The sequence below is a fragment of the Sitophilus oryzae genome, unplaced genomic scaffold, assembly GCF_002938485.1.
Source record: "Sitophilus oryzae breed Bouriz unplaced genomic scaffold, Soryzae_2.0 scaffold_381_pilon_pilon, whole genome shotgun sequence".
NCBI classification, from domain to species: Eukaryota; Metazoa; Arthropoda; class Insecta; order Coleoptera; family Curculionidae; genus Sitophilus; species Sitophilus oryzae.
In genome coordinates, this window is record NW_022146953.1 from 507,516 (window position 1) to 651,694 (window position 144,179).

The 144,179-nt window shown below is 33.2% G+C and overlaps 1 protein-coding gene across 2 annotated transcripts; it reads right to left on the reverse strand.

Annotated features, from left to right (window-relative positions):
• Positions 1–15,848: 15,848 nt before the first annotated feature.
• On the reverse strand, positions 15,849–112,107 carry LOC115885364 (homeotic protein distal-less-like). Of its 2 annotated transcripts, none has more exons than XM_030904261.1 (5): positions 111,356–112,107; positions 98,491–98,669; positions 23,813–23,987; positions 20,336–20,645; positions 15,849–15,925 (listed from the first exon to the last, which is right to left on the reverse strand). In XM_030904261.1, the coding sequence occupies exons 1-5, from the start codon at positions 111,663–111,665 to the stop codon at positions 15,907–15,909; spliced, it is 993 nt and encodes a 330-aa protein (XP_030760121.1). In that variant the 5' UTR covers positions 111,666–112,107; the 3' UTR covers positions 15,849–15,906. The 2 variants fall into 2 exon arrangements, with proteins under 2 accessions (XP_030760121.1, XP_030760120.1); XM_030904260.1 differs by having other exon boundaries at positions 23,795–23,987.
• Positions 112,108–144,179: the final 32,072 nt, after the last annotated feature.

Here is a 144,179-nt window from a genome sequence, read left to right on the forward strand (position 1 = left end):
AAATTAGAAAATCCCTAGGTTTACGTACACATCCCTGTTAAAAACTCGTTCTCTAACGGTTTAGAAGGACCAAAGCAACTATAGAACCTTCTGCCCTTCATCCAAAGACTAGTATCATGTGACGTGAATGAGAAAATAATAAAAACCGTTTTTGAATCGGGCGAACAGCATTTTTTTACTTTAAGGGGGTGGACCAGAGTTCTTCCGGCCACCCTGTATGGCGAGGTCGAGTTACAGGCGGATACGGACGACCTATTTCGGGTTTTTTAGCAATGGAATTGTTGTAAAGATTTTTACCAGCGAAGACAGCTTGCCGAGCCTATACAGACAGATGTTCTGTATGTAAATTATTATTTTTTAAATAAGTTTTTCAAAGTTTTATACATTGTGTTCTAGTGGACCCATTTTGATGAATTTTTAAGCAATTTCTAGCTAAATTATTTGACTTTTTAATATCTCTTTCTAAATTAAAAATGGCATCTATCAATTATACGAGGAAAAACAAAACGTTGATATTTTGGTGAAAGTTTCAAACACCCTGTGGAGTACGATAACAAAGCAAGGAATTTAAAAATAATTATGTCATCTAGACTTTAATCCCAGTATCACACTTCTTCAGCTATTGGTAAACTCATGATGGACACATGCCATCAAGTTCAAAAATTTATCGATAAATAATTTTGTTACAGTTTAATTATGATAATTTAAGTAGTTTTTAGTATAAATAATTGTATTTCATAAAAAAATTATCCTCTCCACCTCTATCACCCTTCTTCAGCTATTGCTAAGCTCCTGATGGACACATGCCATCGACTTCGAAAATTTATCGATAAATGGTTTTATTACAGTTTGACTTGGATAATTTAAATATTTTTAAGCATGATTAACCATATTCCATAAGAAATTTATGCCCTCAATCCCAGTATCACACTTCTTCAGCTATTGGTAAACTCCTGATGAACACATGCCATCAAGTTCAAAAATTTATCGATAACTAATTTTGTTACTGTTTAATTATGATAATTGAAGGAGTTTTTAGTATAAATAATTGTATTTCATAAGAAAATTATCCTCTCCACCTCAGTATCACATTTCTTCAGCTATTGGTAAGCTCCTAATGAAAACATGCCATCGACTTACTTCGAAAATTTATCGATAAATATTTTTGTTACAGTTTGACTTGGATAATTTAAATATTTTTAAGTATCATTAACCATATTACATAAGAAATTTATGCCCTCAATCCCAGTATCACACTTCTTCAGCTATTGGTAAGCTCCTGATGGACACATGCCATCGACTTCGAAAATTTATCGATAACTGGTTTTGTTACAGTTTGACTTGGATAATTTAAATAATTTTAAGTATGATTAACCATATTCCATAAGAAATTTATGCCCTCAATCCCAGTATCACAATTCTTCAGCTATTGGTAAACTCCTGATGAACACACGCCATCAAGTTCAAAAATGTATCGATAAATAATTTTGTTACAGTTTAATTATGATAATTTAAGTAGTTTTTAGTGTAAATAATTGTATTTCATACGAAAATTATCCTCTCCACCTCAGTATCACACTTCTTCAGCTATTGGTAACCTCCTGATGGACACATGCCATCGACTTCGAAAATTTATCGATAAATGGTTTTGTTACAGTTTGGCTTCGATAATTTAAATGTTTTAGGTATGATTAACCGTATTCCATAAGAAATGTATGCCCTTAATCCCAGTATCACACTTCTTCAGCTGTTGGTAAACTCCTGATGGACACATGCCATCAAGTTCAAAAATTTATTGATAACTAATTTTGTTACAGTTTAATTATGATAATTTAAGTAGTTTTTAGTGTAAATAATTGTATTTCATACGAAAATTATCCTCTCCACCTCAGTATCACACTTCTTCAGCTATTGGTAACCTCCTGATGGACACATGCCATCGACTTCGAAAATTTATCGATAAATGGTTTTGTTACAGTTTGGCTTCGATAATTTAAATGTTTTAGGTATGATTAACCGTATTCCATAAGAAATTTATGCCCTCAATCAAAGTATCACAATTCTTCAGCTATTAGTAAACTCCTGATGGACACATGCTATCAAGTTCAAAAATTTATCGATAACTAATTTTGTTACTGTTTAATTATGACAATTTAAGTAGTTTTTAGTATAAATAATTGTATTTCATAAAAAAATTATCCTCTCCACCTCTATCACCCTTCTTCAGCTATTGCTAAGCTCCTGATGGACACATGCCATCGACTTCGAAAATTTATCGATAAATGTTTTGTTACAGTTTGACTTGGATAATTTCGTATTCCATAAGAAATTTATGCCCTCAATCCCAGTATCACAATTCTTCAGCTATTGGTAAACTCATGATGGACACACGCCATCAAGTTCAAAAATTTATCAATAAATAATTTTGTTACAGTTTAATTATGATAATTTAAGTAGTTTTTAGTGTAAATAATTCTATTTCATACGAAAATTATCCTCTCCACCTCAGTATCACACTTCTTCAGCTATTGGTAACCTCCTGATGGACACATGCCATCGACTTCGAAAATTTATCGATAAATGGTTTTGTTACAGTTTGGCTTCGATAATTTAAATGTTTTAGGTATGATTAACCGTATTCCATAAGAAATTTATGCCCTCAATCAAAGTATCACAATTCTTCAGCTATTAGTAAACTCCTGATGGACACATGCCATCAAGTTCAAAAATTTATCGATAACTAATTTTGTTACTGTTTAATTATGACAATTTAAGTAGTTTTTAGTATAAATAATTGTATTTCATAAAAAAATTATCCTCTCCACCTCTATCACCCTTCTTCAGCTATTGCTAAGCTCCTGATGGACACATGCCATCGACTTCGAAAATTTATCGATAAATGTTTTTGTTACAGTTTGACTTGGATAATTTCGTATTCCATAAGAAATTTATGCCCTCAATCCCAGTATCACAATTCTTCAGCTATTGGTAAACTCATGATGGACACACGCCATCAAGTTCAAAAATTTATCAATAAATAATTTTGTTACAGTTTAATTATGATAATTTAAGTAGTTTTTAGTGTAAATAATTGTATTTCATACGAAAATTATCCTCTCCACCTCAGTATCACACTTCTTCAGCTATTGGTAACCTCCTGATGGACACATGCCATCGACTTCGAAAATTTATCGATAAATGGTTTTGTTACAGTTTGGCTTCGATAATTTAAATGTTTTAGGTATGATTAACCGTATTCCATAAGAAATTTATGCCCTCAATCAAAGTATCACAATTCTTCAGCTATTAGTAAACTCCTGATGGACACATGCCATCAAGTTCAAAAATTTATCGATAACTAATTTTGTTACTGTTTAATTATGACAATTTAAGTAGTTTTTAGTATAAATAATTGTATTTCATAAAAAAATTATCCTCTCCACCTCTATCACCCTTCTTCAGCTATTGCTAAGCTCCTGATGGACACATGCCATCGACTTCGAAAATTTATCGATAAATGTTTTTGTTACAGTTTGACTTGGATAATTTCGTATTCCATAAGAAATTTATGCCCTCAATCCCAGTATCACAATTCTTCAGCTATTGGTAAACTCATGATGGACACACGCCATCAAGTTCAAAAATTTATCAATAAATAATTTTGTTACAGTTTAATTATGATAATTTAAGTAGTTTTAGTGTAAATAATTGTATTTCATACGAAAATTATCCTCTCCACCTCAGTATCACACTTCTTCAGCTATTGGTAACCTCCTGATGGACACATGCCATCGACTTTGAAAATTTATCGATAAATGGTTTTGTTACAGTTTGACTTGGATAATTTAAATATTTTTAAGTATGATTAACCATATTCCATAAGAAATTTATGCCCTCAATCAAAGTATCACAATTCTTCAGCTATTGGTAAACTCCTGATGGACACACGCCATCAAGTTCAAAAATATATCGATAAATAATTTTGTTACAGTTTAATTATGATAATTTAAGTAGTTTTTAGTGTAAATAATTGTATTTCATACGAAAATTATCCTCTCCACCTCAGTATCACACTTCTTCAGCTATTGGTAAGCTCCTGATGGACACATGCCATCGACTTCAAAAATTTATCGATAAATGGTTTTGTTACAGTTTGACTTGGATAATTTAAATATTTTTAAGTATGATTAACCATACTCCATAAGAAATTTATGCCCTCAATCCCAGTATCACAATTCTTCAGCTATTGGTAAACTCCTGATGGATACACGCCATCAAGTTCAAAAATTTATCGATAAATAATTTTGTTACAGTTTAATTATGATAATTTAAGTAGTTTTTAGTGTAAATAATTGTATTTCATACGAAAATTATCCTCTCCACCTCAGTATCACACTTCTTCAGCTATTGGTAAGCTCCTGATGGACACATGCCATCGACTTCGAAAATTTATCGATAAATGGTTTTGTTACAGTTTGACTTGGATAATTTAAATATTTTTAAGTATGATTAACCATATTCCATAAGAAATTTATGCCCTCAATCCCAGTATCACACTTCTTCAGCTATTGGTAAACTCCTGATGGACACACGCCATCAAGCTCAAAAATTTATCGATAAATAATTTGGTTACAGTTTAATTATGATAATTTAAGTAGTTTTTAGTGTAAATAATTGTATTTCATACGAAAATTATCCTTTCCACCTCAGTATCACACTTCTTCAGCTATTGGTAAGCTCCTGATGGACACATGCCATCGACTTTGAAAATTTATCGATAAATGGTTTTGTTACAGTTTGACTTGGATAATTTCGTATTCCATAAGAAATTTATGCCCTCAATCCCAGTATCACAATTCTTCAGCTATTGGTAAACTCATGATGGACACACGCCATCAAGTTCAAAAATTTATCAATAAATAATTTTGTTACAGTTTAATTATGATAATTTAAGTAGTTTTTAGTGTAAATAATTGTATTTCATACGAAAATTATCCTCTCCACCTCAGTATCACACTTCTTCAGCTATTGGTAACCTCCTGATGGACACATGCCATCGACTTTGAAAATTTATCGATAAATGGTTTTGTTACAGTTTGACTTGGATAATTTAAATATTTTTAAGTATGATTAACCATATTCCATAAGAAATTTATGCCCTCAATCAAAGTATCACAATTCTTCAGCTATTGGTAAACTCCTGATGGACACACGCCATCAAGTTCAAAAATATATCGATAAATAATTTTGTTACAGTTTAATTATGATAATTTAAGTAGTTTTTAGTGTAAATAATTGTATTTCATACGAAAATTATCCTCTCCACCTCAGTATCACACTTCTTCAGCTATTGGTAAGCTCCTGATGGACACATGCCATCGACTTCTAAAAAAATTTATCGATAAATGGTTTTGTTACAGTTTGACTTGGATAATTTAAATATTTTAAGTATGATTAACCATACTCCATAAGAAATTTATGCCCTCAATCCCAGTATCACAATTCTTCAGCTATTGGTAAACTCCTGATGGATACACGCCATCAAGTTCAAAAATTTATCGATAAATAATTTTGTTACAGTTTAATTATGATAATTTAAGTAGTTTTTAGTGTAAATAATTGTATTTCATACGAAAATTATCCTCTCCACCTCAGTATCACACTTCTTCAGCTATTGGTAAGCTCCTGATGGACACATGCCATCGACTTCGAAAATTTATCGATAAATGGTTTTGTTACAGTTTGACTTGGATAATTTAAATATTTTTAAGTATGATTAACCATATTCCATAAGAAATTTATGCCCTCAATCCCAGTATCACACTTCTTCAGCTATTGGTAAACTCCTGATGGACACACGCCATCAAGCTCAAAAATTTATCGATAAATAATTTGGTTACAGTTTAATTATGATAATTTAAGTAGTTTTTAGTGTAAATAATTGTATTTCATACGAAAATTATCCTTTCCACCTCAGTATCACACTTCTTCAGCTATTGGTAAGCTCCTGATGGACACATGCCATCGACTTTGAAAATTTATCGATAAATGGTTTTGTTACAGTTTGACTTGGATAATTTAAATATTTTTAAGTATGATTAACCATATTCCATAAGAAATTTATGCCCTCAATCCCAGTATCACACTTCTTCAGCTATTGGTAAGCTCCTGATGGACACATGCCATCGACTTCGAAAATTTATCGATAAATGGTTTTGTTACAGTTTGACTTGGATAATTTAAATATTTTTATGTATGATTAACCATATTCCATAAGAAATTTATACCCTCAATCCCAGTATCACAATTCTTCAGCTATTGGTATACTCCTGATGGACACACGCCATCAAGTTCAAAAATTTATCGATAAATAATTTTGTTACTGTTTAATTATGATAATTTAAGTAGTTTTTAGTGTAAATAATTGTATTTCATACGAAAATTATCCTCTCCACCTCAGTATCACACTTCTTCAGCTATTGGTAAACTCCTGATGGACACATGCCATCGACTTCGAAAATTTATCGATAAATGTTTTTGTTACAGTTTGACTTGGATAATTTAAATATTTTTAAGTATGATTAACCATATTCCATAAGAAAAGTATGCCCTCAATCCCAGTATCACACTTCTTCAGCTATTGGTAAGCTCCTGATGGACACATGCCATCGACTTCGAAAATTTATCGATAAATGTTTTTGTTACAGTTTGACTTGGATAATTTAAATATTTTTAAGTATGATTAACCATATTCCATAAGAAATTTATGCCCTCTATCCCAGTATCACAATTCTTCAGCTATTGGTAAACTCCTAATGGACACACGCCATCAAGCTCAAAAATTTATCGATAAATAATTTGGTTACAGTTTAATTATGATAATTTAAGTAGTTTTTAGTGTAAATAATTGTATTTCATACGAAAATTATCCTCTCCACCTCAGTATCACACTTCTTCAGCTATTGGTAAGCTCCTGATGGACACATGCTATCGACTTCGAAAATTTATCGATAAATGGTTTTGTTACAGTTTGACTTGGATAATTTAAATATTTTTAAGTATGATTAACCATATTCCATAAGAAATTTATGCCCTCAATCCCAGTATCACACTTCTTCAGCTATTGGTAAACTCCTGATGGACACACGCCATCAAGCTCAAAAATTTATCGATAAATAATTTGGTTACAGTTTAATTATGATAATTTAAGTAGTTTTAGTGTAAATAATTGTATTTCATACGAAAATTATCCTCTCCACCTCAGTATCACACTTCTTCAGCTATTGGTAAGCTCCTGATGGACACATGCCATCGACTTCGAAAATTTATCGATAAATGGTTTTGTTACAGTTTGACTTGGATAATTTAAATATTTTTAAGTATGATTAACCATATTCCATAAGAAATTTATGCCCTCAATCCCAGTATCACAATTCTTCAGCTATTGGTAAACTCCTGATGGACACACGCCATCAAGCTCAAAAATTTATCGATAAATAATTTGGTTACAGTTTAATTATGATAATTTAAGTAGTTTTTAGTGTAAATAATTGTATTTCATACGAAAATTATCCTCTCCACCTCAGTATCACACTTCTTCAGCTATTGGTAAGCTCCTGATGGACACATGCCATCGACTTCGAAAATTTATCGATAAATGGTTTTGTTACAGTTTGACTTGGATAATTTAAATATTTTTAAGTATGATTAACCATATTCCATAAGAAATTTATGCCCTCAATCCCAGTATTACAATTCTTCAGCTATTGGTAAACTCCTTATGGACACACGCCATCAAGCTCAAAAATTTATCGATAAATAATTTGGTTACAGTTTAATTATGATAATTTAAGTTGTTTTTAGTGTAAATAATTGTATTTCATACGAAAATTATCCTCTCCACCTCAGTATCACACTTCTTCAGCTATTGGTAAGCTCCTGATGGACACATGCCATCGACTTCGAAAATTTATCGATAAATGGTTTTGTTACAGTTTGACTTGGATAATTTAAATATTTTTAAGTATGATTAACCACATTCCATAAGAAATTTATGCCCTCAATCCCAGTATTACAATTCTTCAGCTATTGGTAAACTCCTTATGGACACACGCCATCAAGCTCAAAAATTTATCGATAAATAATTTGGTTACAGTTTAATTATGATAATTTAAGTAGTTTTTAGTGTAAATAATTGTATTTCATACGAAAATTATCCTCTCCGCCTCAGTATCACACTTCTTCAGCTATTGGTAAGCTCCTGATGGACACATGCCATCGACTTCGAAAATTTATCGATAAATGGTTTTGTTACAGTTTGACTTGGATAATTTAAATATATTTAAGTATGATTAACCATATTCCATAAGAAATTTATGCCCTCAATCCCAGTATCACAATTCTTCAGCCATTGGTAAGCTCCTGATGGACACATGCCATCGACTTCGAAAATTTATCGATAAATAATTTGGTTACAGTTTAATTATGATAATTTAAGTAGTTTTTAGTGTAAATAATTGTATTTCATACGAAAATTATCCTCTCCACCTCAGTATCACACTTCTTCAGCTATTGGTAAGCTCCTGATGGACACATGCCATCGACTTCGAAAATTTATCGATAAATGGTTTTGTTACAGTTTGACTTGGATAATTTAAATATTTTTAGTATGATTAACCATATTCCATAAGAAATTTATGCCCTCAAGCCCAGTATCACAATTCTTCAGCTATTGGTAAACTCCTGATGGACACACGCCATCAAGTTCAAAAATTTATCGATAAATAATTTTGTTACAGTTTAATTATGATAATTTAAGTAGTTTTTAGTGTAAATAATTGTATTTCATACGAAAATTATCCTCTCCGCCTCAGTATCACACTTCTTCAGCTATTGGTAAGCTCCTGATGGACACATGCCATCGACTTCGAAAATTTATCGATAAATGGTTTTGTTACAGTTTGACTTGGATAATTTAAATATTTTTTAGTATGATTAACCATATTCCATAAGAAATTTATGCCCTCAAGCCCAGTATCACAATTCTTCAGCTATTGGTAAACTCCTGATGGACACACGCCATCAAGTTCAAAAATTGATCGATAAATAATTTTGTTACAGTTTAATTATGATAATTTAAGTAGTTTTTAGTGTAAATAATTGTATTTCATACGAAAATTATCCTCTCCACCTCAGTATCACACTTCTTCAGCTATTGGTAAGCTCCTGATGGACACATGCCATCGACTTCGAAAATTTATCGATAAATGGTTTTGTAACAGTTTGACTTGGATATTTTAATTATTTTTAAGTATGATTAACCATATTCCATAAGAAATTTATGCCCTTAATCCCAGTATCACAATTCTTCAGCTATTGGTAAACTCCTGATGGACACACGCCATCAAGCTCAAAAATTTATCGATAAATAATTTGGTTACGGTTTAATTATGATAATTTAAGTAGTTTTTAGTGTAAATAATTGTATTTCATACGAAAATTATCCTTTCCACCTCAGTATCACACTTCTTCAGCTATTGGTAAGCTCCTGATGGACACACGCCATCAAGTTCAAAAATTGATCGATAAATAATTTTGTTACAGTTTAATTATGATAATTTAAGTAGTTTTTAGTGTAAATAATTGTATTTCATACGAAAATTATCCTTTCCACCTCAGTATCACACTTCTTCAGCTATTGGTAAGCTCCTGATGGACACATGCCATCGACTTTGAAAATTTATCGATAAATGGTTTTGTTACAGTTTGACTTGGATAATTTCGTATTCCATAAGAAATTTATGCCCTCAATCCCAGTATCACAATTCTTCAGCTATTGGTAAACTCATGATGGACACACGCCATCAAGTTCAAAAATTTATCAATAAATAATTTTGTTACAGTTTAATTATGATAATTTAAGTAGTTTTTAGTGTAAATAATTGTATTTCATACGAAAATTATCCTCTCCACCTCAGTATCACACTTCTTCAGCTATTGGTAACCTCCTGATGGACACATGCCATCGACTTCGAAAATTTATCGATAAATGGTTTTGTTACAGTTTGACTTGGATAATTTAAATATTTTTAAGTATGATTAATCATATTCCATAAGAAATTTATGCTCTCAATCCCAGTATCACACTTCTTCAGCTATTGGTATACTCCTGATGGGCACATGCCATCAAGTTCAAAAATTTATCGATAAATAATTTTGTTACAGTTTAATTATGATAATTTAAGTAGTTTTTAGTGTAAATAATTGTATTTCATACGAAAATTATCCTCTCCACCTCAGTATCACACTTCTTCAGCTATTGGTAAGCTCCTGATGGACACATGCCATCGACTTCAAAAATTTATCGATAAATGGTTTTGTTACAGTTTGACTTGGATAATTTAAATATTTTTAAGTATGATTAACCATATTCCATAATAAATTTATGCCCTCGATCCCAGTATCACACTTCTTCAGCTATTGGTAAACTCCTGATGGACACATGCAATCAAGTTCAAAAATTTATCGATAATTAATTTTGTTACAGTTTAATTATGATAATTTAAGTAGTTTTTAGTGTAAATAATTGTATTTCATACGAAAATTATCCTCTCCACCTCAGCATCACACTTCTTCAGCTATTGGCAAGCTCCTGATGGACACATGCCATCGACTTCGAAAATTTATCGATAAATGTTTTTGTTACAGTTTGACTTGGATCCGTCTATATGAAATATATTTTCGGAACTTTCCAACAATAAACATGGAATCACACCCTCAAAAATCCTCTCTCCTCCATTAAAAACCTTTTAAATCTTTCTCCATTCTGTGTCTTTATCTTTCCTACTCCCCCTCAATAATGATTTTTCATATTCCAGTCACAAGTTCGTTGTCGAGTTCTTCTGCTAAAGCGAGCGCTTCTCCCAGCACCAGAAAAGGCCCTATAATTTGCTACCACCCCTCCCTTCCTTCTACACCCCTGACTATACCGTTTTCCCTGATTCTCCACCCCTGCCTGGATCGTGACGTTTCTCCTTTTGCGTGTTGTTCACTCCACCGAGTTTTGCGGCAATGGCGCCAATATTATTTCCTTTAAATGGAGAAATGAAAGCACCAAAATTTTTTTTAGAGAAAATGAAAATTGATCTACTTATTCCCATGCTGTTTTTTTAGATTTTCAGCTGTATTTTTGAAGTTTCTGAGATTTCAACAGTTTTTACAGAGCCTCTGGTTCTTGTAAGACTACAAGATTGTAAACGTGGTCCTAAAATTTTGAAAATATCAGTATTTGTAGTAAATTTTATGTATATATACACCTTTAAAGGACTAGACAGTTTGGTTTTGTGAAAAAATTAATTTCCTGAACCGTTATTTTTGGTGTATTTTTGATGATGGTTAAAACGTCCCTTACATCTATTACTGTTCACGTAAGACTACAATGGCCTATAGTTTATTATTCTTTACCTTTTAATTAGTAAATAACAGCAGTTTTAATAAAATCGCCAATTTTCATGACTATATTATGGAAAAAAGTCGAAAAAATGCCCATTGTTAGCTATTGTTTTACACATTTTCAAAGGCCTCAGAAACATAGTAAACATAGCCAGAAAATTATGAAAATTTGATCATTTGTAGGAAATTTTATGTAGATTCAGAATATATAAACGTCTTGAAGCTTAGTTACATTCGCTTAGTGAGGAAATTAATTTTTTGGGCGCTTGTTTTTTTAGCTATTTTTGATGAAGGTTAAAATGTCACCTAGATAGAACAATTATTACTGTTCTCGTTAGTGTATGGTTTAAGCTAAGTAAAAGTACTATGTTAATTCCTTTTGTGACAATTTTATTTTTTACAACATTTTGACATATCTATAATTTTTTTTCTGGGAGGGATATTAAATTACATTTTTTTATTAGAGGTAAATATTTGCAAAATTTTGTAAAAAAGAGTTAAACAAGCTTTTATTACTTCATTTTAATGATTATTCGCAAACTGGGGATACACTCACTTCTAGACTGTCATTGGAACATTCAAAAATGTTGATCCACGTATATTTTACTCTCCAAAGTGTGAATACTAATAGTTATTTGTGTAACTAATAAAAAAAGGACATATTTATTGTTGCATGAGTTTAACGCTATCATGCGGAGTGCAACAAATATGCTTTTTGTACATGTTGCACACAGCATTTTTTTACAATCGAATTGAAATTCTTATTTAAATGTTTATTAAAAAGTTTTTACAGTAATTCACAGAATAATATTACCTAACTAACAATGACACTTTTATTTTTTTTAATAAATTTTTTGAGGTCGTTTTAATTTTAATGTCGCAGTTTGAAAAATTTACTAATGTAATTGATGGACAAACTTCAGTTTCCAGTAGTCTTTTGAGTTTTATTTTCATTTCTGTTCATGTAGGTCTCGGGTTCTTGATCTTTACTTAAAACTCTTTTCTGGAGTGTTGCTGTTAGGTGTCCAGTACTCTCTGGTACTTGGTTTATCTTCCAGGATTTGACAAATTTTTGCAAAAATTTACAAATTTATTGTCTGTTTTTAGTAAATGTTTATTATATGGGTTTAAGTTTTAATCATATACCTAACGTGTTACTTTAACTATACCTATAACTTTTGTACCAAATTTAGACATTGACGACGTGTTATTCTCGACGTAGCCCAACTCTGATATTTTCCGAACACCCTGTATACATCTGGGACGCCCTGTAGAAAAAATTGGCCTATTAACTATAGCCACCAGTGATTATATAGCCTATTGCGAGATTGTTACAATGCCTTTAACAATTTCCTGCGAAGTTACACTTTATGGACCCAGAAAAGCCATAAACCCGTCACTGGTTTTATGGTTGTTTATAGGCAATATGGCGAACGACCTATTAGTACTATTAAGAGTATATTTAAGACTATTAATTGCAACGAATTGGTAAGTAATATCGATGTTTTGGAATTCTTTTCTATCCCAACATTGTAGTGTTACGTTGATTTGATACTTTGCTAAAGGTAATGTGTGAAAATAAAGTTTTATTGTACCCAGTATGGGTTTGTAGTATTATATATACCATGTAAGACAAAAAGTTTGCGATAAACAGGGTGTCCCAATATAAGTTACTATGGTTAAAATAATTTTTTCAAAATTTCGGAGAAACGGTAAGGACTATAAAAAAAGAGTTCAAATAAAAGTTGTAGAGCTTTTAATTCTACATAAAAATGGTCTCTATACTTTTTTTCTCAAATCAAAATTAACCGAGATAGAGTGACTAGAATGTAGGATGATAGTTTTTATTGACAATTTTTTTCAAAGTCCTTACCGTTTTCTCCGAAATTAAAGAAAAACACTTTATTTATATTTTCCACCCCTTCTCGGGGTGAATTAAAAAAAAATCTTAATTGGAATTTATAATTTTCCAAGCAAATTGAATAAAATTGTTAAATGTATGAATTTTTTAGCAACTTAAATTTTTTTTAAATTTCTATCATCCCCTAGCTTCTAGCCAACATATCTCGGTTAATTTTGATGTGAGCAAAAAAAGTATAGAGATCATTTTTATGTAGAATTGGATGCTCTACAAATTTTATTTGAACTTTTTTTTCTAGCCCATACCGTTTCTCCGAAATTTCGAAAAAATAATTTTATTTGCTTATTTCTCCCCTTCTCGGGGATGAATTTAAAAAAAATCTTTCGTTTTTAGATCTTTTCTTGGACTATTAAATGTATTTTCAAACTGATAGGATTTTGGAAACATAAATAAAACACAAAAATCAAAGTTTGTTATTTCATATATTTTACACATTTAGAAACATCTCCTTCGTCAATTTTTTTCTTACTATTATTTATAAATCTCGTTTTCCTGCTTTTTGCCAAACCGCCAGACAGATAAGACGCCCAATTTTCATCCTTAAATCTACTTTACATAAGGTACATGATCCGTCTGTCACATTCACTCGCACGGTTATTTTTTCCAAATTTTTCTTCATTATTTATAATTAATATATTACAAGAGGAATCACTATGGTTCATTTATTTTATTTTATTTTTTACAAAAATTATTTATAAACTCCTTTACCACGAGTCTACTGTAGTAATTTACAGGGAACGAATAGATATACAAGGTAGTCATAGAAATTAGAATAAATATTTGCTGGTTTTTTAATTTTTTATTACACACCCTGTATATTTTTTTCTAAAATTGGATTTCCTGAACAGTATATACCAATTACCAGGTTAGATTTCCGTAAATACCATATGATCGAAAAAAAAACAGCGTTAGAGACAGCTGCGAAATAACAATCGATGATAATTTTGGCGGGGTCAAGCCCTAGACGTTTTTTACTTGGCCCGTACTCTTCTTTCTTTTTTAATGGCGCTTAAAAAGGTTGTAATTTATTTTTATATTGTAGTGTAGTTTAAAATTCGATATTTTTTTTAATTTTTCGTGTTAGAGATTGTCATTTCCCAGCCGTCTTTGACACCGTTTTTTTTTCGATCATACAGTATTTTAAACTAAACCCAACAGAAAAAAAAATATCTGGAGAATTATTGTTTACTATATCTACACTTTTGACCAATGCAGTATATTTGTTTTAAAATATATGAAGACCACCCTGTATATCTTTCTTTCTTCAATGATCTACCGTTCAATAAACAAAAATATTTTGAAAAATAAAAAATAACGGAACTCATTTTTTACGAGGACTGTTCAAAAAATAAATTGTCTTGGAATGATTTAAAAAATGGTGATATTTTTGAGCAGTCCTCGTATAAATAATTGTTACTAAAATATACTTTATAGTAAGGTTTACTAAAAGAAAATAAATAATATTATAATTTAATGAAAATAAATATATTGTTTTTTTTATGTTTAAGAAAAGTTATAATAATTTTTTTGTTTTTTTTTTATATTAATAATAAAATTTGATTTTCTTTTGATATACCCTGTATAAGATATATTAAAGTATACATTTTCTACTTGTTGTTAGTACGTGGCTTGAATTTCAAGAAATATAAAATAAAAACAAGTTAACTTGAAAATTGTTTTGATTTTAATTTCAAAAAATGTGACGTTTGTTTCAAAAAAAATTGTTTTGTGAAATCCACTAAATATTAATTTTGTTTTAAATAAATTAATATCAGTATAACTTTTGTGTATTTAAAAAATTGGCTTTTAATTTTATTTTTTATTGTTTGTTGAAAAATCTTTTTTTTAACAAAATGTGTTTGATTTTTTTTACTTGTTTTTGATTCAAACGTCATATAAAAAGGAATGTCAAAAATGCACCTAACAAATATACACATATTGCACCAAAAAAAAACAATTTGAAGTAAAACTATTACGTATCTACATTTAAAACGCCTATTAAAACACAATATTTATATAGTTACGCCACTGTAGTTTGCAACATTCTTTAAATTTCGCTACTAAAACACTTAAAAACAGCACAAAATTTTGTTTAAACATAAAAAATATTGAAAATAGTCACATTATATTCATTATTCAACAAATACTTTGATTTTTTTAAAGTTTTGTGTGATTACTAGCGATATCATTCGAGAGAGCAAACATACAGGGAACATATTAACACCAACGCCACTGTATTTCACTCATTCCAGTGGCGTCACAACCTGATTTTCCTCGAACCGCGGTCACGTAAAAATGTATAGTCCATAGGCGTACGCACCACAGTTCGACAAGGGAACGAAAAGTGTTAAAATACGAGATAGAAAAAAATCAACAACGAATATACAACAAATAACATGTACACGATCACTGGTCACTGGTTTTAGTCTTTTTTCCTTGATCTTTTCTTCTTATTTCCATGTTTTTTTTCTTCTTCTGAGTTTTTTTATTCTTCTGTAATTTAGGGAACTAACAGGGGGGTGGGGGGGCATGTATTAAACGGCTGGCCATACCCTGAAACAAGAAAAAAATATATTTATTTTTAAATTCTCCACATCATTGATATTTTTAACTAATGTAGTAGATAATATACAGGGTGGTCCGAAGTGTGTGCAGATAAAAATAAGTAAACAAGTTCGTGTAAACGTATGTCCTAAAATAGTTAGTTACGGAGATACAGGGTGTAGAATATTAATTTTTATTTCGATTCTTTCCAAATAAAATCTGAAGTAACGCCAATGTTTGGATGAGAATTGGTGTCTGGGAGTTTTTTGACCAAATATTGACGTTAATTCATAAATTATTTGGAAAAAATCGAAATAAAAATGAAACCTCTACACCCTGTATCTCCGAAACTCAGCATTTTAGGACATACAAATTTTACAAACTTTTTTACTTATTTTTTTCTGTAGAATATGCTGCCGAAGTTTCCCGACTACAGTTTGGACCACCCTGTATTTTGTATCTTAAAGATACGGAGTAGTTTTCAAGAATGTAAATAATTTTCATCATCATGTTTTTGACAAAAATTGAGCTCCAGACACCGATATTAGTTTTTGTCTATCTCCTATAGAAAAGGGTGTATCCATTTAAAAGCGTCGAATTTGACCCACCCTGTACAGAGGGCAATTTACGTGCTGAAAATATAATGCTACACTTAATGTTCTGCTTGTAAACTTTGTGCTCATAATTATTTTCCATAATTTATGTAAATTCTCGCGCAGATTTAACGGTATCTCGTTGCTAAGGTCTGCACTGTTCACGATTTCGCCGTGACGGATATTTTATAGGTTTCGTACTTCCCGTGTATTTGACATTTGACATGACTGACAGTTATGAGCACGCAACGAAAATCGTTACCTATCATACTACAGTAGAATGTACAAAAAAAAGTATGACAAAAAATCAACTCTTGTGAAATTCATAATTATTTTAGGGTGTATTCAGTTTCGTACCTATCGGTTGCCTGAAAGTTTTCTTATTACGGAACACGGTTCCTGAAAAATTCGGTTATAACTGTCACCAAACTAACCAGCGCGGGAAGGCTGGTTTTTCTGGTTTTGTTTGTCAATCAATGTCATTTATGTGACAGAAATCGAGCAAATATTGGAAGTTCGAGTGAAATTCTCATTTAATTTCTAAAATTTGTAATAATATTTTGTATTTACATCCCAAAGCAATGGAGGTAGGCAGTAAAGGCAAATAAATTTCATTAACTAAATAGAATTACTTTTTAGAACCGTTTAAACTTATCATGCAGCCATTGTTTCTTAAAGTCAGGAACATTTAAAGAAAACATGAAAAACAAGACAACAAGTAATCGTGAATGTTTTGTGAGCTATAAAAAGATAAATATTGATTAGATTTGTTTATTTATTATTGATCTGTTTTAATATCGGATCTCCAAATCTTCACTTGAGCTGTCTAACGAGTTTAGCAGTTTATTAATAAAGTACTTTTCAATATTAAACTCCATTGAAAAGAAGAAGCAAACGTAAAAGCAGAGAATAGGTACATTAAAAATGTATAAAAGATAAATTTTATAATAAAGGTATTGAAATTTAGAAAACGTCAACATTTTTTCACGTTTCCAGTATTTTACCAAACCGTTCCGTATCAAACCGATGTTGTTCAGGAACCGCTCTTTACCGTAGTTTACCGGTCTGGTTTGCCTGGTTTTGCAACGGAATACAGCCTTACTCTGTTTGATACCTTCAATTTTTTGTAATCAAAGTGTGACATCGAATTTGACAATGACACAATCACATTTTTTGCTGGTATTTTAATTGTATATAGCTAGGTCATCTACCCGGTGTCTCGCAAAACCCTCGCGCTTCCCTATGTGACCGTTTCCTCTTCACTTCTTCTTCTTCTGACTTTGTTCAAACAACTTCTCGTGGCAACCTAGCAATTAGCGTGGCCGATCTCGACGTGGACGTGTGACGCTGCGGGACGAACCCGGAGCAATAATTACCCGTTATTTAATTAAAGGAAGAAACGCGCCTCCGCCCCTGGTTCGTATCGGTGATCTGCAGCACGCCACTGGCTAGATATGATGAGAGGAAACTAGTCTCTTGTTCTGATTTTTTTTGGAAATTTTTAACGTTGAATTTTGTAAAAAATAAATTATTAAATGAAGAGAGTAAGGACGGCTAAGGAACAGTGGCGTCCCAATTTTTGAAGTTATTAACCTTTTATAGGTTGATGGTCGCTAAATCGACCACTGTAACTTAACCAACTAATCAATCGCGTGGAAGTGTATTATCGCCCAGTTTGTTTGCTATGCTTATTTCTATGCGTGCTTTGGTCATTTAATCAACCATATACGTTGGCCGAACTGGCGCGAAAAGTTAAAAGTTAAGCAGTTGAATATTCGACCAGTGAGCATTAATGACACTGAGTTCGTTGTGTGTCATATAGGTAATAATTGTCGTCTAAGCATTTTCTATGCAAATTTCGTGTGATAGAAATTTAAAAATACACAAACAAAAGTATCGGCGATGTTCATTTCTTTTTATTTCGTGCACCAAATTTACTTTTTTTTAAACGACTTTAATAAAAAATCGACAACTATGCAACTATGAACCCTTCCCGGACACAAACGGTACATTGTAGAGAGATACAAGCCCTATAACATAGGATACAACATTTTAATGAACAGTGCTTTCCATAAAATCAATAAAATGAAAAATATACGAAATAATATATATCTACTGATAAAGTACCTAAATCATGAATTGATTTTTTTTTATTCGACGAAACAGACATTTTTGCATTTTTTTCGGCATATTTAATAACTTTGAACACCCTCTGCTTTGCTGGTTATCTTAAATAATTAAATTAAAAAAATACTCGCCTGTATTTTCAACAATGAAATAATCAAACCGAAGGAAATGCCCTTCGAAGCAATTTACTAATAGTAATTGTAACGAAGCCAATTAAATCGAAGAATCCGGAAGTGGTCGATTAAAGGCAGAGACGTTCGTCTCCAAAGACAGTGGCGTCCCCTTTATTTTAGAAGCTGCTGATGAATGTGATTATTTGACAAGATATGGTGCATCAACTTCGAAAATTAGAGATAAAACTCAATAAAAACCACTTTTAGCAAAAAACGACCTGTCTTTCTTGATAATTAACATAAGTTAAACAAATTAGAACAAAAATGTCCCGAAGAAAATTAACAGAAACAATTTTACAAGACCTGGTGCATCAGCTTTGTGTATTATAAAGAAAATTTGGGATAAAACTCAATAAAAACCACTTTTAGCAAAAAATGACTTGTGTTTCTTCATAATTAACATCAGATAAACAAATTAGAATAAAAATGCCTCGAAGAAGAATAATAGAAACAATTTTACAAGACCTGGTGCATCATCTTCGTATACTATAAAGAAAGTTAGAGATAACACTCAATAAAAACCACTTTTAGCAAAAAACGACCTGTTTTTCTTGATAATTAACATAAGTTAAACAAATTAGAACAAAAATGTCCCGAAGAAAATTAACAGAAACAATTTTACAAGACCTGGTGCATCAGCGTCGTATACTATAAAGAAAACTAGAGATAAAACTAAATAAAAGCCACTTTTAGCAAAAACGACATGTGTTTTTTGACAATTAACATTAGGTAAACACACTGGAATAAAAATGTCCCGAAGAAAAGTTATAGAAACAATTTTACAAGACCTGGTGCATCAGTTTTGTATACTATAAAGAAAATTAGAGATAAAACTCAATAAAAACTACTTTTATCAAAAAGCGACATGTGTTTATTGATAATTAACATTAGATAAACATAGTAGAATAAAAATGCCTCGAAGGAAAGTAATAGAAACAATTTTACAAAACTTGGTGCAACAGCTTCTTCAGTGATTTGTGTGTCTAAGCGACTCCTAATTGCGGAAATTACCTCTACAAGTCTAGAACAAGCTTTAATAAACACCTCTTCAAAGTATACTGTCTTAAAACACGAATTTGATGTGAAATAAATCCTGGATTTACTCATCCGATGGACGTTCTCAACGACAAATTTGAACAAAGAATTGAGTTTTTAAAGCAAGAAGACATCAAATTGTTGGACTATTCTCCATACAGTCCCAACGAGTTTTGTTTTTATTAAGAATAATGAATTGCGTGGTCAAAGGTTTCAGTTCCTATGGAAGATGCAGGCAGTGCCTTTAAAAACGCAATTTATGACAATTTTGAAGGTACCAACAAGCGACTGGAATAACTGCTTTCAGAATTGGTTCCAACAGATGCAAAATACATTTCTCTTCGGGGAGAATACTTCGGGGAGTTATCTACTGTTTTTTTTTTATCTCTATATATGCAGAATATAACAGGACAACCCTCGTAAATGCCTTAAAAACCCGTTTTAATACAAATACATGTTTAACAACAAAAATATCGAAATTCTCTACTCACGTTAATAGTCCAGGATTATCCGTAGGATACCAGCTGTACTGCGGGAGGTAGTTGTGCGGATGAGGGGGATGATGCGCCGCCGGATGCGCCGCGGCAGGATGCGGAGGAGGATGCGCGTGCAGCGCCTGGCCTCCCTGCACTCCTCCGCCTCCTCCTTGCTGTTGCTGAGGCTTGACGTCCCCCCAGGCACCCGGACTGGGGGCTCCCGGCTGGCCGGACACGTCCGAGCCGGGCGTGGAGCTGGGTGCGGGACTAGGGTGCTGCATGTAGCCCCCTGTAGCGGGGGAGCCGCTCGACGAACCGCCGCCGCCTGTAACAACAAGAAAAAAAGAGTTATGAAGGTGTTTTTGGGAGAAAATTATATTTTTTCGAGGTTTAAAATGACAGATTAGACTATACAGGGGGGTCCGAACTGTATTCCGGAAACTTCGGCAGCATATTATGAGTAAAAATGGTAGGGTAGGTAGAAAATCTAAAATTTTCTACCTACCCAACCCTGCTTGGATCAAGAGTAAGCTCGCTTGTTCCTAGAGGCGAAATATATTAAGTTATAGGTAACATTTTGTTTTTTTTTCTGTATATTAAACTTATTTTTTCACTACTAAATATAAGGTAATAGTACCACATACGTAATAGACTTAGTTCTACGCGAACAAGCAACTACTTTGTACAAAGTAAGTAATTAATATTATTATTATTTATTAATATATTATTTATTATATATTATTTATTAATAAAAAAGTTACGTCTACTGTAGTAATGTACTTGTTAATGGAAATGATATGTAAATGGAATTCAATTACTAATCTTTGGTAAGTAATAAGTACTTTAGCTCTTGTGAAGTTTGAACGGGTTGCCGATATCTGCTTTTTTATATTGTTGTAGTTGTTCCAAAGAAAAAAATTATCTTGAATTTTACAATCATTCCTTGACATATTTTGATTTGTCAGTTGTACGCGTTATATATGACTAAATTATTATTATTCGGTTTATGGAAATAAATATTCCGTATAACCTTTGATAATTTACTGAAATAAATATTCTAAACAGGCTTTGGACTGGTTAATTTATATTATACAGTGTGTAAAACCTAGAAATTCGGAATGACAATAGAATGAAAGACATAGGAATGCCAGGAATCAACAGAAGAATTAAGTTACTATACATATAGTACTCAATCACATTCAAATCTAGAATGCCACTTTATCTAAAGAAGAAATTTTCGACCAATGTGTACTACCTAAAATGGTTGAAATTGGTAAAATTCAATGACTAAAGAATCCAAGGACAAATAACACCCGACGATGTCCCCAAACAGTGTCGTAGCACATATTTTTCTTAACCTAGCTGTTTGAAGAGATATTTATAAACTTACGTGCATAGAAATCGGCCCACTGTGAACTTTTCGTTTTAACTGTGACTTCTAGAATCTATTTATCAGAGCAAGTAAAAAATATGAGCTGTTTCAAAGACAAATGAGCGTAAATTTACCTAGGGTACTTATCGTTTATATTCGTACCAATGGGTAAACAAAAAAAAGGTAAAAAAAGGTATTTGGGTTGTGGTGACAATAAGAATAATAAACTTGTCAAATATTGCAATTATTACCTTTGTAATCGAAATTTTCACATTGTTCTTTTATTCTTTGATTAGTTGTGTTTCATTATTTGATTAGTGTTTCAATTTAATGCATACATCACCGGAAAAGCCGCCCAAGTAATCGGTTTAATCGAAAATGGACTTCAACAGAGAGCTGTAGCTCGGCAACTACATATGACACGCGGAGCGGTTCGAAGAGCGTGTGATTATTGAAAATTTAGTTTAATTAATTGTCCATAAATAAATAAACAAATAATAACATACCTCTTAGTAATAAAAAACGATAATTTGATTCATGCGTAATTTTTAATCCAAAGAAACGAAAATACAAATTAATATCTCTAAACTCTTTTCAAAGAATATGAAATTGTCTTTCAAACAGCATGTATTTTTCCTTAATCTGACAAATAGATTCTAAAAAATGTATAGTTAACTTCAAAAGTTTGCCTTGGGCCGATTTCTATGCACGCAAGTGTATTTTTGATAAATGTTTTGACTACGCCTATGGTGTATACGGTGATGTAACAAAATGTTAACAAAAGGTACAAAACTAGTATCGACGTATAGGACACATCAAGTACATATAATATCAGAAAAATAATTATCGAATTCGATAAGAAAACGCTAAAAAGTTGGAGTGGTAACTCCTGGCTCTTTCTTATCGCTGCTGCTTTTACACTTGAAAGCTGAACAACTAATCAGCATTGTAATAAAGTTTATGCAAAGTTCACTACACTTCTTAAAGTGCCGTGCAGATTCCTGCGTAGGCGTTCATCTTTTTCTTCCTCATCAGATTGTTCTATTAACTGCAGCGACTTGGAGTGTCTGTACAATGACGAATATTTCTCAGCCAGGATAGCTACCTTCGGCTTATTCCCCTTTTGCCCCCCTCTATTTTACCCTGGAGAATCAGACGCTGAAAGTGATAGCGTTCTCCACGTAGTATGTATCCCAAAAAGGCTATTTTCCTCTTCTTGATGATTTCGAAGAGTTCACGTTGTTCCAGACCAGCTCTTCTGAGAATGTCTTCATTCCTCACACGGTCGACCCAGGGTACCCTTAGCATTCGTCGTAGGGTCCACATTTCGAAGGCTTCAATTCGGTTTATTGTTGCTTCAGTGTCCATGCTTCCACACCATATAACAAAACGGACCAGACAGCACTTCACCATTCTGTATCTAAGGCCGAAGTTCAAGTTCCTATCTGCGAGAAATCTTCGCAGTCTCTCTCAGAAAAGTAGAATAGTAGTTGCTTGTTCGATCCTGCATTTGATCTCCTAATCTGGATCCCACGTTTCGTTAACCATGCATCCCAAATATTTAAATTGTGTGACCTGCTTGATGACCTCTCCATTTAATTATATTCTGGTGTTCGGAATATTGTTTCTGCTAACAGCCATAAATTTAGTTCACTACACACAAACTATTAAATCGCTAAAATTATCGCTGGTGACCAAATGATGACTCATTGTTTGCCATCAAAAGAATGACCTCTAAGGTCACAAATTCTGCTGCAGCCGGTATATGGGCCTTACATGTCCTTACAATCTTTAATCATTGATAAAATTGGAATGGTTCTCTCTTTTGACAGGTGATGATACATGCGCAATAGCGTCTTCAATTATAATTAGTGGTAAAATTTAAAAGTTTTTTAACTATTTTTACTAATTGAAAAGTACAGTCAATAATTTTAACGTTCTGAGTTCTGAATGATTACATTAAAATCAGAGGAACAAACTTCTACGGTAATTGAAACCATTAATTTTGAGATTCTAAATAAAGTTTTAACCTCAAATTTTGCCGGAAGGTGCAATATTGGGTCTTAGACTACAAAATATAGAGCAGAGAAAGTATATTTTACCTTCCAATTTAATCCTACCTTGCATCATATTCTGGCTCTGCTGTCCGGGACTTGAGGGGGCCATGGTACCGTTGCCCCCCAATAATCCGGCGTGAGCTGCACCATTGCCGTTGTTGTTGGGACCTCCCGTAACCTGAGCTGCCTTCATCATTTTTTTGTACTTGCTCCGTCGGTTCTGGAACCATATTTTCACCTGAAAATGATCAAAAATAACGAAACTTTAGGAAATGTGAAGGTTATTAAAGAAAAATCCTATAAATACTGAATTTTTCAAAATTTTCTGATTTTGTTTAGTATTTTTATAAGAGATTTGGAAAATATTAACTCTTTAGAAAACGACCAAAAACAAGGTTCAGAACCATTAATTTTCTCACAGAACCAAGGTATCTAAGCCTTTAACGGTGTATATATTATGAATCTACATAAAATTTCCTAAAAATGTTGATATTTTCATAATTTTAGGACTATGTTTACTATTTTTCTAAAGCCTTTGAAAATGAGTAAAAAATAGACCAAAAACAAGGGCTCAGAAAATTAATTTTCTCACAAAACCACGGTATCTAATCCTTTAACGGTGCATATATTCTGAATCTACATAAAATTTCCTACAAATGATAATATCTTCATAATTTTAGGACTATGTTCTAAAGCCTTTGAAAATGAATAAAAAATAGACCAAAAACAAGGGTTCAGAAAATTAATTTTCTCACAAAATCAAGATATCTAAACCTTTAAAGATGTATATATTCTGAATCTACATAAAATTTCCTACAAATACTGATATTTCCCTAATTTTAGGACTATGTTTATTATTTTTCTAAGGTCTTTGAAAATGAGTAAAAAATAGACCAAAAACAAAGGTTCAGAAAATTAATTTTCTCACAAAACCGAGGTATCTAATCCTTTAAAGGTGCATATATTCTGAGTCTGCATAAAATTTGTTACAAATACTGATATTTTCATAATTTTAGTACTGTGTTTACTATTTTTGTAAGGCGTTTGAAAATGAGTACAAAATAGACCAAAAACAAGGGTTCAGAAAATTAATTTTCTCACAAAATCAAGATATCTAAACTTTTAAAGATGTATATATTCTGAATCTACATAAAATTTCCTATAAATACTGATATCTCCATAATTTTAGGACTATGTTTATTATTTTTCTAAGGTCTTTGAAAATGAGTAAAAAATAGACCAAAAACAAAGGTTCAGAAAATTAATTTTCTCACAAAACCGAGGTATCTAATCGTTTAAAGGTGCATATATTCTGAGTCTGCATAAAATTTCCTACAAATACTGATATTTTCATAATTTTAGTAGTGTGTTTACTATTTTTGTAAGGCGTTTGAAAATGAGTACAAAATAGACCACAAACAAGGGTTCAGAAAATTAATTTTCTCACAAAATCAAGATTTCTAAACCTTTAAAGATGTATATATTCTGAATCTACATAAAATTTTCTACAAATACTGATATTTACATAATTTTAGGACTATGTTTATTATTTTTCTAAGGTCTTTGAAAATGAGTAAAAAATAAACCAAAAACAAAGGTTCAGAAAATTAATTTTCTCACAAAACGAAGATGTCTAAACCTTTAAAGATGTATATATTCTGAATATACATAAAATTTACTATAAATAATGAAATTTTAATAATTTTATAACTGTGTTTACTATTTTTGTAAAGCCTTTGAAAATGAGTAAAAAATAGACCAAAAACAAGGATTCAGAAAATTAATATTCTCACAAAACCAAAGCATCTAATCCTTTAAAGGTGTATATATTCTGAATCTACATAAAATTTCCTACAAATACTGAAATATTAACAATTTTATAACTGTGTTTACTAGTTTTCTAAGGCTTTTGAAAATGAATAAAAAATAGTAAAAAATGGACATTTTTTTCATACATAACAGTAATCAGTCTTGCAGATCTATAGAACTATCTTGGCCTATAGCCAATACCAAGACCAAGACCGCAAGACCAAGATCAGTCTCGCACCCCCTCATCTCTTGACTGTAATAAAGTTAAAACCCAATAATGAAAACAAATGTTGTTTGCTCTACACTGAGAGCGTAAAAATCAAAATTTTACTGACTTTTGTCGAAAAAAAAAATATAACCCGTCTGAGTCACTGACTTGCCTTCCAACTGGTCCTATCGTCTACGACCCACCTTAACTTTCATCAAAAGTAAAACGGAAGCAGCAACTGTTCAGCGTACGGACATATAAATTCTCAATTTCGATATTTTGCTATAATACGTACATACATATAAAACGAGCACAAGAAAGCCGTTGTCACCTGGCCGAAGAATTCCTATATAAATTTTATTTATTTATTTTGCTCTATCTATAAATAAAACGGAATAATTTTATATATAACGAAGTCCCGTTCCTATTAGGCATTATCGCAAAGTAACTAACTGAATTTATTAGCCTGTGGCGGCGCCACTGTATCCGCTAGCTTGTCGGCCGCCGCTTTGACAGATGACAAGTGACAGTTTCCAGAGATGGTTTTTTAATTGACGTAAACGATTTTAACTAGGTATATGCGAGAGCGCCGGGCTATTTCAAGTTATTCATTATTATTAACTTTGCTGTTGTCAGTTGGAGTTTAGAGATACAATAATTTATTTCCTGTTGATTTTTATGGGATTTTAATTTAATGAAATTTAATCAGAATAATTCGATGATATTGACTATATTTTAATAATTTCTTGGTCAAAGAGCTGCCGACAGAATTTTAATATCTGCATAATGATAACATTCCGGCATAATGTACTAAAAATATATAGGGTATTTAAAATTAACTTTTTTTCCGTAGCAACTCTTAAAATTGCCTTGTATCTATCAAAAATAATAAGTAGATAAAATAATACTTTAACAGCGAGGATAGGATAAAAACTTTATTTCTTCTCGCACGTTTTTTAATTGCTTCCATTTTTGAAAATGTTTCTATTCCCTTTCATAAGTTATTCAGGATTTAAATGGAAGTAGTTTGGATATGGCGTTTGTCACCTCAGCCTGAATATCTGTTGGTAATTTACTTATTTCGTTTTGAGCCATTTCTGGATCCAATTCAATCAGCAATCGAGACGAAAGAGAATTAAAAAATATTTACTCCAAACTGACATTGTTTTATAAACGACGATAAATTACCATTTTATCGTCTAGTATAAAAAATAACTATTTTTTGTCTAGAACCAGGGGCGGATACAGGAATTTATTTTAGGGGGGGCCCGGGATATTTTTTAGGGGGGGGCCCAAATAAAAAGTAATGTAGAATATGCTTATTAGAGCGCCATTTTTAACCCAAAAGCCTAATAATTAACCCAATTTATAGATTTTAGGAGAGGCCTTGGCCCCATGGGCCCCCCCTCTGTATCCGCCACTGTCTAGAACACATAACAATACTACCAACTGATCAATATTATTTATTTTAAAGAGGTTGAATTATAAGAATCTCTTTCCATTGGACTATCGGACATTCTTTATGCCGCTTATGCCTTTAAAGATAATAATTTTACGGGCACCTGAATTATTAACGGCATTTCGCCGAGGAGAGGCACATTTATATGATTTTTTTATTGCGGCGCATTTTTTCCGGAGCGCGGCGCTGTCTAACGTTCCTCCTCCGTGACTTTAACGATTCGCGTGAGAAACTGCGCCGGTTTTATGTCGCCGATTTTACTGCCCTATAAAACGACGTTATTCCATCCATTATGCCTAGCCGAGCGCAAGGCACTTCATATTTTCCGCTTTTTTCTCTAATTTTTCATCGAATATCAACACTGAAAATAACACTGTTACGTACAACTTCTATTGTTTCTATTTTCGGATTTATGTCATTGCAGTAACAGTACAGGCTCCTTGATATCAAACAAAGGAGGATGTGACGCAGAAATCAAGAGAAGACTGTGTATAGCACGCAATTCCATGACCAAACTCAATAAAATATGGAAAGATTCAGCCATTTCAATTAGCAACAAACTCAGACTACTAGGAGCCCTTATTTTCCCCATTGCCACTTATGCCTCAGAGACCTGGACATTGAAGTTGGCAATGAAACGAAAAATCGTTGCTTTTGAAATTTATTTATTTATTTATCGTATGGCTCATATACATGCAAGAAAACCAGACACTTAAACATAGACATAAAATAAACTACAATGTAAATGAAAACATTACAATGTAAATATAAAAAAAAACAAGTATAATATAAAAAGACAACATAAAAAACGTATTTACGAACACTATATATTAACATCTAGATGCCCTATCCATTCCAAAGCTGATGGAGAAGCCTCCAGAAAGTCCCTCCAGTCTTCACCATAAGCGCGTAGGTTGCACTCTCTAGTTATGTGATGGATGGTTTGGTGAGGGGATCCGCAATCACATTCTGGAGAAGGTATTTTTCCCCACGGTGTCTGGCAATAGTTATGTTTGAACCAGGAATATAGGTGCGCATCGGCCATTTCTCTCCATAACTGAAGCCACTGTTCTCGAGAATTGTAGTTACTGCTTTTTAGTTGTTCAGCTGTTCGCAAAGGTGGATTCCTCGACTTAAGTCTATTCACCTGTAAAGCAGGAAGTGTTTCATGAACAGGTAGCGTTGGGGTAGCTATTATTTTATCAAATTCTCTAAGAAGAGCCTCGTTTCTGCGTAGATTTGGAGGTAGGATGTTACTCAGAACTGGAAGCCAGTAACTAGGTGTGCATCTGATTGTCCCTGTAATCAGCCGCATGGTGTTGTTCAGCTGTCTGTCTACGAGATTTGTGTGGTGGCTATTCAACCACAGGGGTGCACAATACTCTGCCACACTGAATACCAGACCAAGGGCGGAGATCCGAAGTATTGTTGCTTTTGCACCCCACGAAGTACCACAAAGTTTTTGTATAATGTTGTTTCGTGTTCTGATTTTCCCAGCAACATTTTCTAGGTGTTTTCTTCGAAATGAGAGTGTACGGTCTAGAGTAATCCCCAGATATTTTGGATATTTGTTATTACTCAGAGTGGTGCTACCAAACTGGACGCTTATTTCAGTATTCGCCAGCTTGTTATTAAGATGGAAGGTAGCCACTTCTGTCTTATTTGCACTGGGTTGAAGTCTCCATTTTATAAAATAGGCATTCAAGGATGCGAGATCCTTTGTAAGCGTTTCTTGGGTTTGATATAGCGACTCATGTTCCGTTGCTATGGCTATATCGTCTGCGTAACAAAATTTTCTAGATTGCGTATCTGGTAGGTCAGAGATGTATAAGTTGAATAAGAGAGGGGCGAAAGATTGCTTTTGAAATGTGGTGTTATAGACGGATGCTGCGAATACCGTACAAACATTTCAATACTCGAACAACTGAATATCGAATCTAGACTGTCGATATCAATCAATCATACTTAAGATTCTTTGGCCACATATCCAGGAACACTAATGGCCTAGAAAAACTAATTGTGGAGGGACAAGCGAATGGGAAACGTCCTATAGAGGGAGATCTCCAAAGCGTTCTTCTTCTTCCTGTGCCTTGTGCTTAGCCGCACGTTGGCGATTGCCTGTACTCTTCATACAATGTGTAGACTGCCGTTTTCGGCTCTTCGAAATATGGTGGCTGCGTCGCTGATGTTACACCAATCCCGTATGTTTCTTAGCCAGAAAAGTTGTTTTCTTCCTGGGCCTCGCCGTCCCTCTATTTTTCCTTGTAGAATCAGCTTAGAATGTAATATTTGTCTCCTCTAAGGATATGTCCGAGGTATGAGACTTTCCTTTCTTTAATATGATGAGGAAGAAAAAAGACGAACGCCTACTTACTTTAATCGCTTTTAATGCTGCTTCCTATATCTTTTCAAAAAGTCTAGGACTTATATCGATTTTTGGCAATTTCAGGATATCATAAATCAATATTATACCTTATTCATTTTTATTCATTTAAAAAATTGCCCTGTGCTAAATACTAGAATTAATAAATATTTAGTTTTCGTCGTAAAGCCGACCATATATGCAGATAAACCAAGAAGACATCAAACACAAACACAGAAAGTTAGAAAAGTATATCAATAATTCCACTTAATATGTAGACTAAAACCAAACAAAATTATATTAAAAATACATTTTTAGCTGTTTTTGGTATCGGCATTGTATCTAGGTAGTACTCGTTAATTTTTCCTTTAATCTGTTTTGCATTTCCACGATTTCACGTCAACCATAAAACGGAACAAAGGCTATGGTACTATGTAACACATTTTTTCCCATATAAATACAGCCGATTCAAGGTCTACCAGCGAAAAACCCAGATGTCCCATTCAGACGAAATAACACAGAGGAGAAAAAATAATAAAAACATTTTTCTACTTAATACTTAATTTAAAGAATCTGATTTAGAAAATGTGATCGAATGTTTACTAAAGTTTCATTGACAAGAAATTTATAAAATATAGTTGTTCAGGGTAATTAATCATATTTCTTTGAGATATTATTGAGAAATAATTGCGAAAATCCCTCGGAACTGTCGCACACGCGGGTATAGATCAGGTGGATATGGAGGCAGCCTCGGCAGCCTCCAAAAGCTAGCAGAAAATCACGAAGGAAACGTTACAAGGTCTTGCAGCGAGAAGCAGTGTTCGTAACATTGGCGTACATGAAGATATTTCTTATAAATCAAATATAGGTTTTTTATTTTTATTATATCAGGATCTCTACTACAAGAAATCAACAGAATAACTAAGTTAGAATGGAAGAAACTCAATCATGTTCAAATCTAGAATGCCACTTTGTTGCCAGAATCGAAGGATTTCCTTCAATATGAAGGATTTTACAGTCAAATTTCCTTGATTGAAGGGCTGAAGGATTTTTATCCAAAAAGAAGACAATATGAAGATTTCTGGCAGTTTTCCACAATAAAAATTGTTAAAATATATGTAGAAGGAGCATTTATAGTTTTTCCTACATTGGTTTTTCACTTCAACGATCTTTAATTAAGGATGCCTCGGTTTTAAGCAATGTTGCTGTCAAAAAGTTCGCAGTTCGAAAGATTTTAATATTTAACAAAAAATTAATAGATACATTTTTATCTTTCAATACGTATTATTACACAAATGCCATAACTAAACCAAAGTTGTTGATGTTGAAAAGAAGTGAATAAGTAAACGGAAAACATATCTGGTAAGTCAGCTGGTCATGGCGTCTTGCACGATTAATTTTTTGTGATTTTTCACAAGATTTGGATTTTTTTGTGAAGCTGAAGGAATATGAAGGCTTTTAAGACTCCTCGAAGAAATTCTTGTTGAAAATGGGTGAATAAGATATATGCATTCACTAAAAATGTCTTCTCGTGTCCATTATTAGTTTTTATTTTAGTTTCAATGCTACTTTCTTTTGAATGTATCTGTATAAAGAAAAAAAATCTTCTATTTTAGCCATTTTTCTAAAATTTTCCTAATACAGTTTCCTGCGTACGACTCTGCCTATATCCCTTTCACTCGTACACCTTATCCCTCAGAGTTTCTCCTTGTCTATCTCACGTTATAAGCCCCGTGGCTTAAAAATGAACGCAGAGTTGAAGAGCATGGACTGAGTAGGAATGACTGACGGGTCTTCAGGGGACGTCTTGAGTCGTGTGGTCGTCAAGAGATCCACAGGACCGGATTCAGGATAATTTCAAGCAAGATTATGAACATTTTCTCAATATATAATGTATTAGAAAAAATAACTTTAACTTAATCAATCTTGTGCGTTCCATTCCATGAGCAACATTTTTCAAAATAATGTTTATTTCATAGTTGGCATGAAAAAGGTAACTGATGATTTTTATATGTAATCGAATTTCATCGCTCATCATTTCCAAGCCAACTCTGACTGTATTTTGTCATACGTACTTAATTCACAAGAATTTGATGATTAAATACATATATCTTAATAAAGTATATATATACAATAGTATTATATATATATATATATATATATATATATATATATATATATATATATATATATATATATATATATATATATATATATATATATATATATATATATATATACTATGTATATATATATATATATATATATATATATATATATATATATATATATATATATATATATATATATATATATATATATATATATATATATATATATATATATATATATATATATAGAAATATATTTATTCAGATATCATTTTAGGTAAAAATTATGGTAAAAAATATTAGCTTATAATTTCTTATTTATTTATTTATTACTTACTAATTATAGTATTTTTATTTTCATCTTTACATTCAAGTTACAATATTACAATTCGTTTATATTTTATTTGTTTACATATTTTAATAAGTTTACAATTATCTATTCCTGTACTTTATTCTCATTCAAACCAATAAATTTATTTATTTACCAGATTTTATTGTTTTTTTAATTAATAGGTAATGGTAATAATAAAATTATATTTAAAATTTCTATTTTAATAATGACAAAGCAGAAAAAAATAAAGTTTAGAAAATTGTCAGGAAATTGTAGAGAGAAACAAGTCCTATAACATAGGATGCAACATTTTAATGAACAGTGCTTTCCATAAAATCAATAAAATGAAAAATAATGAAATAATATACATGTTCTGATTTCTTTCGAAAATTGACAACTATGAAAATATGAACCCTTCCTGGACACAAACGGTACATTGTGAGACAGGAAATTGTAGAGAGAAACAAGCCCTATAACATAGGATACAACATTTTAATGAACAGTGCTTTCCATAAAATCAATAAAATGAAAAATATACGAAATAAAATAAATGTACCGATTTCTTTCGAAAATCGACATCTATGAAAATATGAACCCTTCCTGGACACAAACAAAAATTAAATATTTTATTTTGTAGATTTTCTTGCAGTGACGAAATACCCATATAGGATTTTTTGGAGATATGAATCCGCCACATAGGTATAGACATTTTTTAAAGGATCTTTAATTGTCACGTTCTCATTCAAACGTTCTCATTTAAAAAACACAGGGAAGCTACCAGCTCTTTGCTTCGACTGTTTAAATGCTTCGGCATATTTTTAACACACAATTTCAAGAAATGCAATACAGAAACTCGAAAATTCAGTTCTTAAAAGAACTATTTGTGCTTGAAAGTGCAATTTAAAAAAAAAGACTATGAAAACAGGCAAAAAAACGAGAATTACTCACAAAGATTCAACAACAACACGATATTACACAAAATAATGACAACTAGGATAACTGTCAAATAATAAAGGACAACATTGCTGATCACGGCGCAATGTGACCAATATAGCCATAATAAAATTCGGTTTAAACTAATTTTTGCAGCTTTAATCTAAATAAAATATCTGCTACAATCATTTGCTCTGTAAAGTAAACTCGGTATCTTAAATTATAGAACAAATTTAAACATTCTTGCCAAAATTTCATTTAGTCAGGTTCAGAGGCTTTAGTGTCAATGTCAATATGATTGATGACTTGCATTGGAAAATGTTTTGCGATTACGATATATCAGTATTTTTCACGACACTCTCCAAAAAAATACTATTTATTAATATTACGCTCTATAAGTCCGGCCCTGTATATGATATTTTATGTTTTTTCTTCCTTTTTTAACGTTCTTTTTTCATTCTCGTCCCGCTCCAATAATCTCCGCCTAGGAAACTTGACAGCGTCGCATTTTCAGGAAATTGCAATTTTCGCCACACGCTCTGTTTTGATACGATTACTTTGACGCCATATTTAATTAGTACCACCGGTGCCAAGAAGAAATCTTCCCGGTGAAGAACGCCAACGGAAGAGAAAGAGGTACTCTCGGCTATACATCTCAGAGAATCTTGATTTTTTTCTCATTTTTTATTATTTTTTTTTGTTTCGACTGTCTTGTTCTTTTTTTTCTCTTGTTATTTCTCTCCTGTGTGCCTGTAGTAACGGGGATGCATTATGCATAAGCCATGTTGCCAGTTTGTACAAATATCTTTTTTAAATCTAAATGTAGATTATATAGAAGGGGGAAAGTTACTATAACCTTTTTTTAAGTTATAACTCATCATACCGTCACAGAGCTTTACGTCTTTATACGTCATTTTTAAAATCAAAATGATCTAAGGTTGTATTCCGTTGCTTACCTTGGTTATGGTTTTATGTTCCGTTTCTATCGGTTTCCTGAAAGTTTTCTTATTACGTAACACGGTTCCTGAAAAATTCGGTTATAACTGTCACCAAACTAACCAGCGCGAGAAAGCTGGTTTTTCTGGTTTTGTTTGTCAATCAATGTCATTTATGTGACAGAAATCAAGCAAATATTGGAAGTTCGAGTGAAATTCTCATTTAATTTCTAAAGTAAAGGTAAATAAATTTCATTAACTAAATAGAATGACTTTTCAGGACCATTTAAACTTATCATGCAGCCATTGTTTCTTAAAGTCAGGAACATTTAAAGAAAACATGAAAAACAAGACAACAAGTAATCGTGAATGTTTTGTAAGCTATAAAACTATAAATATTGATTAGATTTGTTTATTTATTATTGATCTATTTTAATATTGAACCTGCAAATCTTCACTTGAGCTCTCTAACGAGTTTAACAGTTTATTAATAAAGTACTTTTCAATATTAAACTCCATTGAAAAGAAGGAGCAAACGTAAAAGCAGAGAATAGGTAGGTACAGCTGGTTCCAAAAAAAATGAATACTTTTTACGACTCTTTACACATTTTTTAGAATATTTGGGCAGTGTATATTTATGTGTCAAGTATTTTGACATGTTAAGGTTATTGTGACATTGTATAAAACAACTTTGCTTTTGACAAAGTTGCAAATAAATTTTTCAGAACGTCAGTATGACATGAGTAGAGAAATCGGGGACTGGTATCATAGAATATACTGCCCGAAATAATAAAAATATGTTTTAAATCGTATTCAATTTTATTGGAACCAGCTGTACATTAAAAATACGTAAAAGATAAATTTTATAATAAAGGTATTGAAATTTAGAAAACGTCAACATTTGACGTTTCCAGTATTTTACCAAACCGTTCCGTATCAAACCGATGTTTTTCAGGAACCGCTCTTTCCCGTAGTTTATCGGTCTGGTTCGCCTGGTTTTACAACGGAATACAACCTAAAATCAATACTACAACCCTCAAAAACTATTACACTTATTGTTAGAGAAACATTGTATAGAATATAAATATTTTTCTTAGATTCAAAGATTAAAAAATCAATCTGGCAACAATCCCGACTGACGGTCTTTTTCAAAAGCAAACACAATGCATCGATGCATCATCTATCTCTTTCTTGCGTGTTTATTTGCATTTAATAAAATCACAACGCGAATATAGGTACTAGCGGCGAGGTAAAAAATGCCAGAGCCGATACAAGGAAGTGGTACCCGGGTCTACGCTATGCAGATAGATAGAGATATACTAGGTACCTACCATTGGGTACGTAACACGACGTAGGAACCTTGAACGTTTAAGCTGCTACAAGCAGGGATGGGTTGATTTATTTTTTATCCAACAACCACTACTTATACAGACATTACTCAAATGTATGCATATAATAGTTATTAATGATACAAGTTCGCTACGAACATCATAATGAAACGCGTGTAACGTTTCATTAAAAAGTTCGTATTGATGATCCAAAGAGATTTGATTTAATTGAAAATATCAGAGATATCCTCATAAAAATTAAAATTCAAAATTATCAGGTGCCTATATTAGTCGACGCCGCGCCGTGGTAACCGTGCTTGTTGATTGTTTCCATTTTGACTTTGACAACTCAATTATTGAAGTTCAATTTTGTGTTAAACGTTCAGTTTTAGCAAAAAGCAAAAAATAATATTAATATGGGTGATTCTGATTCTGAAAGTGTCCCTCCGGATATCGAAGGCATTGAAGTCGATTCCCTACTTCCAGAAAAATCAAGACAAACGTACGAGCAAGCCTATGTAAAACTTGAAGATTGGTGTAAAGGGAAAGGGATCAAGAATAGTAGTAACGAAAAGGTTCTCCTGGCATATTTTGAACATCTTTCAAAACATCGGAAGGCTTCCTCACTTTGGGTATATTATTCCATGCTACGTTCAGTTATATCAGTGAAGAAAAATACAGATATTATTAAGTACGTCCATTTAATTGCATTTCTAAAAAGAAAATCGGAAGGATTTCGGTCGGAACTGGAACACATAACTCGTTTTTTTGTTGGAAGCCTTTACAATAAATAAACGTATTTAGGTATATTTTTTTGCTTGTTTCTTATTTTAAAATTTCGTTCGTATTATGAATGAATTCATAATACGAACTTATTTTTATCTGCAGAATATGCTGCTGAAGTTTCCGGAATACAGTTCGGACCACCCTGTATATTGGCAAGAGTTTCTCTAGATTATTGTGTAATATATTATACTTTTTAAACTACAAGGCATAATAGCAATACTTTTTTTAATCTCTGTAATAAATAATAAACAATCAATTGTATAAAATAGGGCAAAAATTATTTAGTACAGTAATAAATAATGTAGTAAATTTTAAATGTTTACTTACCCAACCCTGGTTATAAAATGCATTTACGCGTCTCTGTACATTATTGGCTTTCCTCCTGTTAAAGTTTGAAACGAAGCAAAAATAATTTATTACCGTAATAAATTATGAAGTAAATTTTTAAAAAATTACATACCCAACCCTGGTTATAAAATGCATTTACGCGTTTTTTTTTATTTTATTTGCTTTCCTCCTGTTCGTAGTTTCGAGCTTGTAATGTTTATAACAAATTGTCACTCGGTAGGTACATTTATAATATTTATACGCGTTCGGCAGGTAGTAAAATGCAAAATTATGATTGCTGTGAATGGGGAAAATTAGTTTATTTTCTTACAGTTTTCTGTGACATTTTCATTTTTCAATGAACGTAGATTTATATGTATAACTGGTTCGGCTTGGTTATTAGAATATATTGGTTTTTCTTGTTTTACTATTAGAATTTATTGCAAGAAATAATTAAAAATGTGTTTATTACATGGTTTTTAGTCGGTGGAAATAATTTGAAGTATTTCTGGCTCGTTAGTTGGCATAAAATGACAAATATCTTATGAATTTATTAGGCAATTTATTTAAATACTGGTTCTATATACAGGCTGTCTCATAAATAAGTTTAATTTTGATTTTTTTGAATTTTTCTTGATATTTTCCTTGAAATTTTGAAAACTTTTTAGTGCCGCATGGAACAATATTTTTCTGAAATATTGCCTTACAATGTTGCCATCTCCTACGTTATCGTAATCTGCCATATTTGTGTCTATAAGTTCACAGTAACGACCGAAAAAATCAAAGATTTTTCTTGATTTGAGTAGGAACAATCTTCGGAATCTAATCGACTGATATCGGAGATGAAGAACTAACCTCTGTAAAACCGTCACAAATACTGGCTTTTGTCCAAGCCCTGAGACTGTATGATGAGTTATAGATCTACAAGGTCGCGCAATTCTACAATTTCAAAGATCTACAATTTTGCTGTTTATTCGCATGGGGACGGTGGTTTGTCCACACTATTGGCCTCAGATATCCTGACATGGCCGTTGCCCTGTTTATTTGGCTTCTCAGATCTTTCTCTGAATCATGGTATAGTAACAGCATGAACAAAAACGTAGATATTAGCAAATTCACAAACCTCATTGCATTTTCACATCAGGCAAATAAATCAAAAGTATTTATAAAACTGGAAATAGAACGCTTTATGAAAGAAGCCTATGACAAAGAATTCCTGTTAGCTAAAGTTGTCTTAATCGTATTTGGAGCATGTAGGAGGGAAGAAATCACGTTTTTGACCGTACCTAGATGCCATTAAAGATTGTCAGTCATTTATTAGTGTGAAGATTCCGAATACAAAAACTCATTTTCCATGAATGTTTACGATTACTGAGGGACCAATAGATGGTATCAATTTCTTACATGTATTTCGTAAGTACGCAAAACTTCGACCATTCAATGTGACACATCAGCGATTTTCCCTGACGTATCGAAAAAATCAATGCTGTACCCTACCAGTTGGAATCAATACAATTGGGGGTATGCTAAAAAAGATAGCGGAATTTCTTGGACTCTCCAACGACTCTCTATTGGTCATTGTTTCCGGCTGGCAGACTCAGGAGCGGACGTAACAGTTTTAAAGCGACTGGAGGTTGGCGATCAAGATCGGTTGCTGAAGGTTACATTGAAAATTCAATTGAACAGAAAACCGAAATAGCAAAAAGAATCATGGGACAGAAAGATACGCCAAATAAGAAATTAAAAGCAGTTCACGTAGAAGCAGAAGCTACCAGCATTGACCGTACAAAAAATTTACTTATTCCGACTCCTACAACTTGCATTTCTCTTAGAAACGAAAAGTTGGATATAATAAATAAATATTTTCATTGTTTCTAACGTTTCATTTCTTACTTTTAGGCACTAGTGCCTAAATAAGTATCACTTTTAGATACTAGTGCCTAAGAGAATGTCATTTCGAATCTCAAATAAACATCAAAAACTGTCAATTTCGAAACGCTTTCACAAATAAAACGTGTTTCAGTCATGAAAATATCAAAAAAATTCGCGTTTATTTAAAGTTTTTCTTCTTTTTTGCATACAGCTTTGGCTCTTACCTCATCTCTCTTTCTTGCTAACAAAATCCTTTGTGAATAATGTGTACGTGTGTGTGTAGAAAAGTGCATTAAAATATTAACCAGTCAAGTTAATTGCTGGGAGGGTTGGAACTTTCGTTTTCGCTGAAACCGAACGGTAGAGGGCGTAAACGCAATTAAGGCAAAACGGACAGTCGACACCCCGAGAAAGAGAGAGACAGAGATAGCGAGAGAGTCATCCGAAGTCAGGAGATGAATCTGCAGACCGTGGTCGTGGTTGTGAGTTGCTTTACGAAACTTTTTTTTATTATTTTTAATTGCCCTGTGTTAGTTGTTCTCGTTTAGATGAAGCTTTGTAGTACTAAGAGTCCATTTCACTAGTCCCAAAAAGTAACAAAATAATTCGGCATTTAACGTTTTATGTAAAACTGGCTAGATATTTTTACACAAATGAAGAAGAACATTAAAGATAAAGTTTTATACTATATCCGTATTGTAGTACATTTTTAGACAACTTTTTTATTTTTAAAATTTTTATGGTCAAACATCAACAAAATATTCCTTATGTTCGGACTAAATTTTTAGAAAATAAAGACATAATTTAAAATTCCGTTACAATGCGGAAATACATAGTGCACACATTCTTTCTTTTATCCAGTTATCTTGTGTATTAAAATTGGCAAATTTTGGAGATTAAAGAAGTCTTTGCAAAATGCTTCAATAATATCTTATGCAATAATAATACTCTGTTGTGAATTATTATTTTCTTTACCTTCTATAGTACTATCGGGTACTACAGCTTGATCGTTAACTCATTAAAGGTTGTTATTATAGAATTAGTTATTCATAAGCCGATTGGAAGAAAAAATCTCCGGCAGCTTAAAAATTCATTCTTGCCAACCGAGTGGTACCTTGATTTGTTTTTAATTATCTACTCCATACCAGTTCCGTTCACTATCCATTCAGTACCAAGCGTATTTTTTTAATATAGATATTTTTCAGCTGTGCCAAACGAAGGTCACAGAAGAAACTACGGATTTGTCAGGTGTCGATACTTTTATTTGTTTGTTTATATCAATCATTTTCTTATTGATTTTATTGCACACAGAATAACTTTAGTTTCTAGGTTTAGAATTAAGTTTAAGTGTTTAAAAAATCAAAACTTAACAAATTATAAAATTGAAAAATATCATGTTACTTTACTTCAATGTATTTCGGAATGAAGTTGTATAGCAGGGTCAACAAGTACTATTATAAATAAATAAATAATAATAATTTCAACTCCAAAACAAAGCAATAAAAAAAAATAAATAATTTAATTTTTAAGTAGGTAAAAATTACTTTTTAGTGTTATAATTTTTAGAATAGAGATGTAATTAACCTAGCTACATAACTATAGATAGTACTTAACTAACAGACAGTGAAACCTTTTATTTTTACCGCTACTTACTTATTCTCTAGTTAAATATTAACAATCATTAGCATATCTAATCGGTTCACAGATAGAATGAGCTTGAAAATGATTAATGATCGTTTCAAATGTCTGACGCTTCGTATTTTCCGTCTTTATTCTTTTGTATTTTTGTTTTTTTTTCTCTACGATTGATAGTTGGTATTTCTGTTCATAGTCAGAGAGATAGACCATTTCAAATGATTTCAAATGAATTTTTGCAATACGATCGAGTATAATATAATTGCAATAACACACGCACCGGAAAAGTCTAGGGATATTACAATTTTATCCAGCCATCGTCAGTAATTTTATTATTTGCATTTCTGATATAATAAAATTAAAATAAACAAATAGTTTACAGGACCTATTGGAAATAAAAATGCGAAATTTACCGAATTTTTCAAATTTACCTTGATTTTTATTGAACTCAAAAAAATACACACATTTTTTTTTATTCTAAACTGTGAATTAAAAAAAAAAAAGATAAAACCAATTTTATTTAATAAAGGGTATAGCCTCCTCTACTGTTCATTACAGCCCTACATCGTCTCTCCATGCTCCTGATCAGGTTGTCGATCTCTTCTTGAGGTACAGCCTGCCACGTTGCATTCACGGCCCAAACCAGATCCCTACAAGTTTCACGAGGCATACCCATTCTCAAAACTCTTCTTTGGACCGCGTCCCATACGTGTTCGATGGGGTTGGGGTCAGGAGATGTTTAATTGATGAGCATTGTAAACTCACTTACCATTCTGGCTGTATGAGGCCGTGCATTGTCATGCATGAGAATGAAGTTTCTCCCAAAATCATTGGCATATGGTAATACGACAGGCTCAAGAATTAAATCACGATATGTGATTTCTGTTAGAAACCTTTCAAGAAAAACGAGATTGGTTTTTCGGCCTAACTGGACTCCTCCCCACACCATAACTGTCCCACCTTGATAAGGATGCACTTCCTGAACATGATCCAACCGAATAAGATTTCCCGGTTCTCTCCATACCCTAAGCCTTCTCGAATCCGGATGAATTCAAAGCGTGACTCATCCGTGAAGAGAACATTGGCCCATTGTTCATTCGACCACTGAATATGATCTTGAGCCCACAAATATCGCACCTCTCGATTTCCTCTCGTTGAGGGTTGAGCTCTCCAGGGGCGTCTGCTTCTTAAGTTGACCTCTCTTAATCTATTGCGAACAGTGTCAGGACTAACGGTTACATTATGTGTTTCCTGGAGAATTAAACTAAGCTCTGGTGCTGTAAGAGTCGGTCGGCGTCGAGCATTTAATTGTAAAAAATGATCTTGCTGAGGGGTAGTAATGCGATGTCGCCCTGTGTGCCTTTCAGCAACATCACCACTTTCACGGTAGCGTGCACTTAATCGCGATATTACACTTTGCGTTGCATTTAATGCTCTAGCTACGTCGATTTGGCGCATTCCAGCTTCGAGCATACCCATGTCCCTTAGCATTTCGTCTTCTGGAAATAAAAACCAGAATAGAACAAGCGAGAAATGCATTTTTAAAAATGAAGAACGTCTTCCAGAACCCCAGATTGGAATTTGAGTTGAGAACTAGGCTCTTTAAGTGTTATGTTTGGTCAATCCTATTATACGGAGCAGAAACATGGATACAGAAAGTTCAAGAGATGAATCGCCTCGAATCGTTCGAAACATGGATATATCGAAGAATGCTTAAAATTCCATGGACAGCCTATATCACAAATAGCGAAGTCTACAACAGAATAGGCAGAGAAAGAGAATTGCTCAATATAATAAAAATAAGAAAAACATCATACTTAGGGCATATACCTATTGAGAAATGAAAAATACACGTCTTACAATTGATAGTTAAGGGTAAGATTGAAGGAAAGAGAGGTCTCGGCAGGAAGAAACTATCTTGGTTGAGAAACATGAGAAACTGGACTCACCTAACTTTTGAAGAACTCATAAGGAAAGCCGAGAATCGTGAAGATTTTGCCAATGTGATCGCCAACCTCCACGAAAGAGACGTCACGTAAAGAAGAAGAAGAGCAAGGCCTTCAACCAAAGCCTAATTTTGAAATAATAAAGGATCTGATCTGGATCTGTTAAGTGCTACCTAAACAAGCTTAACCTGTATCAAAGAAGTCTTTGCGATAAAGACTCTGAAACAGCAGAGCACATGCTATGTCACTGCGAGGCTCTGGAACGCAAGCGACACATTCTCTTCGGAGCAACAATGGGCCTGCACAAGTTGGCGCAGAGTACAAAAAACAACAATATTATTACGGTTGCTATGACAGAACAATATTTTCATTCTTGTCAAATACATAAAATGAAAAATGTGTAACCAGTAATATAAAATTAAAAGCAACAAAGAGTCTCCGGACCAACGGTCACAAAAACGTCAAAAACGGACAAATAAACTATATGGTGCTGCGCCCCGAAGTTCTTATTCCGTTTCCGGTTCACGCATGACGACACAGCCCATCGCTCAGCGCCACAATGTACAGGGAGCGGCAATCATTCTCCCACGAACCTGACGATGGCGACGTAATATATAGACCGGAGGTAAATATAGGTAAAAAAAAATATATAAAGTCACTTTGTATTATGGGACAGAGACTGTATGTACGTAGCTGACCGTATCAAATCAACTATATTAATTCTATTGTTTTTTTATTGGTGCATTACAATTTGTCAGTTGGCTTAAGTACTTCGAGCCATGTAGACATCTAAAGGCATTATTCAAAAATCAGGTATTTGACGTTTGAAATTGAAATAGCCATTTTGCTGTGACCATAGCCAAAATTTTCGAGTTAACAACTTAAATAGCTAGACTACCCTCCGTATTTTCCGGATTTAGTTCCTAGTAACATTTTTTTATACCCCAAGCTGAAAGGTCATCAACTATTTTTCTGGCAAAGATCCTAATTACTAATTAAATAAATATCTTAATAATAATTAATACTTAAATTTGGGATAACTGTGGAATTTTCTCAATATATTATCTTCAGAAAGGATAAAACCATTTTTGGAGAATCCTACGCATCAATACTTAACAAACTGAAGATAGAAATCACAGAAAAATTTCCACAAATGAAGAAAAAGAAAATTTGTTTCTCCACAACAATGTTCCATTTTAGGCCAGTGTGGTTATCATGGGAAAAATTCACCAATTACAGTTTGGACTGCCAAAACTAGCCTCCACATTCGCCAGATTTAGTTCCTAGCGATTTCTTTCTATTCCTCAAGCTGAAAGTTGGGATATGGAAAAAATATTTTTCGTAAAGAACTATTCATTATTGAATATTTATTAATTTTAATACTAATTAATACAAATCTCATAAAATAGAAGAAAAATCGGTCTAATGATTAACTAGTTCGGAATAAACTTTGTGACTAATTCTGGTTGATTGCAACGTATCATCACGTCGTAAACTGAAACCTTTCCCCGAATTTAAGCTCGCAGATAGAGCAAGGAAGAACCGGCGATTTTATAGACCGCACACATTAAAACCATGGTTTCAATATACACAGGAAAAAAATATTCAATTTCACAATAATTAAAGACAGTATTTTTATGTTTTTTTGCAAAATTAAACATCATTTTATACTTGAATGGTTAATATAACTCATCAAAGAACAAGGAAGATGACAGTGCTGATTAAAGGCGTGTTTATACGAGTCAAGTCAACTGATCAAGTAATTTGAATTCCTTTCACTTGAATATAACATGGCCCAGTCGACTACAGATTTTAAATCAACTAGCTTGCCATTTTAAATCAACTACCAGGACATTTTTGATATCAAATGTATAAACACTGAATATTCTTGCAAGCCAGTTCGAATCCTGTGACTTTTCTCAGAGACTACAATATAAAAATATAAATTTCTCTCTGTGTACTTTCTTGATAGTCTCCTCGAGCGGCAGGTACAAAGAAACGAGCTATAGCGAGAAGCAGGATCCGAACTTCCTGGAAGATGGTGCCATCGCGCCGGTACTGCAGGTGGAAATAAGAATAAATTCGTCGCGGAACCACGTTCGAAGTCTGCTAGGAAACGGCAGTGGTGCCCTCATGGCCTACTAGAACAACGTTCATCGATAGATAAATCAAGATGGATCTTTTAACTACTCAGCTACAAACCATTTCATTCTGTTTTTTTCCTCGAAGTTTATTTTTTTATTCTATATAATTGTATGCAGAAGTCTCTGCTTTTTTTTTGCATAAACTATACTACAAATATATATTTTCTACTATTGTGAGGTTTAGATATGACATAGATTTTTTGATATTTAAAATTTTATACCATGAGTATAGTTAATACATTATTTTAGGTTTATTAAAATTAATATATTATGTATTTATGTTCGGGTTTTGACAAAACCCGTCCAAATGAAATTCCCAATCGAAAAAAAAAATAAAAATCGGCAAAGAACAACTAATATTCGCCGTTTTTGCTGACTGCTGTTGTTGATGGGATTAAATGCCAGCGAAGTATTAAAACCTGTGTTGGCGAGTCTGTGTGTGTGAAGAGAGAAAACACGGTTATAACAAAACAGGAAACTGTTTGATATTTCGTTTTTTCTTTATGTTCCTTTTTGTTTCCAACAGATTTCAACCTTATCTCCGCGCTGATAAATTCAACCTGTTCGTATTTATATCCTATATTATTTAAATTAATTTAATACCAGTAGCCGGTCGATAAATACAGGCTATATATCTGTGAGAGTGTTCTTAAAAGGGTAAACGGTAAAAACTAAAATCTGGTGAGAAATAATATAACTGAATCTGCTGCAGTTATTTTTAATTTAAAAGCGCTTTCGTCGATGTTTTATTTTATTTTTTAGCTATCATAGTAACGTATTAGACAAAAAATGATGCTTCCGAGAGCGTTTTTTTTTTCCCCAGTTTTTTAGCCAAGGTTGTAAAAAATGGCCGGTTATGGACGAATGCGTTCGAAGTGCATCGGGCGAGTATGCAGAAGCGTTTTGCGTGGTCGACCTTCGCTCAGAATGAAACGCATCGCAAAAGCCGGACATGCAACAGAGTTGTCGATGGCTAAAAAGAACCGCCGGATTTTGCTTTTTTTATTTCCCATCCATTTTTTTTCTATTATGTTTTTATTTTTTCTATTTTTTTTAATTTTTTTAATTTTTTCTATTTTTCATTTTTTCTATTCTTTATTTTTTCTATTTTTTTTTTTATTTTTTCTATTCTTTATTTTTTCTATTTTTTTTATTTTTTCTATTTTTTATTTTTTCTATTTTTTTTAATTTTTTTAATTTTTTCTATTTTTCATTTTTTCTATTCTTTATTTTTTCTATTTTTTTTTATTTTTTATTTTTTCTATTCTTTATTTTTTCTATTTTTTATTTTTTCTATTTTACGTAAATTTTACGTTTTGGATACTGATGTCCAGAATCATCTTATATTTTCCTCTTAAATTATCCTCTTCTATGGAACAGGCATATTAAAGACAAAGCTACTATATATTTATTTATATACTATATTACTATACAGTAAAAGTCAGGTGTCATGATAGGTCAGGTACCTATCATGAAGAGTCTTTTAACACTGGAGACTCACTCAGTTAACGAAGATATAGAAAAGGCAGTAGGAAAGGTTATTATGAGTGAAAGGAATTGACACATTTGACAGTTTCAAAATTTAAAAAAAAATCAGTAATGTTAGCATTACGTATGTAGCTGTAAAAAAGCTATTTCTAATTTCTATGCATGTATGTGTCTTTTTTTGTAATTATTTGGCTCCACGCACCCGTAATTGTTTCTATTCGGTTGTGGTCTCGCTCGTTGCCTCTTGTTTATCGTTTATTATCCAGTTGTTAACGGTTAATTGTTTGATTGGTCCGATCCGTCCGATTAGGTAATTCGTCTCTTTTTAACGCACAACTCCCGCTTTTTTTTGGATTCGGTCGACCGTGTAGACACAGCTTAATTAAATTTTGTTCTGTAACCTTTATTTCGGTTTAAAAAAATACGATAAACCTGAAAAGACAGCTCGACAGTCTTTCTGATGTCTTTGCTTACCAGGTCTACAATAAATTTTGGCGAATTTATTTTATTTTATATTTTTTTTTTCATAATTTCATACCATTAAAAGTTTAATGGTATGAAATCGAGGGCGCCATTTTGAAATTTATTGTTGTTAACCAAGGACATATTTGGCGCCGGGCTGACTAACTGGAATTTAAATTTCGCGCTGGGGATTCAGGTGGTAGCTTTGCTGTAAAAAATGTCAAGTTGCTTGATTTATTTATTTATTTCCTGACATTGTTATTCGTTTTGACACTTTAGTTTTGTATTACCAGTTTTTTATAATTAATTTATTTTCGTTTCCTTAAATATTTTATCAAACTTTGATTGAAACCCAGGAATTAATCAACGACGAAAATAAAGAACCAAAACATATATTTCCTTCTATTAATAATAGTAATATGAAAGCTCTCGAAACAAAATAAGAAGAAATAATAGAATATCAGAGAGATCGAACGAAAAAATTGATATTCTATATTGCGATAGGAATGTTACGCAACCGACATTTGCTGCTGCTGCTGTATCAACTTGACCGATATCTCGCCTGCACCTGTAAGTAGTACCAAGCAGCTCTTAATCGGACGTATAAATTAATTGGCGGACAATTAATACAAGCGGCTAGCACGGCTGACTGATTCAAATATATAGAAAACCGGAATGATCGATAAAAACCACGTCTCTCACTGAGAGAATTAGTCAAAACGATATGAATAATATCCAAGTAATTCCGCAAATTTCCGTGTAGATATAAGACAGCAACAATTAAAGAATTGCAGGTACTTTCTTAAAATTGCGTTGATCTTTTTTTTCGAACAAAAAGCTTCTTTCACTTCTCCAACGCCCAGTGGATGACATACCAAAAATTTACAACTTTGAGAAACACCTCGCTGTAGTATTGAGTAATAAAAAGGATTGGGGAAGAAAGAAACGTTTACTCAGTATATAAAAGACCATACCATCACGTGGTATACTGATGCTTCCAAAACCAAACCCGGGACAGGGATAGGAGTATTTTGGCCGAAAACTAAATACTCCGAACCAATGGGCACCTACCCCAGTATCCCTCAGGCCGAAAACAGGAAATTGCCATCCTATCCGATAATCAAGCAGAACTTAACGCGATCAACTCAGTAACCATCAATTCGAAGTTGGCCAAAGAATGCCTAGAGAGGCTCAACAAATTAGGCAAAGAAAATAAAGCTCTCCTATTCTGGGTGCCTGCTCACCAAGGAATAGAAGGCAATGAAAAAGCAAATAATCTAGCTAGGAAAGGAGCGAACACTCCACTAACTGGACCAGAACCGTTCTGTTTTCCAAACGGGAACCAACTGAAAGCGGAACTGAAGAATCTGGAAGACTCCATCCGTAACATGGAATGGGTCTCCTCCAACGGTCTAAGACACTCGAAAAGTTCCTCAGAACTTACGACCGAGAAAAATCAAAGGTTTTCCTTGATTTAAGTAAAAACAATCTTCGGACACTGTCTCCTCAACGAACACCTCAGTAGGCTGAAGCTGAGAAACAACGGCGAATGCAGATTCTGTGGGGAAATGGGGAAACACCGGAACACCTTATCACTGAGTGCGCCGAGACGACGACCATTCGTGCCATGAACTTTGGTCCGTCTGATGTTGACGATGGAGAGCTGGCCTCTGTGGAGCCGTCTCAGATACTGGCTTTTGTTAAAGCCCTGAGACTGTAGGATGAGTTATAACTCGTTATAACTCAAGAAAGGGGAACACACAATAGATTTTTAAGGTCGCGGTGATTAACTCCCCTCCTAAACATTCTACACTATACAAAAGTGTTATTCAGTAGGGTTTTCGGATCCGGAGCTGTTTTTCGGAACCGGGATTTCCCGTTTTTTTCGGTACTTTCGGTACTAACTAATTTTTGTTCAATAGTGGTGCAGTTCACCAATCAGAAAGCAAGGGATGGTTTGTCAAGTAAAATGGATAAAAAATTGAGATTTTTAATGAAAATAATATCAAATTATTAAGTAATCAGTCATGAAAAAGTTAACATGAACACAAGTAAAAAAAACTATAGGTAACTTAAATTTCGCATCAAGCAACATAAACCAACTTAACTGAATTTGAAACAAAAGCCCTAAAATATATTGAATTAAAAAAGAAAATATCCATTAAAACATAACATAATAAATATAATAACAACTCCAAACGAGAAAAGAAGCAAGAACAATAAGAAATAGCATCATTACTTATTTAGAAGAGTTTGATTTCCACCGCTAGAAAGTATCAAAGGACTTTCTCACATAACAAAAAATATTTTTTAATCATTGTTACCGAGGCCCGGTTCTCTGCCAAAAATTTCTAAACCCTAATGAGGAAAATGCATGTTTTTAAATAATGGTTTTAAAAAATAGTTCATATAATTACAAATTGAACAAAAAAAATCGTTGATATCGGTTAAGAAATGCCTCTAATATAAAACAATTAAATCTTGTTAATTTAAATGGCCGGGCAAACGCTCTCTACCGCGCCTTGCCGCTGTGACGTCACCCGCCGTTCTTCTGGTTGAGTGGAGCCAGACGCGTGATTATTTTACACAGTTTGCTTTTAAACGCTGTTGAATCCGAGTCAAAATTTTAGTTATTTGTGTTAATTAATACATAATTAGTAATTAGTGATATTTATAAATAGTAATGATGAGCGAAAACAGAAAAAAAATGGTCCAAGGCCATGAGAAGAGATGAAAAGAAAAACGTTAAATTATCCTCTATTTTTACGATTTATTGTTGTGAAGATCATTTTGATGTAAGTTCATATATTTATGTATATTGTCTTACATACGTATATGAAATTTGAATGTACAGGGTTATTCATTATATTTTGACACCCACATACAGCCTTAACTGTAAGTTTTAGAAGAAAACATTAAATAAAAAAGTTGCATGGTTTTTCATATACTCTCTTTTAACTTAATTCTAGTTATACAGGATGTCTCAAAAAAGGTGGTGCAGAAAATTGTAGGTATTTTTCGCTTTTCAACTGTCAATATTTCGTAAACATTTGAAGATAGGTATAGGATATTATACATGAAATATATCTAGAATATCTAGAAATTTCCGAAGAATCCAAAAATATATAGGGTGTTTCACTTAAAAAGTAACTTAATTTTGGCGTTTGCTTATGGGACACCTTGTATAATATTTTTATTACTGATAAACAATTTATTTCCTATAATTTCGTAAAAAACAATCTTTAAAAATAACAAGGGTAAGGGGGTGTCAATATATAAAAAACTTTCTTTTTCACGCTATGCTCTGGAGTTATTTTTCCACGTACTAAACAAATATTTTTGTCTCTTTTCACTTCTACATAACCTGCAGCATTATCTCCATACGTCTCCCTACCTGATCTGAAAAATAAGTTTATAACATTAATTTATAACTATATAAAAGTTCGTAACAGTAGGTACCTACTTATACTTAAATATGTCTCAGTACTACAAAGAATAAATGTTACATACCTCTCTGTTTTTTTCCTCGTAATTCAGCACCAATAAATTGGGAATTTGTATTTATAAAAGCAGCCAACATAAAAGCATCGACTTTTGGCAAGTTATCTGATTTTGCTTTTACAAACCCGGAATCTGTCATTACATAAAAAATTCTCAGAACACACAACACATACAAATAATAACTGCACAAAAAAGCATAAAAAACTTCTTCAATCAACGCTAAAAGCAACAAAAATGTCTTAGTACGCTACTGCTGGCCATCGCGCGTCGCCGAGAACGGCGGGTGACGTCAGACCAATAGAATATCGTTTCAATTCGCGAGGCGTCGTTTGCGTTATCCACAGTATTTTAATGGCCCGTTTTATAAAATTGTGCTACTGCTTTCAAGAAAAAAGTTTTTTTTGCATTTACACATATTTATTCTAATAAATTGAACAATTTCTGGCGAAAAATAAAATATATGCATCTTTCTCATTTCCGGAACCGTACTATAAAATATTTTCGTTCAATGATTGTGGAGTTCGCCAATTAGCAAGCAAGGAATGGTTCTCAAAAGTAAAACCGATAAAAAATTGAGTTTCAAATGAAAATAATATCAAATTATTAAGTCATGAGAAAGTAAACATGAACACAAGCGAAAAAAAAAGAAACCACATAGGTAGCTTGAAAATTACATCAAACAACATCAACCAACCTCAAAACCAACTTAACTAAATTTGAAAAAAAAACTTAAAATTTTCGATTAAAGATGCAAATGCCTATAAAAACATAAAACAAAAAAATATAACTAATACATTTTTAAACTTAAATAGGGTGACGTGCACGGTTATGAGCAAAATAATGTTAAAAAATTACTAATATGATTGTACGAAATGGGGAATAAATATCAATTTTTTTCGCGTAGAACAAAGTACCGAAGTGCCACCGCTTCGTGGTTCGTCGTGAGATAGTACCACGGTACAAACGATATAAAAGGTCGCGCGTTGTGACATTTCCTTGAACCACTTTCCCTTGTTGCCGTTGTTTCGCAAACCAACAGCGAGGATTGATGACGAAAAAAGCCGAATCCAGACGCGATATTAGCCGAGGAGCTAAAAATATACAGAGATCATTAAAAGTTTAAAAAAAAAGTGGATATTTTTTATTCAATTTTCAAGAAAAATACTTCTCGAACAGAAAGAATCTTTTCATATTATCTATTAATCTATTGTAGTGTACGAAAAAATGTATTAGCTTAGCTACCAGCGGTATTTAATATATCTATCTCAGATTGGTACTGGTACTAACTAAATTTAACAGTGCGGAAAATAGTCGGCCAGGATACGCTACTTTAGATTTATTATTTGCGGGCTCCCGTTCGCGCTCGTAACCCTCGGGGCGTTAGGCTTAATGTAGCGTGGTACTCTAGTGGTACCGTTCGGCTTGCTCACGCTGAAATTATTTCAATACCGCATTTTTTGTTTTATTTTTCTGATAAACTAAGATTTTTTCGGAAACTTGGCAACCCTGTTAAAAATTCTTAAAAAAACGTTAATACTTTCAATACCTACCGTATTTTTTGTGATTTTTTCAACAACTTGGCAACATCGATACTTTCAGTACTGTAAGTTTTTTCTGAATTTTCCGACCAAAATATATTTATTCAGAAGAACGTACCCATTTTTAAGGAAATATTGGAAAATGTGACAACCCTGTCCACTTAACAGGTTCGGTGTTCTTTGTAATGTCCAGTTTTTCTCACGTATATTTCCATTGTATCTTATTTATTACAATGTTGCCGGTAGTTTATTTTTAATAAAAATAAATTTTTCAAATTAACTAACAAAAAAACTAAAGTACTACATGGTACCTTAGAATAAGATTAATTCATCTTTGGTTGAAGATTTTTTAAGTTGAACCTGATAAATAAATAGGATTATCCAAAAATTCGCACGCATTGGTGCAAGAAGGAATCGGTACCATTTTTCAATGAGGGGATCTGAGGTGTTAAGGAAACAATGGTGCCGGTACATCTTTCTCAAGGTCAGGCGGTACGATCTCCCACAAAAAAGGAACAGATATGCAATAAGATGCATCGGGGTTCAATAATAAAAACGTAGAATGATTAAAAACATTCTGAAATATTATGTAACTTTTGAAGGTGATTAATGTTGTTCGGCATTGTTATATTGTCAGAATTTTCCAATATTGATGATTTATTTTTATCATGAAAAGAAAACAAATTAATGGTTTGATGTCTAGTAAATTACAGCTCATCAAGTACCTACAATCCTAGAATCACACTAAGTGATAGTCCTGGCTCCTGGTACAAGAAAAAGTTGACTACTCTATTGTAGTAATATTTTCTATTACATAAAAAAAACAATTTAATAATAGTTGAAGAACAGAAGATTTTGGATCACAATTTTCAAATCCGTGTCAAAAAGGAATCCAAGTTTGATGAAAATTGAATTGTTAGAGATCTGTAGTTAACATTCACATTGACTCAACCTCATGAAAAAAAGTTAAAACAACGCATCAGGCTTACTTGGTGCATTTGCATAATGTAGGTCATCGCATATTATTATGCAGCCGACTTTGAAAATATTTATTATCTTTACAATGTATATAGAGACCGTTTCTAACAGTAAACCTAGCAATAAATAAGTAATATAAAAAATAATATTTGCAAATATTCTTATTAAACTGCCCGTCAAATTAAATACCACAGCGATTTTTTTACTCATTTTCAACGAGTTGTAACTTTGAAAAAAATGCACCAATTTTGTTGATTTTTTTAGCACATTAAAGATCGGTTTTCGTAAATTGATCTGATTTTTCTAAATTTTGTATGAGATTTGTTTTAAAATATTGTTTTATACACGACAATAAAATTGCATTATCGTCTCCCGAAATTAATTCACTCGCGAATTTTATCGTCTTGTATAAAAAATAACTAAAAATTATGTGTTTAACGTAGCCAGTTTGAAGCTTAATTCCACTGATATATGTATAAAAACGATATATTTAAATATTGGTTATAACCAAGTTGTTGTTTATTTTATTAATTATTCTGATACTGAAACAATAATTAACAAAGTCTATCCAAAAAAAATCAGTGCATACTAATTCCTTCAGATCAAGGTTGGGACATTTGAAACTATAGATAAGTAATTCATCAAAATTTTTACCTCTCACGGATTAACAAAATGAATCGATTATAACCATTATTAATATTTTAATGTTAATTTACTAGGAATTTATTTATCATGGGAACCTGTTGTTGGTGGAAACAAATGGTTTTTTCGTTTGGCCAAAACTATTTCAAGTATTCGCTTGCATTGTGGTGCGTGTTACACTGTCAACCGTTCTTGTTACATGATAATTTATGATATATTTATGTGTTGAATAAAATGAAAATGATTAATTAATTCATTGGCGTACATATTTTTAAAGCTACTTAAATATTTACTTAACTTTACCGATTTACTTCACTCACAAGTAGGGAATCCAAGTCCCGGGACCAAAAATGCTTTCGGGACTTCGGGACCAAATATGAGGTCCCGGGACAAGTCCCGGGAATCCCGAAACTGGTCCCGAAACTAAAATACACAGTATACTTATCTAATATCGATTAGATCTGTCTTGAGAAAATAAAAGAAATTAAATTAACTTAACTCAGAACTCAGGTTTATTTATATTGCTAAATGGTTAACCAACAAAAATCAAAACAAAAAAAACAGAAACAAATTGACATGAACTCATGCGAACATGACAAATATAAAACTATAAAAATCTATATAAACTAAAAAAATTTAAGTATATAACGAGACACATCACTTTTGTCCAAAGTAAGACTTAAGTGCCACGAGAGCATTTAAGGATTTATCATATCTCTCCGTTTGGACGCTGGTGTCAGTAAATGGTCGTCAACACAGCTGCAAATTTGTCCTCGACAACCGCCATCCTCAAAAAAGACCATTTTCGTTTTATAACTTTTGATAATCGATCTGGTTTTGCAGCTAATGACGTTTGTATGATTGCTCTTGTACTTGTTGAGGCAGTAGCAGATATTGCACTTTCAATAAATCCGTCTAACCTTTTTGCCAATGGAACTTTCTCAACCTGATTACTATTTCTGTTTCTTATCTCCGCCAGCGAAACATCGTCTTCATCTGAAACAGCTTCTTGCTCTTCCACACTTGCTCTTCCACTTAATAATCTTTGCACCAATTTGTCAATGAACTTTAAGATTTCTTTGGGATCTGGCTTAGACTGATTAAAATCTAAAGGATTGCTTAAACTTTCTATATATTTTAGTGTGTGGATTACAGAGATAACTAAGCACACTGGAGGCAAGGGTTCTTCGCTCGTTTATTCGTTGCTTCAATGCTTCCTGTAAGTTTTGGCTTAAAGGCGCATTGATTTTTGAAAGTTCTTCGAATATAAACTTAAAGCTAGCATCAGCAATGTAGAGATTTGCTTCATATCTACATAGTGTCATCACAGCTAACCTTATAGCACAGAATATCTAGCTACAGGTTCTAGGCACTTAACAATTCCGTCCAGAATTTCAAAATCGTAGTCACTGAAATTTACTGATATGGAGAGATCAATCATGGCCTTTTGTATGCAATCTTTTAGAAAAACAAACCTTTCTAGCATTCCATCAAGTAAATTATCACGCATATTTTCATCGGTAGGTTTGTAGCTTCTGAATAACGGTTTAGGAAAAGCATCTAGCTCAAAATTAGAATTAGTAGAGTTAAGCAACTCGCATTTTCATTGGAGGACTTTGTCATATTTATTTCAAACCAGTAATCAACGAGAATTACTGGTAAATATTTATAAATAATGAACAAAACATGCAAACAAAAACAGACGACACGAACTTTTGCATAAAAATGTGTATTTTTAGGAGGAATTTTTAAAAACTTGTCGAAACCCTAACTTCAAAAATATGTTAAAACACTCAAAGACCGTTTCTCTGTGGCACAGGTGCCAAAAAGGTACCATCCAGCTCGTGTAACGTGAGAAATTGTTAATAAACCTGTTTATGTGTCGATGAGATTTAGATAAGCGCCGTTTCGTAGCCCGTTATACCTTCCTTCCTCGGTTTTTGCCCAGCAAGAAACCCAGCGAGTGGCGTAGTCCATCATGCTCACTGCTTGCAGTAAGTGAATTTAATATAATATGCAAAAAAATGAATGGAGAGAACAGTTAACAGAAAACGAATATTATATCGAACTGTCTGTCATTTTTATCGTATCGATAAGATCAGTCTGAATTCCATACATGCGCTGCTCAGAAATATAGAGCAATGATTCGTTCAATATACAAGGAAGTATCTAGTGATAGGCATTACGATTATTTTTAGTGAATCGAATTAAACGATTCAATTTTTCATATTGAATCGACTCCTACTAAAATAAAATAAATGCCTTTATTGTCAAAAAATTTTACAATTTGTAGACAAAGGTAAAGTACATAAAATACAAACAAAGTAACAAAACAAGTAAACAAACAAAAGAGAATACAAAACAAGTATACAAATTACATTGTCAATCTTATTGTTTAAAATAAACATTTATAAATGTTTACAATGTCGAAGAAGAAAAGATTCAAAAATATTTAGTAAGTTTATAGTAAATATAGTAATAGCAAATATTAGACCAGTGTTTACAAGATCAAATTCGATTATCAAAATATAATTCATTTACGGCGTAGAAAGGCTTGTCAAGTAAATGAGATTTCAATGCTTTACGAAATGAAGAAAATAATGTTATTGATTTCATTTCAAATTGCAGGTGATTGTGCATTTTTTTCGAGTTGTATAATATTGAACTTTTAACTAACTCTGAGCGTGGGGTAGGTAGATAAAAATCTTGCTCCGCGTTCCTGAGTGGATAAGTGTGAGATGGCCTTTCTTGAGAAGCTGATACATGCTTACGTAGTAGTCAAACGGATTCAAATATAAATAAGGAAGAAAGAGTTATTTTTTTTAATTTTTTAAAAAAGTCCTGGCAATAAGTTCTGCTGTCTAGTCCCAGTGAATATCGAACAGCTCTCTTCTGGAGCTTGAAAATACGGTCAAATTGAGTCGCACAACACGTACCCCAGAATGGAAGGGCATACCTGAGGTGCGACTCAAAAAGTGCATAATAAACGACAGTTCTAGCCACTGAGAAGTTAAGCTCCTTAGAAAGAGATCTTAATGCAAAACAGGCAGAGCTTGTTTGTCGATATGCATGTCCCATTTCAACTATTTGTTCATTTGAACGAACCATATGCACAATTTACGTTTCATAAAAACAAGAATCGTAAGTGGCAATAATTTGGCCGGACAATTACTTAAGAGACCAGAAAAAGATATATACAGTTCTTTCGTTTATTTTTCTACACTTTCTGACACTGGCCGTAATTGGATTGATTATTATTTTACCAATAATATTAAATTATCAATCCAATTCATATATACTATTTATTACAGACTTCTTAATACCAACTTAATATTTTTAAAGGCATATTTTAATTCCGATTTAATAATCATAATAAATAGTATATAATACCGTATGATCGAAAAAAGAATTGCGTCTAGTTGGCTTGGAAATGAACATCGATGACATTTCCCATATAATTTTACATATAAAATGACAGCGATCCTCATTCTATAACCATCGCTGATGTCATTTTTTTTATATTTAGCATCTCACGATTCATTTTTAATACTCGTTCAAATGAACGACTCGTTCAGTCTTTGCCCACCTCCTCAAGAAACACAAGGGAACATTGAATCGACAAATTTAGAGAATTGGCAATAATAATAATTGATCAAAGCAGAGCAATTGAATTGTGAAAATCTAAACAAAAAAGCACAATATAGAAAAAGACAAACACAAACAAAGACAGAAAACCAAAGCCTGAGTAATTCTATTGTTTTATAACACCATGAGTAATGAGATGCAATTGTGTTTGTCATGGCTAACTAGATGCCCGTGTTTTTCTCCCATTACTGCACGTTTTGTTATTTTAATTAACTTATATTGACACGTGCTTCTTGTCCAAATATACAAGGTGAGTTTAAACTAAGTGCAAATATTTCGACCCCAGAAACACATCTTTGAATTTTTTGGACTATTTTTTAGTTAAAAAGCACAATTTCTCGATAAAATGGCAGCATAGGTAGTAGATTAAATTTACGAGAAAGAAAACCCAAAAAAAGATCCAGTGGTTTTCAACAGTTTTAAGCAAAATTTTATTTTTTATTTATTTATATTTTTTAAGCAAAAGTTAAATAACTCAGTCATTTTGGACTTTTTTGAAAAACGATAAAGAGAAGACTCACCCTGTATAGAGCTACAATTCTAGATTTTTTTTAAGGAAAAGAGAAATAAGCTGCATACCTAAAAATATGTATATGCTATTTAAACACGTGCACGTAGAGTCAGTTATATACAGGTGGTATGTTATCTAATAATAGATCCTTAACATTTAAGACACGTGTGGAACAATAGGCTGAAATTTTTGATTGAATTTTATTTACAAAAATATAATCTGCGAAGTTTCTGCAATGCACTTTCTCCGATATAAATGCCACTGTGACACCGGTTTTTTTTTCGATTCTCCGGTATTTTTGACTAGTGCAATTTGTCCAAATTTATTTTTTTTATTTAACCCTTGATTTCAGTAAGGACAATCTTCGGATTGTAACAGGGCTTTCCACAGGACACTGTGTCACAAATTAACTGCAACAGATGCGAAAGAACACCGAATTACGCGTTCAGGTTTCTGTGACCTTCAGAAAGAGTTCATAGACAATCCGCATCAATGTATAGTTTGGGTTATGATTTGTTTGGGTGAAAATAATCTGCACCAATATGTTATCGAGGCATATAATCTCACAGTAATTTAATAGACTGCTAGTCATATTATATCAGTTCGTAGGAGATTAGGAAAAAAAAGATATTTATAGTATAAAAAATTAATTTATTTAACAAAATTTAATTAAAGATGTGGCAAAATAGTTACTTTTCTGTTGGTTCTATCGGACTTTTTTCGACTATATAAATCTTTATTTTTTGTAAACTTTGATGCATAAAATATTTTCAATCTAATAAATAATTTAATGATGTAAATAAGAGGAAATTTCTCACTTGGGTGGTCAAATTCTATAGTTTTCATTATATCAAACAGCCTCTGAATGTTTTCTTCAGTGCAAAACTCATCAAAATTTAATATAAATAATTTTTCCATTTCCAGTAAATAAAATGAACAAATTTTTCCACTTTCATGATCAAAGGCTTTTAAATGGGTAAATAATTTCCAGTTATCCAGAGATTCGGATTCTTTTGCAAATTTTAGACAAATATCACATTGATGTATTTGAAGACCCTTTTAACTGATGTAGTCAAACATAATTAAAGGCATTTTGAGTTGAAAACATTTCTCAGAGGCTGTTTGATATAATGAAAACTATAGAATTTGACCACCCATGTGAGAAATTTCCTCTTATTTAGATCATTAAAAGATTTATTAGATTGAAAATATTTGATCTATTAAAGTTTACAAATAAAGATTTATATAGTCGAAAAAAGTCCGATAGAACCAATAGAAAGGTACTATTTTGTCACATTTTTAATTAAATTTTGTTAAATAAATTAATTTTTTATACTATAAATATCTTTTTTTTTTCCTTATAAATAAACACATTTGTATCCCATTTTAAATAAGATATACAAATTACCAAAACTTAGAAATAACAGTTCAAAAGTTCAACAAAAATCCTACACCCGTTTTTAAAAAGAAACATATAACCACGCACTATGTCATTCCAGCAAGCGAATACGACACAGAATAGGTTTCCGGACTAAACGACTGGTGTATTTACACCACTCAATAGGCGTGCGGGGTTTGCCGAGCGGTTTCCGATGCAGTCGCTTTCTTTTGCATCTGTTATAGGTAATTTGTGACTGTGTCTTCAATAAACATCTCAGTAGATTGAACTTTGGTCATAATGACCGATATCTGATGGTCAGTTTATTTTATTGTCTTATTTATTGTGTATATTATGCCTGTGTTTTCTGAGATTTTCTTTAAATTGTGACAAGAATTTGTCACTTCAAAAAGATTAAATATCTGAGGATGATGATATTTCAGAATTAGGGTATTCCCACAGCGCTGATAATGAGTTTTTGATGATGCTCTCTCTCATACTCACGGTGGGTCGAATTAATTAGAATTTAGATTTGACTTTTGCCGCGCGGCTGTCACCGCTCCGAGGTAATAAATCACACAACGTTTCGAATCTCGAACCCGTCTTCCTCCTCCGAGAGGCTGGCGCGTGTAATGTGTGTCGCCGGTGGGCGACGAACGAAGAAGAATCTTTTTAATTACAGGTGATGTTGATGTGAATATGAGTTAATTTTTTCCAGAGAAAATAGAATTTTTTCTCTCTGCCTTGGCTTCAATTTCAACACATTGCAGATACATAAGTGTATTGAATAATCTAATATATAATATAGTTTATACCAAATGAACTTTTAGTCACGTGATTAAGCTTGACCGGCACAGGATTGCCCACTTTTCCATATTTTATTTTAATCAAAGTATTATGAGGGAACAATAATAAAATAATTATAAATATATAAATTACTAGCGTGTACCAGCGACTTCGTTCGCGTCGAATTAATCATTTGTAATGGTGATGATAAAGCAAAGCAAGAATTTCCATTAACATACGAACTGGATAAAATTTTTTCACATTTATGTCAGCATGAGAAAAAACAATATGGCGATATTATTATATAACTTGGTAATATTTGAGGAGTAGTTTCATCTCGTTGGAATTTGACTTTCGAAAAATCCGTTTGCCAAAAATAAGCTTTTTACGTCAAGCAGTTTAAGCAGAATCGTGGTTAACAAATTACCCAACTTTTTAGAACACCCTGTATAATTTTTTTTAAAAATTTCAAAATATTTAAAAAAAAACAAATAAATTATGCTTGTCCAAGCGTTTTCTCGAAAGACTAACCCTTTTTTAAATAACAAATATTGTAATATTTGAGGGGCGTTTTCACCCTCTTGGAATTTAAGATTAATTAATTAATTAAGAGAAACCCCTCCTTATCGAACCTTTACACCCCACAGTCAATCCGTTTGCCAAAAATCAACTTTAAACGTCAAGCAGTTTAAGCAGAATCGTGATTACTCAATGGTCATATTTTATGAAACACCCTGTATAAATCTATAAAAAAATCTTAAAATATATAAAACAACAAAGTAAAATATACGTGTTTAAAAGTTTTTCCGAAAAACTCGCCGGGTTTTAAATAAAAAATATTTTAATATTTGAGGGATAGTTTCACCCTCTTAGGTTATAGATTAAATAAATAATACTTGATAGGGTTTTTTTCTGTTGTTTGCTTTTTTCTTGGTAGTACCACATCGTACCCGCAATAAAATTATATATGATTAATGACGTTTCTCTGGCTTGAATGAGTACCATGGGCAGGAAATCGCCTGCTGTCGCTTTCCTCCGCGACCTTCTTCTATGTGGTTGCGCGCAGCCCAGCGTAACCGAGACCTCGGCAAGCGGAAGTACCATCGGTACCCGGGCATCCATCTTTCACGAGATGTCGCCCGTGTGAGAATCATTGCCGCATTGTCAAAACGCACAACTATAAATAATGACTCTGTGGGTAATTGGGGTCCTTTGTTGGTACTTCGTCTGTCGTACTGGGTACCCATCGTCTGTGAAATGATTTGTTAGGATTTCGGATGTCAAAATAACAGATATATTTTGGGATATATATAATATACAACAATATCAGATTATTAGGTATAGTTCTGGTATAAAAATGTCAAACTTCAAGAATACAGCTCAAAAATCACAATTTTTTCATCTCGCTCAAAAAATTCCCTCTTAATTCAGTCCTCTACCCCCCGCTGATGCCACCCCCCGTCGCTATAATCCCCTCTATTGCCCTCATTACGCAGTTAGGGTTGCATGGGACGCATCCCCAAAAACGCTAACTATCCTTATTCAATCAGCGTTGCCATTGTATGGTGGCGCGTTCGCCTTGATTATTTTGACATTGCGGCGGCCAGATTGTCTTTATTTTTCGAGGGAGGGGATGTGAAGGGATAGAAAATGTAACGAAGGGTCGTTGTGTGCAAGTGAAGGGCGTCGAAAAGTGTTATAGAGATATCGGTTTTTAGATAAGTCAATTTGGTTGCTTAATAGGGTGTTTACTTTATAGTGAATTTTAATTCAATTATACAGAGTGTTCCTTAAAGACAGACTATAGAAAAAAAAACTTATATTCGATTTTACAGTTGGTAATTTTACAAGTGTAATTTATAACTTAACTTTTCTTTGTTCATTATGATTAAAATATTTTTCTAATATTTATTTCAGATAGATTCGCCGATGATAGTACTGATGCGAGCAATGTTGCAAGAAGTAAGTGACATATTTTTATAAACAAATATTTATTGTAGTCTAAAAATTTATATACAGGGTGTGTCTTAAAATCAAGAATTTTTAAAATTAATTGAAAATAGTCGAACTATATAAGTTTGAAAATTTTAAAAAGATACACGGACACTTTAAAATTTTCATGTATGTATTTAAAAGTTCAATATACAAGGTGTCCCAGAAATAAGTGCAAGTATTTTAACCGGTAGTATAGTTCAACCCCAGAAACACGCTTATGAGTTTTTTTTTCGGAAAAAAAATTTTTGGAATTTTTTTTAGTTTTCAGTTAAAAAACATAATTTATTGATAATATGGCAACATAGGTAGTAGATTAAATTTACATGAAAGAAAATCCAGAAAAAACCACTGGATCTCTTTTCTCACAATTTGAGCAAAAATCTTTTTTTTTGGAAATGTTCAAAGTAAAATAACTCCGTTATTTTGGACGACTTATTTGAAAAACGATAAAGAGAAAATATGTTTCTTTTATCGAGATCTACCACCTCTTAAAATACTTGTACTTATTTCTGGGACACCCTGTATTTTAGTCTAGTTTACCGATTTTGATAAAATTTTAAGCAATATGTAACTAGATTATTTCACTTTTTAGCATATTTTTAAATTCAAAAATTAAAGCCCTCATCTAAAAAAATGAGTACAGTCCAAATGAATGACAGTCTAGAACTTCTAGACCTCTCCAAAAAATTAGCATCGATTGTCATTCGTCAGTCTTTGACGCCGTTTTTTTTTCGATCGTATGGTACAAAAATACGAGGCTCTAACAAATGATTGATTCGATATAAAACAATTCAAAGACCCTATAAATTCGAATTAAAGACCCATTAAAATCAAACGACCAGACCGATAATCGGGTAAAAAAGGGCAGTTTAACTGACATGCAACCCTCCCTCTCCTACCCGCTGTGTCTCGCGTGCACAGTTTGAAGTACCTCTCACCGGAAGTCCGTGCCCTTCTTCCGGCGTACCTACGCTGTTCCCCCTGGAGGCATTCCTCCGAAAGTACCCGTATTCCACGCGCGGCTGAACTTGCTGGTACGCGTCGTTAACCTGACGTCAAATTGACGTTTCGGCCGTACCCTCGTAGCGCAACTGTCGCCGATGTTAAGCTGCGCGACGAATTTGTCGTATGTCATTATTATTACGGTTCTTTGAGACTATCCCCGTCTCTTTTCAAAGTTTATTTTTGATGGGAATTGAGGGTGGCAGACATGTTTTTGACGGAGGTCAATGACGATGCGTAATTTTTGATGGTTTAAGTGGTTGGGACGAGTTTAATTTTATTAAATGCTGTTGGGTTTTATCAATTTTGGTATATACAGGGTGTCCCAGGCTGAGCGTGCGTCTAGAGAACTATACATATGGTAATCGCAAAACAATTTCCGATGCACGTTATCAACTTTGAGTGACAAGCGATGGCGACAGCGCTGCCAGATTGTGATGGATTGACTTATTAGACGAATCTTAATTTAAAATTGACAAAATTTTTTTAAAGATTGGTACGTTTTATTTTTAATTTAATAACTAATATTTCGGTAATTAATTGATTTATTTGTTTTATTTTACTTATTACATATTGGCAAAAACTAGTCCATTATGAAGATTATTCTAAGCGTTATTATGGGGTTATTTATTTATTTATTGATGTGCATCTTACAACGCCTTAAGTGGTAATAACAAGTAAGATAGTGCTGTTAATGTACAAACTAATAATCACAGAATTTAATAAAAAATAACGTAGAAATAACTTTGAAAGTGGTATAATGTGCTTATCAATCAAACTTACTGCTCTGACTGCAGTCAAGGGTAATAAAGGACATTTACTGTCACTTTCTCGTTCATAATAGTTTATCAGGGAAGCTACAACCTCTTTGCTTCGACTGTTTAATTGTTTTGGCATGTTTTCAACAAACAATTTCAAGAAATGCAATACAAAAACTCGAAAATTTAGTTCTTAAAAGAACTGGTTGTGCTTGAAAGTGCAATTTTTAAAAAAAGACCATGAAAATAGGCAAAGATTCAACAACAACACGATATTATACAAAATAATGACTGACATTATGATAATTGTCAAATAATAAACGACAACGTTGCCGAATTCGGCGCAATGTAACCAACGTAGCGATAATAAAATTCGGTTTAAACTAATTTTTGCAGCTTTAATCTAAATAAAATATCTGTTACAATCATTTGCTCTATAAAGTAAAATGAAGAGCTGCTCGGTATCTTAAATTACACAACAAATTTAAACATTTTTTCCAAAATTTCTTTTAGTGTCAAAGTCGATATGATTAATGACGTGCATCCTCTTTGCGATTACTGTATGTTTGTTTTCTGTAGATCCATCACCTATTCAAATTCTTGCACTAATTCAAGTGACACCCTGTATAAACAAAAACGTCAAAGGTTTTTACGATCTCCATTAAGCCAGAGAACTTCATCGTTCGGTTCTAACGCTCCGGGTACTAAAACCAATTTCGCTTTTCGCAATTTTTACCATGGGCAGGAAATCGCCTGCTGTCGCTTTCCTCCGCGACCTTCTTCTATGTGGTTGCGCGCAGCCCAGCGTAACCGAGACCTCGGCAAGCGGAAGTACCATCGGTACCCGGGCATCCATCTTTCACGAGATGTCGCCCGTGTGAGAATCATTGCCGCATTGTCAAAACGCACAAGTATAAATAATGACTCTGTGGGTAATTGGGGTCCTTTGTTGGTACTTCGTCTGTCGTACTGGGTACTCATCGTCTGTGAAATGATTTGTTAGGATTTCGGGTGTCAAAATAACAGATATATTTTGGGATATATATAATATACAACAATATCAGATTATTAGGTATAGTTCTGGTATAAAAATTTCAAACTTCAAGAATACAGCTCAAAAATCACAATTTTTTTATCTCTCTCGAAAAATTCTCGGTTAATTCAGTTCTCTACCCCCCGTCGCTATAATCCCCTCTATTGCCCTCATTACGCAGTTAGGGTTGCATGGGACGCATCCCCAAAAACGCTAACTATCCTTATTCAATCAGCGTTGCCATTGTACGGTGGCGCGTTCGCCTTGATTATTTTGACATTGCGGCGGCCAGATTGTCTTTTATTTTTCGAGGGAGGGGGATGTGAAGGGATAGAAAATGTAACGAAGGGTCGTTGTGTGCAAGTGAAGGGCGTCGAAAAGTGTTATAGAGATATCGGTTTTTAGATAAGTCACTTTGGTTGCTTAATAGGGTGTTTACTTTATATTGAATTTTAATTCAATTATACAGAGTGTTCCTTAAAGACAGACTATAGAAAAAGAAAACTTATATTCGATTTTACAGTTGGTAATTTTACAAGTGTAATTCATAACTTAACTTTTCTTTGTTCATTATGATTAAAATATTTTTCTAATATTTATTTCAGATAGATTCGCCGATGATAGTACTGATGCGAGCAATGTTGTAAGAAGTAAGTGACGTATTTTTATAAACAAATATTTATTGTAGTCTAAAAATTTATATACAGGGTGTGTCTTAAAATCAAGCATTTTTAAAATTAATTGAAAATAGTCGAACTATTTAAGTTTGAAAATTTTAAAAAGATACACGGACACTTTAACATTTTCATGTATGTATTTAAAAGTTCAATATACAAGGTGTCCCAGAAATAAGTGCAAGTATTTTAACCGGTAGTATAGTTCAACCCCAGAAACACGCTTATGAGTTTTTTTTTCGCAAAAAAAATTTTTGGAATTTTTTTTAGTTTTCAGTTAAAAAACATAATTTATTGATAATATGGCAACATAGGTAGTAGATTAAATTTACATGAAAGAAAATCCAGAGAAGACCACTGGATCTCTTTTCTCACAATTTGAGCAAAAATCTTTTTTTTGGAAATGTTCAAAGTAAAATAACTCCGTTATTTTGGACGACTTATTTGAAAAACGATAAAGAGAAAATATGTTTCTTTTATCGAGATCTACCACCTCTTAAAATACTTGTACTTATTTCTGGGACACCCTGTATTTTAGTCTAGTTTGCCGATTTTGATAAAATTTTAAGCAATATTCAAAAATTAAAGCCCTCATCTAAAAAAATGAGTACAGTCCAAATGAATGACCGTCTAGGACTTCTAGACCTCTCCAAAAAATTAGCATCGATTGTCATTCCCAAGCCGTCTTTGACGCCGTTTTTTTTCGATCGCATGGTACAAAAATACGAGGCTCTAACAAATGATTGATTCGATATAAAACAATTCAAAGACCCTATAAATTCGAATTAAAGACCCATTAAAATCAAACGACCAGACCGATAATCGGGTAAAAAGGGCAGTTTAACTGACATACAACCCTCCCTCTCCTACCCGCTGTGTCTCGCGTGCACAGTTTGAAGTACCTCTCACCGGAAGTCCTAGCCCTTCTTCCGGCGTACCTACGCTGTTCCCCCTGGAGGCATTCCTCCGAAAGTACCCGTATTCCACGCGCGGCTGAACTTGCTGGTACGCGTCGTTAACCTGACGTCAAATTGACGTTTCGGCCGTACCCTCGTAGCGCAACTGTCGCCGATGTTAAGCTGCGCGACGAATTTGTCGTATGTCATTATTATTACGGTTCTTTGAGACTATCCCCGTCTCTTTTCAAAGTTTATTTTTGATGGGAATTGAGGGTGGCAGACATGTTTTTGACGGAGGTCAATGACGATGGGTAATTTTTGATGGTTTAAGTGGTTGGGACGAGTTTAATTTTATTAAATGCTGTTGGGTTTTATCAATTTTTGTATACATGGTGTCCCGGGCTGAACGTGCATTAGAAGTTTCTAAAGAACTATATACATATGGTAATCGCAAAACAATTTCCGATGCACGTGATAAACTTTGAGTGAGAAGCGATGGCGACAGCGCTGCCGGATTGTGTTGGATTTATGAGATGAATCCTAATTTAAAATTGACAAACAATATATTCATTATGTCATCTTTTAAAGATTGGTACGTTTTGTTTTTAAATTAATAACTAATATTATAGTAATTAATTGATTTATTTGTTTTATTTTACTTATTACATATTGGCAAAAACTAGTCCATTATGAAGATTATTCTAAGCGTTATTATGGGGTTATTTATTTATTTATTGATGTGCATCTTACAACGCCTTAAGTGGTAATAACAAGTAAGATGGTGCTGTTAATGCACAAACTAATAATCACAGAATTTAATAAAAACTGACATAGAAATAACTTTGAAAGTGGTGTAATGTGCTTATCAATCAAACTTACTTCTCTGACTGCAGTCAAGGCTAATAAAGGTCCTTTAAGCCGGGACCCCATTAGCCAACACCCGACATGATGCCACGCTATCCCACGTGTTGCGACGTGGGAATGGTTGTACACATTAGGTAACACGTGTTAACACGAATTAGAAGTATCGATACCCATACCGATATTAGATTATAATCATAATACCAGTACACCAATATATTCAGAATCGAATATCGATATTATTAAATCAATATTTTGGGGATCAATCTTTTGTTGCCGATTTTTTCTGGATCTATCTTGTAATATCCGATGTTGAATCGATTCAAAATATCGATTTATTTTATTTTTGGAGCATCCCTACATCAACTACAAAAGTTGATAGCTGCGGGACTAGAGAGGCAAGCGGGGAACAACACGCCGTAACACACGTCGGTGAGATCTGGGACCGACAAATCGACCATCACACGTGTCATAGCGTGTTATAGCGTCGGATGGCGTGTCATGTTGCCTAGTGTGTACGCAATACATGTAATTAAATGGAAAAACATACGCACTGATCCACATGACGTGGGGTAGCGTGTTGGCTAATGGGGTCCGGGCATTATTGTCACTTTCTTGTTCAAAATAGTCTATCAGGGAAGCTACAAGCTCTTTGCTTCGACTGTTTAAATACTTCCGCATATTTTCAACACACAATTTCAAGAAATGCAAACCAAAAACTCGAAAAGTTAGTTCTTAAAAGGACTGTTTGTGCTTAAAAAGAAGACTATGAAAATAGGCAAAAAAACGGGAATTACTCACAAAAATTCAACAACAACACGATATTACACAAAATAATGACTGACATTATGATAATTGTCAAATAATAAACGACAACGTTGCCGAATACGGCGCAATGTAACCAACGTAGCGATAATAAAATTCGGTTTAAACTAATTTTTGCAGCTTTAATCTAAATAAAATATCTGTTACAATCGTTTGCTCTATAAAGTAAAATGAAGAGCTGCTCGGTATCTTAAATTACACAACAAATTTAAACATTTTTTCCAAAATTTCTTTTAGTGTCAAAGTCGATATGATTAATGACGTGCACCGGAAAATGTTTTGCGATTACTGTATGTTTGTTTTCTGTAGATCCATCACCTATTCAAATTCTTGCACTAATTCAAGTGACACCCTGTATAAACAAAAACGTCAAAGGTTTTTACGATCTCCATTAAGCCAGAGAACTTCATCGTTCGGTTCTAACGCTCCGGGTACTAAAACCAATTTCGCTTTTCGCAATTTTCAGGTAGTACCGCATCAGCCAACAGGCTATAGGAAAAGTCAAAGTACATCCGCCGCTCGCGCTCATTTTAATTGCAGCCAATTAATGAGCGCACTAAGTACTTGATTAATAGCCAAGGAAATGGAGGGAAAACGCAAAGAAAAAAGCACCGACCGGTACTAGGTAGTGGTACTACCTAGTCGTAGTACCAGCTACATAGGATATAAAACTTGAATTGAGCGGGTCCGACTTAGTGTAAGGATGTCGATTTTCTAAAAACTATCGATATTTTAATCTATAGTAGTACCCTCAAAATCAGGGGCTTGGAACACCCTCAAAAAGAAAATTCCACTTCTCCGCAACTCCCAGTGGATGACGTACCAAGAATTTGCAACTTTGAGAAAACAATTTATCTTAGATAGGAACTATCGAAAACAGAAAATTGCCATCCTATCCGATAGTCAAGCAGCACTTAACGCGATCAACTCAGTAACCATCAATTCGAAGTTGGTCAAAGAATGCCTAGAGAAGCTCAACAAATTAGGCAAAGAAAATGAAGTCCTCCTACTCTGGGTGCCTGCTCACCAAGGGATAGAAGGCAATGAAAAAGCAAATGATCTAGCTAGAAAAGGAGCGACCACTCCACTAACTGGACCAGAACCGTTCTGTTTTCCAAACGGGAACCAACTGAAAGCGGAACTGAAGAATCTGGAAGATTCCATCCGTAACTTGGAATGGGTGTCCTCCAATGGTCTAAGACACTCGAAAAAGTTCCTCAGAACTTACGACAGAGAAAAATCAAAGGTTTTCCTTGATTTAAGTAAAAACAATCTTCGGACACTGTCTCCTCAACGAACACCTCAGTAGGCTAAAACTGAAAAACAACGGCGAATGCAGATTTTGTGTGGAAAATGGGGAAACACCAGAACACCTTATAGAGGTGGGAATTCTAGTTCCTTGGAAGGAATTCTAGTTCCTTGGGGGAATACGGCTGGCACTCCCCACTCCTGCCTAGCATCGATCGCGCTGGCCCGATCCGTTCGTACGTAAACTAGTCTTTTATTTAGTTTAGTTCCTCTAGGTCCGGATCCGATAACGTACCGTAAAGAAGCAGAAAGCTGTTAAATTGTCAGAAGAATACATTAATATTTTATCTAGAAGTGACGATGAAAAACAATCTCTGATTCAGATTGTAAGCGAGTATAAAATAATTGTTACTACAATCCAACTAAAGAATATTTATTAAAATAAATCAGCTATACTTAAATGGTTTAAACTTCATTAGACTTGAAGATTTCTTAATTCCCATCCTTAATACCATCAGAATTGTATATTTTTACAGTAATAGATTAAATTTTTCAAAAATAGTCATAATTTTGTCAAAAAAGTTGAAGAATTTAGGAATTTACCGAGTGGTTAATTTTAACCGTGAATAACTTTTGAAGGAGTAGGTTTATCGAAAAATTGTAAGAGACCTTTTTTGTAGAGCGTTCAATTCGATACGAGAATGTGTAATTGTCATGGCTCCAAGAGGACAAGATCAAGAGAAAAAAAAATATTTTCAAAAAAGTTGCAAATTCCCATGTAAATTAAATGGGAAATGAATCGTCTTTGGGGCAAGGTTGATTGTGAATATTAAGGGTTTACAATGGTCATTAATTGCCAATTCAAACAGTATCGATATTCAGAAATATCGATGCATTCGAAACATGCCTAGTGCTGCGTATTAGTCACTTTGCAGGTCGTTTGAAAGTTGAACGGAAATAATATTCTCTTTTTTCTATTTATTATTTATATCGAGTTCCTTTTTTATTATTAACGTTATTTACGCTGGAAACCTTGAAAAATATGCTTTAATATTTTACTGTTTGTCATTTCGCGGATTTTTTGTGGTCTTTATTGCGTTTTGCGTTATTATCATGTCTTATGCCTTAGGACTTCAATCAAGTCGTTTATTTTACGATGGTAAAATAGGTAATAATCGATAAAATAGACCGTGTGATGGAATAAAAATGATGTCTCTTTCATTGTGTTGTAATATACTCTTAAGCAAAATTAAAATTAAAAAAATTCGTCATGTCACCGATTTATGTTAAAACTGGTATTATTTGATAATTAAAAGGTGTAGAATAAGAAAATATAGGTCATTATAGTCTTACGAACATAGTAATAGACGTGGGGGACGTTTTAACGTTCATCAAAAATAGCTAAAAAACAAGGGTACAAAAAATTAATTTTCTCACAAAGCGAAGGTACCTAAGTCTTGAAAGGTGTATATATTTTGAATCTACATAAAATTTCCTACAAATATTGAAAATTTCATAATTTTTTGACTATTTTTACTATGTTTTCAACGCCTTTGAAAATGTGGGGGAAATTTCAAACTACATCAAAATAGCTGAGAAACAAGGGTTCAAAAAATTAATTTTCTTACATATCCAAGGTAGTGAAGCCTTTAAAGGTGTGTATATTCTAAATCTACAGAAAATTTTCTACACATACTGAGATTTTCATAATTTTATTTCTATTTTTACTATGTTTCCAACGCCTTTGAAAATGTGTAAAAACTACTTTTTTCCATATAGTCACCAATTTTGTTAAAACTGCTGATATTTACTAACTAAAAGGTGTAGAATAAGAAAATTTAGGTCATTTTAATCGTAGGGGAAATTTCAAACTACCTCGAATAGCTGAAAAACAAGGGTTCAAAAAATTAATTTTCTTACAAATCTAAGGTAGCGAAGCCTTTAAAGGTGTATATATTCTAAATCTACAGAAAATTTCCTACACATACTGAAATTTTCATAATTTTTTGACTATTTTTACTATGTTTCCAACGCCTTTGAAAATATGTAAAAAATAGTCCAAAAAAATGAGCATTTTATGGACTTTTTTCCATATAGTCACCGATTTTGTTAAAACTGCTGATATTTACTAACTAAAAGGTGTAGAATAAGAAAATTTAGGTCATTCTAGTCTTAGGAGCACAGTAATGGACGTAGGAGAAATTTCAAACTACCTCAAATAGCTGAAAAACAAGGGTTCAAAAAATTAATTTTCTCAGAAATCCAAGGTAGCGAAGCCCATAAAGCTGTATATATTCTAAATCTACAGAAAATTTCCTACAGATACTGAAATTTTCATAATTTTGTTTCTATTTTTACTATGTTTCTAACGCCTTTGAAAATGTGTAAAAAATACTTTTTTCCATACATAGTCAATTTCCTCAAAAAGCCAAAGTAGCTATTGTGATAAATTAGTATTTTCTTCCTGACAACCAATGCATGTTTTGGCAAAAAAATCATCTCTTTCTTAAATGTAACTCAATTCTTGTCGAAAAATTCAAGACAACCAACGCGGGGGCGTCTCCAGTCTCGTAGACACGCACGCTACTAAAACAATCGAACGTGTAAAAGGCAAGGTACATCTAGATTGCCGTGAAAAACAAACGCCAGGCGCCGTGCACGAAGATCTAACAACGGCAGGCATTTGTTTTCCACCGCCTCGCTATCTAGATCGAACGTCTTTTCTGCTCTATCCAATTTCGAGACACCAGGGCGTTATTCGATTGTTTTGGTTATAGCTGTAGCTGCACACTTGAAAATTCGTTTTTGTGGGAAAAGAGGAAAAGTATTTTGTGAAGAATATACAAAAATGGCACCGTTTTTAACCAACTGTCATTTCAGAGATACATCCATAACGTGGTATACTGATGCTTCCAAAAGCAAAGCAAGAATTATATATTAGTACCAATATCGGAGATGGAGAACTAACATCGTCTCAGATACTGGCTTTTCTCAAAGCTCTGAGACTCCTTTAACCCCATTGAACCACTTTATACATCATGTCAAAGGTCTAAATTAAACCATCACCAACTTTGTAAAGAACACCGCAACGAGACTTACGTGTAAAAATTCCAACAATACTAATATTATAGATTTGATATTAATACGTACTTACAACTACCACCAGAAGAAGAACAGCAATTTTTACCTGAAAATAAATAAAAAAAAGTTAGTAATGGGTAAAAAACGTTTTAACCATTTTCTTTTGAACATTTTTATTATTTTTTCAGAATAAAAAAATAATAGACCCATGTCAAAGCAAACAGTTCAAAATCCACTCTCACAATCAATTAGAACTTCCATTTCATCAAGTACCCTTCGAGTGTCATTTTTGTTTCAAAATTCTCGTTACGGTCAAATTTAAGTCCTCGAACTGTCAATTATGAAGTGCCAAAATCGTAAGATTCAGAGAAACGTCACTGTGGGTGCTTTTGTAGTTGTTATAGGTACTACATGGGTGGCACCAGAGATTCTATTTACCTGAATTTTGCTTAAATAGGTACTATGGTTATGAAAGTGAGTACTATTGTTAAAAATACCCATAAAAACATTATTATTTTTTATTTTGTACTCATAATTTTAACAGTGAGATCCTCTACAGGCAAACAAACAGAAAAAAAATAAACCAACAACATTACGCAACCGTATGTCGCTTCTACGTACAACAATACCCATTCAATAAAGCCGGCTTCACACCTGAAGAATTCAGCGCGTTTTGCGTTTAGTTTGTTGTTCAAGGAAAAACTTTGTTTGGTCCCTTGGCAACTATATAGCGATTTTTCTGTGTACCTACATTGTTAGAACGATGGTTATGATGATGATGAGTGATATTAATGAAAATTACAGATGCTAAGGCCGGTGTCAAGGCGTTTCGGAGACCTCCAAGTCAGATACTTATTGTTCTCTTGAAGATTTCTATCAGATTTGAGACCTGTGTGGTAGCAAATATATATTTATACAGGAGTATTAATAGAGTTGAATCCTTTTTCAAGCCATATACTTATTTTTCGATTCTTTTCGATTGCGATTTATTTTTTGGGTCATCCTGTATTATTAAGATCACGATACGAACTTACTATGAGAAACCGCGAATTGTGCCTTGAGTACATGCAACATAAGGTTGATATTGGCGCCTTTCCAAGACACATGGCCTGCGAATCCTCTGGGCGTTCCCGAATTATTCTTTTCGGAACTGAGACTCCTCTGTGCCCCGCACGACCGAAGCCATTGGCGTGCTTGTAAAAACAGGCTACAGTGGCGTAGTACGGCCCTCAAAAGGGTAGATAAGAATAATATAATTTGTTTATTTTTAAGAATATTGGTGAATATTTTTCCTTTTAATTTGCTATGCATACTCACATGTTAATGGAAAGGGGGACACAGTAGGTCTATATGATCGCGATGATGAACTGTAATCCTTCGATATAATCTACATTATCTGCATGATCAAGAAAAAGCTGTAAAGTCTCTCAAGAGCTGTTTTCCTCAGGAAGTATCTTAAAACATATTTATGTTCATAGAAAATTTTTCTTTTACTTTATATGCAACATCATCCAACTGAAGTACAGTATACTGATTTTTACACACGCTGTATAGAAGAATAATAGTAATAAACGAATTTTAGACTGATGGTATGTAAAGTAAAACGCGAATATGATTGTGAATTGTCATGGTGGCTACCGTCCCGTTGTTGTGTGGAAAACATGAAACATGCACTGATTTGTTGCTTCTGTGGTCGGTAATTACGTGCGATTCGGTTGGTTGAGTGTGCTGGGAAAGCCTGGACTTTTATTTTGCGTTCTAGCGTGATACGGAAAGCTTCAAAGTCGAATTGAATAATAGTGTAGACAAAAAAGGGAAAAATAATGTCAGGGACGAATATTTCGATTCAAAATGTAAAGTATTTTTTTACAGTCAACAACAAAATTACCATCGATTGACATTCTCCGGCCCTCTTTGACGCCGTTTTTTTTTTCGATCAAACGGTAGTTGAGCTTATTTAAAAGTCGCCTTGTATAGGAAGATATTTTTATATTTTTTATTGCCGATCGCTTAAAGAAAATGGCATGATAAATTGTCACTGATGAATATTCAACAACCTGGCAAATGTAGAGACTATAGCAGAACAAATAGAAAAGAAATTATTAGAGGTATGGGCATTTTCTGAAGCTACCATATCGTGTAAATAGACAGTAAATTTTCCCGAGGGAAACGAAGCTGAATTATTTAACTTTTTAGTATTTCTTTCTAAATAGAAAAAAATTAAAAAAATTTGGCGCCGGGAGGCACGTATGGCCGCCCATACTAAAATATGTTAATAAAAAGTTGGTAGGCAGTTCTTTTAGTTTCAAAGTAAAGGAATTTTTCCAATTTTTGTTTATCTCAAAAACTGCGACTTTGACTGATTTTGATGTTATTACAAATTTTGTTGCAAATATTATTCCTAATCTTAAATTGAAAACCGCGTTTCGCTAGCTACTGTAATTTTGGAGTTTGCCTTGACTTTTTTAAATTTTTAACCCCCTCCCATACCCCCTTACCAACCCCCCACCCCCACTAAAAACTAATGGCCAGATTCTCGGGTGCCACAGTATTTTTGTGCCAAATTTGGTTAAAATTGGTTGTGAGCGGTTTTTGAGTTATCGTGTTACAGACAGACGGACAGACAGACAGACAGACAGACAGACAGACCATGAAAATATTTTGTATTTATGTCATTTATCACCCAAATAACTCATTTTGAGTGAAATTAAAAAAACTTTTTTTTGCCGATCTACAAAAAAAAACTATCGGAAAAAGACCTACCTAAATGAAAAAGCTAAGCTTTTTAAATTTCTTGCATTGTTAACATATTCCACAGGGTGTTTGAAATTTTCACCAAAATATCAACATTCTTCCTTCGTATAATTGACAGATAGAAAGTTTCATTTTTAATTTAGGAGATACTAAAAAAACAATATTTTAAGGTATCTGTTTATCGTGCCGGTGAGCGTATTTTTGAATTAAATATATACTCAAATGTATTCCACTGTGTGTACATTTTTTCTGTATCGTCCTGTATAATTTGAAAATCGCTGTTGGCTAAGTTGCTGCCTACGATCCGTCTGGGCTGTACCAACCCAAAAATAAGATAAGACAGAAAGAAGACAACCTTTGGAGTCTTTTTTTAATGTGCATGTGCTATTTTTTGCTTTATTTGAATGAATTTAGGTAACGAATTTTAATTAAGTTATATTCTCTAAAGCTAGTTATTTGTTAAATTAACTTGAGTACTCACTATTATTTGTCTTTTTTACAAATTATCATACATCTTCATTTTCCTGTTTAAAAAAAAATAGATATAGCAACTAGAAAAAAGTTATAGTAATGTCTATTTCCCCGCTTCTATTTCTATATATTCTGAAATTTTTTAATGCACTTGCACCAGTATTTTAATTGAGTAATAACGCTTAATTAGAACATTAATTACGTATAGAAATCTCGATAATTACAAAAGCAGGAAAAACAACTTTTCGATTTGTAACGAGCTCTAAACTTTTTTTACTATTTTTGCATTACATACTACACACCGACACTCTTTTTTCAGATATTTAAAGGAATCGAAAAAATGGTAGTGTCTCCAGTTACGGCAACGGAACTTTAACTGAAAATAGTAAACTTCCGTCAGATGAACGGGTTTTTAATTTTTTCCATAATGTTCCGTCAGGCGGACTGGTAGAAACTGCCCAAAAAAAATGTTCCTAGCATTTTCAAAGTAATGTGGGAAAGTGACCGTTAAAGGGAAACTCTAGCTGTAGTGGGTTCGAGTAAAAAGAGAGAAACAACGGCCATATTTTACGGTGAAAACAACATGCTAGTAACGCCCCCTAGTTAATCACGCGTAAAACTATACGTACGAGTGTTTACAACATCGATTTTGTGCGTCGGATTCTAGAAAAAAACGAGGATGGTCAATTAAGTTTAACAGTTTTTAATAAATCGAATTAAGGGGAAAGAGGTGTAATTTATTTTTGATTAAAATTAACTATTTCTATATTTTTTAAATTAACTATTTGTTTCGATTAAATAAGATAGTTTATAAGAAGAAAGAGGTAATAAGTATCATTTACAGAAGTAGAAATTTTATTATTTGTAAAATCCTTTTGTAAATAAAAAAAGAATTTGTAAAATCAACTTGTGAGGGTGGATACCACGTTGTCTTCTAGCAAGCCAATCGAATGTGGAGTAGCTCAAGGCTCAGTTCTAGGCCCTATTTTGTTTCTTCTTTTTATTAACGACATTGCTAACATAAACATCAGTGGTAAAATATGTCTTTTTGCGGACGACACTAGCTTCACTTGGAGCAACAAGGACGTCACGGCACTTCATAGGATTACATCAAATGGTGCGATTCGAACCTCCTGAGTCTCAACATTTCTAAAACTAAAGCTTTGTCGTATAAAAACTCGCTGCAGCCTTTTGTACTTAACAACACCACCATTGACGTCGTAAAATCTGTAAAATTTGACCGCATTTTCAAGCTCCAGAAGAGAGCTCTTCGATATTCACTGGGACCAAACAACAGAACTCATTGCCAGGACTTTTTTAAAAAATTAAAAATATTAACTCTTCCTTCCTTATTTATATTTGAAACCGTTTGCCTAATACGTAAGCATGCGTATCAGCTTCTCAAGAAAGGCCATCTCACACCTATCCACTCAGGAACGCGGAGCAAGATCTTTATCTACCTACCCCACGCTCAGAGTTAGTTAAAAGTTCAATATTATACAACTCGAAAAAAATGCACAATCACCTGCCATTTGAAATCAAATCCATAACATCATTTTCTTCATTTCGCAAAGCATTGACATCTTATTTACTAGACCTAGACCAAGGCTTAATGCGCCGTAAATGACTTATATTTTGATAATAGAATTTGATCTTGTAAACACTGGTCTAATGTTTCCTATTACTATATTTACTATAAACTTACTAAATATTTTTGAATCTTATTTTTATTTTTTTATTCTTTGACACTGTAAACATTTATAAATGTTTATTTTAAACAGTAAGACTGACAATGTAATTTGTATACTTGTTTTGTATTCTCTTTTGTTTGTTTGTTTACTTTGTTTATTTACTTTACTTTTGTCTATAAATTGTAAAATTTTTTGACAATAAAGGCATTTATTTATAATCAAATTTTTCTGTCATGTTCCAACCAGGCAGACCCGTACTTTGCAAGTATTTTATTAAGGGGGGGGGGGCAACAACGGTGGCCTCATCAGCTGTCAGATGGCGAATGCCCAGAGAACGAGTTACGAGCGCCTTTAGTGGCCTATAAAAGAAATTTTAATCGCCCATAAACCCATGGGTCTCGCTGTTGTTCTAATTAATTGCCAACGAAGATTATTTCAACGTTTTTTACGATCATATTTTTGTTTTACTATTTATTTGCAGCTTTATTTGTATTACTTTATTGTCTTCAGAAACATTTTTTACTGTTAAACCTATAAACATCAAAGACCTAATCTGCATTAACATCAGCTGGAAGAAAATGCGGATTACAACGAGACATATTTATTATGGTAGTCAAGCGCAATCTGAACAGCCTCAAACTATACCAAGGAAGTCTTTACTGCGGACTCTGCAAGAAATATCCTGAAACAATGTCTATCTGAAACTAACTATCGGAAACAAAAAATAGCTATCTTAAGTAGTCAAGCAGTAATGTTTAAAATGGTCTGTTATTTTTTTAGACAATAAACTAAAAATTTAGAGGGCGTCGTGAGACTAATGATCAACTTTGTAAATAACGGACACCCTGTGTACATCCTAGTTATATTATTTTAATGAAAAAAAAATCGAAATTCAAAATTTTCTTTTTTTCTTCATAATTTTTTTCTTTATCTTGTCTCTCGGTTCTTGGCCCCTCTGCCGTCGCGGGGGCTATTAGGGCCCCGTGGATGCTGCAGCAACGACTACCGGAAAATTGCATACTCGGGACCGTCGTGAAAAATTACAAACAAATATCATAAAGCCGCTTATTCCGACCTTAATAACGATAATTATCGGAATTTATCCGCCGATATTTTCTCGGCCGAACGTATAATTTCGCGCAGGAGATAGGAATCGCCATACCCGGGCATGAGACAGAGTGAGAAGGGTATAGAATGGGTTTGGAACATGGTGGCAACAGGAGAGAGATAGTTATACAGGTGCAATGGAGAATAAGGAGAGTTTTCAAGTGCCTAAATGAGTCTTAGTCACGGTTACTCTAATTTATTAGTCTACCATTTTTAGTCAACTGTATTTGTAGATTGTAGATGTAGTGTCCCTCTTTCTTGAGTTATATAACTAATCACACAGTCTCAGGACTTTGACAAGAGCCAGTATCTGAAACTTTTTTATAGAGGTTAGTTCTTCATCTCCGATTTTATGGAAAGAACTGTTCATTAAAATGTTGTATCCTACGTTATAGGGCTTGTTTCTCTCTACAATTTCCTGTTTCACAATGTACCGTTTGTTTCCGGGAAGGGATCATAGTTTCATCGTTGTCGATTTTCGAAAGAAATCAGTACCTGTATATTATTTCCTATATATTTCATTTTATTGATTTTATGGAAAGCACTGTTCATTAAAATGTTGCATCCTATGTTATAGGGCTTGTTTCTCTCTACAATTTCCTGGCTCACAATGTACTGTTTGTGTCCGGGAAGGGTTCATAGTTTCATAGCTGTCGATTTTCGAAAGAAATCAGTATATTTATATTATTTCGTATATTTTTCATTTTACTGTTTTTATGGAAAGCACTGTTTATTAAAATGTTGTATCCTATGTTATAGGGCTCATTTCTCTCTACAATTTCCTGTCTCACAATGTACCGTTTGTGTCCGGGAAGGGTTCATAGTTTCATAGTTGTCGATTTTCGAAAGTAATAATTAAAATAAATTAATTTCTTTCTGGGAGGGGTAATTACCCCATTACCGCTCCCGTATATGCGCCCCTGACTTTTGGCGTTCAAATATCGAAAATAACGATAAATCTTTGAATTCTATTATGTATACAATGTTACAGACTTTTATTTTATCATGTTCTTATTCCTTTAGAGGTATAGGTATCGTTTTGCGTTCAATGCACTAGAAATACCGAGATAATAATACATTTTATTACTATTAAACCTGATGGATCAAGTATTTTTTACGTCATTTTAATTGCCTCATTCGTTTGGCCCTTTCCATGCAAACATCAAGTTAAAGCAATATAACTCTTTATATTATAATCCAGCTGGCATATACACCCAGCCTTTTATGACGCCTTTTTTTTCGATCGTATGTCGTATGGTATAACGAAGAAAACACTTAAGGATTTCTTCTATATTTCCATCTTCTACACAACTATATTTTATTTAATTTTAAAAATTATAAAAAAAAGAAAATATATTTCTTGGAAACTACTGCAGGCAAATATGTTATTTATGACAACCATCAACGATAAGCCATATTCGTATTCATATTATTAGTAAAGGCGATCATGGTGTTTTGAACAATTTTTGACCAATCTTTGGTGCCGTTTTTTTTCGATCATACAATATTATGTTTGGTATAACGAAAATTCGTTATGAAATTATTCTCCAAGCCGGATAACACTCAGAATGGATTTTTAAAAAAAAATTAAACATTCAGTTACAGGCTTGTGGCTTTGTTAAAAACAAACTTCTCCAACATTTCAAAGGACACCCTGTAGATTTATGCATATTAACCGAACATAAAAAATGCAATTTCTTCTTCCTACCACCTTCTTAAAGACTCTATATCAACTTTATACCATCAATATGCAGGCTACTTGTTCCATATTCATATACGTCGATTATCTGGCCGTACCATCCCCCCACCTCACATCCCCGCGGTACTTCTTCTTTTTTTTGGTCCCCCCCGCACTACCGGCCGGTACCTATAGTACCCGTCGCTTGTGGTGCTCTTGTAGTAGAATAGGAATGAAGCTATACCACACTACTTATCGATACTTTAAATTTGAGTTTCGTAGACATTCAAGTGAATCACCGATTTCAAATGAATTCTCCAGCCCTTAGCTTTAGCATCGATATATTACATAGTGATCAAAACACATCACCGCTTTTTAATAGACATATATTCGATGACATCTATCTTCAATGGTAAAATTATGTAAGAAATATAGACTTAGGCTTCCTATGCCTCAACCTATCAAAAACTAAAGTTTTGTCATATAAAAGTACTATACAACCTTTTGTACTTAATAACACCACTATTGACGTTGTGCACTCTGTGAAATTCTTAGGACTTGTTGTATACAACTCGTTAAAATGAGACTTGCACATCGAAGCTTTATCAAAGAAACTAAGGAACTTAACATATCAGCCTCTAGAATAGCCTATTATGCCCTTTTTGAGTCACATCTTCGTTATGCCCTTCCATTCTGGGGTACTTGCTACGCAACAAAATTTGATCGTATATTCAGACTGCAAAAGAGAGCAGTTCGATATTTATTGGGACTGAACAGTAGAACTCCTGCCAGAATTTCTTTAAAAATTTCAAAATACTGACTCTTCCTTCTTTATTCATTTTTGAATCCGTTTGCTTAATCCGCAAGCACATATCTGCTATTCCCGAAAGGCCATCTCATAACTATCCACATAGGAATGGAAGCACGATCTTTATCTGCCAACCCCGAGCTCAGAACTAGTTAAAGGTTCAATACTGTACAATGCCAAAAAAATGTACAATCATCTGCCTTTGAATATCAAGTCCATGAACAATTTTGAATTTTAATATTTTATAACTCTGAAAATTATATCTATTTACTGCTTACTGTTCTGCAATTGTCCATATATGTTCTATTTGTAATTTTAATGACTTAAATTTTTTTTTGAATTGTATGATTTGTACTGTGTATTTTTTGTTGTTTGTATATTTTTTTGTGCTTTTGTTTTGTGGGGTAGGACATTATAGTGTCCTACTGTAGTAGTGGTAAGACATTTGTTGGGTACTCCGAATTTTTATGGCCTATCATTGCCAAATTTAAACAGTTCTCCTGTGCTTAGGACAAAAAAATAATTTTGTATCGATAATATGCCGGTTTTTTTTATCGATATCTAGAGTACATGATATCGAATTTACTCGTGTCCATCCCTAGTAGAGAGGCCACCGCAGCGACTGTTTATCTTGCAGTTTATATCGGGCCAATAAATCTTGTATAGTGCGCGCGGCACTCACAGTGCAGCGAGACAATAATAAAAAGTTGTAATTTTTTCATATTTAATTATAGTAGGGGTAGAGATGGGATAATTTATGGAACGGCCAGAAACAAGACCGTTGGTACTCTAACCATTTTTTTTTCTTTCTTCCTTCGTGGTTCAACAACGAAAAAAAATATGTGGCATGTCTTTGACTTTTTGTAGGTATATTGCTACAAAAACTAAGGGTGTATTCCGTTGCTTACCTTGCTTATGGTTTTATGTTCCGTTTCTATCGGTTTCCTGAAAGTTTTCTTATTACGGAACACGGTTCCTGAAAAATTCGGCTATAACTGTCACCAAAATAACCAGTGCGAGAAGGCTGGTTTTTCTGGTTTTGTTTGTCAATCAATGTCATTTATGTGAGAGAAATCAAGCAAATATTGGTGAGTGAAATTCTCATTTAATTTCTAAAATTTGTTACAATATTTTGTATTTACATCCAAAAGCAATGAAGGTAGGCAGTAAAGGTAAATAAATTTCATCAACTAAATAGAATGACTTTTTAGGTCCATTTAAATTTATCATGCAGCCATATTGTCTCTTAAAGTCAGGAACATTTAAAGAAAACATGAAAAACAAGACAACAAGTAATTTGCAACAGAATACAGCCTTTATTGTATTTTTTACACACTTTGAATGATCGTAAACTCATAAGTATTAAATTTTAATACTTCATAATTAGAACCACAAATTTGTTGCTATTAAAAAAAGATTATGAATGTTATTTTTATAGGTTTTTGCAAAATTTTGAACCCTTTTGATGTGCCTTCTGTATCGTGGCTATGTATAAAGCAGGTGCAAATTTTCTAACTTGACCACCTGGATGGACTGCCTCTTGGCCTGTAGAGGGCATTGTAACTCGTAAAAAATGGTAGACATACCTTAGGGTAATAAAAAATCTCTCAAAGCCTTTTATACAGATACGATATGAATTTCCACAACATTAAGTTGGTATTTTCTCTTTTTCTGATGTCTTAAAATTTTTCTCGAACTTGATAATCATTAATTTGACGGAAAATCTACACCATACATAAATACTTTTAGAATAATTTAATAATATGTTTACGTATTTATCACTCTGAATTGCAATCAAGTTCATATTTTTATTAACCCATCCTGACAGGTAATTTGTCGTTAATATTATTTTTTCTGCGTCTCTATATCCGACCTTTTTTATATACGGTCTCGATGAGTATTTTATCGAAATGACTTTTGTTTGCCCCTCGTTTCTATATCTTCATCATCAGGGTATTTATTTTATTCGTTTATTTGAAGAGAGTGCTTTGGTTGGTATTAATATTATTGCTTTTATATGTCTCTTTTACAGAAATACTGGACATTTGGTCGAAAAATTAGAACTTTATTATGATAAGTGCCTTGTTTTCTTGTTGTTTTACTTATGTTGTGCGTTATTTATTCTAATGGATTTTGGATTGGGTGGAAATAATGGTATTATTATGTTTTAATCAAGCTTGAACGAACACAAATTATCAGTAGTATAGTAACTATTTCATCGAAATTATATAAATAGAGAGAAAAACGAGGGTACACAAGATACAAAAAAGATGAAAACACAAAAATGATAAGGTAGTCATTATTTATTAAAAAAATTATTATCGAAGGGCATATAACAGATACCAATCAAACTTTTAGTTATGTAATCGAGGGCGTGATTTTTAAATTCATTGTTACCAACCCATATACGGCGCCGGGCTGGCTAACTGGAATTTAAATTTCGCTCTGGCGATTCAGGTGGTAGCTTTGCTGTAAAAAATGTCAAGTTGCCGAATTTATTTATTTATTTCCTGACATTGTCAATGGTTTTGAAACTTTTTTTGTATATTACAAGTTTTTGGTTTAAATTAATTGTGTTACTTTAAGTTTAAAAAGTATTAGTAGCACACCTTTTAGAACCCCTTTTAGTGCGAAGTGTACAATATAACTTAATAGCCGTAAAAAACTCATGGCAACTTTATTAGAATATTTTGAACGGGAAAGCGGTAGTAATAGACCTCTATGTTCCTTAAGTGCTGTTAAGAAGGTTAGTTTGGTTGATGTAAAAAATAACTGTTTATATATTTACAATTTATTTATTCTTGTTTCCTAAAATATTTTGATTAAAAGAAAATATGTAAAATTGGGCAACGCTGTGCCGGTCAAGCTTAATCACGTGACTAAAAGTTTATTTGCAATGAACTGCATATTATGTTGAGTCAAAACAGATTAATGTTATTCTTATATTTGGGTAATATTCATGACATTCTATTTTCTGTTTTTTTTCCTTGGCTGAATCTACATCGAAGCCTCATTCCTAAGGGCCCGTACAAGCCGAAAGGGCAATTAATAATAAATAATAGCCACTCCGAATGGGAATAATACCCCGCGCCACGCCCACTTGACGCATTTATTTCAATTTCATATTTATTCGAAAAGGAAAGCGGCCCTTTCCCATGTTTCCATGGCCCTAAAACCCATAAATAATGAGGCGGAATGAGGAGGATTGTCTTCTTTACGACGATCGATATTGTTACATGGTCAAAAACAATGTTTGGTTCAAAGCACACTGTCTAGAAAGTCGATTTAAAAAAAAATCATCTATAACAAATCCTCATCTCTGTATATAACTTCTTTTAGAAAATATTTTCTATTTTTTTAGTAGATTGCGTAATTTAAAAAAAAGGGTATGTGTCCAAGAAACTAAAAGACAGTTGGCGATTGAGACGTAGGTACCCTGTCGTTTTTTGGGTCCCTGGAATTTTAGACCATGTATACTTGTAGATACGTCTCCTAAAATCTTGACTTCAACACTATACAGGGTGTATTTTAAAGAATTGCATGTATTTGAAAGGATAGTAGATCTGAACAAAAGATTTTTTTTTGGCATTTTTAAAATAATTTGAAAATAACCGAGTTGTTTTTAATTTTGAAAAATGAAATAAAGTAATGCTTATATTTTAACAACCTCTGGTATCTCAACTCTTCAATTTGCTTAAATCTTTTAGAACTTTGTATGAAACTTATTATTTGTATCAATATCAATAAATTGATATTGATACGGCACAAAATGATACGTATCTAGATGTGCCATGGTCTAGGGTACTCGGCGGTACCCGCGACGTTCCGATTAGACTCCTGCCGCCGTCGCATTGACAAACGAGGTGTCCGAAAGTGAGAGCACCTCTCGAATACTGATGAATCGATTTCTTGAAGCCGGTTGCCGCGCCGTGTTTGCATTTGGGGCACCTTTGTGTAGCCCGACCTGGCCACCCGTTTTACCTGATTTAGTGTCGTGTGATTTTGAAAAGGAAAAAATGAAGAAAGGCGAGAGAATGAACGGTAAAATATTGTCAGATGTCTGATTTCGTTTGTCAGTGAACAAGCATCATTAAATGTTGAATTAAATAATATTAAAACGGATTTGCTACAGAATTGTTACACTGAGAAATCCCTATATGTAAAAGGAACGTTGCGAATAGCCAAAAAATACAACATTAAATCTGGATCGACTCTAAAGGTGCGTCCACATTGCGCGTGATCCTGCTCGCCCTTTTCTTTCTGATTGTGCTTGTATCGGAGATACCCACATTCTTTAACTATTCCCTGTTGACTGTACTAACAATACAAATTAAATCATCCAGTATATCATCACTCCCTCACTGCATTAGCCCTAATAAAACGATAACCTAGATAACGAGGTACAGCTGATTCTTCTATAAACGAATTTATTAGAGAGTGTCTAGTATAAACTCTCTCCCATACCTCTTACACCCCTTCGTCTTGACCGAAAGGGGGGAGAGTACGCCCCTGCTAACGCGCGCCAAGATAATTACAGGCAACCGAAAACCTTTGACATACGACCTAGGTCGCTAACGAACCCATAGGCGGGGGTTATTGGGGGGTGGAATTGGCTAACCCCGGTTTAAGTTACTTAGAGATGTTATCAGAGAGTGAGTTACATCAGGAGGACAGTTTTTTCTGCATGGGAACGTTTTCTTTTTGTTAAAAAGTGTATCATATAGTTGTGGGTTCTCATCTGTCGATTATAACATATCTATATACAGTATGTCCCCGGATTGTCTTTACAAGAGGAAAAGTTTTTTTAATATTGATATTTTCAGAAAAATGTATTCTTCACAAAAATTTTTGCTTGTTCTAAGAAGAAAAAAAATAAAAAAACGAAAAGAGAAAATTAAAAAAAAACATGAAAGTATAAAAAAAAGAATGGCATTTTTCTCAAAATGTCAATAATAAAAAAGCTCTCTTGTAAAACTCCAGGAACATATTGAAAATTCTTGCCCTAACTTAGAGCAAGAATTTATATTGTTATGTGATTTTAAAGACTCATCAAATAAAAAAAACAACAGAGAAACATAATAAGTCTACAAAACATCCCCGATTCGTATAATAATAATTATATAATAGCTGTGGGTAATAAAAATACCTTTTGAAGTGTTGATTTTTTCTTCGCAGTTAGTGAATAACGAACTGTTCTTTTATGTTGCATCTAATGGAAACCCAAATGAAATAATATCACGAAATTTGCATTTTGATTGGTCTGGTTATGGTAGACATAGCAGCAGTAATAAATAGATTAATGTAGTTAGTATACACTGCAAAAAATCTAAAACTTATTTACTAGGAGAGATTGTAGAGATCAGAAAAATATGACACAACAATCAACAATCACACAAACAATTTTCTTCACAAAACCAAAACGTTTAAGCCCTATAGAGGGTTCTATATATTCAGAATGTACATAAAATGTTCGACAAATGGCTGAAATTGTATGTTTACTATATTTCTAAGAGAAAAACAAGCCCTATAACATAGGATACAACATTTTAATGAACAGTGCTTTCCATAAAATCAATAAAATGAAAAATAATAATATACGATATAATATACATGTATTGATTTCTTTCGAAAATCGACAACTATGAAACTATGAACCCTTCCCGGACACAAACGGTACATTGTGAGACAGGAAATTGTAGAGAGAAACAAGCCCTATAACATAGGATACAACATTTTAATGAACAGTGCTTTCCATAAAGTCAATAAAATAAAAATTATACGAAATAATATACATGTACTGATTTCTTTTGAAAATCGACAACTATGAAACTGTGATACCTTCCCGGACACAAACGGTACATTGTGAACAGGAAATTGTAGAGAGAAACAAGCCCTATAACATAGGATACAACATTTTAATGAACAGTGCTTTCCATAAAATCAATAAAATGAAAAATAATAATATACGATATAATATACATGTATTGATTTCTTTCGAAAATCGACAACTATGAAATTATGAACCCTTCCCGGACACAAACGGTACATTGTGAGACAGGAAATTGTAGAGAGAAACAAGCCCTATAACATAGGATACAACATTTTAATGAACAGTGCTTTCCATAAAATCAATAAAATGAAAAATAATAATATACGATATAATATACATGTATTGATTTCTTTCGAAAATCGACAACTATGAAATTATGAACCCTTCCCGGACACAAACGGTACATTGTGAACAGGAAATTGTAGAGAGAAACAAGCCCTATAACATAGGATACAACATTTTAATGAACAGTGCTTTCCATAAAATCAATAAAATGAAAAATAATAATATACGATATAATATACATGTATTGATTTCTTTCGAAAATCGACAACTATGAAATTATGAACCCTTCCCGGACACAAACGGTACATTGTGAGACAGGAAATTGTAGAGAGAAACAAGCCCTATAACATAGGACACAACATTTTAATGAACAGTGCTTTCCATAAAATTAATAAAATGATTTCTAGATTCTTTGAAAATGGGTAAAAAAATAGACATTTTTTGGGGTTATGAAAATTGACGATTTTCGTCATGTCACCGATTTGTTAAAACTGCTGTTATTTGCTAACTAAAAGGTGTAGAACAAGAAAATATAGCCCATTGTAGTCTTATGAGCACAGTAATGGATGTAGAGGACATTTTAACCTTCTTTATATAGCTGAATAACAAGGGTCGAAAAAAATAATTTTCTCACAAACCCAATGTTGCCCAGCCTTCAAAGGTGTATATATTCTGAATCTACATAAAATTTCCTACAAATGCTGGAATTTTCATCATTTTATGACTATGTTTTTAAGGCCTTCGAAAATGAGTTAAAAATTCCTCAAAAATGATATTTTTTTTGACTTTTTCCGTACTGGCTACAATCTTGGTATATTCTCAAAATTAATGAAATGAATTTACGTATAATCCATATAGCTCCAAGACATACACGGTATATAGTGAACCAACCCACGGCCGACCATTTCTAGGAAGAACCATCTTTCCCTGAACCTTCCTACATGGTGTGGTACCATATAAGCTTAGAGACGACGACAACACCTGAACCGAAGGCTATGGTTCTTTTTTGCCTCGACTCATCCTTTATTTTAGCGGTACTACACACTTGACAAAGGAGTAGTACTAAGAAAATACGTCAAGCAAAAGGTACAGTGAATTGTACTGACGTTGAACGCAAACATGTGTGTAATTTTAACCTTTGACATCTGTTTGGTGATCGTACCATAAATAATAAGTACCATTTTAGTCCGTAAAGAAAAAAGCATGGCTATATCTAACCACACTTTCTGTATATTTTTTCTATTTCCCATTTTGTGTAAGCAACTTACACTTAATATTTTCTCATTATTAATAAATAAATAATATAAATTAACATGAGACCGCCACCATTTATTACTTAATACAGCTACACCAATTAAATTAGAAGGCAATCAATTAGTCTTGACCGACGCCAGGCTAGACTTTCTGGCGAAATTGACTGACAGCCGTCCGGTTTCAGGGGGAGGACGCGCGAAAGAGGACAGACGAGGTAATTGGACGTCGCCTTCCGCCATTTTAGCGCCACCCAGTCGTCAAATAGACGATATTCCGTTCGTTTCCGCGTAATTGTACAGCGTGTTCTAGTTTGGGCTTGCATACGGTAAATAAGCAGTTAAGACGGATTGGAATACGGTTAAAAGCAAAAATGTTAAAAAATATATGAAAAATACGATGAAAGGATCAAGAATAATTGAAATACACTGAGACTGAGGTGCCAAAAAATTTAAAGTATTATATTTTATTTATTTTTGGCCATATTTAAAATATAGAATGTAATACTATCGTTCGTGACGTTGAACGAACTCTCTCAATCACTTGCCAATCAGATGAAAGAGATTGGTGACGTCACTACCGTATTTCGTAAATTACTGCATATTCTGTTTAGTAATTATCATTGTAATTTGATTTGGGGTTATAATTTTATTAAGGGACATCGATCAATGTCAAAATTAAAATTTGATTGTTCCCATAAAACAAAATTCAAATTTTTTATTGCAAAAATGCCTCAAAGGTTTAACCAAAATGAACGAGGTTATAAATGATTTTTCTCGAGAAAGAGACGCTGGTAGAACACTCTTTCCCGTGGGCGCCGTATACCGAGTGTTGCATCGTCGAACGGGACATAGGAAATCCCATGTAAATTTTAATGGGGTCAATTATTGGCTTCACTAATTATTTTAGAGAATAATTCTATTTAGGTTTATTGAAGAGCACTAAAACCCACATTTAAAAGAATAACTTTAGATATTTTTGATTAGCTCGTTTACGAGTTATCGCCGATTTCTTTTTAAATATTTCTCCTTTTTATGGCCCTGTATTTACTTATGAGCACCAGTCAAGGTAAAAGATAACTGTCAAATGAAGTTGTCATCTCAAAAATTTACCTATTTAGTGCTTTATTATTATTGAAAACTCATTCCTACATCGGAAATCTTAAAAATGTATTTATAAATACAAATTAATATGAATTAAAGTAAAATAAAGTAATCAATTACAAGCAGGTTAATTATAGTATTATTACAATATTCAATAACTTATTAATTTAGGTACTATTAAATTGTTAGAGCTTTAGGATTTAAGAAGACGTTCAAATATTCCCCCATCGACTGCTAGACAATAACCCAGGCGATCATAAAATTCTCTTCTTACATTCGCTAGTTGGTAAACTGAAATTCTATTGCATTCGGCAGAAATAGCACTTTTTAACTCGTCTAGATTTGGGTATTTTTTATCCTTGTATATCCTGTTTTTTAAATGGCCCCAGAGAAAGAAATCATTTGGCGACATATCAGGAGACCTTGCTGGCCAATTTACTGTATGATTCAGGCCAATAACGTTTCCGTTAAAACTATTGTCTAAATATTCCCGAACAGCCAGGGTACTATTTGCCGGGCAGCCATCCATTTGGTACCAAACTTCCTGATTTTCCCTAGCGGCATCATGTAAAGCAGATAAAATATGATTTTCGAGTAGTTCCAAATAATATTCTGCATTTAAATTTCGCGTAAAAAATAATGGCCCGATAATATTGTCCGAATCCCTGCCCAAACATTTACTTTCTGTGGATATTGCGTCATTGTTTCGACAAACCTGTGTTGGTTTTCTTTGTTCCAATATCGATAATTTTGAACATTGGGTTCATTATTTAAGGTAAACGTGCATTCGTCAGTGAAACATATGTTTTTTAAAAATTCCCTATCCGTGTTTGCTCTTTCCATCATATCAAAACAAAAAGCCTGTCGCCGTATTTCGTCCCTATCTCGTAGCTCTTGGTGTTTTTCATATTTGAAGGAATAGTATTTATGTCGTTTCAAAATTCAAAAAGCTGTGGTGTCATCTATTCCTATTTCATCCTCAAGTTTCCTTGTGCTGATCTTTCCATCGTTCTCTTCCACGCACAATAAAACTTCCAAGTCGGTATCATTTCTTGCATCTTCTCTTTGTTCCTGCCTTCCTTCACATCTGTAGTTATTTATTAGGGTACCTTTGGTCTCAAATATCTGGATATTCCTTGCGATTGTAGATTTTCCAGGTATCGGTCAATTCGGATACAGAGCAGCAAACATATCCGACACCTTTTGATAACTATTTCCTTGATAATACCATTTAATCATCAATACTTTTTCTTCGGTAGTGTCATTCATGGCTAATATGTTCGATGTAGGTATGAGTTTTTAATAATAATAATAAAGCACTAAATAGGTAAATTTCCATAGCCATAAGAAAGGAGAAATATTTAAAAAGAAATCGGCGATAACTCGTAAACGGGCTAATCAAAAATATCTAAAGTTATTGTTTTGAATGTGGGTTTTAGTGCTCTTCAATAAACCTAAATAGAATTATTCTCTAAAATAATTAGGGAAGCCAATAATTGACCCCATTAAAACTTACATGGGATTTCCTATGTCCCGCTCGACGATGCAATTGCGAGTTGCTGATGCTTTGAAAATAGGAATTTCAACAGTCCAAAATAACACAAAATAATAAATGCCGAAAAAAAACGGAACTCGCACAATCAATAATTTTCTAAACAATATGAACTGATCTCAGACACACCCTAAAACTCGTATTTGAGAAATAATGATGACGTAACGCTGAACACTCTTTAACAGACAAAGACAAAAACACATAATAACATCCATGATAACCCTTCTTCCATAGTAATATTAAACTTTCCCACTTTCTTTGATGTTAACCATTAAAGACAAACAAAAATAGAAAAGCCGTGGTGCTTCATGTAAATTTCAAACGAAATAAAATGCAAATGAAAAGGAAACTCAAACTTCCCCGTTCTCTCAAAAGCCCGAGTCAAAACCACAGGTGAGAAGCGTTTAATTTTTCATGGAAAACAGTCTGGAAAAACACCGCGGTCGGTTTTCCGCATGGGCCGAGGAAAGCCCATCATTTATTGAAGGGGGGAATTTTAACCCTTTCGGCTAAACACGTTAAAGGAAACTAGGAGCTTATTTATTATTAATCTGTGGGAAATTATGCAGGGACAAACGTATAGGTGGGTTGTATCGATTTGGGGGAAATTATAGGTATATCATAAAAAAAAGATGAAGAAAAAATGAGTGTGTCTTTTTATTTGATAAATCTGTCTTCTTTTGTTACTAATCTGTAAGTCGTATCTGCGTAAATATGTCGTCGACAATAGTTGGTCGAGTTTTTTAAACACTATACTTTTGAACACTCTATTTCTGATTTTTTGAAGATCCTAAAGCTGCAAGTTTGAAAAATAAATTATTGTGTCACCAAATCAAAGTGTAAAGAGACAAAGAGTTTGTTTACGTTTTGCTTGTATATGGTGATTAATAATAAGTCCATGTACCGATACGGATTGTCTATCCTTGATTTAGATCTATATTGGAATCAGCCGTATAAAATTTTCTCTATTAATGCTATACGCTCCAACGAATAAAAAAATCGGGACAAACACAAGACAGACCTTATAGGTTATGTTGAAGATAAGGTGCCCCAAAACGAATTTTGCCGTAAAAAAGTCTCTCGGGAGGAGCTCAGTCCCGGAGGGTCCGAGTCCCTTTTTCAGACGGCCGGCCGGCCGCGGCGCATTAAAAAATTAATAGAAGATTAAAGATATTAAGATTTATGGGTGTCCGCGAAGCTATTTTTTAATTGCTGCCCCGCCATATCGGATTCGACGAAAATAACCAAAGATGACACGATAAGGCTTCCCCGGCCCGATCAGAACTTTATACGGTTTTTTTTTTCTGTTTTCCTTGAGGAGCAATACCTCTCTCGCGAAACGTTTCCGAGATAATAAAGAACGATTTCTTAATCGAAAAACATCTTTTCTTGAAGAAAAAAACCGGTCAAAAGGATGCTGGAGTCGCAAAGAAGTGTTTCGTTTTGTGCCGATAGAATACAATTTTTTTTTAGGTTTAACAAGACAAATTTAATACCGATCGAGGGGTAAGACAAGGCGACACACTCTCCCCTAAACTATTCGTTGCTGTGCTAGAAAGTATGTTAAAAATTATAAACTGGGATTCAACAGGAATTAACATCGATGGCGCAAATTGATAAATCATCTCTGTTTTGCAGATGATATTGTTTTAATAACAGACAACATACAGGAAGCACAGAATATGCTGGATATGCTGAATGATGCTTCCGAAAAAGTCGGTTTGAAAATTAACTTATCAAAGACATGATACATGACAAACCTAGTACTGAGTGGTAGTTTAAACATTACTTTTATGGAACAAGTGCATATCTATACTAATATATAAAATCCTTAAGTGACTGACATACTGATTAATCACGATCCTGCTCAAGCCACTCAAGGTAAGAAGCTCAATTTTGGCATACAGGTTCATTCTAGGGTGTAGAGGTTCGATAAGAAGGGATTTTTCGAAATTCCAGTTCCAAGAGGGTGAAACCACCCCTCAAATATTACAGTATTTTTTATTTAAAAAACGGTCAAGTTTCCGAAAAAACGCTTAAACACGTATATCTTATTTTATTTTTTTACATATTTTAAGATTTTTTAAAAATGTATACAGGGTGTTTCAAAAAATCTGGTTATTGATTAATCACGATCCTGCTTAAAGCGCTTGACGTAAAAAGCTGATTTTTGGAAAACGGATTGACTTTAGGGTGTAGAGTTTCGATAAGAAGGGATTTTTCGAAACTCGAATTCTAAGGGGGTGAAACCACCCCTCAAATATTAGAATATTTTTTATTTAAAAACCGGTGAGTTTTTCAGAAAAACTTTTAAACACGTATATTATATTTTATTGCTTTACATATTTTAAGATTTTTTAAAAATTTATACAAGGTGTTTCATATCATTGTGTAATCACGATTCTGCTTAAACTGCTTGACGTTTAAAGCTGATTTTTGGCAAACGGATTGACTGTGGGGTGTAGAGGTTCGATAAGGAGGGGTTTCTCGAATCTCAAAACCCAAGAGGGTGAAAACGCCCCTCAAATATTACAATATTTGTTATTTAAAAAACGGTTAGTCTTTCGGGAAAACGCTTGGACAAGCATAATTTATTTGTTTTTTTACATATTTTGAAATTTTTTAAAAAACCATACAGGGTGTTCCAAAAAGTTAGGTAATTTCTTAACCACGATTCTGCTTAAACTATTTGACGTAAAAAGCTTATTTTTGGCAAACGGATTTTCCGAAAGTCAAATTCCAACGAGATGAAACTACCCCTCAAATATTACCAAGTTATATAATAATATCGCCAAATTGTTTTTCCTCATGCTGACATAAATGTGAGAAAAATTTATCCAGTTTGTATGTTAATGGAAATTCTTGCTTTGCTTTATCATCATCATTACAAAGGATTAATTCGACGCGAACGAAGTTGGGAGTTACACTTCATAGCATACGAAATCGAACAGGAGTAAGAGATGCGGTGATATCTGTCTTACATCTTAAATGGAATTGGGCAAGACGTGTGTCTAGGATAACAGATGGTCGGTGGACAAAGAGACTTGTGGAATAGAGAGCAAGACACGAGGTCTATAGAAGCAGAGGACTGAGGACGACCTCCTAGTCGATGGACAGATGACATTAAGAGGAAACTGGATTCAAGTGGCACAAAATAGAAAGAAATGGCTAGAGTTGAGAGAGGTTTTTGTTCAGTAGTGGACGGAATAAGAATTTAATGATGTAGTGTACAGTCTTACTATATGGGACACCTTGTATATCATTGTTAAACTATAGTAACACTGTTCTGACAAAATTCCCATCGACACTGTTCGAAAACGTTAGTTAATAACCATTACCGGAAGTCAAGACGGCTAATTTCCTAATTCATCTTCATGCCGGCTACTGCGCTTTTACTCTTCGGTACCACCGCGTAGTACCACTCGGAGCGCACAAGGTGGAACCACACCAAAACGAACACGATTCGTCTCGGTACCACCGTGCGAGACGCAATTTCGGATTAGACTCGCGCAATTACGCATTCGATTCGTTTTATTACTCGCGCGGTACTACCCAAAGACTTTTTGTCTAAATTAACGCCTTGATGTTTCTTTTCTTTGGCTTGTCGCTGCCTCGCCGGGGCTACCGAAGTGTTCCGCACAGCGGCATCCGCTTTGTTCACGAATTAAACCGGGTACTGTCTTTGGTACTGCTCGATGGGTGATGGTTTCCATATTAATGATACCGGCGAGAAGTTAAATTAGATTTGAGGGGTACGAAAAGGAAGGATAGCGTGAGATTTGGACTGGTTGTTGAGTTGAATGTAGTAAATATGTATTGCATCCCAAAAGTCATTAATCAGAAAATTCAAAAACGTTGGACTATTCAAATTTCTCTCAAAAAATATGGACCAATGATTCTATCATCAAGTATGCCACACCACACATTTAATTTCTGAGAATACTGTCTTCTTGTATTGATCACCCATTCAGGGTTTTCGACTGCCCAGAATCGCGAATTTTGAGAGGATACTACTCCGTTTGTACTAAATGTTGCCTCATCACTAAATAAAATTTCTTTTAAGAAATTTCTATTATTTAAATACTCTGCTTGAGCCCATAAGCAGAATTCTAATCGTCTAACATCATCTCCGTTTTCCAAAGTGTGTAAAATCTTTGGTTTAAAGGGTTTAACTTTATTAGTTCGCAAACATCTCCTAATATTTTCCCTTGGTATATCCAAATCAACACTGGCGCCTCTAATGCTTGCACGAGGATTGTTACGAAAATATTCTAATATTTCCTCATTCCGCCTATTTATTCAATGTTCCGGCCTTCTGTTTTTTAGTAAGTATTTTGACACACAACCAGTTTCATTAAAAACTCTATTTATTCGTTGAACCGTGCTTCTACTTACTGCAGGTCTGTCGGGATGTCTGTTGTTAAATTCTCTGGCAGCTTCTCCTGCTTGAAGATAGTTATCACCCACTAAACGAATAATTTCAATTTTATCCCTAATATTTAATTGTTCCATAATGCAAATAATATTTCTTGATACAACACTTTTCTGCGTGCTATTAAATTAATATTCAATTCTACGCTGCAAGACAGCTGATAAAACCCATTGTTGTGGATTGTTTTTTTCAAGGGTTACGTGATAACTCATCGTTAAATTGGCAAAAATAGGGAATTATTTAATTTAACTGCAGAATTATTAATAATTAATATTTTTAAACGAAATTTGGTACAGAACTGTTTTGGGGGATGCCGAATGTAGGGGTGTACTCAAATTTTTTGAAAAAAAATCGTTAATATGATTTTTCAAATTTTTCACCACAAAAACTTTATTAAGTAGGCCTTGTTTTTTGTGAAATAACATGACATTGAGCCCTAAAGTACATTTTTTGAAACTTTATATTTGAAAAAAAATCATCAAAATCGGACTATAAACACAGATTTTATGGAGGGTGCCCGGTCTTGAGTGGGTCACACTGTATGTCATAATATTTTAATTTTTTTTCTATAGCAACTATTGAAATTGCCTTATATCTATCCAAAATAGTAGATAAAATAGTACTAGATAATGACACTTTAACAGCGAGGATAGGTTAAAAACTTTATTTCTTCCCGCACGTTTTTCAATTGCTTCCATTTTTGAAAATGTTTATATTCCTTTTCATAATTTATTCGGGATTTAAATGGAAGTAGTTTGGATATGGCGTAAATTATGCGCCATATCCAAACGCGCCGGATATGGACGATAAAATTGAATTTTATCGTTTTGTATAAAAAAATAACTATAAATATGTATGTAACACATATAATTTAAATTAATATAATGCAACTTTATATTAAAGAAACATTTATACATTCGCAAAATACAACAAAATCTAATAATATATTGAAAACAATGAAAATTGAATTAAAATTAAAAAAAAAATAAGCACGATTCCTTGTGTCAAAATTAGATGGTTAATTTTTACACCATTTGATGACCGATGGCGCCTCTAGTATTTGTTCGCACGGTTAGTCTTTAACTCTCTTTATAGCCATTAAAGAAAAAGTTCTAAAGGGGGATGTTTTGTGTTTTAGACATTGTCAATGATTGTAAGTTCTTAAGTAGTATAAAGTATAATAAAACCACTAATTTATTCTACCGAATGAAGCTTTAGAATATAACTGAGTAATACCTAAGTATAATTGAATTCAGGGTTTTGTTAATTTAACGAAAGAACTGACTTAATTGAATTGTCTATTAAATTAAATAATAAAGCTGAATTGGAATGATTTCGTATGTTTTTTGTGGCTGAACTTGTCCTTTTTTGGAGCGGCAATGGCTCTATTATTTTTTGAACATTACCCAGTTTAACGAGAAGAGATGAACTGCTGCTAGATCAATGTGGCGATCATAAAGAGGCACCAGGGACGGGGTAAGGAGAAGGTATTAAGGCCATCGGTCCCCATTCTTCGCCGTAAAAATGCCCGCGAGATCGTCCCGCTTTGATGCGATGCCGCGCGCCGCTTTTTGCCCGGACGTTTCGAGCCCGAAAAATGCGCCCGCGCATTCCGCGCGTCCGCCAGCAGATGGACGCCGACATTCCCGAGGAAGGCGGAAAAAATCGCCGTCGAAATGCCGCGTTTTCGACGGTTTCGCGGCCGCTTTCTGTCGCCAAGGAGGAAATATATGAGAAAAGAAAGTCGAACTTAGCCCTAGATTAAATAAGACTTGTAGAATTGGTCATCCAGTTCAAACTGTTCCAGTGTTCCACTTATTATATAACAAAAGCATCTTGGTTACAGCTGGATTTCGATATTTTGACTTCCTCCCATCCATCCTTCCTGCCATTTTTCCATGAGTTGCGCTCTGGCTTCGCTTTTTGTCGAATCATTGTAGACTTCATATCTCTCTTGTATCAGGAGATCAATCGGAGGAATACCTCTGTAATCTCCTTAGTTTCACCAGTCTACTCTGATATCTAGTAGCTGTATACCATGCCGGCGCTGGATACAATATTTGTGAGCGTAAGACGCTTGCTAAAATGCGTCTTTTAGACGGTCTGGGACCTCTTATTTTTGGCAATGATAAACTACTTTACTTTTTCGTGTCCGGATTAATATTAGTTTTTTAACCCAGTAATGGGCTACGTCCAATGCTTCCCGTTTAGCCAGCCATAGGTCATCGAGGGTACATCTGTGGGGACACGCAGGACATTGAAGAAGATGTTCCATGTCCTGAAAGGCACCGCAGTCGCATTTGTCGCCATTTCTATTCAGCAAACCAAATTCATATATCTACAAGTTATCCTAAAATAAAATAAAGAACTACTTCTTCGTTTTTTTAATTATATCGAGCCTTATTAGCCATCGTAGTGTAGACATAACCTTCACAAATTCATACACACATCAAAACAATCTGCTTCCGTACCCTAACGGAGGTAAAAAGGACGTAACTGGATACGAACACTATCCTTTTTTAATTAGATTAGTGTAAAGGAGACACAGTGATACAGGATTTGTTTACACTTATATCGAATTAAGGATCATTTTGCCCATTCAACCAAACGAAGAAGAAAAAAAAAGAATTTGATGAAATTTGATATTTTTTCGAGTTTAGGAAGCTGAGGGACTAGAATAAAAAAACGTGCAATAAAATAGACATAAGTTTTTTCAGATTTCTTATTTCTCTTTTTGGGTATACAAGGTGTCAAAAAATAGTGTACCTAACGTGTAAATGTCTTTTAAAGCAATTTGAGTCTGTGGATGATTATCACACTCTGTATATTTAGACTATATTTATTACTTTTATTTTATAAAAAACTTTCAAAAGAATCAAGTACATTTTTTCCAAACTTAAAACTAATAATTTAAAAACTATTTTCTATTAAATTAAAATTCGATCAATCAATTTTTTAACAAAGATTCCCTTCCGATGTTGCCGACGTGATTAAAAATTCACCAAATTCACGGAATATTAAAGCGAACAATCGCATTAAACTGATACTTTCTTCAAAGCTTCTTTTTGGTAGTAATATCGTTTTAATTTGTTGCATGGGGAAGTTTCGTAAGCTTAGAGAAAGAAAAAAAACGAAAGAGGTAGAGGAGTGAGAGGAAAGGAAACAATTACAATCTAAAATGGAGATTAATGACGATCTATTTGTAATAAATGATTGAGGTGGGCAATGAGGCAGCACGAATTGATTTTCTATTGATTAACGTTTAAAGCCGTAACGACAATAACGAAAAACGATTTGGTTTTGTCAATTCTTGTTTTGGTTTGTGTGGATTTTATATAACGAAGTAGATATAGTATATCTTCTCTGTTTGTATAGGTACTTTATATTATAAAGTCTCTATACTGGATGGGTTCAGTAGATAAAAATAAAAGAGTGCACTTATTTTCTCAGTTTCTAAGGAACTTAACTTTTTAACGTCTAGAAAAGCCTATTAAGCCCTTTTTGAGTTCCAGTCTGGGATACTTGCTGCGCAACAAAGTCTGATAGTATTTTCAGACTTCAAAAGAGAGCAGTTCAATATTTATGGGGACTGAACAGTAGAACTCACTACCAGAATTTCTTTAAAATTTTCAAAATACTAACTCTTCCTTCTTTATTCATTTTTGAATCCCTTTGCTTAATCCGCAAGCACATATCTGATATTTACAAAAGGTCATCTCACACTTTTTGTTGATGTTGAATTTTGATCATCTCACACACTGGTTAAAAGTCTAGCCCCATTTAATATTTAATATTTTATAACTCTTACATGATTATATTCATTTACAATTTTCCTATTGTAAAATTTTATCGATACGCCTTTTTTTGTTCTGCAATGTTCATGCATGTTTTATTTGTAATTTTAATGACGTAAATTTTTTTGAATTGATTTGTATTGTATGATATTTTTTATTATTTGTATATTTTTTGTGCTTTTGTTTGTTTTGTAAATGCTTTGTCGATGAAGCTATTTTGGCTTTTTGTACAATAAAGCGTTATTTATTATTATTATTATTTATTTCGAAACATGTCGAATTTAGCGCGTCTGACGAGCATTGGACGAGTCTGTTTAAAACTACTGAGTGAGAAAATATACAATTTCGCAGTTTTTTACATAAAAATGTCTTTTGGTAAGAGCAACCGTTCTCAAGATGTTTGGTTCAAAGGTTCAAGATCAAGGAAAAATGGAAGTTATCCCTGATACAATTATTACTATAAGATCTAAGATATTAAATATGGTTTGACTCACCTGTGTCTGAGTGAGCCCTAAGCTGGCCGCCAACTCGGCCCGTTCCGGTAATGCTAGGTACTGCGTTCTTTGGAACCTCCTGTTCAATTGTTGCAATTGAAGACTGGAGTAAATGGTACGAGGTTTGCGCATTTTCTTGCCTTTGCCCCCCGTAGGCCTCTCCAAAGACAGACATTTTTCTAGAACATTTAGAAAAAAAGACAAGTTAAAAATAATGGATATAAATTAATTATAATCTATATAACTCTTCTAGGCTATTTGAGAGTGTGTTGTTGCTTGAACATAATTTTTTTATATTATAATATAAAAAAAGTCAAAATATACATAAAACCAAAGAAAGCAGAAAAAAAAAACAAATTTTTATCGTCTTGTATAAAAAATAACTATTATATCATCTAGAAAAAAACAACTAATTTCTAATGAAGGATTTGTTTGGTAAATTAATGAAATAAACTTTGTAGAAATATATTTTATAGTTCCACTAATAATTATATAAAATATTGGCATTTTTCTAAGAGCAATAAATCATTAAATTTATACAAACTTAATAAGATAATAAAGAATGAGACAAACGATGCAGAAAAAGCGGAAAACTAGACAGCTCAAACGCAGTACTCGGCAGTACGTATTCTATTTGTACGTACATATGTAATGAACGCTGGCTACATTCTCTGTAGTCGGCGCCTTTGATCTTTTGCGAAACGAAAATTACATACGTCTGACGAAACTCTGGCTATCCAACATGTATAGCTATATGAATTTATGCGAATATTATTTTTCACCATTTTTTTTTACTTAAGTTAGTTTGGTTTTCTTCTATTTTGTCTTATTTACTGATAATCAATACGCTTGTGTGCCAGTAGGTATTTGTATTAATCAGAACGAAGTGAAAGAAATCGTACCATACGATCGAAAAATACGGCATCAAAAATGCACTGAAAAAATTATACTAATATATAAAATCCTTAAGTAACTAACTCACTGATCCTGCTCAAACCACTCAACGTAAGAAGCTCAATTTTGGCATACAGGTTCATTCTAGGGTGTAGAGGTTCGATAAGAGGGGATTTTTCGAAATTCCAGTTCCAAGAGGGTGAAACCACCCCTCAAATATTACAATATTTTTTAGTTAAAAAACGGTCAAGTTTCCGAAAAAACGCTTAAACACGTGTATTTTATTTTGTTTTTTACATATTTTACGATTTTTTAAAAATGTATACAGGGTGTTTCTAAAAATCTGGTCATTGATTAATCACGATCCTGCTTAAAGCGCTTGACGTAAAAAGCTGGTTTTTGGAAAACCGATTGACTTTAGGGTGTAGAGGTTCGATAAGAAGGGATTTTTCGAAACTCGAATTCTAAGGGGGTGAAACTATCCCTCAAATATTAGAATATTTTTTATTTAAAAACCGGTGAGTTTTTCGGAAAAACTCTTAAACACGTATATTTTATTTTGTTGTTTTACATATTTTAAGATTTTTTATAAATTTATACAGGGTGTTTTATACAATATGACCATTGAGTAATCACGATTCTGCTTAAACTGCTTGACGTTTAAAGCTGATTTTTGGCAAACGGATTGACTGTGTGGTTCGATAAGGAGGGGTTTCTCGAATCTCAAATTCCAAGAGGGTGAAAACGCCCCTCAAATATTACAATATTTGTTATTTAAAAAACGGTTTGTCTTTCGGGAAAACGCTTGGACAAGCATAATTTATTTGGTTTTTTTACATATTTTGAAATTTTTAAAAAATCATACAGGGTGTTCCAAAAAGTTGGGTAATTTCTTAATCACGATTCTGCTTAAACTGCTTGACGTAAAAAGCTTATTTTTGGCAAACGGATTTTTCGAAAGTCAAATTCCAACGAGATGAAACTACCCCTCAAATATTACCAAGTTATATAATAATATCGCCATATTGTTTTTTCTCATGCTGACATAAATGTGAGAAAAATTTATCCAGTTTGTATGTTAATGGAAATTCTTGCTTTGCTTTATCATCACCATTACGAATGAATATTTTTTAAAATAGTACCACTGGTCGTCACCGGTACTATTTTTTTAAACAAAGTTTTTTTTTAACAAATACGTATAGGAAAAAAAGAGTTCATCGCCGGGTGGCCTTAGCCTACTAGGAACACGCTAACACATGTCCGAGTAGTACTCTGTGGTGGTTCTAGTACGTAACTCTCAAAGTGAATTACCATGTTCTAACGACGCTATCGGTCGAACGAAGGTTAATATTGTTCAATAAAACGGTTTATCGCATCGGCAGCGAGTACAGAAACGTCGTATTTTGATCGTTGTCGTCGTCAGGGAAAAAAACGAGTACCAGTACTACCTTACACACACGATATACACGCCAATGTCGACGCAAAGTACCTTGTCAAACATCAAAATGCGATTAATTGGACTATAATTTGTTCGAATAACAAAAAAATACCATAAACTGGCGTAATAGGTCGGTAGAAGTTCTAATCCGAGGTAAAATAATGACATTGCAATAAACAAAATACTATACGGTCGAGAAAAAAAAAACGGCGTCAACGATGGCTATGAAATGAAGATCATTATCAATTGAAGGGTCCAGGGGAAAACGTGATATACGATATGTTTTATAATATTATAGTAGATCTAATTGGTCCTTACAGAATATATAAACTGTGCGGGGCAATAAGGTATGCCTATAGTAACAATATACATACAGGGAAAGAACCTGATAACCAGCAGCCGTCGATAGTCCAAGAAAATAGACCTCCAAATACGAAGTTTTGGTACAAGAACGATAAACTAATAGGATTGCTCATAGACGTACATTCGCCTCTTCCCGCGCTTCAGCTGACAGTTGTGACGTCATTGTAGTCCTTGTCATGATAGTGTGTATTATTAGTTGCCTATGGTAAACTTATAAAAATAACAGCTGAGAAATTTTGAGTTCATTATTTTGACAATTTTAAATGTTTCTAAAGTTTTTAGACCTATAGAGTGTTTAAATACGTTCATTTTGTGTTGCGGATTGTGACAAAGTGCTTACTAAGTGCCTACGATATTGTTTATTAATTATTTTAAAGCAAAATATGGAAGTACTCTAAAAAGAATGCCTGAAAAAGGTGATGCTGGGAGCTGCTGTTCTTAAAAATGCATTATCCGAGTATTTAATACGATTTATACAGTCAATTTTCTATACTGCATACATATAAGGTGTTTAAATAAATAAACTAAATAATGAACGTTTTGCATCCGGCAACCAATAATGCACGCGTGTGTATTGTTGGTTGTCGGATAAGGACTAATAACCATGACAAGGACTACAATGACGTCACAAAGCGAGCAGTTTTCGCATGCACCTGGCTGACACTTTTGGCTGAATGAGCAGTCCTATTAGGTTAACTGTTCTTGGTTTTGGTAGTAGAAACAGTAAGGACTAGAAAGAAAAAGTTCAAATAAAAGTTGTAGAGCGACCAATTTTACATAAAAATGGTCTCTATACTTTTTTTACTTAGATCAAAATTAACCGAGATAGGGTGACTAGAAGGTAGAGGACAGAGCTTTTATTGAAACATTTTTTTCAAAGTTCTTACCGTTCTCTGAAATTTGCTAACAGGTGAATTTAAAAAAAAATCTTAATTGAAATTTATAATTCTCCGAAATAATTGAATAAAAATGTTAAATATATGATTTTTTTAGCAACTTGTATTTTTTTTAAATTTCTACTATCATCCCCTAGCTTCTAGCCACCCTATCTCGGTTAACTTTGATCTGAGCAAAAAAAGTGTTGAGATCATTTCTATGTGAAATTTGACGCGCCACAACTTTTATTTGAACTTTTTTTTCCTAGTTCTTACCGTTTCTCCGAAATTTAAAAAAAATATTTTTTTTTAAATTTATTTCACTCCTTGAAGGGAAATGACCCTTTGAAAAATCCTGAGTCATGAATATTTATACTATTTATACTTTTTTATACTACTTGTATTCTATACTTTTTTTTAATATTTTATATATTTTATACTCTATCAGCAAAAATATATTAAAAAAAGTGAAAATTAAAATTTAATTTTAAGTAAAATTTCTTATAATTTTCCATACAGTATATTTATTTAAAAAACCTGATAAAACAACTACGCAATTAACTTTTTACAAAAAAAATTCCTGTAAGAATTGGTATTTGTCAAAGGAATGCAACCCATCAGCTTGTCGAATATATTCATTCCAACATGAAAAAAAACTAAAAACATCATGTTCACGTGCTCGCGTAAAATGGACGTATGTTTTTTTAAATATTTTTCATCCGCTCGTAGAGGAAAATTCAAGGAAATGTATACATAATAATATTGATTGATAGATGCGTTGCGATTAAAAATAGTCGTGAATCAGTGCATAGAGCATCGAAGTTTGTAGAGGAGTAATTGTCAAAAATTAAAATGATAACGAAGATTTTGTTTTGTTTTAACATTGTTACGTTCACAGAATTTAAAGAAGATGTAGAACGAGTAGAAGCAAGAGACCATTGTAAACCCTTAATATTCGCTATAAACCTTCACACATTCTTGTACAGAAATAAACGCTCTGCAAAAAAGGTCTCTGACAATTTTTCGATAAACCTACCCCTTCAAAAGTTATTCACGGTTAAAGTTAACCACTCGGTAAATTCCTAAATTTTTCAACTTAAAATTCATGGCTGCGAGGGAGCAAGATCGAAAGAAAAAAAATATTTGCAAATTCCCATGTAATTTAAATGAAAAATGAGCCGCCTTTGAGGCAAGGTCTATTGTGAATATTAAGGGTTTGCAATGGTCTGTTATTTTTTTAGACAATAAACTAAAAATTTAGAGAGCGTCAAAAATTATTCATTTTTTTTAAGTAATTACTCAGATAAAAAAAATCAGGTACCACTATTAAATATAGAAAAAAACATATTTTTTCTTGCGATTATTTTTTGTATTTCGTAAAAAAAATAATGTTTTACCAAAGAACACTTGATGAACTTTACGAAAAATAAAATATTTTAGGTTTTTGGACCATTTTTTTCGTGATAAAATACCTATAAAAAATTTATTTTGGAAGTTGTCATATACGATTTGAAGTTGAACTTTAACCTTCGATAACTTTCAAACGAGTGGATTAAATGAAAAATCATATCAGACCTTTTTTGAAGACCGTTCAATTTCCTACAAGAATATGTAAAGATTCTTAGAATACGCTGATTTGTTATAACGAAATAAAATTCCAAAAAAATTGTTTCCGCGTGTTGCTTAAATGGGAAACAGAAAATCACGATGAAACACCTCCTAATATTAATATTAAGAGCTCAAACTTGGCCAGAATTTTTTTTCATCATTGTGAACGATATTTTTAAATTAATTGAAAAGAAAAAAATTCTGGACCACTTTGTATAGCTTCTGAGTACTGTAGTACATTGTATGACACTTGTATTACTATATCCATCACTATTTAAAGGCGTTATTCAAATTTCAGACATAAAATAACAAGTTTTAAGTAATAAATACAAGTTTATTGATTGATAATTCAATATTACGACATTTTTATATTTTTACTAGTCGAGAACTTATGACATAATCGTGTCCCCGTCACTGATTTTTTTACTCATTCTTTTTTCTCTGTTATTGTGATTAAATGTGGTTTCTAAGCGTATGTTTGCCGACACATACATCAGTCGTGATCATAGTGATGCTGTTCTGTGGTTTTCTCAGGAATCTCCATAGATAGAATGTTTATAATACAGAATATACTTCGGTAGCTTGAATGCTGGTTTGGTTTGGATTTCTCTTGAATCACTCGCGCAATTGGATTCTGATTAAAACGGATGTTTTTTTTGTGTATAGCAACTATTTATGATTTATATTTAATATATATCAATTGTTAAATTCACCGACTATATATCAAGAAGCCCCTAAAAATTTGTGTCTTATAATTTGTGTCTTTGGATATTCGTTATTCCACAAGAATAAATCAACAAATCATAGAGGATGTGGTTCAAAATGAATCTTTTCACTGATACTATGGAATAGTAAGTTAGTCAAAAAATTCCTAGTAACTAATACTTTAATGAATATGATATCTCTCTAATAAAAACCACTACAAAGGAAAATATGAATAACGATGAAACAATTACTAAGAAAAAATATGTCAATTGAATTGAATAAAAATATTATACTATTTAATCTAATTGAGAGATGAATCTGTAAAATGATAGAGAGATATTATAAAGTATAAAAAGAAAAAAATATTTTATTTTGTTACCATGAAATCTGAAAATATTTTCTAAAAAATTTCTGTTTTTTTTTAATTTAAAATATTATTGATTTCAAAATAATTATGTGTGTTTTTCTTAATAACAACAACAAAATGGCATACCATCAATGTCAAAACAACTTCTGGCTGCGATAATAAATTAATATTAACGTGTAATTTGTCGGAGAAGGTAATAATTATTTGTTTTCCCGCATAATTATTGTAGAATTGCAGTTTGGAGCTCTCTGCCAATAATCTAGTCTATATTTTATTAAGCAGAAGATCGATGGTTTTATAATAGTATATATGAAAATAATTATAAATAAAAAATTAAAATAAATTCACACAGAAGTGTTTGTTTTATTTATCATGGAGTTAGAAAAATATGTAATAAAAATCTAATTATTATTGCTTAATATATACAGTATGTCCCCGTATTTTGACAACAAAAGGCCAATAATAAGGAAGTTTTTTCTCTTGTAAAGACAATCCGCGGACATACTGTAGATGGTCTAGAAAAAAATAGTTGATCAACAAAAATAATTTATAGAAAAAATGTATAAATTTAGATTTATTAATTTAAAGCCTTTTATATTCTATAAAAGCGTTTATAGAATATATTTTATAGAATGTATAAATTAAAAAATTGGTTATTTTTTATACAAGACGATAAAATGGTATTCAACGCCGACAAACGCCATATCCAAATTACTACCATTTAAATCCCGAATAACTTATGAAAAGGAATACAAAATTTTCAAAAATGGAAGCAATTAAAAAACATGCGAGAAGGAATAAAGTTTTTAACCTATCCTCGCTGTTAAAGTACTATTTTATCTACTATTTTTAATAGATATAAGGCAATTTTAACAGTTGCTATGGAAAAAATATATTTATTATAAATATAACATATTTTAATGCGTTAAAAGAATAACAAATCTTACTGAAATTACCAGGAATTCTAATAAAATCATTGTTAATTTACTTGAGTAAAATTTATGGACAAAAATAGTAAATTTCTTAAACAAAACAGACGTTTATTTCTGCTTCTAAGCTATTATGCTTAATCAAATTGCCTTATAAGTAACGAATGGCTATTAAGTTGCAAAAGGTTTATAAATAAAGTATTTAAGTACTTAGATTTGTCTTAATAATGTTGATATTAAATTATTCATTTTTTAATTAATATCTTTTGGGAATATTATTGCCCCTTGTATTCTTTATTTACTGATGAATTTGTATGGTATAAAGGGATTACAGATAATATAAAGACTGTTTAGCCATTGTTCAATGTTTCGTCATAATTATTTGTCAAATATGAGTTTTAGGGTGTGTTAAATTTTAAGTACGTTCCTATATTTTTGATTGAGAGGGTTCCGTTTTTTTCCGGCATTTATTCATTTTTTCTTGAACTCTTCATCAGTTATATACGATCCTTTTAATTCCAATCCTTTGGACTGTTGAAATTCCTATTTCTAAAGCATCAGCAACTCGCTATATTATTTAAAACCATTATCAATTCGTATTTTACATAAGAATATTACACCTTTGCATTGTATTTACTTCATATACGGCGATCACTGGTAAGAGTGTTCTACCAGCGTCTCTTTCTCGAGAAAAATAATTTATAAGCTTGCAGCAATGAGCTCTTGTTCGTTTTGGTTAAATCTTTGAGGCATTTTTACAGTAAAAAATTTGGAATTTTGTTTTACAGCGATAATCATATTTTAATTTTGACATTGATCGATATCCGTCAATAAAATTATAACCCCGAATCAAATGAAAATGACAATTACTAAAAAGAATATGCGGTGATTTATGAAATTCTGTAATGACGTCACCAATGTCTTTCATCTGGTTGTCAAACGATTGAGAGAGTTCGACAATATATAACGTGACGTTGAACGATGGCTGAAAATTCTATACATTAAAGTTGATTTATATTTGTTATATACACTAAGGCTTGATGCACAAGGAAAGATCAAAACAGTTTTAGTCAACAAAACATACTAAGAAGCATTTTTAATTCAAATCAATAACACGTATAATATGTATATGCTAGTAAAGTGTGTTTTGGGCTTTTTTTAATTAATAAAAGTGTATCACACCACCACAAATTGTGCTGAATACCACGTATTTTGAAGTTTTTTATTTTTTTTTAACTTTTAAGTAGAACATAATCGAAAAAAAACGGCGTCAACGATAGATATGAAATAAAGATCGTTGTCTTTTTATATGTAAAATCATACGAGAACCATCATCGATCGTCATTTCCAAGCCGGTTTTTTTCTCGATCATATGGTATTTTAAAATTATTATACTGTTTTTGTAAATAAAACTCATATTATTTACAAAATATACAGGCAAAAAAGTTCTTAGACCTGATAAGCAAAGATAGGAAGACAGTCGAAGTTGTAGTTTGGGTCTATAATGGTATTAATAATAATAGTATATAGGGCATTTTGTAAGGTTAACATGCATCTGAGGGTTATAGGATTGACAGTTCTTTGTACTATGCAATGATATGTCATTCACATAGAGCTATATGGAGGGTTCAGTCTCCAAGGGCCTAGACTATGAAGAATGTAACTTAAGGATCAGAAAAAGACCACAAATAGATCTGAAGACCGAACCTGAGATGGAACCATGACATTAGCAGGGATAACTTGGGCCCGCCGATAGCCAGCAATAGATAACAATGAGCCTATCTACAAAGAGACTATCTAAATATGTGAGGAAGTTGAAAATAATGATGAAAATAAAATATACTACTAAGAATAGTTTAAAATTAATATACATGAATTAATAAAAACTGTAACAGAAGAAATATAATAATTGTTGTATACTATAATACTATATTATTATTAAAAAAACTTTTTTTTAAATTTTAAAAACAAAAATTACTCGAAATAATGGTGAGTATGTAAACATATTTTTTTCCAAGTTGGTAGTAAATTCACCTAGAAATTATATTTCGTAACTTTTAACGACGGCCTGCGTCAAATTAAGCAATTAGTGCGCTAATTAGTCAATTAAATTAATTATATCCAAACGACCGTATCGCCAATGCAGGTAGATGGAACATCGAAGCTTTTCAAAGGGCATTTAACAGTTTATTTCGGAAACAAACAACCTTTACGGACCTTTAAAGTATCTAGAACAACGACCTAGGTACGTTAAAAGAACCCGGCTATCGCTGAAGTTAAGCGACGTTAGATTAGGTGAGCGTTTGGACGGATGAGCCTTTGAAAACTCCGTTGTGGTGTCACTAAAATATGTTGAAAAAGATCTTGTATGAATTTGATAGAGAATAATAAAATACTTTTGTGCAACAAACAATATTCAGCTTCAAAGAAGTTCATATTAGTAAACTGAAAAAGTTTAGTAATTCTCATACTTCTGATGATTTAGTGAGCAAAAGCTATTGTTCTATTTGTAACACTTAAAAGACTATAAAAAAAAGTTGTTTTTAAGAGAAACTATTAGATAAAATAAAGAAAAATTTGGGAAGTTTAGATACAAACTCTATCTAAAGAATACAGAGCAACAAAAAGAATAAGTAACTTTCTACAGTTTTGGTTAAAAATTTCTTGAAATTCTACCATTTACTCCATTTAAATGATATCTTTATATGATAACAGTTTGAACCAATACCAGCTATGTACTACCGTATGATCCAGAAAAAACGGCGTCAGCGATGGCTATGGAATGAAGATCGCTGTCATTTTAAATGTAAATTTATATGGGAAATGTCATTGATGTTCATTTCCCAGCCAACTAGACGCCGTTTTTTTTCGATCATACGGTATATAGTTATAACCTCTATAAAGAGTTCAGGACATTGAAATATAGATGCAATAAAGAAACTGCAGGAAGAATATCTATGAAATATAGAAATACAAGTAAAAAATATATAGAATGTGTAAAGTAGAATACGGAAATTTGTAAAAGAAAATGTATAGACAAATCTTTTTGAAATATTAAGAAGATTTACATTTCCTTAAAGACAAATTGGTAAATTTATTATTAACTACATTATATTGATTCTATATAGAAGATGAGATGGCAGAAAAAGGAGAATGATGAAGTACAGAAAGACCTAAGTATAGAATTGGATACTGACTTGAATATGACTGGAAGAATATGGCAAGACTTTGATGGCATAACATTATGATTGTGTGGTGTTCTCTATAATAAACATAATCCTGTAAAGATGAGTTCTTTGATGTTCTATAAGACTACGATTATATGGTCTATATGATCTATATAGTCCAGATGTCCAGGTTATACTAAAATTTTGAATAGATTAAATAAATTTGCCATTTATTGCATTGCAGGATATTCTTGCGGCATCATATTACCTTTAAATTCTAGGAATTCGTCAGGAAACTCTAGATAGCGAACAAATCCGTAGAGTGATGGTTGTCTAGAACATCCAAGAAGGACTAAAATAGGCTGGAGTGGATTATACAGACACTGGCAACAAGCAAGGTCTACAGAACAAGTACTGACCAAATATGCAAAAAAATACATACAGCAAAAAAATACATAGTGGTACCGAAAATATGTAAACAGGCTAAAAAGTTATCCTAATCTAAGATATGACTACAATTTAAGAAGAAAGAAGACAAGCTTGAACAAAATTGTATCAAACAGCAAGACAACAAAACACAGACGTAAATGAAGAAATATGCAAGAAGAGAGAGAATATACCTTCAAATTTATGACACAGATGTTGATGATGATACAGAAGAGATGTTGGGAGAAAAGAAATAAGAATGATTTACATGAAGACCAAAAGAGTGGAATTATAAACTAAGAAAAGAAGAAGGAAACAAGAAATTACAGAAAGATATTCATAAAATATTGTATACAGAACAGACAGAATTTTAGAAAATATGGCGAAGATAAGATTTTCAATGGCTTGATGATAAATTATTAGATTTCTGTACTACTACGTTTCAATGATTCTATATAAAAAGAATTGGAATAAAAGAAGAAGAATGAAGTACAGGGTGGAATATTGGGAGGTTTTGAGATCTTGAAAACCACTCAGAATTGTATAATTTAGCTTCAGGAGAAGCCACTAAGGCAGATTAGCAAGAAGAATACGGAGAAGTTACAGTTTTAAAAGATATTATTAGTAAAATATCAAGAGTAATGATTGATTCTTTTGTAGCTTCACCAAAAAACTCTTCTACTCGCTATCCTTTAAAATCACTTTGCAACACATCAAAAAAAAATTCAAAAAATACATAATTTCATTACCAACGACGATTTGTTTGCAATCACAATAAGAGAAAAAAAAAATTGAACAAGACAGAAGACCTAGATAACAGAAGTCAGATCAGCAAAGACAGAAAGATAGTCAAAGCTATAGTGTGTCTCCTAATAGGGCATTGAAAGATTAATAGAAACGACAGAACATATTGTATGTTGGGGCGGCAGTCTGGCAAATGAGTAGTTCTTTGTATTAGGCAATGATAGGCCATTGGCAAATAGCTATATGGAGGATTCAGTCTCAAAGGGATCAAAAGAGGACCACAATAGACCTGAAAACATCGCAGTGGAACATGGACATGGTCTATAGAATTAACTTTCTTAAATAGCAATAGACGTGGAAACATATAAAAGATGTTGAGACAAAAAGAAATAGAATCATGTACATGCAGATCTAAGAAGTAAGTTATGTCAACTATGAAAACAAGATTAAATGTATATGATGATGCAGCCATTATCGCGGAGAGAGAGGACGATATGCAGAGACAGCTTCATAGATTATCTCCACAGAAAAAAACTAAATCCTCCTAATAAAGATCCGGTAAGATGCAAACTGGTAGTAGAAAACAAAATTATTGAGCAGGTATCACAATTCAAATACCTAGGAATAGATTCATCATGATCCAGAGAAAGATCTGAGAAGCCAGATAAACAGAGCAACGGCCATGTCAGGATGTCTGAGTGTGGACAAACCCCTTCATGCGAACAGACAGCAAAATTAAAATTTATAACACCTACATCAGACCAATAATGACATATGGCATAGAAATCCGAGAGGAAATAAACAAGACCAAAAGCATGTTAAGAGTCGCTGAAATGAAGAACTTAAGAACCATAATGGGGAAGACTAGAAGAGACAGAATTACAAACACAAATATCAGACAACAACGGTTCGCACACATAAAACGCATGGAAGAAAACAGGGAAACTCCTTGAAGGAAAACCCATGGGTAAGAGACAGCCGGGAAAACCTCCAAAATGATGGAAAGACAGTTGGCAGTCCATGTCCCAAGAACTCCTAACAGAAGCAACCTTAAAATTAACAGATCGAAAGATCTCAAATAAGAAAAAGAAGAAGAAGAAGAGAAAAATGATTCGAAATTGTATCATTTACTTACAGCAGCAGTTTCAAAGATCAACAAGAGAAAGTTAGATAGAGCTTTAAAATATGATGTTAGTTAATAAATAAGTCTAATGATACTTAAGTTTTCTGATGCTTTTACATGATCACTTCCAGGCTTTAACACTATCCTCAAAATCACTTTACCACACATCAAAAAACATACAAAATTACATGATTTCCACACCAACACCGCCTTGACTCAAACTCACCATCATCTTTTGGCGATGGCGGACAGTTCGAAGCGTACGACCCCAAGTGGTACCCCGCGTATGAGTTCTGGTGCATCGGCGGAAACGGATAAGCTCCCAGAGCTCCCCTGGGACTCGGGAATCCCGTATCGTGCCCACCTGGACCTCCCCCATGTCCCTGACCGGTCGGCGTGTTAAAGTGATGTTGGTACGTCGTTCTTAGAGGCCCGTAACCGTGTTGTTGTAACTCAATAAACGCGCTTTTTGAGACAGGAGTCGAGGCACCTCCGTCGTGAGGCGTTGGAGGTCCTAGATGGGCTTCATTGGCCATTGTAGGTGTTCCAGGTGGTTCTTCCCCGGGTCCCCCGAAGGGGGACCCCAAGTCCGTGAAGTTGAGCGTGGTGAACGGTTTGTGGTCCACCTTGGCGCCGGGATCGGGACGAAGCGTTATATCTGGAAACACCTCACTAACACATCCTCGCAAGAAACGATGCAGGTACAAATTCGGCACTGTGATTCAACCGAAAAATTGCTATAAAATCCAGTGAGCACTCTCCGGGTAGTTGTCCGAATCGACGTAGAGGCGCTACGATCGAAAACGTCGCGGCCGGACGGGATAATTGCTACAAAATCCAGTGAGCACTATCTCCGTCTCTTTCCGATAGAAATTAGGGTACTGCTTCACCGGCGGGGGGTGTAATGATGCCCGGTCGTCGTTTTTTCACGCGTAAACGGTTGGAAATTACCCGGTTGTTCTCAACCATCTACCTCCAGCGAGCGTAGGTACTATAATGAAGAATAATCATATAATGGTTAGCTTGTGGCGCGGCGGTCGGTAGAGGTCGCTGTTTGGCGCCTCCTACGCGCGTTTCCATTGGTCGGGGACTGGTGAGAAGGCGGGACAGACTGCCTGGGCGAGGTTAGGCATGACGTCGCGGCGCTGTGCAGAAGAACCGCGACCGCCTAGTGCGTTCCGACCTTAAGAGACGGTTTAGGGTTGGCGACGAAGCTGGTGCTCTGCAGGGGTGCGGTTTTTTTGGAGCGTCTCTTTTTTTATTATAAGGGTGATAAAATAAATCGTTTTTTTGGTGTCTTCAAAAATTTTTGTTTTTATTTTTCGATATATTTAGTAGATATTATTTTAATTTGTGGTGGATTTTAGACCTAATTCTGCTCTCTAACTTATAATAAGAAGAACAACGACCTAGTTTTTTATATAAACACCCTTTAATTGTTGAAGTTAAGCGACGTAAGATAAGTTGTAGCGTTTGGACGGGTGGACGGAATGTTTTGTGATCTTATAGTTTTACTATTCGCCACAGTTTTTTTGGCAGATACATCTATTATAAACCGCTGGCGTTCTGTTACAATAACAAAATAAAAAAATAAAACCAAAAAATAAATAATAATAAAAATAAGAAATAAATAAACTAAAACTCTGTAAAAAATAAAAATTAAATTAATTTATTAATTAATTCGAAATTCTACTGTTACTAACAGAATTACTGATTAGTAGCTATGTACCTATCAATATTCTGATTTTTAAAATGACGATGGTTTCAATTTTGCATAATTAGTGTGTATATGAGATATATTTCATTTTTTATTGTAGTAAAGTTAAAAATCAAAGTAAGGATATCGGATTTATATGAGATTTATTTCTTTTATTCTCTTTAAAAAATATATAAAAGTAAATCTAGAAATGTCTCTCTGAAGTTCTGTTTTGGTTATACAGCTTATGTTATAATAAGTACCTACAGAGGCTACTGGGTGTTTGTGAAAACTATAAATAATTCAGTAGAATTTTATATACAATAAATATTTTTGATTTTTGTGGAGTTTTTTTTATCTAATTTATCTTTATTCTTGGTATTAATTACATTGATAGTTTTTTTTTCCTTTTGAACACTAACACAAACCTAAATTCTTCTAAATTATGGCTGTACCTCGGTGGCTTGGTTTGATTTTTTAAAAATGTTTCTGTTTTTATTTCGCCACTATAGAAGAAAATCTGAAAAAAAAACAATTATTGGTCAGTAGTATTTTACGACTACCGAATAGGTAAAACAAATTGGCCTAACCGACAAAAAATGCTCAACGTCACAGAAGGTATGTCTTTTCCAGTTGTCTGAAGCAAAAAAGCATAAAGAATAGAGAAAAAAAACTATTTATGATATCTAAATACAACTATGTATTCAAGAACACTTTAGGTTTTGTAGTAGATACCTTTTTACATCTATTATAAACCTTTGACGATCTGTTAAAAGAATAAAATAATAAAAAATCAAAATAAAAAAATTAAAAAAAATAATAAAAATAAATAAAAAATAAACTAAAAAAAAATCTAAAAAGAAAAATTAAATAAAACGAGTGTATAAATTAGTATTTTGCTTTCTTCTAGCGACGGGAAGAGATACTTATACCCCTTGAACCGATAAGGTATATCTTAAATTTCTACTAAAAAATAAACAAATTCAGTGATAACTGCTGTCAGCTGTGACCAAAAAAAAATCATTATTGTTTTAGCATGCCTTAAATTGATATACAGGCTGTCTTAAATAATTGAAAATATTTTCAGGTCTGGTAGATCTCGATCTAAAAAACATATTTTCTCTTTACCGTTTTTCAAATAAGTCCAAAATAACCGAGTTACTTTAATTTGAAAATTTCGAAAAAAAATATTTTTGCTTAAATTTGGGAACTACTAGATCTTTTCTGGATTTTCTTTCTTGTAAATTTATGTGACAAAAATTAGCTAGATGAAATGAAATGCTCAAAATGCTTCCTTTCCTGTTAATTGCATAAAATGATTGTCTTTTCAGAAGGATTTTTTTATTTTAAAAGGCATTGCACAATGCATTCACCAACTAATAAAATCATATCAATTCTCTCTGATGTAGGATAAGTTTGCATTTTCGGCAAATTTCTGAGAATTTTTTTTGTTTTAACTGACACAAAATGTTAACCAGCTATGTTGAAGTAACGTCAGACATATCACAGCCACCTAGATTTTATCAAATAATAAAGAAAATATCTAGTAAAATTTTTGTTTGAGGGGTAGGCAACCTTATAGTATTTTGAAGAGACATGAATTCTCCATTGAATATCGGAATAATATACTGGGTGTTCCCTTTAAAATAAAATAATAACTAGCGATGGGAACTATCGAATGAATTAGACTATCGAATGGTTAATGAATGAATGATTTCAACTATCGAATGGTTTTATTCGAATAAAATCATTCATTCATTTGTATACTAAAGCATATGTGACAACCTCGCCGTGCGACTAAATGGTTATCGTTGAGCCACGACTATCGAATGCTTTTGATAAATGAAATTTAGTATTCGTTTGATTTTTGTATGCGTCGGTGCATTATTAGTTCTTCCAAATTTTTATAACTTCGCCGTATAAATAGTTAAAATACTAAAATAGTAGTTATTTTTTAATTTTATTTATTGACGATTGTGTGCATGTGCAGGTGGTCAAAATTTTTCCGAAAATTTGTGTGGTTTTCCGTAGTCCGATCTTTCAATTATTTAATTTTATATGGTATATGGTCTATTTTTTAATGGGAAATTTTGAGAAGTAGCAATTTTTAAGAGAGATTAGATGAACTTACAATTAATTTTAAAAATACATATTTTTATTTTAGATGTTTTAATAATATGAATTAGTTGAACTTAATAATCATATTTAAGTAATGTGGTTGTATAATCATATTTAAGTAAATGGTTATCGAACTCAAACTATGGGGTGAGAAAATTAAAATGAAAGTTTTACACGTGCCAATTTAAAAAAAAAGTTAACGATGTTTATATTTTGTTTATGCTAATTCTTTTACATGTAGTTTTTTGCGAAGAAAAAATATTTCATTTATTTTTTAAAGTAAATGCCAGTAAAAGTAAATATAATTTTTAAATAGTAATATAAAGCACCTAATATAAATAATTTTGATTTCTAATTTTTTATTTATATTTTCCTTCCATTACCCTGCATGCTTAGAAAATTAATAAATGTTTATATTTCATGATTTTAAAATGTGTTGTTAATATAACAAATTAGTTCTGTAATTATTATTATTTAATAAACCAACGTTGCCAAAAAATTTAGAGACTATATTATTTTTAAATAGGATCTAATATAAATAATTTTAACCTCTAATTTGTTGTTTATATTTTGCTACTACTTAAAAGAAAATATTTATATTAAATGATTTTAAATTTTGTTGTTAATAGGTATAATAAATTATTACTGTTATTATTATTTATTAAACCAGTCTTTGCTAAAAAACATTAAAAATAATTTTACTACATCCAAAATAACAAGTATTATTGCAGTGTAACAACAGAATATTAATAAAAAAATGCAGAATATATAGTATCTCTATATATTCCCTAATTAACTAAAGCCAAACAATAATATTCTTTGCTAATATCAACTAATACCAAAATATGGCAACAGCGCCTTTCATAATGTATTTTCTGTGTAAATACTAGCACCTCAATAAAAAAATAATGTGTCCTTATCTATATCTGACTCCGCAAAAAATCAAAGATGCCGGCTTCTTTCATAGCATTGCCGCCGACCGCTGTCTCGGAAAGAAACCTACGTCGCCGGGCGACAACTAAAATTCAGTTAATATTTTATTATAATCGATCCTGACGAATGAATGAATTTCATAAATGAATGAATTTTATAAATGAATGGTTTTTGCTGCCGAATTACTAGAATACAATATTTCAAGGCAGATGACGGATCTATTCGATAATTTTTATTCGAATAGTTTTCAACGAATGTTTTCTTACTAACTATCGAATTATTCGAATGAATTGCAACTATCGAATGTTTCGATAGTATTCATTCGATAGTTCCCACTACTAATAATAACATACTTTTGAAAGTGACGAATGTTCAATATTAATTTTTGTCCCACCCTGTATAACTTTTTGGATCAGGTTTTAATTTGATTTAAAGTACAATAGTTAATTTAACTACATATTAGGTTATACCAACTAAAATCCATCTAATAAATTAAATACATTTTTCAAATTATCGTTTTTTCTAACTTTTACAGACCAAACATCTTCACCAAATCAATCCTCAAAAAGAAACCACTTTAATCGGCCACAAACCCAAAAATAAATCAAATAAATAAACAAACCGTCAAAACCGTACCGTATAAAAATAATTATCGCAGTTTTAATAGCTTGTCGCTTATTAAATATCGGTAATCCGGGCGATTAATTTAATTAAAATGGATATTATGGATTTTTTTCTAAGCCCCGAGGATGTCGGGGATGCGGAGGGGTACTTAACCTTAATTAGACGAGGTTTGAGGGGTACGAGGGGTAAGGGATGGGGGTAATTAGACTTGGGGACCGGTTTCTAATATGCTTAATTGGATTTGCACGAAAATATATAGAAAAAGAGGTAAATTGGTCAATAAAACTACTTTAAAGTGTGTTATATGGATAATAAATTTTATTTCATATTTTTGTGTGTCAGTTTTACTCTTCAGTACTACAGTATGTCCCCGCATTGTCTTTACAAGAGGAAATAGTTATTTTTTTATACAAGACGATGACTTGTCTAGTAAATAAGTTTTCAATGCTTTGCGAAATGAAGAAAATTATGTTATGGATTTGATTTCAAATTGCAGGTGGTTGTGCATTTTTTTCGACTTGTATAATATTGAACTTTTAACTAACTCTGAGCGTGGGGTAGGTAGATAAAGATCTTGCGCCGCGTTCCTGAGTGGATAAGTGTGAGATGGCCTTTCTTGAGAGGCTGATACATGCTTACGTATTAGGCAAACGGATTCAAATATAAATAAAGAAGAGTTAATATTTTTAATTTCTTAAAAAAGTCCTGGCAATGAGTTCTGCTGTTTAGTCCCAGTGAATATCGAACAGCTCTCTTCTGGAGCTTGAAAATGCGGTCAAATTGAGTCGCACAACACGTACCCCAGAATGGAAGGGCATATATCTGAGGTGCGACTCAAAAAGTGCATAATAAACAGTTCTAGCCACTGACAAGTTAAGCTCCTTAGAAACAGATCTTAATGCAAAAACAGGCAGAGCTTAATTTTTTCGGCAAAACGTCGATATGCATGTCCCATTTCAGAGAATTGTCAATACAACAAGCCCTAAGAATTTTACAGATTTTACGACGTCAGTGGTGGTGTTGTTAAGTACAAAAGGCTGCAGCGAGTTTTTATACGACAAAGCTTTAGTTTTAGAAATGTTGAGACTCAGGAGGTTCGAATCGCACCAAGATTTAATGGTGATTAAGTCATTTTATATAATCCTATGAAGTGAAGCTAGTGTCGTCCGCAAAAAGACATATTTTACCATTGATGTTTATGTTAGCAATGTCGTTAATAAAAAGAAGAAACAAAATAGGGCCTATAGTACTGAGCCTTGTGGTACTCCACATTCTATTATTCATAGAGTAACTGATTTGATTCTTTAAAATTATTTTTAAGTATTTTTTCAGTCTCGACTTGACCCTATTTCGCACATATATCGCAAAAGCCGAAAGAAACCGAAGGAACGTTACTGCAACCAAGTGGTCGCGTCTGCCGGCGCAAAAACGAGGCCATAAACGAACTGTTGAGCAAATTAATCGTTTTAACGATGGGCGCCAGAGTCGGCTCGCTCAAAAGCAGAAATAATACTTTTTTAACAGGATCTTTAGAGGCATCAACGCCTCTTCGGCTGGATGTAGACGCGTCCGGCCTCTACCGTAAATTAAATGGGACCAACGACTAGCGACTTGGGGCCGACGACCCACATTTCACAGTACAGTATGTGCCTTTCTTTAAAACACACATTAAAATACACTAACGTACGAAAGAAATACTCTTAAAAGATATTTTTTATACGAAGAAAAATCTATCTAGATCGCCTTGGAATACAAACGTCTGGCATGGCCTACTACGCCTTTTGACATGGATAGGGATAATGCAAAGGTAGTCCAAAGCATAAAATAATTAACTAGAAAGAAGTGTCAACTCTGTGTTAAATCGTGGAAACACGATACGCAACCGAAAGCCTTCGTTGTCGTCTGGAGAACTAATTTTCCAATTGACAGGTTGACATGATGGCTTCATTTTTATTTCCGTTTCCGGTTATTCAATGGCGGGCCCTCTTTTAGTTTATATGTAATTAATTTGTACTCTTTCTTATCATAAATATAATATAAATAAAACAAAACGAAATTTTATTCAAACATATTTATTTGAAATATGAACCACGTGACTAAATAAATATAAAAAATAAAGAATTGAATGATTTCTACAGCAATTACTTAATTAAATGCAATTTTAAGGTAAATTAGTAAGGTATAAGCATGACTTACAGTAATTTGTAAATAAATACACGTATTCTCAGCCATCACGGACAGAAAACGGGGGCAGGATCATGAAAACGGGAGCCTTATACAAAAACCTGAAAACAGAAAAACAATTTTTTTATACTAAAATTAACAATGTAAAAATATCAATAGGTATAAAATATAAATATATTGTTTAAAAAAAGCGTCCATGATTCCCAAAGAGACCTGGCTTATAAATCAAAAAGAGACTTTTAGTCGGATAAAATAATCAGATTATCAGTCCGATTTATTGCATTATTGACAATAAATCGCACATACTGGAGATAACTAATGTTGGCTATAGTTAAAAATGATCTTACCTTGCTGTAAATTGTTTCCATTTTCAAAAAAATCGCCGATCGAAGAGATTATAACACCATTTTCTTGCATAAAATGTAAAAACAGTGTTTATTTACTACCTATTTTTCATATACATGGGACATACCTACTACTGCAGAAACGTCATTTTCTCCATGATTCTTCATGTAATATAATATATTTTATATACTTTATTACCTTTATATTTATAAATTTCAGCCGAAATATTAAATTGAACTTCCAAAACGAAACTAAACTGTGTGAATTAAAATGGCGTCGAATATTTTCTAATTTGTTCTAGAACAAATCTGAAGTTGTCTCTGAAACTGAAATCTGTCAATTCTAAACTGTAAAGTTAGACAATAGTTAGACAAAAACAATGCTGTCCTTGTCTAGGCGGCCATACTTGTTGTGAGGAGAATGACAGGAATGACACTAATGACTGTTTCCAATTTTCCTATTTCACTGTCACCCCCCTGGGCCAAAGAACAAAAAATATAGGTAGAGTGGGGGGTATAATAACGATGGTTGATCGTAGCTGGTTTTTCACGAGTATCGTGATCTAAAAACCGAACGCGATTTTTAATAGGATAACATCGATCAATTCAAGGTATTTCTAATGGTTGTGTCTAATGGTCTACAGTTTGAATTTGAGTTTGGTTTAAAAAAAAATAAGTCGATAGTTGATAGTATCATTTTTCGTACTTATAGTATGTATATTCATAGTTCTGTTTCGATCTTGCTGGAAGCAATCCAGAAATGGCTCTGAATGCCTCTTCTTCAATGCCAGAGGGAATACTTTCCGAATCGCTCATTTTTTAAACTAGTGACATCAATAACCTAACCTAACCTAACTTTGACACGAGTGTCTTAATGATGCTATTAACTCACTTGTATCGTAAATATCTATTCCTACCTAGTTTAAAACAGAGCTCCATACAATATTAATAAAAATAAAAACAAACATTGCAGATACTTCAGCTATCGGTATCTGGGTGAGGATCAAAGAATCTTTCTCCCAACATAATGCTCTCGTGTCGACACACCGTAAAACACCAGGGGGCTCTACAAAACGCACCCTTAAGTACCTGGAGCCCTAGTTTATCATACTCTTTGACATTTACCGCCGCTCTGTCTTTTAGTTTAACTGAAACCCGCCATACACGTAAAATAGGTGCTAGAATTTTTGCATTACAAAATTTGAGGCAATTTAATGGATGTTGAAAGAATAAGGTACCTACCACAAGTTTTTTATTTTTTTACAACAATGCATTAACCTCTGGATGCTTACCTGCTGGATCACCCTCCGTATTCGCCGGATTTATATCCTAGTGACTTTTTTATTATACATAAATAAACCCAAAAAAAACAGCTATTTTGTATTTTATGTGTTACCACGACCCCTTAGAACATTCAAACAACACTGTAGGCGTATTTATTCTCTTTTTTTTTTCGAAAACCCGCTAAGTGGGCGTCAAAATTTTGAGTAATAATTTTCTGTTCCTTTTTCCAGGTTGACAGTCCGCCAGCCCCTCGATCTAAAGCTGGTTCTTCACGCCCGTCTACTATCCAAGTCGAATTTCGAGGTCTGTGTGTGACATTTTCGAAAATTGGAGTTTTCGAACAGGTAAAAAAGGTACCAATTCTCTTCCACTGTTAATATTCTTCGTGTATCGGGGCTACGGTTTTTAGAAACAAATGAGATTTGTAATAGAAAAGGAAAAAAGATTAATCTTTATGTCGGCTGGTCTTTGTGCTGTGTCCTTAATCTGTAGCTACCGCGGTAGGTCTGTGTTTGTTCTGTCCGATCCTAAGGTATTTATCATTTTATTCGGTACCTACTAATGGTCAACACTGACTTTATTGTATAAAAGAAATCCATATGCGAATTTTAAAATATCTGTTGATTCATAGTTGTAATGTTACCACAAATCACAGGGATACGTAAATAATATACATTACCTGATATACATTAATCTGTTTTGATCCAACATAAACAAACAAAATGTTATACAGCGATATTCACCTCATTCGACTCGGAGCATTGTAGCCAAATGATTGGATTTTTAGCAATCTTGAGTGATTGTATCATTGGAGGACTGCTAAAGGTACAGAGTGTCCCAAATACAGTAAAAATATCAAAGTTTTATTTTTTAAATGGAACACCCTGTATATTATTACATTTTTAGTTTCTACAATTCAAATAAGGGTAAATTTGATTAAGGTTTACCGCATTTTAATCCTACCGTTTTTGAAATATTTACGATTTTGTGAAGATGCCTAAGTTTTTAAAACTAAATATTGTACTGAAGTTTTTCTATTTACTAAATTCTGCGTTGCTATAATGAAAATAATATTACCTTATACAGCGTGTCTAAAAATTTATTTTAAATAATTACTAGCTTTAAACGGCAATAACTTGTTTAATTTAAATGAAACACCCTGTATACTTTAGGAGAACCAGTTGCACAAACCGGTAATATTATTAGAGCCCATTTATTAAAAAAAAAAATCTTAATCTAGGGTTATTATTATAATAAGCATTCGTCAAAAATGAAATAAAATTTATAAGGTGTTAAATACAGGTGTTAAAATTCAGTTTTTTTAGTATTTGGAGCAAATATTAACCAAGGCAAACAGCCAATTAATGTAGTTCGAATACTGGGATCATATTAATTGTTCGTCTTTTACAAATATTTAAACAGTTTTGAATTATATTGATAATATTAGTACCTGTACTCTTTAAAAATTTGTTACATTTTTAAAAATAATCTAAAATGTCAATATTCCATGGGTATATTGATAAATGAGGTCTAAATTATAAGAATACGAAAATCTGAAGAGATAGGTAAAAAATCGTATACTACAATTTGATAGACAATTAAATTGTGCATCTGATTCTCGTAAAATATACAGGGTGTTCTATTTAAATTAAACAAGGTACTGCCGTTTAAAGCTAGTAATTATTTAAAATAAAATTTTAGACACTCTGTATTGTGTTGCAATTATTGAAAATAATACTACCTTATACAAAGTGTTTAAAAATTTATTAAGAAAAAAAACAAGAACAAGATACTTATCGTAGCGTGCAAACTATAGTCAAACTCTAGTTGTTGTTGTTGTTATTATATGACATAAGACACGAATAATTTTAATAGGGCTGTTCCGGCTGCTAAGAGATGTATGCAAGATAATAAGGATGTCTCGTTTAAATAAGATGCGGAGCGGAGGTGTATGTATCTCCTATATCTGTGTTAGCGATGCCAAAGAGGTCGAAAAAATTCAATTAGATTAATGTTGGTGTCGTCTTACTTATACTTTCGCCCTATTAATTTAATCCTCGTTATAAACCACCGGTATATCATTCTACTGATTCAAAGATGCCATTTCTTTGTTTCTTTTTCATCAGTATTAACTTAAGAGTTTTCACTAGTCTGAAAAAGTAGCAAAATAAGCGTTTGACATTTAACGTTTTATGTAAAACTGGCTAGCTATTTTTACACAAATGAAGAAGGAAATTAAAGATAAAGGATTATACCATATCCGTATTGTAGCACATTTTTAGACAACTTCCTTATTTTTATATAACAAAATATTCCTTATACTTGGACTAAATTTTCCCGAAAATAAAGACATAATTTAAAATTCCGTTACAATACGGAAATAGATTGAAGTTTTGTGATTACGGTGATATATAATTTCTATGGTTTTGTAAAAAATTGCTCTCTATTTTATAGCAAATGCTGAAGCTCTGCAAACCTTAATCAAGGCACGTGTGTTTGGAATTTTGTGAAAAAAAGAGATAAAACACTGAGGTACCAGGTTTGTCTGATGTAACGCTGTTTCGGGTGGTAAAAAATAAACGAAAGAGAATTCGAACTAGGCGTCAGCGTCGTGCTGTGTTGTGACAATTTCAAATGTTAATAAAATTGCCGAAAAAATGTTAACACATAAAGGAGAGCGCAATTAGGGCGTTGTTGGGTGCAATTACATTCAATAACTCAACTTTCCCGGATATTCAACTCTCCCGAAACAAAATTTTATAGCTTCATAGTTTCTCACACCGATTTGATCAAAAGCAAAAATGGTTTCAAGCAGTTCGACGAAACAAGTGAGTAAACAAAGTGCTCGTTACATTATCAAAAAATTAAAAAGACATATACTATGAGAGGATAGAATATAATTTGCAATATTAATGGTATACTCTTTTAAATCAACTAGTGCTTAAAGTACTTGCTATCAATATGTAAAGTCCATAAACTAATTTCGATTTTGAAAATAGCTACTGTCACTAGAAACTTGCCATGACGACATCAGCCCTCTTTGTTGCCATTTTATTGAAAAATTGCTCTTTATTCAAAATCTGAGCTAGATAGGTATAGGACACCCTAATATATGTAGTTTGAAAGAGCATTTGAATCTGTTTCGATTTATTTAAAAAAATAGGTTGTCGTATTTGAAATAACAAAGTTTTTATGTAAAATAAATATTTAAAATAAATCATCAATTTTTGGTACCCCTGTATAAATTTAAGGCAGCAATACAATTTTTCAGTAAAGTTTATTTCTCTATCTTTAAACTCAGCACAAGAATTAATTCTGAAAAGTAATGTACAGGGTGTTGATAATCTATTCCATTGTAGCATGCATATTTAAATGTTGTGTCCAAGGATCCAAATAAGAAATAAAATATCGGCTGTTCCATAAGAAAAAATATAATTTTGGTGTAAATCTTAGTTCTGACACACCCTGTACATTTCAAAACAATTTTAAATTATGCACATGGTCTTCCCACATATGCCCATAAAATATTTTGTTTCTACATAGTTCCGTTTTCGCATAATCAACCGACGCGAATGAGTTGCGCCACCCCGTATATAGGTGTTCCATTTAAAAAAATATTCGCGATCCACTCACACTTTTTTGAGCCACTCTTTAGAAGTTCAAATATTTTCTTCAAATACATCCTAATACATACTTTATGTCTGGACTACAAAATTCATAAGTTTTTTATTATTAGAACTACAGACGGACCCTGTAGAATCAAGGTTATTACATTGTTGGTAATAAATTAAATATATTAGTATTGTGAACATTTTATTCCACCCGACTCTAGTTCGACATATGCTCGACGAATTGTGATCCTAAACCGACCAATCAAATGTAAAGTTTCAGGCATCCGCGTCCGCTTCTCGCAAAAAACAAAATTTTGTTTTTTAGGAAGCATCGCGCTGAACATCTAGGTGCGTGGCGAGGCTCCAGTATGTTTTGACGCATAAATTTGTACATGTTTGATTCAGCATCGCCGGATGGCGAGGTGAATGGCGCGCATCGCATCGAGATGAAATGCCCCGCACTATGTTTGTACGATAGTCGCGATGCATCCTACGCGCACTTACTCACCGTTTTAAAACAGTGCGCGTAGGATGTATCACGGCTAGCATCCTGGCGAGCAGCGCCGCCTCACTATGTTTGCGCCCTTAGGCAGGTTTCTGAAATATATATAACATATAGGTATTTCCTTCGGCCGCACCAACTTCCTTCCGCTTTACCCAACCCCTGAGAGCGACCCGAACAGTCCAGCACTCTATGGCACAGCGAATATACTCTTTAAGGGACTGGTTTAAACTTAAACTGTCTTTGGACAGCTCCAATCAATTCCAGCACCATCAGATGCCCTTTTTCGTTCTTGGATCCGCCCGTGCACCAACACGGTGCTACTGCTACCACTCTATATCTTAACATTTCGAAAAAATTAACATATCGAATATAATTCCACCAACGTGCTCTAAATAAATCATTGTTAGTCGTCAGTTAGCGACCTCGCATACGTAACTGGCGATGGTACCACCGACGGTGGTACCGGAGCCTCCGGGTCTTTGGCGGCGGCTTCGGCCCCCTTCAAAAGGCCGTAGGTGTGTTCAGCTGGCGCCGTGGCCGGCCAGGTACTGTCCGACGCGGTGCCGCGGGGAACTCTACCAGGGGTACTACCTTTGTTCAGTCGTTAGGCCAGTTTGGTCTACTACAGTCAACTCTCGGGGAAAATAAATTTAAATTTATTATATTTTTACTAGTAAGTCATTTGATTTTAAGTCATTCTTCGAAAGCTGACTTTAAGTCTTTTTTAAAATGATCTGTGATTTAAATGTTTGTTCCGAAATAGAAAAAGATTTAAATTTAATTTTCTTTTTAGAAAAGACTTTCTTCTTATTACGCCCTCTCCTGCCGAAGGTTGGCGATCCAAATGGCAATTGTGGCTCTGGAAACTGCAGTCCGGAAGATTCCCGCAGACGAGCGTTCAAACCATCTCCTCAAATCTTTTAGCCGTGAGTTCTGGCGTCTTCCTACTGATCTTTTCCCTTGCACTTTGCCCTCTATTATGAGGTGCAGTATTTCGTATCTACCACCTCTCATCACATGATCCAGGTATTCCATTTTTCTTTCCTTGATGGTGTTCAGTATCTCTTTTTGTTTCTGCATGCGCTGGAGTACTTCATCGTTAGTGATCCTTTGTACCCATGAAATTCGCAGCATCCGTCTGTATACATACCTTTCGAAGGCTCCTGTTCTCTTTTCGGTCTGTGAATCCAGTGTCCAGCTCTCACATCCATAGAGTAACACAGAGAAGACGTAGCATCTGGCCATTCGAGTTCCGACTTCCGCACTGAGGTCTCGTCTTGTAAAAAATGATTTCATTCTCACGAAGATTTTTCTCGCTTTATATACCGTGCTGGCAACTGTTACTTTTGGGTCGGCATTTACATGTGTGGAAGTAAATCGCATAGGGATCTTATTAAGTCGGAGTGAGAGAAATGCGACCGACCGACGCGACGCGCGACGGATGCTGTTGCGGCGTTGCCGATACGCCTTTCCCTATCAAGTAAAGTAAAATCACGATCGCAAACCGCTTATTTTTAAAAGACTTTTTTTTTTCAATAGATAACTAGATAAAATCATTAGGTTTGTAATGTTTCTGAGCATCTGAAATGGAGTTATAAGGATATCGTTAGGGTGTCATTTTTTTATAACGAGAAAACGTCAGTAATCGCGATAATTTAAAAACTCAACTTCTTAACACATAACAGGCCAAAACTCAAGAACCACTTTAGATATTGAAACTTTTTTTATTTTTAAGATCGGATATTTTACAATATGTTCACATAAGAAAAATTCGATAAGGTTGTTTTTTCCATTCAAAAATTGTAAACAATCCATCCATTTATTTTTAGAGCATAGCAATTTTTAGCAATCGTGTAATTTTTTTATTGATAAAGATTTTCACATACTGTCTACAAAGAAAATACAGCAGAAATATTAACAAAGTTCTTGAAAAAACTACAATCTATTATTTCTAATAGATTTGGAGATATCGATTTTTGAATTCAGAGTTCTAATAGCGCGACCACTATCGAACACCCACTCAATTCCACTTATTTTTACCAAAAATGCAAGTGTTTCTAGCGTGCACTTAAAAAAAATCAAGCTATAGGGAAAATTACAACGATTCGTTAATAAATAAACAAATCAAGTATCACGAGAAGTAATTAAATCGTGAAGCTAAACGCATGACGTACACCTTTCCCTAGAACTTTAAGCACTGACAGAGGTATTGATTGGGTCGACCGGTCAACTGCGACAAATCTGCTATATCCCCTTCCACGTCTCTTAGCGATGTGCACAGTTTTTCGGTTTATTTCATACGTTTGGCAACATGTTTACTGTCCTCTCTTTGTTCAGTACATTATAAACGCATTGTACTCTTCTTACATACGGAAATCTCGACCCAAGACTAACCTTTGCCGGCCGTTAGTATAGAATATATACAGAATATTTGCACTTATTTCTGGGACCCCTGTATAAAAGTGTTTCGTTTTTCTATTCGGGCAGCAATTCACCAAAAAAACATGGGTGACCTGATAAACAAAAGACAGAAAGACAGAGTTAATGAGAAATGTTTTGCAACTTCAACAGCACACAACTGTTTTTCTTTAATTTCAAGCAGAGAAACTCATTAGACTGAAACATTTGGTTCAAATACTCAACCCAAACAACCTTTAACCAATGGAGATATCGGTAGGCATGCTCAACACAAATGCCTATTGACATAATGCTAAGAGGATTTGTAACTGATCTATGCCCTAAGTCCTTTCGGTCTATATTTCGATGTCCTTTGGAGATGCGATCAGTAACGTACTGTCTACAAACAGGTACTTTAGGTTTACTAATCTTCTTAGGAAATCTATGACCACTTCGAAATATTTTCAATATAGGTAGAATTGTTTTGAACTTGTGTCCAGGAAGGGTTCATAGTTTCATAGTTGTCGATTTTCGAAAGAAATCAGTACCTGTATATTATTACATATATTTTTCATTTTATTGATTTTATGGACAGCACTGTTCATTAAAATGTTGTATCCTATGTTATAGGGCTTGTTTCTCTCTACAATTTCCTGTCTCACAATGTACCGTTTGTGTCCAGGAAGAGTTCATAGTTTCATAGTTGTCGATTTTCGAAAGAAATCAGTACCTGTATTATATTTCCTATATTTTTCATTTTATTGATTTTATGGAAAGCACTGTTCATTAAAATGTTGTATCCTATATTATAGGGCTTGTTTCTCTCTACAATTTCCTGTCTCACAATGTACCGTTTGTGTCAGGAAGAGTTCATAGTTTCATAGTTGTCGATTTTCGAAAGAAATCAGTACCTGTATATTATTACATATATTTTTTTCATTTTATTGATTTTATGGACAGCACTGTTCATTAAAATGTTGTATCCTATGTTATAGGGCTTGTTTCTCTCTACAATTTCCTGTCTCACAATGTACCGTTTGTGTCCAGGAAGAGTTCATAGTTTCATAGTTGTCGATTTTCGAAAGAAATCAGTACCTGTATATTATTACATATATTTTTTCATTTTATTGATTTTATGGACAGCACTGTTCATTAAAATGTTGTATCCTATGTTATAGGGCTTGTTTCTCTCTACAATTTCCTGTCTTACAATGTACCGTTTGTGTCCAGGAAGAGTTCATAGTTTCATAGTTGTCGATTTTCGAAAGAAATCAGTACCTGTATATTATTACATATATTTTTCATTTATTGATTTTATGGACAGCACTGTTCATTAAAATGTTGTATCCTATGTTATAGGGCTTGTTTCTCTCTACAATTTCCTGTCTCACAATGTACCGTTTTGTGTCCGGTAAGGGTTCATAGTTTCATAGTTGTCGATTTTCGAAAGAAATCAGTACCTGTATATTATTACATATATTTTCATTTTATTGATTTTATGGACAGCACTGTTCATTAAAATGTTGTATCCTATGTTATAGGGCTTGTTTCTCTCTACAATTTCCTGTCTCACAATGTACCGTTTGTGTCCAGGAAGGGTTCATAGTTTCATAGTTGTCGATTTTCGAAAGAAATCAGTACCTGTATATTATTACATATATTTTTCATTTTATTGATTTTATGGACAGCACTGTTCATTAAAATGTTGTATCCTATGTTATAGGGCTTGTTTCTCTCTACAATTTCCTGTCTCACAATGTACCGTTTGTGTCAGGAAGAGTTCATAGTTTCATAGTTGTCGATTTTCGAAAGAAATCAGTACCTGTATATATTATTACATATATTTTTTCATTTTATTGATTTTATGGACAGCACTGTTCATTAAAATGTTGTATCCTATGTTATAGGGCTTGTTTCTCTCTACAATTTCCTGTCTTACAATGTACCGTTTGTGTCCAGGAAGAGTTCATAGTTTCATAGTTGTCGATTTTCGAAAGAAATCAGTACCTGTATATTATTACATATATTTTTCATTTTATTGATTTTATGGACAGCACTGTTCATTAAAATGTTGTATCCTATGTTATAGGGCTTGTTTCTCTCTACAATTCCTGTCTCACAATGTACCGTTTGTGTCCAGGAAGAGTTCATAGTTTCATAGTTGTCGATTTTCGAAAGAAATCAGTACCTGTATATTATTACATATATTTTTCATTTTATTGATTTTATGGACAGCACTGTTCATTAAAATGTTGTATCCTATGTTATAGGGCTTGTTTCTCTCTACAATTTCCTGTCTTACAATGTACCGTTTGTGTCCAGGAGGGGTTCATAGTTTCATAGTTGTCGATTTTCGAAAGAAATCAGTACCTGTATATTATTACATATATTTTTCATTTTATTGATTTTATGGACAGCACTGTTCATTAAAATGTTGTATCCTATGTTATAGGGCTTGTTTCTCTCTACAATTTCCTGTCTCACAATGTACCGTTTGTGTCAGGAAGAGTTCATATTTCATAGTTGTCGATTTTCGAAAGAAATCAGTACCTGTATATTATTACATATATTTTTCATTTTATTGATTTTATGGACAGCACTGTTCATTAAAATGTTGTATCCTATGTTATAGGGCTTGTTTCTCTCTACAATTTCCTGTCTCACAATGTACCGTTTGTGTCCAGGAAGGGTTCATAGTTTCATAGTTGTCGATTTTCGAAAGAAATCAGTACCTGTATATTATTACATATATTTTTCATTTTATTGATTTTATGGACAGCACTGTTCATTAAAATGTTGTATCCTATGTTATAGGGCTTGTTTCTCTCTACAATTTCCTGTCTTACAATGTACCGTTTGTGTCCAGGAAGAGTTCATAGTTTCATAGTTGTCGATTTTCGAAAGAAATCAGTACCTGTATATTATTACATATATTTTTCATTTTATTGATTTTATGGACAGCACTGTTCATTAAAATGTTGTATCCTATGTTATAGGGCTTGTTTCTCTCTACAATTTCCTGTCTCACAATGTACCGTTTGTGTCCAGGAAGAGTTCATAGTTTCATAGTTGTCGATTTTCGAAAGAAACCAGTACCTGTATATTATTACATATATTTTTTCATTTTATTGATTTTATGGAAAGCACTGTTCATTAAAATGTTGTATCCTATGTTATAGGGCTTGTTTCTCTGTACAATTTCCTGTCTCACAATGTACAGTTTGTGACCAGGAAGGGTTTATAGTTTAATAGTTGTCGATTTTCGAAAGAAATCAGTACTTGTATATTATTTCCTATATTTTTCATTTTATTGATTTTATGGAAAGCACTGTTCATTAAAATGTTGTATCCTATGTTATAGGGCTTGTTTCTCTCTACAATTTCCTGTTTCACAATGTACCGTTTGTGTCCAGTAAGGGTTCATAGTTTCATAGTTGTCGATTTTCGAAAGAAATCAGTACTTGTATATTATTTCCTATATTTTTCATTTTATTGATTTTATGGAAAGCACTGTTCATTCCAATGTTGTATCCTATGTTATAGAGCTTGTTTCTCTCTACAATTTCCTGTCTCACAATGTACCGTTTGTGTCCAGGAAGGGTTCATAGTTTAATAGTTGTCGATTTTCGAAAGAAATCAGTACTTTTATATTATTTCCTACATTTTTCATTTTATTGATTTTATGGAAAGCACTGTTCATTAAAATGTTGTATCCTATGTTATAGAGCTTGTTTCTCTCTACAATTTCCTGTCTCACAATGTACCGTTTGTGTCCAGGAAGGGTTCATAGCTTCATAGATGTCGATTTTCGAAAGAAATCAGTACATATATATTATTACATATATTTTTATTTTATTGATTTTATGGAAAGCACTTTTCATTAAAATGTTGTATCCTATGTTATAGGGCTTGTTTCTCTCTACAATTTCCTGTCTCACAATGTACCGTTTGTGTCCAGGAAGAGTTCATAGTTTCATAGTTGTCGATTTTCGAAAGAAATCAGTACCTGTATATTATTACATATATTTTTCATTTTATTGATTTTATGGACAGCACTGTTCATTAAAATGTGTATCTATGTTATAGGGCTTGTTTCTCTCTACAATTTCCTGTCTCACAATGTACCGTTTGTGTCCAGGAAGGGTTCATAGTTTCATAGTTGTCGATTTTCGAAAGAAATCAGTACCTGTATATTATTACATATATTTTTCATTTTATTGATTTTATGGACAGCACTGTTCATTAAAATGTTGTATCCTATGTTATAGGGCTTGTTTCTCTCTACAATTTCCTGTCTCACAATGTACCGTTTGTGTCCAGGAAGGGTTCATAGTTTCATAGTTGTCGATTTTCGAAAGAAATCAGTACCTGTATATTATTACATATATTTTTCATTTTATTGATTTTATGGACAGCACTGTTCATTAAAATGTTGTATCCTATGTTATAGAGGCTTGTTTCTCTCTACAATTTCCTGTCTCACAATGTACCGTTTGTGTCCAGGAAGAGTTCATAGTTTCATAGTTGTCGATTTTCGAAAGAAACCAGTACCTGTATATTATTACATATATTTTTTCATTTTATTGATTTTATGGACAGCACTGTTCATTAAAATGTTGTATCCTATGTTATAGGGCTTGTTTCTCTCTACAATTTCCTGTCTCACAATGTACCGTTTGTGTCCAGGAAGGGTTCATAGTTTCATAGTTGTCGATTTTCGAAAGAAATCAGTACCTGTATATTATTTCCTATATTTTTCATTTTATTGATTTTATGGAAAGCACTGTTCATTAAAATGTTGTATCCTATGTTATAGGGCTTGTTTCTCTCTACAATTTCCTGTCTCACAATTTACCGTTTATGTCCAGGAAGGGTTCATAGTTTCATAGTTGTCGATTTTCGAAAGAAATCAGTACCTGTATATTATTTCTATATTTTTTCATTTTATTGATTTTTATGGAAAGCACTGTTCATTAAAATGTTGTATCCTATGTTATAGGGCTTGTTTCTCTCTACAATTTCCTCTCTCAGAATGTACCGTTTGTGTCCAGGAAGGGTTCATAGTTTCGTAGTTGTCGATTTTCGAAAGAAATCAGTACATGTATATTATTTCGTATATTTTTCATTTTATTGGTTTTTGGAAAGCACTGTTCATTAAAATGTTGTATCCTATGTTATAGGGCTTGTTTCTCTCTACAATTTCCTCTCTCAGAATGTACCGTTTGTGTCCAGGAAGGGTTCATAGTTTCGTAGTTGTCGATTTTCGAAAGAAATCAGTACATGTATATTATTTCGTATATTTTTCATTTTATTGGTTTTTGGAAAGCACTGTTCATTAAAATGTTGTATCCTATGCTATAGGGCTTGTTTCTCTCTACAATTTCCTGTCTCACAATGTACCGTTTGTGTCCGGTAAGGGTTCATAGTTTCATAGTTGTCGATTTTCGAAAGAAATCAGTACTTGTATATTTTTTCCTATATTTTTCATTTTATTGATTTTATGGAAAGCACTTTTCATTAAAATGTTGTATCCTATGTTATAGGGCTTGTTTCTCTCTACAATTTCCTGTCTCACAATGTACCGTTTGTGTCCAGGAAGGGTTCATAGTTTCATAGTTGTCGATTTTCGAAAGAAATCAGTACCTGTATATTATTTCCTTTATTTTTCATTTTATTGATTTTATGGAAAGCACTGTTCATTAAAATGTTGTATCCTACGTTATAGGGCTTGTTTCTCTCTACAATTTCCTGTCTCACAATGTACCGTTTGTGTCCAGGAAGAGTTCATAGTTTCATAGTTTTCGATTTTCGAAAGAAATCAGTATAATCAGTAAAATCAGTCCTATATTTTTCATTTTATTGATTTTATGGAAAGCACTGTTTATTAAAATGTTGTATCCTATGTTATAGGGCTTGTTTATCTCTACAATTTCCTGTCTCACAATTTACCGTTTATGTCCAGGAAGGGTTCATAGTTTCATAGTTGTCGATTTTCGAAACAAATCAGTACCTGTATATTATTTCCTATATTTTTCATTTTATTGATTTCATGGAAAGCACTGTTCATTAAAACTATGTTATAGGGCTTGTATACGGATTGTCTCTGTAAGAGGAAAAACTTCTTTATTATTGACATTTTGAGAAAAATACATTTTTCATAAAAAAATTTGCTTCTTCTAAAATGGTTAATCCCGTTTATATTTGTCCAAATTTCCGTACTGTCTTAGAGAAAATTAAAAAAAAACATGAAAGTTTTTTGTATGTGTATTATTATTTTCTCTCTACTATCCCGAAAGGCATCAGGCTGATTTTTCGACCCTTTCGAATGTCTCTGCGGCTCGTCTGGGTAATAATAGGGCCCCGCTTACAATGGCGATCCCTTTCTCTCGGTCAAGCGGGCCCTTTGTGGTCGCGAGAGTGACGCCAAATGTCTGTGAGCGTGTAGGTAATCTCTTCCTGCCGACCTTAAACAGCCCTAGAAAGAAAATTGCGTGCATGTATCCGCCGACTCCGATTTTATGCTTTTTTTGAGATGCGGTCCCTTATTTTTTGATGCCAATGTAGTAGAAATATAGTCCGCCTAGAAAATATCCGGAATTTTATATTTTTCCTAATTATTTTAATGTTTTTTTTTTCTGTAACACTCTAAGACAACAGTAATCCATCACGTAGGTTGTGCCGATAGTAGGCTATGACCAAAATCGTATGGCAACACCATCTGTCAAATATTGTTGATTGTAAACCGGCTTAAGATTTGAGAAATAATGTCGCAAATAAAAAAAAAAGAGAAATGGTTCGAAACGTTAAAAAATTCGTGCAATTGACTGAACTCGGAAAAAGCAGTATATGAGACAATAAAAAAGGTTTTGAAATAGGGTTTCGCAAATTGGCTAATAGATTTGGAAGTCAGCGAAAATTAAAAGTGTGTCGAGAAACCGTCCCCATGTCACTGAAAAGACAAGGCTGCATATCAAGGAAACCAAAAAAAAATTCCTGCAATAACACCTCTACAAAGGCTTCGCTGCCGAATGGATTTTTGTCAACGTTTTTAAGAAGATAATTTTAATAATGTTTTTATTTCTGACGAAAGTTGTTTCCAGCTTGGTGGAAACCACCTAAAAATCCTATCAAAAGAAAATGTTACCGTTCAAGTTTCAAAATTTCCCACTAAAATAATGGTTTGGGGAGCAATATCTCAGCGTGGTGCTACACCTCTGTGTATAGTTGATGGAATTGTTAATAGTGCAAAATATTGTGATATTTTAAATTGTTTTCTTCTTAAAACGGCTTATGTTTTATATTCAGAGGGTTGGCGTTTTCAGCAGGATAATGCAAGATGCCATACGTCTGCCTATACTCAAACTTGGATGCGAGAACACCATCTGGCAACAATCCCATAGCCAGCAGCTTCGCCAGACCTTAGTCCCATTGAAAACATATGGGGACTAAAATGAAGATTGAAGTGGAACGAGCAGCTCCACGAAATAAACAAGATTTGATTCGCTCACTGAACATTATGGTGTGGACCTAGAATTTAAAACTAGGTACATCATTTAAAAATCAATTTTATTCAATACAAAAATAAATTAAAAATTTCTTAAGGCAGGAAACGCCAAATTAGTAATGACACCTAGTGCTGGACCTCGCCAAAATTATCATCGATTGTCATTCCCCAGCCGTCTTTGACGCCATTTTTTTTTCGATCGCAGTTTCAAAATACCTTTTTCGCAACGATTATCAATATTTTGATGGAAAAATACGATTTTAACAACATCGAACCCTATTATTATAGCTCAAGGGCACAAAGGACCATAGAATCGACATAAAAGGGCTGAAAAGGGCACATTCTTCGTATTTTTTTGCGCGATTAGAGTCGCAAGACGTTTCGGCTGTCGGACTGTTATTAACATCGGGTATACCCTTCGGGGTTGAGCTCGCGTGATCCGAAATTGACGGTTTCTTCGTTTCTTCAAAGGAAGAAACGGCTCAGACTTTGATCTCCGTTTCCTTCGTTTGTTTCGTGTCTGTGTTGGGTTGTTTGGGTAACTTTTTTATTTTTTCGGTGTATCTGTATTGTAGAAAAGTACCACCTTTTGAACGGATGTGTTGTTTTTTTTTCACTTGGTTATTCCCAGAGTTTTGGTTCCAAAAGAATGTTTGTTAAAAGTTTCATAAAATAAATAAAATTTTCGTTGTCCTAGTGCCTTTTCAGTACAATATGACATTTTATGTAAAACCTACAATTAGATGCATAAAATTGGCGCCGGGAGGCACGTATAGCCGCCCATACTAAAATATGTTGGTTTGGTTTGGTTGGTTTTCTTTTAGTTTCAAAGTAAAGGAATTTTTCCAATTTTTTTTTTATCTCAAAAACTGCGACTTATGCGACTGCGACTGATTTTGATGTTATTACAAACCCCCTTACCCCTCCCATACCCCCTTACCAAACCCCACCCCCACCAAAAACTAATGGCCAGATTCTCGGGTGCCATAGTACTTTTGTGCCAAATTTGGTTAAAATCGGTTTAGCGGTTTTTGAGATATCGTGTTACCGACGGGCGGACAGACAGACAGACAGACAAACACAACACTCGTGGCTTTCGCGGACGACGTGGCGGTTGTCCTTGTGGCGAAATACTTGGAGGAGCTGGAAGCTGCATTCTCCATCACCATCAGGAGGATAAGACAGTGGATGCAATCAGCAGACCTGTCGCTGGCGGAGCATAAAACTGAAGCACTCCTAGTGAGTAGCCGGAAGAAAATGGGGACCATCACCATCAAAGTAGGAGACCATGATATCAAGTCGCAACCCCATATCCGGTACCTTGGAGTGGTCTTGGATGAGAGGCTCAACTACAAGGAGCATATCTCCAGCGTCAGCAAGAAGGCGGGGGCAGTTCAGGGCGCACTCTCACGGATAATGTCCAATATCGGAGGCCCCAGGCAATCCCGGAGATGATTACTTGCAACAGTAGTTACCTCCGTCCTGCTATACGGAGCACTGGTGTGGTCAGAATCGCTCGAACTAAAAACATATCGCAGGACAATGACATCGGTCCACCGACTCTCAGCGATCAGAGTGGCGTCAGCATACCGGACGGTATCACAGGATGCAGTGAGTGGAGTGGCATCATGCCTGCCTATCGACATTTTGGCGGGAGAACGCCAGCGACAACACCGTAAGAAGAAAGCCGAGCAGCGACAGGTCTTCTGTGAAGAAGAGAGGCCTGAAGGTCATCGTCTCTGGGAAGTGAGATGGGACAGCTCGACGAAAGGTCGGTGGACACATCGACTAATCCCGGATGTCACCAAATGGATCACCTGTGTGCACGGGGAGGTTGGATTCTACATCACCCAACTCTTGACTGGGCATGGATGCTTTCGGGCATACTTGCACAGATTCAAGAGAAGTGACTCCCCGAACTGTCACCATTGCTGCGTGGTGACCGAAGATGCGGAGCTCGTGTTCTTCCGATGCCCTCTATACGAGAAGATAAGGACGGAACTCGAGAGAAATCTGGGCTTGCCCATCAGCCCAGAAAATATAGTGGACTGCATGCTGAAGAGTCAATCGGCATGGAACAAGGTAGCGGAGTATGCTGAGACCATACTCAAGGATCTTCGCACCACCTACGAAGAATAGACAGCAGTATCACCAAATAAGAACGCCCCGGCGAAGTAGTATTTACAAAGAGTGCCGCCGGGGAAAGAACGTTCCTGGAGAGAGGACAGAGGTGTAGGTTAGGTTTTAGTGAGGTAAAAATCCCACATAACTCGTCTGGCACATAGGAGGTTTTACCAGGCGAGTACCTGTTGCAGGGTTCCCCCTTCACCTCTTAAATCTAATAAAAAAAAACAGACAGACAGACAGACAGACAGACAGACACCATAAAAATATTTTGTATTTAGGTCATTTATGACCCAAATAACTAATTTTGAGTGAAATTAAAAAACTTTTTTTGCCGATCTTAATACCCTACCATACCTATTAGTATGGTCGGCTAAAAATGCAACGAAAAAAAATTTCCACAACTTTAAAGAGTTATATTTGAGGGGTACAGAAGTGGAACTGGATCAAGTCCTAGAAGATAATTATGGAGAAAATGAGAGTTAAAGTTTTTTTATTGTTACTTAATTAACATAAAACAAGCTAGAGGAGAAACCTTGACACAATGCTGTATTATATTTTAAATTGTATAACTGCAAACTAAAGTAACTCAAAATACAACTGTGGACATTTTTTAGAATGTTTCTTTATACTTTTTTGGACTTTTTTAGATATAAATTGGTTCATCGGTACATTCTTCTTCGTCATTAAGGGATTTGTTGACGTCACATTGTCTATTAATAGTGATTTCTTCGATTTTTACAAAAAATATGGTATATAGGCGGGATAAAGGGAAGAAGATATTTCATGTGTGGCCTTTTAGAATGTGTTACATTACATCTATATAAAATGATAAGATTTTTCTTTCTCGTACTGTTTTATTTAGATCAACAACATATCAGATATCTAAGTATTTGTAAGAAAAATAACCTAACTTATTGATGTAGTAATAGTGAAAATAATGATAAATCAAACTATCCTTTCAGAATCGATAGAATCAGACTTCTGAGATGGCTGATAATCTAATTCGCTTGGTGCAAATGGTTCAGACTTTGTTTCATTGTCATCCATTTGATCAAAAAAATGATTTCGTTTAGCCCTAAACTTTAGCACGTGTGTTAAAATCGCGTACAGAACCATGTCTTCTGAGCATTCTGTCTTTTTGGCTCAACACATAATATGGCTCAACACAATATCAACACATACCTTGGTTAATTTTCAATTAAAAATGATTAAAACTAAAAAAAATATTTATTTTTTAATAATAAGAATAAATAATAATGCAAAGATTATATCTGAATATATCGATTTCACACCGAAGAAAAAACATGTCAGCCTCAAGAAGGTACATAATAAATACATCTCAATAAATATTTGATAAATTTACTTTTAACAAGCACTAATTGACGTATAATAGACGTTTGGGACCCTGTGTACAAAATAACCGAGTCATCCTAAGACTATTTGTCAGAAGAAATCCTTCTAGTGGTGAGAATCGGGATACGGCTACCCAAAGAGTGCATGACTGGCCAAAATTGTCGCTGTTTCTACTCGTTATACGTGACAGAAATCTGTAAATTGGTTGCTAATTGAATGTTTGACAGATCATTTGTCACAGGAATTGATGCTATTAAATTTATGACTTACTTGGTAGTTATAAAATAGAAAAATATAACTTCTTTCCTTCTAATTTGAGATTTGTTTGATTAATTTTGTATTTATATATAATATATTTTTTGTATAGGTACTTTCATTCTTTTTATTCACTAACACTGCTGATAATTCACAGACAACAAATTTAAAACCGTTGTGATATTTTTAGTAGGTCGATCCCACTTCTGGTGTCAAAATGTAGTAAGTACCATTTTTTTCCAAATAAAACCCTGGATTTCCTTCATGACTCCTTTATTCCATCGTAGTACTCAAGATTGCATAAGAGGAACCATTTCAACACATTATACAACAATATTTATCAAAAAAATGTTGAACAACACAAGATTTATGTACTCTACCTTATCTCAATTGTTATTATTGATCTTCTAGTGATCTATAATCACCCTGTTTTATTTTTGCAAAATAGCTAATCCTTCTAACACCATTCCTGGTCAGTTCTAGCTCACGTTTTCGCGTTGAATTAAATACAAATCGACTTTCACTTGTCATAGGAATGGAAGAAAATCAAGACGGCGGCGTAAAAACAAACGACGACGTTTCAGACAGTTACTAGCGGCATTTGTTTCCTCCGGGTATCGCGGATACTTGATTACTTTATTCTAATGCGTTTATTTTTGTTTATTTTTCGAAATGTCAGAAAGCAAATTGAACGTCTAGCGAAACATTTTAATTATTGCATAACGTTATTTATACAGGGTGTCAAAAAATATTGTATATAACTTGTGTGTGATTTTACAGATAAAATAAACCAAAAAGTTTCTATGAACAAGTTACAGCCCTCAAAAGCTTAATAGTTATTATATTTATATATTTCTTTATACAAGACGATAAAATACCATTTTATCGTCTTGTATAAAAATAACTATTAAGCTTTTGAGGGCTGTAACTTGTTCATAGAAACTTTTTGTTTTATTTCCGTTATTGTCCGAAAAGATTAATTTCGTGAGACGATAATGCAATTTTATCGTCGTGTATAAAACAATAGATTTTCCATAGCGAGTTACGTTTTAAAAAATATTCAGAAATTATTATTTCAAGGAATTTATTAAGAGTAGAAAAAATATTGTGCTGGGTTGGCGTTTGACAAATAAATAAAGCTGTCTCTTTAGTTGTCAGTTTTGAGTCAATATTTTTTAATTCTCTTTCGTGTCGATTGCTGATTGAATTGGAGTCAGATATGGCTCAAAACGAAATAAGTAAATTACCGACAGATATTCAGGCTGAGGCGACAAAAGCCATATCCAAACTACTTCCATTTAAATCCCGAATAACTTATGAAAAGGAATAGAAAAAATTTCAAAAATGGAAGCAATTAAAAAACGTGCGAGAAGAAATAAAGTTTTTAACCTATCCTCGCTGTTAAAGTTCTATTTTATCTGCTATTTTTGATAGATATAAGGCAATTTTAACAGTTATATGGAAGAAAAAATAATTTTCTTTCTTTTTTTTCACAATTTTTCTTGGGTTATAAATGAAAGAAACCTTCTAGTAGTACTAATAATAAAAATAAAATCGTTTTTTTTTTCTACATGGCGCCAAATCTCTCAAGTGAATCCCACAAAAGACCTCTGTCTACATTGTCTTTAACAGCTCAATTCTCACCTTTCAGTTTTTTTCACCATTTTTTTATTTCTTTCACCAAGCGCCTCGTCATCGCGTCCGGGTGTTCCCTTCCCTCCTCACTCCTCCTTACACTCCTCTCGTTATCTCGAGCTGGAAATCTGCGCTATCATCATTTTAGGGGGCCCCACTAATGAATTGAATCAACACGAAACAAAAAGAGCCCGTTTGGCGTTGTGCCGACTCTGGTCCTTTACATTTCATGGTTAGGTACAGCGAAGGACTTTATATCTGGCTATATACAGGATGAGTCTTAAATAAGTGCAAAAATTTTTGAACGGAATTTTTTGAAAATTTCTTTTTAATTTTTTTAGTTTTTAGTTAAAACATATATTTTTTTTATAATATGTCAACATAGGTAATAATCTATTAAATTTGCAAGAGAGCCAGTATACAGGATGCTTCAAATTCGAGGTACGAGCATTGGTATCTCGGAAACCGTAATAGATACGAAGATAGTTAAATTGGGGCTAAGTTGCGCCTTGGGATGTTCACCAAGATGCCACCAAAGTTTTAAAAATATCGAGGATTGCTGAGTTTTTTGGAAAAAAACGAATTTTTTTGAAAATATATCTTTTTCTGTAGTTACTTTTTAGAAAATCAAAAAACTAATTGCGCATTCTCATTGCCACTTTATAACGACTAGCTAATAATTAGCTAATAATTTGTGAGTCAGAGAGAGGCCAACTTAATTTTTTTAAATACGGACCTGCATTTGTTATTTCTTTTTTTTTCTTTTTTTTTGTTTCGGACATTTGAACACAATTTATTTAAACTAATGTCAAATAAAAAGTTCCTATTAATACAGGGTGTCATTGAAATGGTGAAAAAAAAATCGGGGGGTGATAGTACTCCTAAAAATAGTAAAAAAAGTTCCTATAAGTTTAGGGTGGATATAGGTTATAGGAACTTTTTTTACTATTTTTAGGAGTACTATCACCTCCCGACTTTTTTTACACCATTTCAATGACACCCTGTATACAGGGTGGTCCGAACTGTATTCCGGAAACTTCGACAGCATATTCTGCAGATAAAAATAAGTAAAAAAGTTTGTATAGATGAATATGTCCTTAAATGCTTAGTTTCGGAGATACAGGGTGTAGAAGTTTCATTTTTATTTCGATTTTTTTCCAAATAATTTTTGAAGTAACGTCAATATTTGGATGAAAATTGGTGTCTGGGAGTTTATTGACATGAGAAATTTGATTTTGATGTCAATATGACTCCTACTTGTATAGATATCATGTTTGGATTTTTTTTCTAATAAAAATTGAATTAAATTCTTGGAAGATTCCAGCTGTAGTAGATTTTTTAGACGTTTTTTCAGTCGTACTGAGTTCATGTTATGGCGTCGTTTTTTTTTCATGGCATCGGTGCAGGTAACGCCATTGCGGAAAACCTAAAAACGCCCGAAGGTAAAATATATACGTAGAAAAGTTCCTCCCCAGTGCGGTTTTTACTATTCTCTCTGGTCTTCGCGCTATACGAACCTCGGACCAGAGACCAGCGTTCCATATAATTGTTTCGGTCACGGAAGCTCCACGAAAACACACACACACACAACCATACTGTGGCACGAATCGTGGAAAAACGCACATAAAATGACGGTCGCGCCATCTGACTTCGAAAATTGTACAAATACAAAAACCCACATATACAAAACGAACATTGAGAGAAAAAAACGTTGTAAAATCAAAAATAATGCTAATAAATCAAATAAAATCAAACATATTATATGGCCTCATTAATGGTCATAATTGAATTAATAAAACCTCTATTGATTTTATGCATATACTCGTACATATAAAACATACATACATGATCATTGTTAGCGGTATCACGAAAAAAAACGTCCATCAGACGATCTTACATTGCTTAGAAGCATATTCACTTAATGCCGCAGCAAAACTAAGTTTGCGTGACCGCCCTGGGCGACGCCGCCCTATTACTGGAGCCCCCACGTTGACGGATGCTCCAGGGGATAGTCCCTCCCTGGAGAGGACCAAACCAAGCGAAAAACATATAAAAAACGTATAGACTAGGAGGCCATTTCATGGGAATTGACTTGCGTGAAGGTATGTGCGTTTGGACGTTAAAAAAATAGAATAAAACATAATAGACCTCAGATAAATAAGTAAACATACAGGGTAAGAATCGTCTTTTAGACAGAAAAAACTTCATCGAAGCGAGACAAAGCTAATAAAACGTAAATTAACTAAACTAGCGCAATAAGAACAGAAAACTTGAAGAAATTGGACCAATATCTCTGTTTATATTGTCTTTAAATGTATTTACTTTGAAGCTCTCAAATGCATCTAATTGCCTGTAATTTGAGAAAAGTTTCATTAATTTTAAATTATTGACATCTATACAATGATCTTTATCAAAAACATATATCGAGCAACACAAGATTTACCTGTTCTATCATCATTTTTGTTAATTGAGCCATATATGCTTTTTAAATCTAGTTATTATTGATCTTCTAGTTCTAGATGCCCAACATATTTTTGAATTACATAAATACCCGAACTTTACAGTGGAGGTGTTTTGTCTTTATGATTACTAATAGTTGTTTTAATTTATTACCAGAGCTATACACAAACTTGTGATTAACATTCTTAAACATTATTTTTAGCTAATTTCATTTTGCTTTTTGTAACAGCAAAAGTTCCAAATCCAACTGTTTTTTTTAATCATTTCCATTCTCATACGATATCTAAGAAGTAGATAGTGCTTAGTTATAGAAGTCCTGTAAAGTGTCATAATTTGCTTAAAAACTTTTTTAATGAAGATTTTATGATATTGCTTGATCTAAATTGCATTGATCTATATACTTAATTATAGTGACTTTACAGTACTGCTAGATGTTACAGTACTATTCCCTTCTCCTCTCAGCAATCAGGAAGCCTTCAAAGTTCCAGCCGAACGCACACACTCTCAAGACTTCCCTGTATATTATGCTCCGATCCATTTGCATGTCAATACGATCCGCTTGACAGATCAGTGGCGCACCGAACGAAACGACGACGGTAAATATGACGGAACATCCCCCTTCACCCCCCATTACGATTATTTCTCCTCCTGCCTCTCCACAAGCATGTCTGCATCGACCATAGACCATAAAATACCTATAGACTCTACGTTTCTCCAAAAAATCGCCACTGCAAGAAAATCTACAAAATAAAATAGTTATTTTTTGTAAACACTTCTGCGTTAAACCTAAACGGACGCTGCTTGTTAGAAGTTAGGTTTACAGATATACAAATTTGCCTAACGAACAAAAAAATGCTTAAGGTTTCGGAAAGTTTATCTCTTTCCGTCGTCGGAAGCAAAAAAATACAAAGAATAAAGAAAAAAACTATTTAAAATATTTAAATTCAACTTTTCGAGAACACTTTAGTTTTTTTTAAATAGATACGTCTACAAAAACCGTTGACGTTCTGTTAAAATGATATTATATCAAGTTAAACTTCAAAGTAAACAATTACTTAATACGGTAAAAGCCCCAAACTTTCTGTATGATTCTTTTTAATTTTTACGTAGGTATGTTATGTTTATTTATGTATTTAAAATCAAAGAAGCGATTGCCATACATTACTAACATCTACAGATGCATGAGCAATACATTTATTTTTATTAGATTGTATTAAAAAAACCTCTTTCATTTTTCTTTTAGCTATCGCTTCTTTCATTATAATTTTGGCGTTGTTAAAATTTATTCTGTGCCCTGCGTCCCATGAATGCTGACAAATCTTAGATTTGTGAAGATCTCCCTTTCTTAAATAATCTTAATATTTTTTAATTCGAACATTTACGGGTCTAGGTCGGTCTAAACCAATGTAAAATTTATCGCTTTCGCAAGGTATTTGGTATATTACATTTTTTGTTTCTTATTCTGTATTCATTGGTTTAGTATCTGATAAAATAAGTCGTTAACTTTCGTTGTACCTATCTAAGAAAAATATTGTTTTATTTTTATGATGGATATTTAATCATTAGATTTGAGATCCTAAAACAGCGTCATTTTTGAGGGTTTTGTCAGGGGCGGGAAAGTGAAATAGCAAAAGCGGTTCCACCGTTTCCACGGAAATCTTAAATAAAATAGTTCCAGCCCTAGCCACTAGGTGGTAGTGCAATTAATTTTTAGGTTAAGAAATTGCTACTAGTTATTGCCAGATGGCGTTAAATCAGAATTTTTTTATAGTTTCCATAGTTTCCAACGGCCATTGCCATATTATTGTCAAATTCTCAAAATATATTGTCGTTGTCATAGCGCCAATCATAATATTATCAAATAAATGATTATCTATGATGATTATCAAAATATAATATAAATGATTTTTCAAACTATAATTTGTTATATGCGTTTTAATTAGAAATTCCTTTTGTTCGTGGCCCTAAAAATGTAATGTAATTCTTTTATTTTTGCCATCATTTAAGTACCTATTTATAT

Excerpts from the sequence above, each read along its gene's own strand:
- LOC115885364 (XM_030904260.1), bottom strand. The coding sequence starts at position 111,665 with ATGGCCAATGAAGCCCATCTAGGACCTCCAACGCCTCACGACGGAGGT. Across the intron at positions 23,988-98,490 it reads TAGGGCTCACTCAGACACAG|GTGAAAATATGGTTCCAGAA; the intron begins GTGAGTCAAACC and ends GATCATTTTCAG. Across the intron at positions 20,646-23,794 it reads AGGTAGGATTAAATTGGAAG|GCGGCGGCGGTTCGTCGAGC; the intron begins GTAAAATATACT and ends TTGTTGTTACAG.